Raw genomic sequence first — 144,179 nt, forward strand, 5'->3', positions numbered from 1 at the left:
GGTCAATTTGAACCTTTTTGGCCCCGCCCCTCAAGCCCCTAGGGGGTGAGGACCATATATAATTCACAATTTTGGTTGACTTTTGGCCATGGAAGCTTCCTGCCAAATTGCATTAAAATTTGTTCAGCAGTTTTAGAGAACAAGTTGAAAATGTAAATTGTTTACGGACAGACGGCGCACCACAACGGACAAAATGCAGTTAGAACAGGTCACCTGAGACTTTGACCTAAACATATTTGAACCCTTCATCTTTTTTAAAACACCATTTTATAAAATTCTGTGCCCAAAGCCATACCTCTTGCCCCTGCTCTTACTCAAGTAGGGTCAATCGTTTTTGCCCTGCCCTCAGCCTGCAGATAAAGAAGGTCATTCTTGGCCGTTTTCGGTCTGAAGAAAAAGGTCATTCTTGGCCGTTTTCAGTCTGAAGAAAAAGGTCATTCTTGGCCGTTTTCGGTCTGAAGAAAAAGGTCATTCTTGGCCGTTTTCGGTCTGAAGAAAAAGGTCATTCTTGGCCATTTTCGGTCTGAAGAAAAAGGTCATTCTTTGCTGTTTTCGGTCTGAAGAAAAAGGTCATTCTTGGCCGCTTTCGGTCTCTAGATAAAGGTTATTCTTGGCCGTTTTCAGTCTGTAGATAAATAAGGTTATTCTTGGCCGTTTTCAGTCTATAGATAAAGAAGGTTATTCTTGGCCATTTTCAGTCTGTAGATAAAGAACGTTATTCTTGGCCGTTTTCAGTCTGTAGATAAAGGTCAAGGCAGTAGGTAATGACTGGTATCTAAACAGGATGACATTTAATTTTTTCTTCTTCCTCGAACAAAAGTGGTAATCGCTACATAATGTATAAATGTTAGACTCATGTAAAACACAAATCTGTTTACCTGTCTCACACTTTATTTTCAGAACAGAATTTACGATGGATACAAATTTTCTTGATTTAAAATCTTTCCACAAAAATTTTAAAAATTTTATGAAAACTTTGTCTTTCCTTACAATATCTGTGATCCAACAACCTTCTATTGAAGAAGCGTACATGATATTTAGGTTTACTAATCAAAAGCTCTAAACATTTAAGCTTTAATATCATTTGTAAAACACTAAGTTTGATGAAGTTAATGAATGAAAATTCTGAAAAAAAGAAAGATTTACCTTGTTTTATGTGAGTGACGGATAAATCTAGATCAAGGGTAACATCATTAACAAGCATCATGTAACAGAAAATCAGTGATTCCTGGAACAAAGAAGTAAAGTTTGTTTAATATCTAACAAATCTTTACCCCATTTAAACAAGTATCTGTCTCTGCTGGGATTAGTGTTAATGTTGCACATTCTTTCTACAAAAACAGATATAACACTCTTGTTTCACAAGTCAATAGCTGTCCACACCAAAATATAGACAGCATAAATACTTCAGCACTATATCATCACATTCCTTCCGGTCAGCACTAGCGTATTTAGTGTCACATGCAGTTATCCCCCTTTGTTTGCACCAAATTTGTTACAATGGTAACAGGCACCACATCGATGTTTCATGTCGACACTGTCATAGTGTTACAATGGTAACAGGCACCACAGCAATGTTTCATGTCGACACTGTGATAGAGTTCTGTCCCTTGTTTGGAACTCTTTAGTCTGTAGGTCAGTGTTAGTTGTGACCATCAGTGAATTCGTGTCAGTTCTTCAATCATTTTCACCAAGTCATCTACTGTTGCTTCTCGCTTCATCCCACTACCGTCGTCCATCTACGAAAAACAAGGGGACCAAAATGATAAAACATGGACAATTTATGAACAATGGAAGATTTACATGGAGACGTAGGAAATGTACATTAGTAGAAATCCATGTTCTGGAAGAATGCTTCTTTTTCATCAACAACATCTGCTACAAGTAAATCATGACAACAATTTACTCAACTGAAATACACAGTGTCCAAGTTGTTATGGCTTTACAGTCATCTGACTTTAATTGAAGTATGCAGCTTTGCTTACATATTTTTAAACTTAACTGCCACCACATTCAGCGATATTTATCTATGTCTTGTTGATTCAGCCAATTTGACAACTGGGTGTCCATTGGGGCCTACCAGTGCATACAATCAAACTATCATCCCATACTGATAAGTCTTACCAACTTGGAACTACAGTCAAACCTCGATGATTCGAACTTCGTTGATTCGAATTTCTCGCTGTATCGAACTTTTTGCTTGGTCCCGAATTTTCCCACTATATAAAACTACTAACGAAACTATGTATGATTCGAATTTTTATAAATCGAAGTTTTCGATGTATCGAACTTTTTTCATGACCCGTTAGCTATGATATTATAGGTAATTAACATCTCATGATTCGAACAAAATATTTACCTGTACTGACCACTGGACAGGTGTTTGTCGTGACCCCTGCGGCAAGATTTCACACCTCTCCCCAAATGCCCTGACTGACAATAGGGATAACGATAGCGTGTGTTGTCACTCCCGGTCATGGGGTTAATTAATAATCAGACCAAATTGATAGATAAAAGGTGTATTTAGAAGCCATGACATTTAATCACTCCGGTAAAACATTTCGGTAGTCGTCTCTGATAATCTCCGCCGCCATTGAAATCAGCGTTCGGTGAGTAAATTTTACGGAACTGTAAAACAACCGGACCAATTTTAAACACAAACAATGGTAGCGATGGCTTTACTCATATTCAAAGTGTCACGTTTCAAACTTATACATAAATATCCAAGTAAATCGATTATTTGTCATTCAATCATGCATTCTCCAACCGATCGGCATTCCGTATTTTATATGCACATAACGTAAACGCACGTGTCTTTAGCAGAAAAGCCTAACGACTTACGTAAGTGTGCATTGTACTTCTTTTGCTTTATCTGTTAAACGCGATATAAGTGTTTTGTAACCGATACATATTTTGTTTGATTAATACAATGCTTAGGTATAATTAATGAAAAGAATTTTTATTTTGTTGTGTTTGAGGTATAAATTAACTAAACTTTTCGGTGTGAGCCTGACAGGCGACGATCAACACGAAGACACTGAGGACATGTAACGTTAACAGATAAGGTCATTATCAAGAAAACATCGATCTATTGTCAACCATGAATAAGTCCCGCTGTTTCGAAGTTTTTCTGTTAGTCCCTTGAACTTCGAAACATCGAAGTTTGACTGTATTTCCAATTAAAATTAGAACATTGTTTTGCAGTGCCATACTTCACCTACATACTAAATTTCATTGAAATTGGACAATATTTCAATTTCGACCAATCAGAAGTCATCTCTATGGCAGCCATTTTGTTTTTTGTTTTTGTTTTAGCCAATCAGATGACCTAAAATGATGCTCAAAAATTTGATTTTCCTACAGACTACAGTAAAGTCAACCCTCTCCACCCAAAGGCCATGAACTTCACAATTTTGATAAAGCACCATAAGATCCTTCCATCTATGAGGATTACATATAAGTAGTATATGTTTCTACCTTATCTCTTTTTCAAATTTCATTAAATTTGATCCTTTTTGGCCCCACCCCCTCAGGCCCCTTGGGGTTGGAAACCACAAATCTGGTTTCCCTTTGCCCATGGGAGGTTTCTGCAAAATTTCATTGACATTGGTTCAGGGGTTTTCGAGATGTCAAAAATGTGAAATTGTTTACAAATGGTGCACAGTGACAGACAGAACATGTTAGCTATAGGTCCCAACCTGACCAATAACTTTCTCATAAGATACAGTATTCCTTCAGACTAATTAGACAACACATACCTGTAATCCTACAGACTAATAAGACAACACATACCTGTAATCCTACAGACTAATTAGACAACACATACCTGTAATCCTACAGACTAATTAGACAACACATACCTGTAATCCTACGGACTAATTAGACATCACATACCTGTAATCCTACAGATTAATTAGACATCACATACCTGTAATCCTACAGATTAATTAGACAACACATACCTGTAATCCTACAGACTAATTAGACAACACATACCTGTAATCCTACAGATTAATTAGACAACACATACCTGTAATCCTACAGACTAATTAGACAACACATACCTGTAGCCCCTGGACTGTTTCTTGCATCTTGTCCCGAGATAAATCCAGAAAACTTTCGATGAGGTCGCCATCGATAAAGCCTTCGGCAGGCTCTGTCTTCCTTTCTGTGTGGAAGGATCGCCAACTTTGTGTTGTCAAGGAGACATAAATAGTGTATACGCATATTATCTAATAAATGTATGTTGGGAGACCCCTTTGTCTATTTCAGCTTAAAACATTAACTGTATAGATACTGCATGTGTTGTACGTTAGGAGCCCCATTTGTCTATTTTAGCTTAAAACATAAATGGGAGATACTTTTGACATGCCTTTTTTTTTCAAAACTGAGTAACATTTAATTTTGTTTCAAAAATCCTAATCAATGATTTCAGTAATTATTGTTCAATAAAACCAAAGGATACAAAGAGTGATCTATTTTCCCCACACTTTTGATGACCTTAGCCAATCGACCCTGGACATCCAATAGGAAGTTGTAGAAATCTTGAGTTAGCTGCGTCACAAGACCTAAAATAAGATATTTGACAGTGAGTCATACTGCGTCACAATAGCTACATAAATTGTGTCATATCACACCAGATTTACAGAGAGTACACCTTTTAATTAATACTTTATTTTATAACAGACTGATGCACTTCAAAACATTACTCATTGTTGAGGATACTGGAGGACAATATAGCCAATCTAACAGCAATTTTCTGAGGAAGTGAAATTTTAAGAAATTTGTGCTCCTGATAAAATATTGCTGATGTTCTGCCAGAGACATTGCCAGTCAAATCATAAACCTGTCACAGATCTAGATTTGGTCTAGGTATTGTAATAACTGCAAAATATTCTTATTAATGAACATGAAATGTACTGTGAAGATATTAGATTGTTCTTCTCTCCATGCCCAATGCAACTAGCAGATCCACGACTACTCGCCAAAGAAAACACCAATTGAACCTACCTACAGCACCACTGACGGTTCCATTTTACCTACCTACAGCACCACTGACGGTTCCATTTTACCTACCTACAACACCATTGACGGTTCCATTTTACCTACCTACAGCACCACTGACGGTTCCATTTTACCTACCTACAGCACCACTGACGGTTCCATTTTACCTACCTACAGCACCACTGACGGTTCCATTTTACCTACCTACAGCACCACTGACGGTTCCATTTTACCTACCTACAGCACCATTGACGGTTCCATTTTACCTACCTACAGCACCACTGACGGTTCCATTTTACCTACCTACAGCACCACTGACGGTTCCATTTTACCTAACTACAGCACCACTGACGGTTCCATTTTACCTACCTACAGCACCACGGACAGTTCCATTTTACCTACCTACAGCACCATTGACGGTTCCAAAAAGTACGGAGCCCTGTGTAGGCATCGTGTTCTCACTCGAATGCTGCATAACCAGGGAGCCTGAAACAAGAGGAAATGTTCAGAAGCCCTCAACTACTAATGTTGAAAATAAAAGTTTCCGTTATCATATACAAAGTTTCCGTTATCATATACAAGCCTTTGTTAGATATTTTTACCTGTTACAAGCTTTTGTTGGTCATTTTCCCTGTTAAATTTCCGTTTTTCTGATTTCTGTTAGATATTAACAATTTTTAGCTTGCAGGCTTTTTAAAGAAGAACATTCAACTGAAGAAATTCTAAATGATGTCACAGCAATAGCACAATCAGTATCATGGCTGGCAGTGTTACAGAGGATATATAAAAACTCCCTGCCTTTTTAGCTATAAAGGTGCTGGGATCGTAGTGAAAACTCCCTGCTTTATCAGCTATAAATTAAGGTGCTGGGATCGCACTAAAAGCGCCTTGCTTCACAAGCTTATGACCATATTTAGCCTAGGATATGACAGATTATGTACAGTGTTAAATCTAAATTTGCAAATATGTTACAGTGTCAAACCCAAAAAGGTAGTTGTATTAATTTTTAAACACATAATAATTTTAGACACCTTTTGTTAAAAGTAATGTGGGTGATATATAATATATTTTACTGTCATGACATCATGGAACGTTTCCTATCAACAGTAAATTATGTTGCAACAAGCTTTTCACAGTATCTATTGTTAAAGCTTCTATATTTCACAGTATCTACTGTTGAAGCTTTCATATTTCACAGAAAATCATCAATCTTTACCAAGAAATATTTCTCTATTCATTTATAATACTGAATTTATACTTACCATGTCTGAAGACATTAACAAATTCTCCCAAATGAAACATTCCAACCTCCTGTAGGTTCTGTCGATCTTCCTCTGTGGTAGCAGCACTGTAAATCAATTGTACATTTTCATGTATATTTCAAGTACACAATCAGACTAGTGTATGTCTGTATTACACAAAATAAGCCAGCTTAGTTCATATCTACTAGTGAATAAGATCAACTTTACTCGTAAACCAGGCCAATTTTGCTGCTGTCCTTTGTCAACTTTACTACTAAACTAGGTCAACTTTACTAGCAAGAGGCCCGAGGGCCTTAACGGTCATCTGACTCTAAATTAAAGACCCTTATACTATTGTAGTATGCATTCTCTGTAGTCAGGTATAGTGGCACTGTTAGGCCATGGTGGCCATCTTGGAATTTGGATCAACCCGAAAAATAACAAAACTTGATCAAGACTATCTCAGGATCATTTCTGGTAAGTTAGAGCTGAATCCCACTGGTGGAATTTGAGAAGACAACCTAATAAACTAGGGCAACTTCACTGCTAAACCATGTCAACTTCACTGCTAAACTAGGTTGACTATAGTCTAATAAACTAGGTCACTTTTACTGATAAATGAGGTCACCTCTACAATGAGATCATCTTTACTGCAACACTCACCTGTCCTTCTGACAGGTAAATAAGTTGAAGGAGTTCTCAGCACCGAGGAAATTGTCATCGTCGAGTATTTCCACCGCTGTCATCCAGTTAGGATTACAGTCTCTGGCAATCTGTACAACAGAGTTAGTTTGTTAGTGTTGACATATAAGATGGCGCTGGGCAGCCGAAAAATCATCAGATGTTATATATGATGACTAACAATTTCAAGGGGTCTGTCTGATGACTGTGACAATTTCAAGGGGTCTGTCAAAAGTATCTCGCTGTGTAAACCTTTTATTAGAACAGACACCTGTGTCAAATGTCTAATATTGGCACTTAACACCGTCACCCACATCATTCACGTGTAGTGCCAGGTATCCTAATGTATTGCAAAAGAATTGGTAAATTTTACGAAATTAGCATTACTCTAAATTCAACTAAATACATGTTGTATGACATATTATGCCTAAAAATCACTTACTTAAAGAGTGGGGAGCAAAATACAAATGATTTAATACAGAACCCCAAAACTAATTCATAAATGAAATGAAAAAGCAAGAAAGATGTTATATAATCCGAATTCCTCAATATCTCATTGACAAGTTTTTAAGCCTAAAATAATCTATAGGGTGCTGAGATATCCACACTACAATGCAACTTTATTAAAAGTTTCGCTGAATTTACACTCCATACTTTTAGAGTCCAAATTCCCATCATCTCTAACTCCAGCATGCCTTATCTCCAGATTAAGTGGACTATGAAGGGTGTGTTGAGAGTAAGTGGACTGTGAAGGGTGTGTTGAGAGTAAGTGGACTATGAAGGGTGTGTCGAGATGTCCAATATGTGACCTAAGAATACTTCTTGAGCATCAGATCTAAACACTAAACTTTTACAGTGAAATGTTGATAGTGATTATGTCACTGCCAGAAAAGTAATACAACAGTCTCGCTTTCAAGCCTTTTTATCGCAGGCGAGACAAAAATTGAGTCATAAATCTGTTAACCTTGCTACATTAAAACCTAACATATAACTCACCTCTTCAAATGTTCCTTCCATTGGTTTATACAGCAGAAGTGTAATGGACTTCATCAGATCTCCAACTTGTATAAAATCACCTTTTGTTTTTAGGTAGAGAGCTACAATGTTGTTAAAGTAGCTGCATTCTAGTCTAAGCTCCTTCTCTGTCGTCCATTCGAATAACCGAACCTGCAGAGACCAACATAGATCAGAAAACTTGTTATACTGACATTTCACGAGGAATCAGTAGGTTCTACCACACAACTTGTTATACTGACATGTCATGAGAAATCAGTAGGTTCTACCATACAACTTGTTATACTGACATTTCATGAGAAATCATTAGGTTCTACCATACAACTTGTTTTACTGACATTTCATGAGGAATCATTAGGTTCTACCATACAACTTGTTTTACTGACATTTCACGAGGAATCAGTAGGTTCTACCATACAACTTGTTTTACTGACATTTCATGAGAAATCAGTAGGTTCTACCACACAACTTGTTAGATGAGGAATCAGTAGGTTCTACCATACAACTTGTTATACTGACATTTCACGAGGAATCATTAGGTTCTACCACACAACTTGTTTTACTGACATTTCACGAGGAATCAGTAGGTTCTACCACACAACTTGTTATACTGACATTTCACGAGGAATCATTAGGTTCTACCACACAACTTGTTTTACTGACATTTCATGAGAAATTAGTAGGTTCTACCACACAACTTGTTATACTGACATTTCATGAGGAATCATTAGGTTCTACCATACAACTTGTTATACTGACATTTCATGAGGAATCATTAGGTTCTACCATACAACTTGTTATACTGACATTTCACGAGGAATCAGTAGGTTCTACCATACAACTTGTTTTACTGACATTTCATGAGAAATCATTAGGTTCTACCACACAACTTGTTATACTGACATTTCACGAGGAATCATTAGGTTCTACCACACAACTTGTTTTACTGACATTTCACGAGGAATCATTAGGTTCTACCATACAACTTGTTTTACTGACATTTCACGAGGAATCAGTAGGTTCTACCACACAACTTGTTATACTGACATTTCACGAGGAATCATTAGGTTCTACCATACAACTTGTTATACTGACATTTCATGAGAAATCAGTAGGTTCTACCACACAACTTGTTATACTGACATTTCACGAGGAATCATTAGGTTCTACCATACAACTTGTTTTACTGACATTTCACGAGGAATCATTAGGTTCTACCATACAACTTGTTTTACTGACATTTCATGAGGAATCATTAGGTTCTACCATACAACTTGTTATACTGACATTTCATGAGGAATCATTAGGTTCTACCATACAACTTGTTTTACTGACATTTCACGAGGAATCAGTAGGTTCTACCATACAACTTGTTATACTGACATTTCACGAGGAATCATTAGGTTCTACCATACAACTTGTTATACTGACATTTCATGAGGAATCATTAGGTTCTACCACACAACTTGTTTTACTGACATTTCACGAGGAATCAGTAGGTTCTACCACACAACTTGTTATACTGACATTTCACGAGGAATCATTAGGTTCTACCACACAACTTGTTTTACTGACATTTCATGAGAAATCAGTAGGTTCTACCACACAACTTGTTATACTGACATTTCATGAGGAATCATTAGGTTCTACCATACATAATTAACACAGGGTTGTGATCAACGAAAACAAGAGGTTACAAGTTTTGTCATGGCAATGACAACAAAATTGTGAGGAGAAAAAAGAACAAGGATCTGCTAACCCTTCAAAATTAAAATTAAAGCTGCTATAGAAAAACTAAAAGACAGAGGGAGGGACAAATGCGGAAACTTGGTCATTTGACCTATATGACTGCTACTTACTGTACTATTAATACTGGCTAATAATTTGCCATTAAATTCTAACAGTGTGTATGCTGCACCTCGGATTTCTTTTTCTGCCACTTGGTTTAATTTTCCTGCAATGACAATTTGTAATAAATACATGTATATAAATATTTGGCAATCCTGTTTTTATAATGTTATACAGTAGAAACATAGATGTCCCTGTATCAAAATAAGGATTATAGCGAACAAAAAAAAAGTCATCTGTGTAACTTATACTGGACAGGTGTGACAAGAATGTTACTTAAACTAGATAGGTGTGTCAGGAATTTGTGATGTGTGTTACTTATAATGGACAGGTGTGACAAGAATGTTACTTAAACTAGATAGGTGTGTCAAGAATTTGTGATGTGTGTTACTTATAATGGACAGGTGTGACAAGAATGTTACTTAAACTAGATAGGTGTGACAAGAATTCCTAATGTGTGTTATTTATACTAGATAGGTGTGACAAGAATTCCTAATGTGTGTTACTTATACTAGATAGGTGTGACAAGAATTCCTAATGTGTATGTTACTTATACTAGATAGGTGTGACAAGAATTCCTAATGTGTGTTACTTATAATGGATAGGTGTGACAAGAATTCCTAATGTGTGTTACTTATAATGGATAGGTGTGACAAGAATTCCTGGTGTGTGTTACTTATACTGGATAGGTGTGACAAGAATTCCTAATGTGTGTTACTTATACTGGATAGGTGTGACAAGAATTCCTGGTGTGTGTTACTTATACTGAATAGGTGTGACAAGAATTCCTAATGTGTGTGTTACTTATACTAGATAGGTGTGACAAGAATTCCTAATGTGTATGTTACTTATACTGGATAGGTGTGACAAGAATTCCTAATGTGTGTGTTACTTATACTGGATAGGTGTGACAAGAATTCCTAATGTGTGTGTTACTTATACTGGATAGGTGTGACAAGAATTCCTAATGTGTGTTACTTATACTGGATAGGTGTGACAAGAATTCCTAATGTGTGTGTTACTTATACTGGATAGGTGTGACAAGAATTCCTAATGTGTGTGTTACTTATACTGGATAGGTGTGACAAGAATTCCTAATGTGTATGTTACTTATACTGGATAGGTGTGACAAGAATTCCTGGTGTGTGTGTTACTTATACTGGATAGGTGTGACAAGAATTCCTGGTGTGTGTGTTACTTATACTGGATAGGTGTGACAAGAATTCCTGATGTGATCAACATTATTAACAAGCATGGTCAAATATCAGGACAATTAAACTTGGTCGTTCAGCTTTAAAGAAGCTGTTTATAGAAGAAGGTTGATAAATGGGCCATGACAAAGGTATTATGTTTATAGAAGGTTGATAGAAGAGCCATGACAAAGGTATTATGTTTATAGAAGGTTGATAGAAGAGCCATGACAAAGGTATTATGTTTATAGAAGGTTGATAGAAGGGCCATGACAAAGGTATTATGTTTATAGAAGGTTGATAAATGGGCCATGACAAAGGTATTATGTTTATAGAAGGTTGATAGAAGGGCCATGACAAAGGTATTATGTTTGTAGAAGGTTGATAGAAGGGCCATGACAAAGGTATTATGTTTATAGAAGGTTGATAGAAGGGCCATGACAAAGGTATTATGTTTATAGAAGGTTGATAGAAGGGCCATGACAAGGTATTATGTTGATAGAAGGTTGATAGAAGGGCCATGACAAAGGTATTATGTTTATAGAAGGTTGATAGAAGGGCCATGACAAAGGTATTATGTTTATAGAAGGTTGATAGATGGGCCATGACAAAGGTATTATGTTTATAGAAGGTTGATAGATCTAGATGAGCCATGACAAGGTTTATTCATTGTTTATAGCAGGTTGATAGACAGGGCCATGACAAAGGTATTATGTTTATAGAAGGTAGTAGGTTGATAGATGGGCCCATGACAAAGGTATTATGTTTATAGAAGGTTGATAGAAGGGCCATGACAAAGGTATTATGTTTATAGAAGGTTGATATATGGGCCATGACAAAGGTATTATGTTTATAGAAGGTTGATAGAAGAGCCATGACAAAGGTATTATGTTTATAGAAGGTTGATAGAAGGGCCATGACAAGGTATTATGTTTATAGAAGGTTTGATATAATGGCCGCCATGACAAGGTTATTAAGGTTATAGAAGGTTGACTAGAAGGGCCTAACCAAGGTATTCATGTTTATAGAAGGTTGATAATGGGCCATGGACAAAGGTATTATTTTATAGAGGGCCATGACCAATGGTTATTATTATAAGATTATGTTTATAGAAGGTTGATAGAAGGGCCATGACAAAGGTATTATGTTTATAGAAGGTTGATAAATGGGCCATGACAAAGGTATTATGTTTATAGAAGGTTGATAGAAGGGCCATGACAAAGGTATTATGTTTATAGAAGGTTGATAGAAGGGCCATGACAAAGGTATTATGTTTATAGAAGGTTGATAGATCTAGATGAGCCATGACAAAGGTATTATGTTTATAGAAGGTTGATAGAAGGGCCATGACAAAGGTATTATGTTTATAGAAGGTTATAGAATGGCATGACAAAGGTTATGGTTATAGAAGGTTGATAGAAGGGCCATGACAAGGTATTATGTTTATAGAAGGTTGATAGAAGGGCCATGACAAGGTATTATGTTTATAGAAGGTTGATAGAATGGGCCATGACAAAGGTATTATGTTTATAGAAGGTTGATAGAAGGGCCATGACAAAGGTATTATGTTTATAGAAGGTTGATAGAAGGGCCATGACAAAGGTATTATGTTTATAGAAGGTTGATAGAAGGGCCATGACAAAGGTATTATGTTTATAGAAGGTTGATAGAAGGGCCATGACAAAGGTATTATGTTTATAGAAGGTTGATAGAAGGGCCATGACAAAGGTATTATGTTTATAGAAGGTTGATAGATGGGCCATGACAAAGGTATTATGTTTATAGAAGGTTGATAGAAGGGCCATGACAAAGGTATTATGTTTATAGGAGGTTGATAGATGGGCCATGACAAAGGTATTATGTTTATAGAAGGTTGATAGAAGGGCCATGACAAAGGTATTATGTTTATAGAAGGTTGATATATGGGCCATGACAAAGGTATTATGTTTATAGAAGGTTGATAAATGGGCCATGACAAAGGTATTATGTTTATAGAAGGTTGATAGAAGGGCCATGACAAGGTATTATGTTTATAGAAGGTTGATAGAAGGGCCATGACAAAGGTATTAACTGACCTTCATTGTAGTGAAATATGATAATCCTTCCTTGTTTAGGTTCGGCCTCCTCTGGGTGTACTAGGGCTGTGCCCACTATATAATATACATTTGGGTCGTCACCGAGCTTTGCAGATATAAGACTAGTGGCGAATTCGTTCTGTAACAACTGGTGGGCATGTAGCACTGAAGGGCAATAATAACATTTGATTCAGTCATAATGTATAAAATATCATACGACACACTGTTTAAACTTTACTTAGAAAAGAATGTCTTAGATTGCATTTTGACCTTAAATTTTTTTTAAATGTGAAATTAAAATACCCAAAATTACAAAATAAAAATAAGAACACTTAACTGTAATGAATACATATATGTCTCAATATAACTTGTGTTGAACACTGATCATCTCCCCTTCACAGAGGACGTTCAGTGTATTGACAAACCTTCAAATGTGTGTTGATCTATGATGAGGAGGGAGTGGACCTCAACTTCATCACCAAATGTGTGTTCTGACATTGTACTGGTTCCCGTGGTAACCATCTTAACACTGGAACTACTTGTTGTCATGGCAGCATGCGTACTGGCGCTCGGCCGTGACGGAGACATGCCATTACTATCCTGGACATCCATCCTTGTGGAGATGACTCCGAACGTCTGGGATCCTTCTTGGTATGCTATCCTCCTACAACAAAGGATCAAAATAACTGTAGAATGTGAGTCAAATCTTCTACGACAAAGGGTAAAAATATCTATAGAACGTGTAAAATATCCTACAATACTGAGTCAAATATCTTTAGAATATGCGTCAAATAAGCAGGAAAATGTACCACACCTATTCTCCCTAAATAATGGTTCAATGTTAATCCTTATTTACCCTGTCCTGGCTTTAATGTTTCTAGTATAAAGTTTTATTGTTACTAATAATATCGCAGTTTCACTAAATGCATCAAAAAATACAACTATAAAATCGCCAGATAATTCAAAGCATATCAGAACTTTCCTGGTTCATCAAGCTCCATAAAAAATTTACTTACTAAAGATATTGTGTCCTGTTACAATGAATGGTGTATAATTAAAGATGACGTATCATCTTATTCATAATGAAAATTCCATGAGGGGAAAGGTAATTTCTTTCTAAGATAGAATTACCTTGGAGACTCCATAAGAGGAATGGTAGTTTGTAACTTAGATAGAATTACCTTGGTGACTCCATAAGAGGAATGGTTCTAATGTGTAGTTTCTGGATCTCGTCGATCGTTCCAATGGTAAGTGTGCTATCATTGGCCAGGGCTAAACTGTTAACATATCATAAACAAGTTACACACATGTGGTCATGTTATTATAAACAGACAGATGCTCCGGAGAGTTTTACCAAAATCAGATCTGGCTTTAAATCACACGAGGAATCATTTATTAAAATAAATTTATAGGAGTTGCAGAATAAAAAGAATACAGTGAAAAAATCCAAGATATTTATCACTTGTGTCTATACTGAATTTCAGATTTATAATATCACTAACAATTGATATTTAATAATTTATACAGAAATCATTTTCAATCTATTACATGTGTTTGTAATTCCAACCCTCCATTCTCAGGCCAAAGACCCTGACTAATTTCAATCTATTTGATGTATTACATGTATATGTAATTCTGACCCTTACAATAACGACAAATTGTGATACCGTTATCAAACAACACACAAATTAAGGAAAACCCTTCAAACAACATTACAGTCAACTAACAACTGGATTTAATGATGAACAGGGTCAAAAGTTTGAAGTTTGTATTTCCTATCAGGATAGCCCTCAGAGTTGGTCACTGGCCAACATCCCAATGTACCTATCAGGATAGCCCTCCGAGTTGGTCACTAAACCCCCGACACCACCCCAATGTACCAATCAGGATAGCCCTCAGAGTTGGTCACTAAACCCCCGACACCACCCCAATGTACCAATCAGGATAGCCCTCCGAGTTGGTCACTAAACCCCCGACACCACCCCAATGTACCAATCAGGATAGCCCTCCGAGTTGGTCACTAAACCCCCGACACCACCCCAATGTACCAATCAGGATAGCCCTCCGAGTTGGTCACTAAACCCCCGACACCACCCCAATGTACCAATCAGGATAGCCCTCCGAGTTGGTCACTAAACCCTGGACACCACCCCAATGTACCAATCAGGATAGCCCTCCGAGTTGGTCACTGGACACCACCCCAATTTACCTATCAGGATAGCCCTCAGAGTTGGTCACTAAATCCTGGTCAACACCCCAATTTACCTATCAGGATAGCCCTCCGAGTTGGTCACCAAACCCTGGACACCACCCCAATTTACCTATCAGGATAGCCCTCCGAGTTGGTCACTAAACCTTGGACACCACCCCAATGTACCAATCAGGATAGCCCTCCGAGTTGGTCACTAAACCCTGGACACCACCCCAATGTACCAATCAGGATAGCCCTCCGAGTTGGTCACTAAACCCTGGACACCACCCCAATGTACCAATCAGGATAGCCCTCCGAGTTGGTCAATAAACAGTGGTCATCACCCCAATTTACCTATCAGGATAGCCCTCAGAGTTGGTCACTAAATCCTGGTCATCACCCCAATTTACCAATCAGGATAGCCCTCCGAGTTGGTCACTAAACCCTGGACACCACCCCAATGTACCAATCAGGATAGCCCTCCGAGTTGGTCACTAAACCCTGGACACCACCCCAATGTACCAATCAGGATAGCCCTCCGAGTTGGTCACTAAACCCTGGACACCACCCCAATGTACCAATCAGGATAGCCCTCCGAGTTGGTCAATAAACAGTGGTCATCACCCCAATTTACCTATCAGGATAGCCCTCAGAGTTGGTCACTAAATCCTGGTCATCACCCCAATTTACCAATCAGGATAGCCCTCCGAGTTGGTCACTAAACCCTGGACACCACCCCAATGTACCAATCAGGATAGCCCTCCGAGTTGGTCACTAAACCTGGTCAACACCCCAATGTACCAATCAGGATAGCCCTCCGAGTTGGTCACTAAACCTGGTCAACACCCCAATGTACCAATCAGGATAGCCCTCCGAGTTGGTCACTAAACCCTGGACACCACCCCAATTTACCTATCAGGATAGCCCTCCGAGTTGAGTGGACACATGTGGTTGACCTCCTTCAGGTTGACATTGGAAAAGACAAGTTTATGGTTACTTGAATAGATGACTGTTGGACGGTCCGAGCAGGCAAACACATTGGTGGTGGACAGTGAACGGAATGTCTTCAGTACCGTGGGCTGGGTACCCAAAGTCACCTTCCTCTTCTCACAGAAATATCCTGTCATACATCGAACTCAGATACTAAACTGGTCTACAGAAATATCCTGTCATACATCAAACTTAGATACTAAACTGGTCTACAGAAATACCCTGTCATACATCAAACTCAGATACTAAACTGGTCTACAGAAATATCCTGTCATACATCAAACTCAGATACTAAACTGGTCTACAGAAATACCCTGTCATACATCAAACTCAGATACTAAACTGGTCTACAGAAATATCCTGTCATACATCAAACTCAGATACTAAACTGGTCTACAGAAATACCCTGTCATACATCAAACTCAGATACTAAACTGGTCTACAGAAATATCCTGTCATACATCAAACTCAGATACTAAACTGGTCTGTCACGTTTATAATGAAACCATCGAGACTGAATAATTCATAGCAAAATTCATAATCAAAATATTTGTACATCTTTAATACAATCTTGGCGCAATTAGTAAAGATTTACATTCTAAACAAGTGCAATAACCTCATTAATACCGTGTCAGGCTTCAATATAATACAAAGATACTGGTATAATACAATACCTAGACAAGCCTTCCACATAATACAAAGATACTGGTTACCTAGACGAGCCTTCCACATAATACAAAGATACTGGTTACCTAGACGAGCCTTCCACATAATACAAAGAAACTAGTGACCTAGACGAGCCTTCCACATAATACAAAGATACTGGTTACCTAGACGAGCCTTCCACATAATACAAAGATACTGGTTACCTAGACGAGCCTTCCACATAATACAAAGATACTGGTTACCTAGACGAGCCTTCCACATAATACAAAGATACTGGTTACCTAACCGAGCCTTCCACATAATACAAAGATACTGGTTACCTAGACGAGCCTTCCACATAATACAAAGATACTGGTTACCTAGACGAGCCTTCCACATAATACAAAGATACTGGTTACCTAGACGAGCCTTCCACATAATACAAAGAAACTGGTGACCTAGACGCGCCTTCCACATAATACAAAGATACTGGTTACCTAGACGCGCCTTCCACATAATACAAAGATACTGGTTACCTAGACGAGCCTTCCACAAAATACAAAGATACTGGTTACCTAGACGAGCCTTCCACATAATACAAAGATACTGGTTACCTAGACGAGCCTTCCACATAATACAAAGATACTGGTTACCTAGACGCGCCTTCCACATAATACAAAGATACTGGTTACCTAGACGAGCCTTCCACATAATACAAAGATACTGGTGTATTTTCTTATGAACAATAACAAATTGTAATTTTTTACTTACCTGTGTCAATGTTGAGATTGAAGTAGAAGAGAGAGCCGTCTCCTAATGCACATAATAGGTAGTGAATACCCTCAAACGTCGTCATTAGTATAGACCTAGGGATGATCTCTGTAAGGAGTATCGAGTAACAAAACACATTAGTATAGACCTAGGGATGATCTCTGTAAGGAGTATCAAGTAACAAAACACATTAGTATAGACCTGGGAATGATCTCTGTAAGGAGTATAGAGTAACAAAACACATTAGTATAGACCTAGGGATGATCTCTGTAAGGAGTATCAAGTAACAAAACACATTAGTATAGACCTAGGGATGATCTCTGTAAGGAGTATAGAGTAACAAAACACAATAGTATAGACCTAGGGATGATCTCTGTAAGGAGTATCAAGTAACAAAACACATTAATATAGACCTGGGAATGATCTCTGTAAGGAGTATAGAGTAACAAAACACATTAATATAGACCTAGGGATGATCTCTGTAAGGAGTATCAAGTAACAAAACACATTAGTATAGACCTAGGGATGATCTCTGTAAGGAGTATCAAGTAACAAAACACATTAGTATAGACCTAGGGATGATCTCTGTAAGGAGTATCAAGTAACAAAACACATTAGTATAGACCTGGGAATGATCTCTGTAAGGAGTATCAAGTAACAAAACACATTAGTATAGACCTAGGGATGATCTCTGTAAGGAGTATCGAGTAACAAAACACATTAGTATAGACCTGGGAATGATCTCTGTAAGGAGTATAGAGTAACAAAACACATTAGTATAGACCTAGGGATGATCTCTGTAAGGAGTATCAAGTAACAAAACACATTAGTATAGACCTAGGGATGATCTCTGTAAGGAGTATAGAGTAACAAAACACATTAGTATAGACCTAGGGATGATCTCTGTAAGGAGTATCAAGTAACAAAATACATTAATATAGACCTAGGGATGATCTCTGTAAGGAGTATCGAGTATCAAAACACATTAGTATAGACCTAGGGATGATCTCTGTAAGGAGTATAGAGTAACAAAACACATTAGTATAGACCTAGGGATGATCTCTGTAAGGAGTATCAAGTAACAAAACACATTAATATAGACCTGGGAATGATCTCTGTAAGGAGTATAGAGTAACAAAACACATTAGTATAGACCTAGGGATGATCTCTGTAAGGAGTATAGAGTAACAAAACACATTAGTATAGACCTAGGGATGATCTCTGTAAGGAGTATCAAGTAACAAAACACATTAGTATAGACCTAGGGATGATCTCTGTAAGGAGTATCAAGTAACAAAACACATTAATATAGACCTAGGGATGATCTCTGTAAGGAGTATCGAGTAACAAAACACATTAGTATAGACCTAGGGATGATCTCTGTAAGGAGTATCGAGTAACAAAACACATTAGTATAGACCTAGGGATGATCTCTGTAAGGAGTATCAAGTAACAAAACACATTAATATAGACCTAGGGATGATCTCTGTAAGGAGTATCAAGTAACAAAACACATTAGTATAGACCTAGGGATGATCTCTGTAAGGAGTATAGAGTAACAAAACACATTAGTATAGACCTAGGGATGATCTCTGTAAGGAGTATCAAGTAACAAAATACATTAATATAGACCTAGGGATGATCTCTGTAAGGAGTATCGAGTATCAAAACACATTAGTATAGACCTAGGGATGATCTCTGTAAGGAGTATAGAGTAACAAAACACATTAGTATAGACCTAGGGATGATCTCTGTAAGGAGTATCAAGTAACAAAACACATTAATATCGACCTAGGGATGATCTCTGTAAGGAGTATAGAGTAACAAAACACATTAGTATAGACCTAGGGATGATCTCTGTAAGGAGTATAGAGTAACAAAACACATTAGTATAGACCTAGGGATGATCTCTGTAATGAGTATAGAGTATCAAAACACATTAGTATAGACCTAGGGATGATCTCTGTAAGGAGTATCGAGTAACAAAACACATTAGTATAGACCTAGGGATGATCTCTGTAAGGAGTATGGAGTAAAATAGATTTTATATAAAAATTATAAGTTTATTTTCTTTTCATCAGTATACAGCTATACATGGCCAGGTAACTATACTGCAGGTTTCTATTCTGAACAAGAGGCCAACAGGAGGATGAATGTTATTGAACAAGACTCAAACATCGGGAAATTGAGCACCCTAACCTCCACCACTGATTTCCATTGGAGAGGACTTATATAGGCTTGCCTATTGTTCAATCCATTATAACAATAAAATTTGTTGAAATTTACGAAAAAAATTTCATATTCAGATTCTAAAATATAAGTAAAATGGGCACCCTTACCTCCACCAAGCATTTCCACATTCAGACTCTCAAACGTCGGTAACTTGAGCACCCTTGCCGATATGTCAGTCCACAGCCCCACAGCACAGAGCTCTGCCTGGTCAGAACCATCCCTCAGAGGTGTGATGTCCACACAGGCTACCTCATGTTCCATTGTTGTTTTACTATTAAGGTTAAGTAAAATTTGTTCACATTAATTCCATTTTTTAAGTAAAATTTGTTCACATCAATTCCATGTTCCTCTATCTTTTTGATATCTACAAAAGTCACAGAGCAATCCTAGCTAAATATGACCTTGACCTAGTTACCCGACTTAACCTTGACCTAGTTTCCTGATTTAACCTTGACCTAGTTTCCTGATTATTATTGACCTAGTTTCCTCACTAAACATTGACTAGTTTGCTGACATAACATTGACCTAGTTTCCCAACTTAACTTTGACCTAGTTTCCCTGACATAATTTTGGTTAAAACCATATCCAAATTTGGAATTTACAGTGAGGAGTTTAATATTATGCAGACTATAATATTAGGGATCGGGCAACAGGCTCTTAAATCTGACTTAACCTTGACCTACATTTACCCAAGCTCCTTAACCTTGACCTAACTACCCAAGTTTCTTAACCTTGACCTAGTTACCTGAGTTCCTTAACCTCTCCTTGTCCTATCTCCAGATAATACAGTTCACTGCCGACAGCGACCACAGCTTGGGAAGTGTTACTAGAAGCCAGACTGATGTTCTTTCCCCCGGCGTGTTTCCATTCACTGACCAGTCGATGTGACTCACAACTCACAAGTCGTACAGACACCGGCGTGATCTACAGCAATTGTGGACCAAGCATTTAATAGATATTTCTGTCACCAACATAACAACAGCAAGTTTTACTCTGAGCTTCGGGCAATATATACAAGTAATAGTATTAATAAAGTAACAATTGAATTACAGTATGAATTTCAAATGATAAAAATTGCTATTTCTCATATTGGATAGTGGACTCAATGTATACAGACACATATTACTTCATTTGAACTATTCAACATCCAAATGTTGATCTAAAGTCTACACTGTTTCATTCTTTACCTGCAGAAGTTGATTGTGAACAACGTTAGCACAAAGAAATGTTTGTTGATCTGGTTCAAATCCTGCCAGCTCGGTCTCCTCCACTTCTTCGCCGTTCAACATCAACACTCTGTCATAAAAAATATTGTTTATGTCATAACAGCCACGACCCAGACAACTTGTTATATACAGACAATATTTATCAGCCACGACCCAGACATCTTGTTATAAACAGACAATATTTATCAGCCACGACCCAGACAACTTGTTATAAACAGACAATATTTATCAGCCACGACCCAGACAACTTGTTATATACAGACAATATTTATCAGCCACGACCCAGACAACTTGTTATAAACAGACAATATTTATCAGCCACGACCCAGACATCTTGTTATAAACAGACAATATTTATCAGCCACGACCCAGACAACTTGTTATATACAGACAATATTTATCAGCCACGACCCAGACATCTTGTTATAAACAGACAATATTTATCAGCCACGACCCAGACAACTTGTTATATACAGACAATATTTATCAGCCACGACCCAGACAACTTGTTATATACAGACAATATTTATCAGCCACGACCCAGACAACTTGTTATATACAGACAATATTTATCAGCCACGACCCAGACAACTTGTTATAAACAGACAATATTTATCAGCCACGACCCAGACATCTTGTTATAAACAGACAATATTTATCAGCCACGACCCAGACAACTTGTTATATACAGACAATATTTATCAGCCACGACCCAGACAACTTGTTATAAACAGACAATATTTATCAGCCACGACCCAGACATCTTGTTATAAACAGACAATATTTATCAGCCACGACCCAGACAACTTGTTATAAACAGACAATATTTATCAGAGCTTTTAACAAGGAAACACATTAAGGGGGTGTGACATTAAAGGTGTTGTAAAATAAAGGAGTAAGAGGTCCATTGGTCCTGTACCACTCTGTTATTTAAAGTCATTTTAAAGGAGGATTATGTGACCTTTACATTAGATCATTGTGAAATGTATCACAAATTTCCTTAGAAGTTTACATAATAAAAATCTCTATGGCAAGATCTAAACTTACATGATCCCAGCAACTTTTAAAAGAGAACAAGTAACAAGACAAAGGATAGCCAAATCAAGGTCAACAATTCTGAAACACTATATATTGGCTCCTTATCATTTCCAGCTAACCTGGTCTGACTGACGAAGGATAGAACACTTACCTGGTCTGACTGACGAAGGATAGAACACTTACCTGGTCTGACCGACGGAGGAGAGAACACTTACCTGGTCTGACTGACGAAGGATAGAACACTTACCTGGTCTGACTGACGAAGGATAGAACACTTACCTGGTCTGACTGACGAAGGATAGAACACTTACCTGGTCTGACTAACGAAGGATAGTACACTTACCTGGTCTGACCGACGAAGGATAGAACACTTACCTGGTCTGACCGACGAAGGATAGAACACTTACCTGGTCTGACTGAGGAAGGAGAGAACACTTACCTGGTCTGCTGACGAAGGATAGAACACTTACCTGGTCTGACTGACGAAGGAGAGAACACTTACCTGGTCTGACCGACGGAGGAGAGAACACTTACCTGGTCTGACCGACGGAGGAGAGAACACTTACCTGGTCTGACTGACGAAGGATAGAACACTTACCTGGTCTGACCGACGAAGGATAGAACACTTACCTGGTCTGACCGACGAAGGATAGAACACTTACCTGGTCTGACCGACGAAGGAGAGAACACTTACCTGGTCTGACTGACGAAGGAGAGAACACTTACCTGGTCTGACCGATGAAGGATAGAACACTTACCTGGTCTGCTGACGAAGGATAGAACACTTACCTGGTCTGACCGACGAAGGATAGAACACTTACCTGGTCTGACCGACGGAGGAGAGAACACTTACCTGGTCTGACTGACGAAGGATAGTACACTTACCTGGTCTGACTGATGAAGGATAGAACACTTACCTGGTCTGACTGACGGAGGAGAGAACACTTACCTGGTCTGACTGACGAAGGAGAGAACACTTACCTGGTCTGACCGATGAAGGATAGAACACTTACCTGGTCTGCTGACGAAGGATAGAACACTTACCTGGTCTGACCGACGAAGGATAGAACACTTACCTGGTCTGACCGACGGAGGAGAGAACACTTACCTGGTCTGACTGACGAAGGATAGTACACTTACCTGGTCTGACTGATGAAGGATAGAACACTTACCTGGTCTGACTGACGAAGGATAGAACACTTACCTGGTCTGACTGACGAAGGATAGAACACTTACCTGGTCTGACTGACGAAGGATAGTACACTTACCTGGTCTGACCGACGGAGGAGAGAACACTTACCTGGTCTGACTGACGAAGGAGAGAACACTTACCTGGTCTGACCGATGAAGGATAGAACACTTACCTGGTCTGCTGACGAAGGATAGAACACTTACCTGGTCTGACTGACGGAGGAGAGAACACTTACCTGGTCTGACCGACGAAGGATAGAACACTTACCTGGTCTGACCGACGAAGGATAGAACACTTACCTGGTCTGACCGACGAAGGATAGAACACTTACCTGGTCTGACCGACGGAGGAGAGAACACTTACCTGGTCTGACTGATGAAGGATAGAACACTTACCTGGTCTGACCGACGAAGGAGAGAACACTTACCTGGTCTGACTGACGAAGGATAGAACACTTACCTGGTCTGACTGACGAAGGATAGAACACTTACCTGGTCTGACTGACGAAGGATAGAACACTTACCTGGTCTGACTGACGGAGGAGAGAACACTTACCTGGTCTGACCGACGAAGGATAGAACACTTACCTGGTCTGACTGACGGAGGATAGAACACTTACCTGGTCTGACTGAGGAAGGAGAGAACACTTACCTGGTCTGACCGACGAAGGATAGAACACTTACCTGGTCTGACTGACGAAGGAGAGAACACTTACCTGGTCTGACTGACGGAGGAGAGAACACTTACCTGGTCTGACTGACGAAGGATAGAACACTTACCTGGTCTGACTGACGGAGGAGAGAACACTTACCTGGTCTGACCGACGAAGGATAGAACACTTACCTGGTCTGACTGACGGAGGAGAGAACACTTACCTGGTCTGACAGACGAAGGAGAGAACACTTACCTGGTCTGACCGATGAAGGATAGAACACTTACCTGGTCTGACTAACGGAGGAATGAACACTTACCTGGTCTGACTGACGGAGGAGAGAACACTTACCTGGTCTGACTGACGGAGGAGAGAACACTTACCTGGTCTGACCGACGAAGGATAGAACACTTACCTGGTCTGACCGACGAAGGATAGAACACTTACCTGGTCTGACCGACGAAGGATAGAACACTTACCTGGTCTGACCGACGGAGGAGAGAACACTTACCTGGTCTGACCGACGAAGGATAGTACACTTACCTGGTCTGACCGACGAATGATAGAACACTTACCTGGTCTGACCGACGAAGGATAGAACACTTACCTGGTCTGACCGACGAAGGATAGAACACTTACCTGGTCTGACCGACGAAGGATAGAACACTTACCTGGTCTGACCGATGAAGGAGAGAACACTTACCTGGTCTGACTGATGAAGGAGAGAACACTTACCTGGTCTGACCGACGAAGGAGAGAACACTTACCTGGTCTGACCGACGAAGGAGAGAACACTTACCTGGTCTGACCGACAAAGGATAGAACACTTACCTGGTCTGACTGACGAAGGATAGAACACTTACCTGGTCTGACTGACGAAGGGTAGAACACTTACCTGGTCTGACTGACGGAGGAGAGAACACTTACCTGGTCTGACCGACGAAGGATAGAACACTTACCTGGTCTGACCGACGAAGGATAGAACACTTACCTGGTCTGACCGACGAAGGATAGAACACTTACCTGGTCTGACCGACGAAGGATAGAACACTTACCTGGTCTGACCGACGAAGGATAGAACACTTACCTGGTCTGACCGACGAAGGATAGAACACTTACCTGGTCTGACCGACGAAGGATAGAACACTTACCTGGTCTGACCGACGAAGGAGAGAACACTTACCTGGTCTGACTGACGAAGGAGAGAACACTTACCTGGTCTGACTGACGAAGGAGAGAACACTTACCTGGTCTGACCGACCAAGAAGAGAACACTTACCTGGTCTGCTGACGAAGGATAGAACACTTACCTGGTCTGACTGACGGAGGAGAGAACACTTACCTGGTCTGACCGACCAAGGATAGAACACTTACCTGGTCTGACTGACGAAGGAGAGAACACTTACCTGGTCTGACTGACGAAGGAGAGAACACTTACCTGGTCTGACCGACGGAGGAGAGAACACTTACCTGGTCTGACCGATGAAGGATAGAACACTTACCTGGTCTGACCGATGAAGGAGAAAACACTTACCTGGTCTGACCGACGAAGGATAGAACAATCATGTTATCATAGTCTGTAGAGCTGACTCGTAACGACCAGATTCCTGTAAAATCCCAACAACAGGGCGTCACAACCTCATTACATTATGATATATAATTGTTTGTTGCACATAGAAAGTGACCTTCACCCTTGATCCTAACCATGAACCAAAACTATATGGTACAATTAGCTAATATAGGCTCAAATATGTACATCTTGAAAACATTTTTTTGTATTTTTCTAATCTTAAGAAATAAAAGTATTGTATAAACAAGGCCCAGGGAAAAACAAGAATGAGTGTAGAAAATTTCTGAAAAGCGCAGGAAGATTTACCTTTAATTCCTGGCAGATCTATACTTGCATGCTCATGTATGCCGATACCATTCCTAATGATACGAAGGGACCCCTCTTTGTAAGCTCCGGAACATGTCACAAGCTGAAGCATAAAATATCATACTGTACTGGTGAATCTTATGTCAGAATTTATCTACAATTAAAAAAATCTCACATATCATTTTTGTTGTTATATATCAGACTCTCACCTGTCCCTGGCCCTGTCGCTCCAGGTCAACCACACACATGTCTAGTATAGGTCCGAGGTTTGTGAATCTCTCCATCTCCGTAACATACGACCCATTGTCATCCGATTCAACATCCAGCTGGAAAAGTTACCAGTACAATCAGGTTAAAATTGGGCAAGAATTCCACAAAGGGAAAAAATACAAAAACATACAGAGTTTATTTTAAAGTAATGCTCCAATCAGAAAACACAGGATGATGCATGGAAGTGTCACCACCGAAAAAAATTATCTTGATGAGTTGTGAGTCTGTCACACCCAGAACATCTTAACCTTGATGAGTTGTGAGTCTGTCACACCCAGAACATCTTAACCTTGATGAGCTGGGAATCTCTGTCACACTCAGAAAATCTTACCTTGATGAGCTGGGAATCTGTCACACCCAGAACATCTTAACCTTGATGAGTTGTGAGTCTGTCACACCCAGAACATCTTAACCTTGATGAGCTGGGAATCTCTGTCACACCCAGAAAATCTTACCTTGATGAGCTGGGAATCTGTCACACCCAGAACATCTTAACCTTGATGAGCTGGGAATCTGTCACACTCAGAACATCTTAACCTTGATGAGCTGGGAATCTGTCACACCCAGAAAATCTTACCTTGATGAGCTGGGAGTCTCTGTCACATCCAGAAAATCTTACCTTGATGAGCTGATTTTACCTTGATGAGCTGGGAGTCTCTATCACATCCAGAAAATCTTACCTTGATGAGCTGGGAGTCTCCAAGTCTTGAACCGATATAGACCACCCCATTGTCCAGATACGTAATGCACTCGGCTACTGTAGTCTGTACAGAAAACAGGAAATTCTCAGTCTCATATGTTTTATTTTCTACTCATGATTGACTCATTGAAACAAATTTTGGCTGTTTCATTTCACAATAATTGTTTTCGGTGTTACAGTGCAAGTGTACAAAAATATGTGCCCGGTAATTATATAAATAGGAAAATAATACATAATGTTTTTGTTTCATATTCAATGTCTACATGCTCAAATGAAAAGCAATTGGCTCCTTTCATTGGGGTATACAGAATTAATTGAAACAATTCTAATTCAAAGACACAATATAAAGTAAGGAGCTTTCTTACCTCTCCAAGTAGCTCCACTTTAAGGTCTTTGACAACAACGGTGGCATCCATCTTTTCTTCCTTCTCCAGAAGTAACATAAACAGCCTACCCATCATGTCTCCCAGGAGGTACCGCGACCCATTGGCATCAACTTTACCATGACAAATCAACGTACTTTGCTAAAATTCCAAATCAAAAATATCATACTGCAATTAATCAATTCAATGATGTATTTAGGACAACAAGGTTTCAATATCATTTGAATGAGATCTTATTGTATTTCACTCTGAACCACATTACCACCCCCCTGCTGTAGAGGGAGAATCTTCTAAGTAACATTTCCCATCAAATAAGAGATAAGACTCAAGGACCAACATGTATTCCTAGCAGTAAGTGTCATTGGTGAATTCTAGCAGTAAGTGTGGTGAATTACTCAAACGACATGTGAATGAAATCAACAGATTGAGTAAGGGCAAAAGTGATACTTGTTGGTGAAAGAGGAGGAGGGGAGTAGAGGGGGGGGGGGGGGTGTTAGCTTAAATAATTACCTTTATGGCTGGAGTTGGTGACAGAGGAAGGGGGGTTACATAATTACCTTTATGGCTGGATTTGGGGAGAGAGGAAGAGGATTAAATAATTACCTTTATGGCTGGATTTGTGGAGAAAGAAAGGTTTAAATAATTACCTTTATGGCTGGAGGTGCAATAGGTATGAAGTTATCTCCCTTGTGATATGTGATTATTTCCTGGCCAATGATCAGAGCTCCACCAAAAGGCTCTGGCACTGAGGATAGATAAAGATTTTTAATACATTTGATCCCTGTGACCTTGAATATATGTCAAGGTTATTCATTCAAACAAACTTAATAGCACTTCAACCAGTATGCTACATATCCAATATCAGGTCTCCCATTTTCAATCCAGAACTGTAAGCACACTTCATATAAAGATCTAAAACCTGTCATTTCAGAATCTACCTATTGTGAGCAATCGCTAACATTAATATCTCTACTATATTTTAGGTAGACATGGTATATATCTATATCATCCTAGCTATCTACCTGCTATGACAATGGTATAGTTCCTTACCTGCTATGACAATGGTATAGTTACCTACCTGTATATGACAATGGTATAGTTACCTACCTGTATATGACAATGGTATAGTTACCTACCTGTATATGACAATGGTATAGTTACCTACCTGCTATGACAATGGTATAGTTACCTACCTGCTATGACCATGCATGCCTCGGTCTCTACATTATCTTGTTTCCAGGGACCTTTCTGAAACTCTTTGTCTCTTAGTGATATTTCATATGTCTTCACATGACGGCCATGTTGATCCTGTCCCAAACAACATAAACACATTGAGTATTTAACAGATGTCACTACAATAATTTATATTGATGAAATGTGATGTCATAACCATATATATATATAAATCATTTTTTATTATTATCATTTTTCTATTTTTTTTTTTTTTTTTTTAGAAAAAGAGAATACCACTATATTGTCAGATATGCATTGTGGACAAGATAACAAGTTCTGTACCAATATGAGATCATACAAGATATTTTTGACCTCAATGATATTTGGTACTTCTTGAGGATCACACCTTGGCAGCACAGGAAAAATGATTTCAAAGTCACTAATTTGAATTACTCCAAGGAAAATGTATAGATTACAAGAAATTTTGCACTTGCCAATTGGGCAAGTAGTCACGAATATTTACCTACCCACTGACCATGGCCAGGATCATCTGATATGGGTTTTTTTCCTAGTCTTATCAGGTTACAAGCCCAGTACCCAAAACAAGGTTACAAAAGATGTTTGTAGATCTCATTAACATACTTATAGAGGGTGGTATCTCAGGTTACAAAAGATGTTTGTAGACCTCATTGACATACTTATAGAGGATTGTACATTACCTGGTGGATGAGAATGAGTGTAGGTGTCGTACAGCCATGTAGAAACTGCATGTCCACCACGATCTGCTCCTCTAACCTGTCAGTACAAACATCAGCTATAATAACATCTTATGACATTTTTACTTATCCATTTATCAAGCTGAAATCCTATCTGGGTTTTTTGTAAGGTCAGGGTTTTCAGTTTACCATCCTGTGTTATCCCAATTTCACATTTTACTGCATAAAAATTCCCAATTCATTGGACCTTGGACACAGAAAAAAATTGTAGGAAAATCTCTGTATGTAGAAAGTTTACCTGATGTTGAATGCTTTCAATTCCTTATTATCCCGATCAAGAGGAATAACTTTGAAAAGACCATCGTAAAGTCGAAGTCCTATTACACGGCAGAGTGGATCAATGATACCAATAATTCCTGTCTCTGATGGTCTTCCTATCCGGTCCTGTAAAGAATCATGGGATACAAACTAGAATTCTGATGTATACTAGAGTTATAGATTTTGCATCACACCACAAAGTCACTTAATGCCAGTATACCAGTGTGGCCACAATATGCCAGTTCATCAGTGTGGCCACACTAAGTCACTTAATGCCAGTTCATGGCCACAATAAAACCTAGCATTATTAAGATTTTTTCTCTCATCTCCTGTAATTCATTGAGACAAACTTCCATGAGTAAAGGGACTGATAAAGTATAAATCAATGGGGATATTTAGTATCACCCCCCCCCCCCCCCCTTTTTTTCCCCCCCGACAGTTGACGCCGGCAGATGACAAGAGTGTTTCCTAGTGCTGCAACAGTAATCCTTCGGACGATATATCACAGAAGCACTTTCGTTGAGTGACTGCTTAGAATTGAGAGAACCACCTGCTATGTTTAAATAAAATATTTGGAAACAGTTGGGTACTTTTTTACATCTCTACCTTCTATACTAAAACTTACCTGAACATTGCCATGAGCTCTGGTGATGATATCAATGTTGTCACCATTCTGGTTACATTCCAGGATCATTGCATTGTATCTGGACGTCAGGAGAAACATAAGGTCCTTACTTTCACCCTGTAATACAACTCACCATTAATGATATGTATCAATTTCACCCTGTAATACAACTCGCCATTAATGATACGTATCAATTTCATCCTGTAATACAATTCACCATTAATGATATGTATCAATTTCACCCTGTAATACAACTCACCATTAATGATACGTATAAATTTCACCCTGTAATACAACTCAACATTAATGATACGTATCAATTTCATCCTGTAATACAATTCACCATTAATGATATGTATCAATTTCACCCTGTAATACAACTCAACATTAATGATACGTATCAATTTCACCCTGTAATACAAATGCCATAAAATTGTGATACGTATCAATACATATCAAACAGGGATTTATTCATAACTAAGTTTGATCAACATTGCTTCGGCAAACACACAACCTGACCTATATTGTATAGCAGATTTTATAGAAGGGTGGAAATTTGTAAAGTTAAACAAGGGATTTGTGGAAATTTGTACTGTAAAGTTTAACAATAATTGTTTGCTATTAATATGCTTGTACCAGTAGCTACAATGTTTTGTACCAGTAGCTACAATGTTTTGTACCAGTAGCTACAATGCTTGTGCTGAATATAATATCTGTCCTACCTTATACATGGAATTACGTTATATTAGAAAATACAACGTTAGGTCTGGATTCTTGATACTTAGGATTACTTGAATACCATGATCTATTATTGATCATATCCCCACAAGGCCGAGTAAGTGGGGTTTTACTTTATTCTGTTGACAACGTTAACTGACACTCTAATTCATACCAATTCACTACACATTTTATATGCTTCTGAGAAAAAAAAATTTGTTTTGATCAATCTGAACCTGTTGATTAGTTTGTGTATATATATAACTCCACTGTGTACCATTAATTATCACTGAATCACTACAGCTCCAGAGAGATTGGTGGGGTTGATTCAATGTTTTGTATCATATTTAATTTAAGTTACACAATACTTACTGGAGGTCGAAACAATTCCATGACAGCGATTCTTCCATTGATGCCGACTTCTTTTATTGGGCGGAGACCTTCTGGAGTAACGACATAGATTTCTAGTCGAGTGTTACGAGCAATTATTAGATTGAGATCATCTGAAGATGTGAAATTACCTGAAACATCAAACAAACGACTGCTGTAGTTTTAGAATAGCTATACAGCCATACAAGAATTGGGAGGATATTTCTCTTTCTTTCTATAAATAGCCATACAAGAATTGGGAGGATATGACTTTTTTTTTTTTTATTTAGGGAAACTAATAAAGCTTTAGCTTGGGGGCTAGCCTGTTTTCACATGTAAAATAACACTGTCTGACATTTACATACAATCTACCACAAATAGTAGAGGGTTTTTTCTTACTGGTTTGAGATGGGGCCTTTTTGTCTAATTTTGGAAAGATAATTGGTGAATTCGGAATTTGTTTCCATGAATAAACTGCAAATTTGCGGAATTTAGCTTAATAAAGAATTAGCTCTCCCCACTGACCCCAGCCTTTACAATGATGTTTTCTAATTTTATAAGTCAAACAATGCATTTGTTCAGGGAGCATAATAAATCAGTTTAAGTGATAGTTTTTCAGTACACACTTGTTACTTTACACCACCACAAAGACTTCCCTTCAACTGTGGCATGATGTGCTTTGAACGGGAGATATCACTAATTCAAGCCAAATCATTGACTAGCTAGTTATTTTTACTTAAACTTCAGAATTAGTTTTACTGCTTTTAGCTCCCTATTATTACACATGGCATGATGCATGCTATTTGGTTTGGCAAAGTATCATTTAATGACCTATATGTATATCAACACCTTAAGTCATTTAAAGATGGCCTCTCTTGTGTGCAAGATGCATGCATGTGGTGTGTATACTGTGTATATATTATATATATTGTGTGTGTTTTGGGAGCTCGAGGCTGCGGTAAATGTTCATGCTTGTCTCATTCCAATATAGCACAAATCTGATGTCAACTTTATAGTGCTACATGAGCATACTGCCAAAGACATCCAGCAGCACACCTCACCCGGTCACATTATAATGACAACTAGCAAACCATTCGTCCTACTCCCTAAAATGCTGAGTGCTATATATAAGCAGAAAGACCAACTACCATTTTTAACCATATTTTAAAATAAAAAAGATGAGGTTTGGTATACAACTTACAAGTGACCAAAATAATGCTATTGCTACCTTCAAATTCACAGCCCGAGTATCAAGTCTGTGTACTGTTCTTCGCATGCTGCTGAAGTATTTATAAACCCAACTGGATTTATTTACAAAAGTGTGTCCCATAAATGGCATAATTTTTTCCTTTGTAAACAAAATTCAATCAAGAAAATAACACTTCCTTAAGTTTTGACAAACAAAGTTAATGCAAAATAAGTAAAATTCTAGTTTTACTAAGCTTAACTCAGTTTTCGTTATGTTGCATTAAAAACGTTATAACTGGGCCTACTGTGTAATATCCGAATGAAATGTTTACACAACATGTGAAAAACAAGCATGAACTAATCGGCTCACAATGATGAAATTGATGCTGGGATTCTATATTACCTGTGACACAAGCATTTACTGCTGTCGGCTTATGAGCCGTAACAACATAGTTATATGCCATTCTTTCGGATGACAATAACAGAAAAATACAAATAAGACAGCTTTTCTTCCGTTATTCCCTCCGTCCTTTTCGCCGGAAATTCTGTATCGATTGACCATGCGCATGCCTGGCGCCAAAGATTTTTTCAGAGGTTACTTCCGGTTAAGTAAGCTTTGCACAGCAACTTTTCCCTTACGAATACAGACAAGCTGACAAGGTAATAAGACTGTTTTGAACATTTGTCATTATTTGAAATCATCAGATCGGCTCAAACAAAAATTGTTTAAATCTGTTCTATACGGTAATTATCTTGCTATACATGTGGCATGTCGGTAAACTTTCGTAAACAGGTCGCTTTGTAACATGGTTAATAAACTTAAAGATGATCGGTCGACAACATGATGTACCTGGCAATATTAACACGTAAGAGTTAAACCCAATATCCTTGATGCATGCTGTATAAAGCACACATCTAGCATATTGAATTTTAACCCTGGATGTTAATTGCAAGATACAATACTTGCTCAAATGAAAAACAAAACTTGTTTATTGTACAGAGCCAGTCAAGATCGAAACTGAGCATTATTGCAAAATGACAGTCATATTATTTATACAAATGGCAATTGATCTTTGATATTAGCTGCATGCATGTAATAAAATTCTTAGAGACCCATACGAGTTTAGAAGTAACTTTAAGACACAATAAAACATAGCATTAAATGCTTTGTCTATGAAATTAGAAAAAAAATCTTTATAATATACATTGTAGAACAATTCTTAATTATAAAGCTATGATTTCTTTATTAAAGCAGAACGACAGATTTAGCTATTACGAGATATAATGGCAGATTTTGGATTTGCACGGTACGGAGAGGATGAAGAAAATGATGAAGATGAATTCGATCCACAGGTAAAATATTTCACATGCACTGAATATTGATGTTCAGGAAGATAATAGTGTTTTATTAAGATTTTTATGAATGTTTAAAGACTCATTAATTTTAGTAGAAGAACTGTTATAGGCAAACTTATAGTCACTAATATCGATTTCTATTGGCAGAATCGACGGGGGATGACAGATGGTTTGATATTCCTGGTCGACTGTTCCAAGTCCATGTTTGACGAAGGAGACGATGATGAAGATAGCCATTTTCAATTGTGTTTAAAGGTAAAAGCATGCTCACCGAGTATAAAGGTTGCTTCTTACTCTGTGACTGAATGCCTCAGCCATTGCTATGGTTATGTCATTGTTGCAGTGTCATTTTAAACTAGTTCTTGATAGCCGGATATTTATCAAACCTTCCTTTCAAGGGGAGTTAACTCTGGGCCCTATAGGAGATGGCCTCAGACCACAATTAATTTCCCTCTTTGTTCTACCAAAGAAAAATCGAAATTAAAATATTTCAGAAGTTTGCAAAAAATCTGGCTTTCACATCACGTGTAGAACTATTCAAGCTGAACATACAGTGACCTGGAAAGTACCCCATGACCGGCATTTAACAAAGTTATTTATATTTAAGTGTAACCACCCTAATATATTGTAGGAAAATCCGGAAAATCACAAAATATTACTACTCAAGCCTTATAACTCCCCGTGTCCTGCCTCACAAACAAACATGGAAATGGTGTCAAAACAAAATTCTGCCACTAGATTAAATATTGCACTATAAATCTATGCTAAAATTATGTTCATATCTGTAACAGCTAAGTCAGGAAAAAATATTTAGCAACAGTCCTGAAATTTCAATATGTACTACATTCGTGTACAACGACCCGGAAGTATAATTGTGGTCTGAGGCCTGTATATATGTCAAATGTTGAAAAATAAAATTTTCGTTAAGTATACAGTATTGTATGTTATTGATTAAGTTTAAAATCAAATTTGAAGTTATTCTGCCCAAAAATAAAAATTCTATGGTCATTTTACTACCCCTACCCCTGGCCAGGGGCCAATTTTCACAAACTGAGCAGGGTCACCATGCAAACATTCCTGTTTTGCACACAATGTTGATGGAATAGTTGCAATGAATTGATGACAATAACACACATTCAGCAGACTAACTTGTGTCATATTTTTATTATGCTCTTGAAAAAAATAAAGATGTTATAACATGTTAATTAAGAAAAACTTGAAAATTCAAGATTTAAAAAAGATTTTTGTATATATTAGTGAATAACTTTTTTATTTGATGTCTCAGCCTGTCTAACTTTTTGCATTATGAAAGACCAGTTTTTAAAGATAATATTTACATAGACACACTTGGGGGTCACTTAGTAGTAATCAGGTAATTAGTGGTCAAGTGGTCAAGGGTCCCCTGGGGGTACACTGTTCTGGAAGTCTACCTCAGAGTATTAAAGAGAGCATAACTTGTACTGGCACCAAGTAATGTGACTGAATTTTCATGTTAAGTAATTCTGGGAAGTTACACAACATCTCACCGTTTAAATTTTTGGCATAAATTCAAGTTTTCAATGATTTTTTTGAAATATAAAATGGGATTTTACAATTATTTAAGGAAAAATTTCATTTAAATGCTTAAAATGTGAAGTTAAATTCATTTTTCTAAAATCATTACTTCAATTATATAAAGTGATACTAAAGCTGTACTCAAATATGCAAAGACAATTAATATATTTGCACAAGTATGGAAATTACAGTGAGTTTAATGTGCATAGGTATGCCTCATACTTGACTAATTTTCAGACCCAAATCTGGAGTGGCGTGACGGACAAACTTTGAACCCATGAATACTTTAAAACAAAGGTCACAATTGAACAAATTCCCTTTGTGACAGAGGAAATGTTTAATTATCAATTAAAGTTTCACAAGTCTGATGTAAAATTTCACTGTATATCTACATTATGTGTCCTTCTGAGAGACCATGTCCTTGGACAGGGCAAAATCCTATCATCTGTTTTTGCATGAATACCAAATTTTCAATGATCTGTGTTTAAAATGCCAAAAAACATATTTAAACCATTCGCTTACATAGAATGAAGGAAATAATAAAGGAAAAACCTGTTCTGAGAAAAATGTGTTGAAATATTGTGAATTAGAATGTATACACTATATCACATTGAGTGAAATTCAAATATTTGGGAGGGGGGAACAATATTGTGTTGTTTTCTTTCAAATTTTGAATTAAAATTAATTTAAACCACTACAGTACATCACAAGATACATACATTACACTTTATGCCCAGCTTATAACAACAGCACCTGCTTTGTTGCATGTAGAAAAGATTTTTGACAGAAAATGTGAAATTTTAGAAGATTTTGTGATTAATTCCAATAATAATCATGATTTTTCAATCACAATTTTACAAAATAATCTACATTTGCTATGTGGCCAGTCATTTAACATGTCAGCACACCATGTACTATTGGAAAATATAGCCCCTGACTTTGTACAGTACATGTAAATAGTGAAATGAGCAAAACTGCGGTTAACAGTATTACGGTTTTTACCCTAAAAGTTATACCAAAATATAGCGCAAAACCGTTTATCTTCATAAACACTGCTAGTACACATCTGAAACTTTAAAGTAACCTCAAAGCGTATACTAGAAATGTGTAGCAAACACAAATACCAACATGTTTTCTCGACAAACATGTCCAGTGTGATCAGAGACAAGGATCCGCAATAGAAACGATCATCGAAACGAGGTTTATTGGGGGTGTAGTTACTAAAATGAAGCTGTCATTAATTAAAAACTCACAGAAAGTACGTGAAATGTCGTCTGCATATAGGTAAAATACACACAACTGCACAGGAAATGTTAAAAGTTTGCGATGTTTCTAATTTAAGGTCCACGCGCGAATGTTTACATCGGAAAGGTGCGTTCTATGCAGGCCTCAGACCACAATTAATTTCCCTCTTTGTTCTACCAAAGAAAAATCGAAATTAAAATATTTCAGAAGTTTGCAAAAAATCTGGCTTTCACATCACGTGTAGAACTATTCAAGCTGAACATACAGTGAGCTGGAAAGTACCCCATGACCGGCATTTAACAAAGTTATTTATATTTAAGTGTAACCACCCTAATATATTGTAGGAAAATCCGGAAAATCACAAAATATTACTACTCAAGCCTTATAACTCCCCGTGTCCTGCCTCACAAACAAACATGGAAATGGTGTCAAAACAAAATTCTGCCACTAGATTAAATATTGCACTATAAATCTATGCTAAAATTATGTCCATATCTGTAACAGCTAAGTCAGGAAAAAATATTTAGCAACAGTCCTGAAATTTCAATATGTACTACATTCGTGTACAACGACCCGGAAGTATAATTGTGGTCTGAGGCCAGATAAGTTCCTAGCTTCCAGTTAAGGGGAGTTAACCCTGGTCTCTATAGGAGATAAGTTACTACCTTCCTATAGGAGATAAGTTCCTACCTTCCAATCAGGGGGAGTTAACCCTGGTCCCTGTAGGGTTTTTGTCCCTACCCTCAAGGCAAGTGAATGAACCCTGGTCGATGTAGGGGGGGGGGTCACTGCTCGTCAGGGGAGATAACCCTGTATTTGGCATCAATCCAACTAAAGATACAGTTAACAAGCACCATTATCTGACTCTTTCACCTGTCAAATCTCCCAACCCAACTTGTCAGTGTAACTTGTCAGTGGAATAATATCAAACACTCTCAAAACTCTCTTTGAAAAGTATTTATAATTTCCTCCTGCTTGACCAGTTCTAGAGTCTACGGGACTTTCTGTACATGTTTGAGTTTGAATAGAATTCTTTTTCTATGTTTTAAAAGACTGTAATGACCGCCTCAATCATTTTAACAATGAAATTGTCACTATTTGTGTTTCAGTGTGCAAAAACTACCCTACAGAACAAGATCATCAGCAGTGATAAAGATCTGATGGGCATCGTTTTCTTTGGAACAGTAAGCAACTTTCCTTAGTCCATCCCCTACCGGTGTAACCAGGGGGGACTTTAGCTTTCCTCTCCATATATCTTGTACGTATGTACATAATGCCAAAATTTGTCAACACTCTAGCAGCTTTATTCCTCAAGGGATTTTGAATAAACCTCACGCAATGATAAGGTAGCATAATATCTCAGACAAGTTTTACTTTTGGATAAAAGGTCAAAGTTATTGTAACTTTCATTAGAAAATCCTTGTCAGTGTTCTAGGGGCTTCCTCTCTTGTGGGATTTTGATCAAAATTAAAAAAAAAAATTATAAAGAACCATAAAATCTTGGACAAGTTTGAGTTTCATGGTTGCAGGGTCAAGGTCACTGCTACTATTTTTAGCGGGGGTCGTTAAGGGACAACATGCTTGTTGATATTTGGGAGAGTTGTTAACTGGTTTTATAACCACAAGAATGATCCAGATCTTACAGAAAACATTTGTCAATGATACAACAGTTGTACATACCAACTCAATTATCTATTATCATATAGTGCAGTCCACATAGTTTCATCTTACAATATAACTTTGTTAATTCAGGAGAAGTCATCCAACCCCAGCGAATTCAAACATATCTATATCTATCAGGTAAGTTAGTATCTATATCTATCAGGTAAGTTAGTATCTATATCTATCAGGTAAGTTAGTATCTATATCTATCAGGTAAGTTAGTATCTATATCTATCAGGTAAGTTAGTATCTATATCTATCAGGTAAGTTAGTATCTATATCTATCAGGTAAGTTAGTATCTATATCTATCAGGTAAGTTAGTATCTATATCTATCAGGTAAGTTAGTATCTATATCTATCAGGTAAGTTAGTATCTATATCTATCAGGTAAGTTAGTATCTATATCTATCAGGTAAGTTAGTATCTATATCTATCAGGTAAGTTAGTATCTATATCTATCAGGTAAGTTAGTATCTATATCTATCAGGTAAGTTAGTATCTATATCTATCAGGTAAGTTAGTATCTATATCTATCAGGTAAGTTAGTATCTATATCTATCAGGTAAGTTAGTATCTATATCTATCAGGTAAGTTAGTATCTATATCTATCAGGTAAGTTAGTATCTATATCTATCAGGTAAGTTAGTATCTATATCTATCAGGTAAGTTAGTATCTATATCTATCAGGTAAGTTAGTATCTATATCTATCAGGTAAGTTAGTATCTATATCTATCAGGTAAGTTAGTATCTATATCTATCAGGTAAGTTAGTATCTATATCTATCAGGTAAGTTAGTATCTATATCTATCAGGTAAGTTAGTATCTATATCTATTAGGTAAGTTAGTATCCTCAGTATAGCTGCCATAACAGCTCTTTAATATGTATTATGGTTCACATCAAACTGTAAATAAATTAAACAGTAATTAAATATTTGTGATGCCATCAGAATGTAATTAAATGTTTGTGATGCCATCAGAATGTAATTAAATGTTTGTGATACCATCAAAAAAGGATTACAAATATTTATGATGCCATTTGAATGTAATTAAATGTTAATGGTGCCATTATAATGTTATCTAATATTTGTGTATTACATTAAAATGTAATATAAGGTTATAATAATATTGGAATGTAATATAAGGTTATAATAATATTGGAATGTAATATAAGGTTATAATAATATTGGAATGTAATATAAGGTTAATAATGTTAGAATGTAATATAAGGTTAATAATGTTAGAATGTAATATAAGGTTAATAACATTAGAATGTAATATAAGGTTAATAACATTAGAATGTAATATAAGGTTAATAACATTAGAATGTAATATAAGGTTAATAACATTAGAATGTAATATAAGGTTATATATAATAATATTGGAATGTAATATAAGGTTAATAATATTAGAATGTAATATAAGGTTAATAATATTGGAATGTAATATAAGGTTAATAATATTGGAATGTAATATAAGGTTAATAATATTAGAATGTAATATAAGGTTAATAACATTAGAATGTAATATAAGGTTAATAATATTAGAATGTAATATAAGGTTAATAATATTGGAATGTAATATAAGGTTAATAATATTGGAATGTAATATAAGGTTAATAATATTAGAATGTAATATAAGGTTAATAATATTAGAATGTAATATAAGGTTAATAATATTAGAATGTAATATAAGGTTAATAATATTGGAATGTAATATAAGGTTAATAATATTAGAATGTAATATAAGGTTAATAATATTAGAATGTAATATAAGGTTAATAATATTGGAATGTAATATAAGGTTAATAATATTATAATGTAATATAAGGTTAATAATATTATAATGTAATTAAATGTTTATTGTGCCATTAGAATGTAATTAATGTTTATTGTGCCATCAGAACAGAATTAAATGTTTCAGTGCCATCAAAAAGGGCATTAAATGTTTATGGTGTCATTATAATGTAATTAAGTGTTGTGTGTGCCAGCTGAAAGGTATTACATTAAAGATCTTGTGGTTGATTTTAAAGGAATTGGACCAGCCTGGAGCTCCAAGGATATTGAGTTTAGAAGACTTGATAGAAGGTAGTATTATAATTGTTAATGTAGTACGTGGGTATAGGACAGTAGATAGATATTTGTTTTCAAAATTGCTCATAGTCAGTCCACTTCAGGACAGAACATACTTGGTGATGTAAAATCATAGAATTGGATTTCTAATAGCATACTTATTCTCATTATCAAATTTAGTTGACCAAATGTTGAGTTGATTCAGTGACATACCTGGTACAGGGTTAAACCTTAGTCAGTATATCATCATCAATGGTCAAATATCTGAAATCATTTTGATGAATTTTCCTTTGACATGATTATTGGTCATACACTGGTAACAGAATTAATGGAGATCTTTTGATAGTGTGCAATAAGAACGATCTGAAATCTCGTTTTAGAATCTCCAAAAGATTTCTCCAAAGAGTATGGTCACAACACTGGGTTTTCCTTACATGAAGCACTGTGGACTTGTCAGAATATGTTCTCCAACAGGTAATCTTAATTTTCATAACTGTGTCAGCGGTTGCTCCTTACTTTGATAATTATATGTTTCTTATTATTTTACTCCATGTCTAATCAAGTTATAAAAAACCTCGCAAATAAGTTGTTGGGGATACTGAAAATGAGGTTTCTGCATACAATAATTATGCCTGTCCCCCTGTATTTGTCTACAGAAACTTGGGTGTCCATGCTGTGGCATTACAGCTCACCAGTCACATGTCTGTCCCCCTCTTGTTGTCTACAGAAATTTTGTTTGGGGTATTCGAGGAATATGGGTTCCAGTAAGTGGGGTTTTGCATCAAAACTTTTTTGGGTAAATTTTTGTGCCACACCCCTACATAATTATTGCTACACTATATAGTGACATTGCAGAGCCAAAATTATTACTACACTATATAGTGACATTGCAGAGCCAAAATTATTACTACACTATATAGTGACATTGCAGAGCAAATGAAAACATGCAGTTATTAGAGGTCTAGGAATGATGTTACTTCAAAATATTATAAAGTATTTTGTTAGTTTTGTCATTTTTTTTGAAAAGCTTATCTGTCCATTAAAATTTAAATCACACCCTATCAATTGGGTGTATACATTATTTAGAGGTCTAGGAGTGCATGATGTTATGGCAAGTTAATTTGGAAATATTCTGTAATTTCTTTAAATTTTACCACGTTTTGGATATTTTTAGCATCAAATAAAATGAAAGCCTCAGATTTGATAACAAGAGGTCTATATCTTTCAATGGACTTAGGGCCATTTGGGGTTTCTTGTTATTCCTGGCCTTAGGGAATAATAGGGCTCGAACGAGCCACATGATGGATTGTAATTTTAATTTGAAAGAATTATTAAATTTCAGTCCACAAAAAGTGAGCTCCAAAAGGGTGATGTTGTTCACAAATAACGACAACCCTCACGCTGCTTCCCAACAACTACAGGTAAGGCTTACTGTTCAAGTGATGTTGTTTATCAATAACAACAACTCACACTGCCTTACAATAACTACAGGTAAGGCTTACTGTTCAATAACAACAACTCACACTGCTTCCCAACAACTACAGGTAAGGCTTACTGTTCAAGTGATGTTGTTTATCAATAACAACAACTCACACTGCGTCACAACAACTACAGGTAAGGCTTACTGTTCAAGTGTTGTTGTTTATCAATAACAACAACTCACACTGCGTCACAACAACTACAGGTAAGGCTTACTGTTCAAGTGATGTTGTTTATCAATAACAACAACTCACGCTGCTTCCCAACAACTACAGGTAAGGCTTACTGTTCAAGTGATGTTGTTTATCAATAACAACAACTCACACTGCTTCCCAACAACTACAGGTAAGGATTACTGTTCAAGTGATGTTGTTTATCAATAACAACAACTCACACTGCGTCACAACAACTACAGGTAAGGCTTACTGTTCAAGTGATGTTGTTTATCAATAACAACAACTCACACTGCGTCACAACACCTACAGGTAAGGCTTACTGTTCAAGTGATGTTGTTTATCAATAACAACAACTCACATGGCGTCACAACAACTACAGGTAAGGCTTACTGTTAAAGTGATGTTGTTTATCAATAACAACAACTCGCACTGCGTCACAACAACTACAGGTAAGGCTTACTGTTCAAGTGATGTTGTTTATCAATAACAACAACTCACACTGCGTCACAACAACTACAGGTAAGGCTTACTGTTCAAGTGTTGTTGTTTATCAATAACAACAACTCACACTGCGTCACAACAACTACAGGTAAGACCCAGTGTGGGTAGGGAGCGTTGAACCATACACCTTGGATTCTCACCTGAGATTACGTGGCCAGTGACCTAACTGACGGAGCTATTACAGATTTAATGTCTGTGTTTCACCTGAGATTACGTGGCCAGTGACCTAACTGACGGAGATATTACAGATTTAATGTCTGTGTTTCACCTGAGATTACGTGGCCAGTGATCTAACTGACGGAGCTATTACAGATTTAATGTCTGTTTCACCTGAGATTACGTGGCCAGTGACCTAACTGACAGAGCTATTACAGATTTAATGTCTGTGTTTCACCTGAGATTACGTGGCCAGTGACCTAACTGACGGAGATATTACAAATTTAATGTCTGTGTTTCACCTGAGATTACGTGGCCAGTGACCTAACTGACGGAGATATTACAAATTTAATGTCTGTGTTTCACCTGAGATTACGTGGCCAGTGATCTAACTGACGGAGCTATTACAGATTTAATGTCTGTGTTTCACCTGAGATTACGTGGCCAGTGATCTAACTGACGGAGCTATTACAGATTTAATGTCTGTGTTTCACCTGAGATTACGTGGCCAGTGACCTAACTGACGGAGATATTATAAATTTAATGTCTGTGTTTCACCTGAGATTACGTGGCCAGTGACCTAACTGACGGAGCTATTACAGATTTAATGTCTGTGTTTCACCTGAGATTACGTGGCCAGTGACCTAACTGACGGAGCTATTACAGATTTAATGTCTGTGTTTCACCTGAGATTACGTGGCCAGTGACCTAACTGACGGAGCTATTACAGATTTAATGTCTGTGTTTCACCTGAGATTACGTGGCCAGTGACCTAACTGACGGAGCTATTACAGATTTAATGTCTGTGTTTCACCTGAGATTACGTGGCCAGTGACCTAACTGACGGAGCTATTACAGATTTAATGTCTGTATTTCACCTGAGATTACGTGGCCAGTGACCTAACTGACGGAGCTATTACAGATTTAATGTCTGTGTTTCACCTGAGATTACGTGGCCAGTGATCTAACTGACGGAGCTATTACAGATTTAATGTCTGTGTTTCACCTGAGATTACGTGGCCAGTGACCTAATTGACGGAGATATTACAAATTTAATGTCTGTGTTTCTGCTATCCTCTTACGGTCATGTTTTCTTAATCAATCGTTGGCAGAAGTGTAAATGATAGATTGTTATAACTCAAGTCCATATTTGATATGAGCATATGAACAATTTCTTTTTCCAGAGACAAGCAAGGACAAAAGCGAGTGACTTGTCTGAGACAGGTATTGACTTGGAACTGATGCACTTACAGAAACCGGGAGAAAGTTTTGATGTTTCTAAGTTCTATAAGGTAAGTACTGTGTCAGAGTTTTGACGTTTATAAGTTCTATAAGGTAAGTACTGTGTCAGAGTTTTGATGTTTCTAAGTTCTATAAGGTAAGTACTGTGTCAGAGTTTTGACGTTTATAAGTTCTATAAGGTAAGTACTGTGTCAGAGTTTTGATGTTTCTAAGTTCTATAAGGTAAGTACTGTGTCAGAGTTTTGACGTTTATAAGTTCTATAAGGTTAGTACTGTGTCAGAGTTTTGATGTTTATGAGTTCTATAAGGTAAGTACTGTGTCAAAGATTTGATGTTTATAAGTTCTATGAGGTAAGTACTGTGTCAGAGTTTTGATGTTTCTAAGTTCTATAAGGTAAGTAGTACTGTGTCAGAGTTTTGATGTTTATGAGTTCTATAAGGTAAGTACTGTGTCAAAGTTTTGATGGTTATGAGTTCTATAAGGTAACTACTGTGTCAGAGTTTTGATGTTTATAAGTTCTATGAGGTAAGTACTGTGTCAAAGTTTTGATGTGATAATTTATAATGTCAGAATTTATAATGTCAAAATCATACACTTCTATGTCATATGGAATTTATAACCAATAACTTACACTCCTGACTATGTCATGTGGAATTTGATAAACTCGTTCAATACATTGATATGCCACTTGCTTGAAGGCTGATGGAATGAACTGGATTTAATTACTAGTAATAAATTCCATTTGACATAGTCACTCATGTAAAATGGTCTTTGTAAATAAATTCTATAAAGCTAGTACTTCATCATAGTTTCAATGTTTCTTAGTCAAAGTTACGAAGTTGTTTTGTTTCGATATTAATGTTTTAAAAAATCTTTGAAAAGCTTATGTATATTGAGGTGATGTCATGTTTTTGTTAATTGTGATGATTTCATATTTTGTTGTTTATTGTGATGTTGTCATGTTTTGTTGTTTATTGTGATGTTGTCATGTTTTGTTGTTTATTGGGATAGTTTTATTGTTTATTGATAAGTTGACATGTTTTCTTGTTTATCGGGATAGTTTTGTTGTTTTGTAGGATTTATTGTTTACATCTGATGATGAGTTGACTGACCTTCCTGACCCGGCAGAGCGAATGGATGAACTTCTTAATAGGTGATTACACAAAGTCACATTATCATCTATACAAAGCTGTTATTTGTCTTATCCCTATTCAAAACAATTACATATGTTATTTTAATTCTTCTTCTTTTTTTCTTTTTTTAGATTTTCAGTATTCTACTAGATTTTCAATATTTAGTAATTTAGTTTTCTAAGTTAACCCTAATCCTGTCTTTGTTTTGTCTATGACAAGTCATAATTATTGGAAATGTAAATAAAATGCATACATTTTCAAACTTTGATCTATTGTTTGAGGGATCCAAAAAAAGTTCATCAACCTTCTACCAAATAAATATTTGGGATCCGCCTGGTTTCACTGGGTTCCCAGGATTAATGTTTTAGAAACTGTTATTAAGTGTTAGGACGTTTTATGTATTCTTACCTTTGTTAAAGTGTTAGGACGTTTTAGGTATTCTTACCTTTGTTAAAGTGTTAGGACGTTTTATGTATCCTATCCTTTGTTAAAGTGTTAGGACGTTTTATGTATCCTTACCTTTGTTAAAGTGTTAGGACATTTTATGTATCCTTACCTTTGTTAAAGTGTTAGGACGTTTTATGTATTCTTACCTTTGTCATAACCCTTGTTATACTGTTGTAGAGTTCGAACAAAAGACCACAAGAAAAGAGCCCTGAGAAGAATTCAGCTAAGTCTGGGTGAAGGTCTCAGTCTGGGAGTTGGTGTGTAAGTTTTACAGCTAAGTCTGGGTGAAGGTCTCAGTCTGGGAGTCGGTGTGTAAGTTTTACAGCTAAGTCTGGGTGAAGGTCTCAGTCTGGGAGTTGGTGTGTAAGTTTTACAGCTAAGTCTGGGTGAAGGTCTCTGGGAGTCGGTGTGTAAGTTTTACAGCTAAGTCTCGGTGAAGGTCTCTGGGAGTCGGTGTGTAAGTTTTACAGCTAAGTCTGGGTGAAGGTGTCAGTCTGGGAGTTGGTGTGTAAGTTTTACAGCTAAGTCTCGGTGAAGGTCTCTGGGAGTCGGTGTGTAAGTTTTACAGCTAAGTCTCGGTGAAGGTCTCGGTCTGGGAGTTGGTGTGTAAGTTTTACAGCTAAGTCTGGGTGAAGGTCTCAGCCTGGGAGTTGGTGTGTAAGTTTTACAGCTAAGTCTCGGTGAAGGTCTCTGGGAGTCGGTGTGTAAGTTTTACAGCTAAGTCTGGGTGAAGGTCTCGGTCTGGGAGTTGGTGTGTAAGTTTTACAGCTAAGTCTCAGTGAAGGTCTCTGGGAGTTGGTGTGTAAGTTTTACAGCTAAGTCTCGGTGATGGTCTCTGGGAGTCGGTGTGTAAGTTTTACAGCTAAGTCTGGGTGAAGGTCTCTGGGAGTCGGTGTGTAAGTTTTACAGCTAAGTCTGGGTGAAGGTCTCAGCCTGGGAGTTGGTGTGTAAGTTTTACAGCTTAGTCTGGGTGAAGGTCTCGGTCTGGGAGTTGGTGTGTAAGTTTTACAGCTAAGTCTGGGTGATGGTCTCTGGGAGTTGGTGTGTAAGTTTTACAGCTAAGTCTGGGTGAAGGTCTCTGGGAGTTGGTGTGTAAGTTTTACAGCTAAGTCTGGGTGAAGGTCTCTGGGAGTTGGTGTGTAAGTTTTACAGCTAAGTCTGGGTGAAGGTCTCAGTCTGGGAGTCGGTGTGTAAGTTTTACAGCTAAGTCTGGGTGAAGGTCTCTGGGAGTTGGTGTGTAAGTTTTACAGCTAAGTCTGGGTGAAGGTCTCAGTCTGGGAGTTGGTGTGTAAGTTTTACAGCTAAGTCTCGGTGAAGGTCTCTGGGAGTCGGTGTGTAAGTTTTACAGCTAAGTCTGGGTGAAGGTCTCAGTCTGGGAGTCGGTGTGTAAGTTTTACAGCTAAGTCTGGGTGAAGGTCTCAGTCTGGGAGTCGGTGTGTAAGTTTTACAGCTAAGTCTGGGTGAAGGTCTCAGTCTGGGAGATGGTGTGTAAGTTTTACAGCTAAGTCTGGGTGAAGGTCTCTGGGAGTTGGTGTGTAAGTTTTACAGCTAAGTCTGGGTGAAGGTCTCTGGGAGTTGGTGTGTAAGTTTTACAGCTAAGTCTGGGTGAAGGTCTCAGTCTGGGAGATGGTGTGTAAGTTTTACAGCTAAGTCTGGGTGAAGGTCTCAGTCTGGGAGTTGGTGTGTAAGTTTTACAGCTAAGTCTGGGTGAAGGTCTCGGTCTGGGAGTTGGTGTGTAAGTTTTACAGCTAAGTCTGGGTGAAGGTCTCAGTCTGGGAGTTGGTGTGTAAGTTTTTTCCACTAAGTCTGGGTGAAGGTCTCAGTCTGGGAGTTGGTGTGTAAGTTTTACAGCTAAGTCTGGGTGAAGGTCTCGGTCTGGGAGTTGGTGTGTAAGTTTTACAGCTAAGTCTGGGTGAAGGTCTCAGTCTGGGAGTTGGTGTGTAAGTTTTACAGCTAAGTCTGGGTGAAGGTCTCAGTCTGGGAGTTGGTGTGTAAGTTTTACAGCTAAGTCTGGGTGAAGGTCTCAGTCTGGGAGTTGGTGTGTAAGTTTTACAGCTAAGTCTCGGTGAAGGTCTCTGGGAGTCGATGTGTAAGTTTTACAGCTAAGTCTGGGTGAAGGTGTCAGTCTGGGAGTTGGTGTGTAAGTTTTACAGCTAAGTCTGGGTGAAGGTCTCTGGGAGTCGGTTTTTAAGTTTTACAGCTAAGTCCGGGTGAAGGTCTCTGGGAGTCGGTGTGTAAGTTTTACAGCTAAGTCTGGGTGAAGGTGTCAGTCTGGGAGTTGGTGTGTAAGTTTTACAGCTAAGTCTGGGTGAAGGTCTCTGGGAGTCGGTGTGTAAGTTTTACAGCTAAGTCTGGGTGAAGGTCTCAGCCTGGGAGTTGGTGTGTAAGTTTTACAGCTAAGTCTGGGTGAAGGTCTCTGGGAGTTGGTGTGTAAGTTTTACAGCTAAGTCTGGGTGAAGGTCTCTGGGAGTTGGTGTGTAAGTTTTACAGCTAAGTCTCGGTGAAGGTCTCAGTCTGGGAGTCTGTGTGTAAGTTTTACAGATAAGTCTGGGTGAAGGTGTCAGTCTGGGAGATGGTGTGTAAGTTTTACAGCTAAGTCTGGGTGATGGTCTCAGTCTGGGAGATGGTGTGTAAGTTTTACAGCTAAGTCTGGGTGAAGGTCTCAGTCTGGGAGTCGGTGTGTAAGTTTTACAGCTAAGTCTGGGTGAAGGTCTCAGTCTGGGAGTCGGTGTGTAAGTTTTACAGCTAAGTCTCGGTGAAGGTCTCAGTCTGGGAGTCGGTGTGTAAGTTTTACAGCTAAGTCTGGGTGAAGGTCTCAGTCTGGGAGATGGTGTGTAAGTTTTACAGCTAAGTCTGGGTGAAGGTCTCAGTCTGGGAGATGGTGTGTAAGTTTTACAGCTAAGTCTGGGTGAAGGTCTCAGTCTGGGAGTCGGTGTGTAAGTTTTACAGCTAAGTCTGGGTGAAGGTCTCAGTCTGGGAGATGGTGTGTAAGTTTTACAGCTAAGTCTGGGTGAAGGTCTCTGGGAGTTGGTGTGTAAGTTTTACAGCTAAGTCTGGGTGAAGGTCTCTGGGAGTTGGTGTGTAAGTTTTACAGCTAAGTCTGGGTGAAGGTCTCAGTCTGGGAGTTGGTGTGTAAGTTTTACAGCTAAGTCTCGGTGAAGGTCTCTGGGAGTCGGTGTGTAAGTTTTACAGCTAAGTCTGGGTGAAGGTCTCAGTCTGGGAGTTGGTGTGTAAGTTTTACAGCTAAGTCTCGGTGAAGGTCTCTAGGAGTTGGTGTGTAAGTTTTACAGCTAAGTCTGGGTGAAGGTCTCAGTCTGGGAGTTGGTGTGTAAGTTTTACAGCTAAGTCTGGGTGAAGGTCTCGGTCTGGGAGTTGATGTGTAAGTTTTACAGCTAAGTCTGGGTGAAGGTCTCAGTCTGGGAGTTGGTGTGTAAGTTTTACAGCTAGTTAAGTAAATCACCATCAATGATCTATATCAGCTTAAAGTCACAACAGAGTTTAAAGAGAGAAGTTATAATCGTCCAGCAAAGCGTTATCACTCTCTTGTATCCATTAAAGAATGGTCGTTTCAAAATGGCAGGTAAGGAGTATCTCACAAGGTAGATTTACATTTTGGGCTATCATGTATTTATACCCAGATTAAATACACTCTGGGACAAACACCATGTTTAACTAGGAAATACTCCGTACTTAATATAGTGTTTGTCTCCATCTGTCCGTCGGTCCGTCCAGATGTTGGTTTCAAGATGACAACTTGGGAAAAGATGGATTGATATGAATGAAAACTTCAGAAAGGAATGATTGATTTAATTGAAGTTTATAACTTCTTAGAAGGGATTGATGGATTGATTGAAACTTGATGCAGTTTGATATTATTAGAAAATATATAAGGTGGGATTGTGTTAGGGTTGAAAAGGTCAGACTTCTTATTCTTGCATACCAAGTCGCAAACTCAAACATAGAGGTCCCTGTCACTAAAATAAGGTTTTCTTCACCATATTTACATTTCACATTCAGCCTCATGGAATAGTTATTGTTAAATTTACACAGCTGTTTATTGCTAAAAAGATTGTTAAAATGAGGCATCTGTTCATTACTATCGAGGTCTATGTTGCTAGGAGGATTTTATTGACAGCAAATGACAAGTATTGCATTAATTACTTACTGTAAGCTTGTTCTGTAAACAATTGTTCAATCCTTTCAAAAATATATTAAAACAGTCTAATATCAATACAATGATCCTGATTTATTCTTTGTCTTCTTTTGAAGTTTACAAATTTTGATTATAATTTCATTTTCAATATTAATTTATGCCATGCTATCATCTGGTCTATATAAGTATAAAAATGCATGATCAGTTATTTCTATTCTTATCTAGTACCAATTTGGACCTTGATCTGAGGTCATACATGTGTGATCCAAGGTCATACAAGTGTGATCCAAGGTGATATACGTATGATCCAAGGTCATACAAATGTGATCCAAGGTCATACACGTGTGATCCAAGGTCATACACATGTGATCCAGGGTCATACACGTGTGATCCAGGGTCATGCATGTGTGATCCTAGGTCATACAAGTTTGATCCAAGGTCATACATGTGTGATCCAAGGTCATACAAGTGTGATCCAAGGTCATACAAGTGTGATCAAAGGTCATACACGTGTGATCAAAGGTCAAACACGTGTGATTCCGGGTCATGCATGTGTGATCCTAGGTCATACAAGTGTGAACCAAGGTCATACACGTGATCCAAGGTCATACAAATGTGATCCTAGGTCATACAAGTGTGATCCAAGGTAATACATGTGTGATCCAAGGTCATACACGTGTGATCCAAGGTCATACAAGTGTGATACAAGGTCATACATGTGTGAGCCAAGGTCATACAATTATGATCCAAGGTCATACATGTGTGATCCAAGGTCATACACGTGTGATCCAAGGTCATACACGTGTGATCCAGGGTCATACAAGTGTGCTCCAGGGTCATACAAGTGTGATCCAGGGTCATGCACGTGTGATCCTAGGTCATACAAGTGTGAACCAAGGTCATACAAGTGTGATCCAAGGTCATACAAATGTGATCCAAGGTCATACAAGTGTGATCCAAGGTCTCACACGTGTGATCCAAGGTCTCACACGTGTGATCCAAGGTCATACATGTGTGATCCAAGGTCATACAAGTGTGATCCAAGGTCATACAATTATGATCCAAGGTCATACATGTGTGAGATTTATGTAAAATTTGTAGAGTTGAGATTTACTGAGATAGAGTTTACTGTTGTAATTATTCAAGATGTTGATTGACAGGTATGGATTAGTGAGGTCCTGCCCCAAACCATATGGTGTTAAACTGAACAGGGAAACAAACGAGGAGCTGAAGAGTCACTCCAAGACCTACCTCAAGGTCAGTCCACAAATATTTATTATTTGATCAGACTTTACCTCTGATTCAGGATTTTAAGATTGATCCGGAGGTCAGTTTCAATTGTCTAAGTTTGTGAGGTCACTCAAAACACTCAAATTTCATATTGTCAGTATACTTGATCTATAATGGTTAAGTTTTTTTCAAAAGAACTGTATGTGAGTGATTTATTGTTGATGTTTTGGTCACATCCCTTGCATTCAGTAATGACTTCAGACTGTTTTTCATTTCAACCCTGTACAGGATACCGGTGAGGTACTCATGCCACAGGACCTGAAGAAAGCCCAGACCTACGGTGGCCAACGCATACTCTTCGAGAATGATGAGGTGGCTGAAATCAAACGATTTGGAGAATCTGGTAAGTCTGACGGTAGTTCACATCTAATACAGCTTCAGTCACTAAGTCTTCACTGTAATACTGATCTTAAGTCTGACGGTAGTTCACATAGAGTTAACTTCTAATGTCACTAAGTCTTTTCTGTAATACTCTTAAGTCTGATGGTAGTTAACTTAGAGTTAACATCTAATGAAGCTTCAGTCACTAAGTCGTCACTGTAATACCCTATACAAGGCAGTAAACAGTTAATTATCTTTCTTCGTAGGATTACAATTGATGGGGTTCAAGCCACGAAGTAAACTGAAGAAATATTACCATGTGAAGCCTGCACAGTTCCTGTATCCTGATGAAAGTGTAAGTATTTTGAATTGAATTACTTTGGGATTTATTGTCTTTTATAGTTTTTTATCAGTGTGTACAATCTGTTTCCATGGTAATACATTAGGTAAAACATCAAACGATACAACATCAGGTGGTGATCCATGGAGTCTGTTTCCATGGTAACATTAGGTAAACGATACAAAATCAGGTGGTGATCCATGGAGTCTGTTTCCATGGTAACATTAGGTAAACGATACAACATCAGGTGGTGATCCATGGAGTCTGTTTCCATGGTAATACATTAGGTAAACGATACAACATCAGGTGGTGATCCATGGAGTCTGTTTCCATGGTAACATTAGGTAAACGATACAACATCAGGTTGTGATCCATGGAGTCTGTTTCCATGGTAATACATTAGGTAAACGATACAACATCAGGTGTTGATCCATGGAGTCTGTTTCCATGGTAATACATTAGGTAAACAATACAACATCAGGTGGTGATCCGTGGAGTCTGTTTCCATGGTAATACATTAGGTAAACATCAAACGATACAACATCAGGTGGTGATCCATGGAGTCTGTTTCCATGGTAATACATTAGGTAAACGATACAACATCAGGTGGTGATCCGTGGAGTCTGTTTCCATGGTAATACATTAGGTAAAACATCAAACGATACAACATCAGGTGGTGATCCATGGAGTCTGTTTCCATGGTAATACATTAGGTAAACGATACAACATTAGGTGGTGATCCATGGAGTCTGTTTCCATGGTAATACATTAGGTAAACGATACAACATCAGGTGGTGATCGTGGAGTCTGTTTCCATGGTAATACATTAGGTAAACGATACAACATCAGGTGGTGATCCATGGAGTCTGTTTCCATGGTAATACATTAGGTAAAACATCAAACGATACAACATCAGGTGGTGATCCATGGAGTCTGTTTCCATGGTAACATTAGGTAAACGATACAAAATCAGGTGGTAATCCATGGAGTCTGTTTCCATGGTTATACATTAGGTAAACGATACAACATCAGGTGGTGATCCATGGGGTCTGTTTCCAAGGTAACATTAGGGAAATGATACAACATCAGGTGGTGATCCATGGGGTCTGTTTCCAAGGTAACATTAGGGAAATGATACAACATCAGGTGGTGATCCATGGAGTCTGTTTGATCCTTCCTTGAAACAAATGTGGGTTAAATTTTTAAGGAAATCACAAAATGTGCTAGGATATTTTAATATCTGTTAAAATTTGTTTTTAAACAAAGATAACAACAATATTAAACATCTGACTGTGGAAGGTAATAGGCTGTGGCAATTTACGGCCTTACTGAAGAAATGTCTGTAGCGAGGTGTGTTTCCCTTGTGTCGTTATTTTACAGTAGATAATATTAATAGTACCACTTTATTTACGGCCTTCCTGAAGAAATGTCTGGAGCGAGGTGTGTTTCCCTTGTGTCGTTATTTTACAATAGATAATATTAATTTTCTGTCGACAGACGGTGATTGGAAGTACCACTTTATTTACGGCCTTACTGAAGAAATGTCTGGAGCGAGATGTGTTTCCCTTGTGTCGTTACATCCCTGGTAAAAACATGGCACCTCGTTTCGTGGCCTTACAACCACAGGTAAGCCATTACACAGATACAAAGGGAGATAACTCAGAGATCATGTTGTGTGAATTCTGAAATGATTAATATTTGTTTTACTGAGTCTGATAGAACCATGACTGAAATTAAGAGACATTTCCTTAACACTCATATTTCTTTTATTCAAATTTTAATCCTTTTTTTCTTATGTGTTTTTTCAAGTCCAAGAACATTAATTCTGTAAATCAAGGATTTTGTTTGTAAAACTGTGAGTTCAATCTGGTTTGTCATGTCTGACAATGTTCCTTCAGCATGATCTATAAATGAAAAGTATTTCTGATCTGTTGACATTTTGACATTTTAATACATGGCATTGTGACAATTTCTCATCAACAAAAAGTTTATGACAAAACAAAGTTAGAATAAGGTTGTTTGACTTTTGACCTGTATATAAGACAAGGGTTGACCTTGTCGGATACCAACAAGGTTATCTGACTTTTGACCTATATTTAAGACCAGGGTTGACCTTGTCAGATATCAACAAGGTTATCTGACTTTTGACCTGTATTTAAGACATGGGTTGACCTTGTCAGATACCAACAAGGTTATCTGACTTTTGACCTATATTTAAGACAAGGGTTGACCTTGTCGGATACCAACATGGTTATCTGACTTTTGACCTGTATTTAAGACAAGGGTTGACCTTGTCAGATACCAACATGGTTATCTGACTTTTGACCTATATATAAGACAAGGGTTGACCTTGTCGGATACCAACAAGGTTATCTGACTTTTGACCTATATTTAAGATAAGGGTTGACCTTGTCAGATACCAACAAGGTTATCTGACCTGTATTTAAGACAAGAGTTGACCTTGTCGGATACCAACAAGGTTATCTGACCTGTATTTAAGACAAGGGTTGACCTTGTCAGATATCAACAAGGTTATCTGACTTTTGACCTATATTTAAGAGACCAACCAACCAATTGTTTTCCCATAGACCTTAGTGTTAACGTTTTGGATTATTTCATTCAAATTCTTGAATTGAATATGACGATTATGGTTTATAACAAAAGTTTAGGGTCTGATATAACACCTAATCAAAAAAAAAAGTTGGGTCCTTCAGCTCAAATTTTCTCCAGGGTAGCCATTTTGAAAATAGGTGAATTTCGCAGTAAAAATTCTCAAAAATCTTAAATTTTTACCTGTTTACTATTATTACGTGAACTTTTGGGAAAAAAAACCAATCGGACTTCAGAAATTTATTTCAACATTTCTTATTGATAGTTACCTATCAGGCTACATATCTATTTTCTCACTTCATAACATACTGGCCAATCAGTGGCTGCCAGACATTTTATCCTTGGCTCAACGTTCTATACACAGGGGCTGTTTCAAAAATATATTTTTTCAATTGGTTGGTTGTTCCCTATAGACAAGGGTTGACCTTGTCAGATATCAACAAGGTTATCTGACTTTTGACCTATATATAAGACAAGGGTTGACCTTGTCAGATACCAACATGGTTATCTGACTTTTGACCTATATTTAAGACAAGGGTTGACCTTGTCAGATACCAACAAGGAAGACAAAAGACCTTAAACATGTTTACCTTTTTACCAGTAATACTGTTATACACTGATTAGGCTGAAGAGGTCGATGAACATAAGGTACAAGTCACACCTCCAGGGTTCCATGTTATCTTCCTGCCGTTTGCTGATGATTTCAGGAAAGTAAAACTTGAGGATGCTCCACGAGGTAAGTTTATAGACTATCCGGGCACAAAGCGGGCACAAAGTTGCTAATACCTCCGTTATTGGTGTTGTTGGCAGTGTTTGTTGACAGCTAGGTTAGAGTTTTTATTGTTGTGTCGATACTTACAAGCTGTGTTGTCTTCTGACAATTGTTCACTACAGAAGTAATTTGTTGATTTTTTATATCCCCCGCAACAAAGTTAGGGGGGGGGGGGGAGATACTGGAATCACCTTGTCCATCCGTCCGTCCATCCGTCTGTCACAAAATTTGTCTGGCTATGCATTCGCTCATTTCTTTATGGATTTCACTCAAATTTGGTATATAGTTGGAAGACCATATGTCCGCTGCAGTGATTTTGCGATTTAGCCCTTTTTAACAGAGTTATGCCCCTTTTTCATACAAAATGTGTCATAATTTGTCTGGCTATGCATTCACTTAGTTTTTAGCTCACCTGGACCGAAGGTCCGGTGAGCTTATGTCATGGCGCAGCGTCCGTCGTCCGTCCGCCGTCCATCAACATTTGCTTCAAATCCCTACTAGTCAAAAAGTTCTTATTGGATTTTGACCAAATTTGGCCAGAAACATCCTTGGCAGAAGGGGATCAGATTTTGCATAAATGGTGACGGTCAGAGGGGCGTGGCCCAATAGGGGAAATTGAGGCAATTCCTTTAAATTGCTACTAGTCATAAAGTTATGAATGGATTTGAACCCAATTTAGTCAGGAACATCCTTGGGGAAGGGGAACAGATTTTGCATAAATGGTGACTCTGACCCCCGAGGGGCCAATGGGGCAGGGCCCAATAGGGGAAATAGAGGTAATGCCTTAAAATCGCTAAAATAGAGGTAATGCCTTAAAATCGCTACTAGTCATAAAGTTATGAATGGATTTGAACCCAATTTGGTCAGAAACATCCTTGGGGGAAGGGGAACAGATTTTGCATAAATGGTGACTCTGACCCCCGAGGGACCAATGGTGTGGGGCCCAATATGGGAAATAGAGGTAATTCCTTTAAATCACTACTTGTCATAAAGTTATGAATGGATTTGATCCCAATTTGGTATGGAACATCCTTGGGGGAAGGGGAACAGATTTTGCATTAATGGTGACTCTGACCCCCAAGGGGCCAAAGGGGCGGGGCCCAATAGGGGAAATAGAGGTAATTCCTTTCAATTCGCTACTAGTCATTAAGTTATGAATTGATTTGAACCCAATTTAGTCAGAAACATCCTTTGGGGAAGGAAAACAGGTACTGTATTGCATAAATGGTGACTCTGACCCCCAAGGGGCCAAAGGGGCGGGGCCCAATATGGGAAATAAGGTAATGCCTTTAAATCGCTACTAGTCATAAAGTTATGAATGGATTTGAACTTAATTTGGTCAGAAACATCCTTGGCAGAAGGGGATCAGAATTTGCATAAATGGTGACTCTGACCCCTAAGGGGCCGGAGAGGCGGGGCCCAATAGAAGAAATAGAGGTAATTCCTTTAAATCGCTACTAGTCATAAAGTTATGAATGGAATTTACCTTAATTTGGTCAGAAACATCCTTGGGGGAAGGGAAACAGATTTTGGATAAATGGTGACTCTGACCCCCAAGGGGCCAAAGGGGCGGGGTCCAATAGGGGAAATAGAGGTAAAGCCTTAAAATCGCTACTAGTCTTACGTTATGAATGGATTTGAACCCAATTTAGTCGGAAACATCCTTGGGGAAGGGGAACAGATTTTGCATAAATGTCGACTCTGACCCCCGAGGGGCCAAAGGAGTGGGGCCCAATAGGGGAAATTATGAAAGTTATGAATGGATTTGAACCCAATTTGGTCAGAAACATCCTTGGGGAAAGTGAAACAGATTTTGCATTTAATGATGACTTTGGCCAAAGTTGTGGGGCCCCATAGGGGAAATGAAGGTAATTACTTTAAATCGCTACTAGTCATAGAGTTATGAATGCATGTTGTAAACTTAGAGAGTCTCGACTTCGTTATTTCTTTAAAGCAGTCGGGATCCCCACACTTTAAGCATATAGCATTGTTTGAGGTTGACAAATAAAACGAATTTAACATGAACACTATTTTGACATTTGGTCAAATCCAACCAGGTGAGCGATACAGGCCCCATGGGCCTCTTGTTGATGGATTTTCTTGAAACTTTATACAGAGTTGAAGGATGGCATGAAGTTGTGTCTCCAGTAACGGCTTCTTCCGAAAAAAACCTTTTTACAGAGTTATGCCCCTTTATGTAAAAATGGTTACTAGCTTGTCCGGCTGTGCATTTGCTTTGTTTTCTATGGATTTTACTAAAATTTGGTATGTAGTTAGAGGACCCTATGAGGCTTAGCTCTATGCAAAGATTTTGCCGAATTACCAGTTCTAATAGAGTTATGCCCCTTTTTCTTTAAAAACGAGCAAAATTTTGTTCGGCTATGCATTAACTTAGTTCTTCCCTAAACATAGAACATGTTTGATTTGGTTATAGTACCATAAATAGGCAGCTTCACAAAGTATTTAAACCAATCATGGAAAAGCGGGGGGTATAGTTTTTACTGAAATTAAGTTTAAAGTTGGGAGAGTGCAAATAACACAGGTAGAGATGGTTTCAAGGTTTTTTTCCCAACAGAAAAAAATTCTCAGTGTCTGCCATCTTCTGAACAGACAGATGTATGTCGTCAATTGAATGAACTTTTACAGTCATATATCGTAAATTGAACGAACCCTTTACAGTCATATATCATAAATTGAATGAACCCTTTACAATCATATATCGTAAATTGAATGAACCTTTACAATCATATATCGTAAATTGAATGAACCCTTTACAGTCATATATCATAAAAATGAACCCTTTACAGTCATATATCATAAATTAAATGAACCCTTTACAGTCATATATCATAAATTGAATGAACCCTTTACAGTCATATATCGTAAATTGAATGAACCCTATACAGTTGTATATCATAAAGTGATCGTACCCTTTACCTTACATATATTGGAATATCTTAACCAGTCAAAAATGATTGGTTGGATATTTAGTTGCAATTTTCAGAATACATCCATCAAATCAAAATTGGATATAATGAACATGATAATGTTTATGTGACTTTTCAGCCAATACGGACCAGATTGACAAGGCAAAGGAGTTGGTGAAGAAGCTCCAGTTTAAATTCTCCAGTGAGAGCTTTGAGAATCCTGTCCTTCAGAAATACTGGAGAAACATTGAGGCTTTGGCTCTAGATCGGGACGCACCAGAGGAAATGACTGATTACACAAGTACGAGCTAGACAATTTAAAAATATTTTGGCAAAATTCAGGGAAAACATCTAGATTTTATGAAATTTGAAAGTCATACTTAAATGTTTAGGTGAAGGACACATGCCCTTTGAACCTCTTGTTTTTTTTTAAATAGGCTATGCTGATTGGAAACAAAATCTTTTAGTATAAGTCTCCTATTTAGAACTTATTCTTAGCAGAATTTTGCAACATGTTTTTTCAGTGCCCAATGAGAAAGGAATGGAGAAAAGGGCAGGAAAGCTTATTCAGGAATTTAAAGACCTCGTATTTCCAGACGGGTATGAGCCAGGTGTTAAAAGGGTAGGTCTCACAGAATTCACCAATTATTGTCATTAGAGATTTCCTTGTATTGCTAAAAGGGTTGATCTCTCACAAAATTCACCTATCATTGTCAGTAGCGATTTCCTTGTATTGCTAAAAAGGTCGGTCTCTCACAGAAGTCACTAATTATTGTCGGTAGAGATTTCCTTGTATTTCAAAGTAATTCTGGATAAAGTGCAAGTCTGAAAATCTTAGATACACACAAGCCATTTAAATATTATTTAAACCCAAATTTTCAGTCATCACCATCTTGTGCCAATTTTTCTTTTTTACAGAAAGCTCCAGCAAGTGCTGCTGATACTGCAACAAAGAAAGCTAAGATGGAGGGAGCTGTGGCTTCGTTGGATGTTAAGAAAGAGGCTCAGGAAGGGCGGGTAATGAATTATATAATAGAAACAAAACAAATAATCCTCACCACTCCTTATAATCGATATACTTGGGAGAGACTGTGAACTAAAAGTAACTTATTTTATGTCTCTGGTCCAAGATCAAAACAGTTTGGAAGTCCTTGGAATCCTCTGTGTGACCTTCAATCCTGGTCTGTGGTCTATTGTTACCTCATACAGAGACATACCAAATTAAAGTCATGGAAAATAACTCCGTATATAATAGGTATTATTGATGATGAACAGTAATATTGCTTGTCACTGTAGGTTAACTCTTTAGTAAATTTATCAACAATTAAGCATTGATGTCATTTTTTTTTGTTTCATACCCCGATGAAACTAAAAAAAAATTGACATCAACGCTTATAATTAATTTTTGAAAATAATTGTTTAATTTAAAAGATGTTTTATGTACAATTTTACTGGTTTTATATGGGATTCTTTTTCTCAAATCATTACGCAACGTCAATTGTCGTATTGTGACATAACATTTTTCGCGCCATTTATATATTTTTCTTTCATAGAAGAATGAAATTTTTTTTTCGACCAATCACATTTGAGTATTTACCATGAAAACAAAGAAAAATTAATTATTTTGAATACAAGGAATGAAACAATGGGTAGAATATCTGTACAGTATAATTGTATATACCAGCATTCCTGCTTCACCACAATCACCTAGACTACCATTGTTTTATGAAGAAAGACTTTCTGAAAGATTTTCTTTATTTATTGGATATGTTATTTATTTCAGCTTGGCAAGTTGACTGTGGCAGTTTTGAAGGAATTAATCAAGCGTGAGGGAATCCCAGCATCAGGGACAAAGAAAGCCGACCTAATAGACTGTATTAACAGTTACTATGGCGTGTCATAGATTACTATGGATACAAGGGATTGTATAAACAGTTACTATGGATACAAGTGATTGTATAAACAGTTACTATGGATACAAGTGATTGTATAAACAGTTACTATGGATACAAGTGATTGTATAAACAGTTACTATGGATACTAGTGATTGTATAAAACAGTTACTATGGATACAAGTGATTGTAGAAACAGTTACTATAGTGTCATAGATTACTATGGATACAAGTGATTGTATAAACAGTTACTATGGATACAAGTGATTGTATAAACAGTTACTATAGTGTCATAGATTACTATGGATACAAGTGATTGTATAAACAGTAACTATGGATACAAGTGATTGTATAAACACTTACTATGGATACAAGTGATTGTATAAACAGTTGCTATGGATACAAGTGATTGTATAAACAGTTACTATGAATACAAGTGATTGTATAAAACAGTTACTATGGTGTCATATGTTACTATGGATACAAGTGATTTTATAAAACAGTTACTATGGTGTCGTATGTTACTATGGATACAGGTGATTGTATAAAACAGTTACTATGGTGTCATACGTTACTATGGATACTAGTGATTGAATAGTAGGTTACTATGGATTCAAATTATTGTGTCAACACGTATTACGGTGTCGTATGTTGCTATGGGTACAAGTGTTTGTATAAAACAGTTACTATGGTGTCGTACGTTACTATGGATACAAGTGATTGTATAAAACAGTTACTATGGTGTCGTACGTTACTATGGGTACAAGTGATTGTATAAACAGTTACTATGGTGTCGTACGTTACTATGGATACTAGTGATTGTATAAACAGTTACTATGGTGTCGTACGTTACTATGGGTACAAGTGATTGTATTGAAGAGATTCTATTGTTGTAAGTTGATAAGTGATTGAATAGTCGTCGGTTGCTTTAGATACAAGTGATTGTATAAACAGTTACTCTGATGTCAGTGGTTGCTATGTATACAGATGATTGTAATAGTTACTATAGCATGATACAAGTTGTTATGGAATAAAGTGATGCCAGCTTTTCTGTTACTGTTAACAGTGTTAGACAGTATAGCATCTATCTTCCTTGAGGCTCAGTGAGACAAAGACTTTGTAGAGAATCATTGAGGCGCAGTGGGACAAAGACTTTATAGAGTATCATTGAGGCTCAGTGAGACAAAGACTTTATAGAGTATCATTGACTTGAGGCTCAGTGGGACAAAGACCTTATAGAGAATCATTGAGGCGCAGAGGGACAAAGACTTTATAGAGTATCATTGAGGCTCAGTGAGACAAAGACTTTATAGAGAATCATTGAGGCGCAGTGGGACAAATATTTTATAGAGAATCATTGAGGCGCAGTGAGACAAAGACTTTATAGAGAATCATTGAGGCTCAGTGAGACAAATACTTTATAGAGTATCATTGAGGCTCAGTGGGACAAAGATTTTATAGAGAATCATTGAGGCTCAGTGAGACAAAGACTTTATAGAGAATCATTGAGGCTCAGTGAGACAAAGATTTTATAGAGTATCATTGAGGCTCAGTGGGACAAAGATTTTATAGAGTATCATTGAGGCTCAGTGGGACAAAGATTTTATAGAGAATCATTGAGTCGCAGTGAGACAAAGATTTTATAGAGAATCATTTAGGCTCAGTGAGACAAAGACTTTATAGAGAATCATTGAGGCGCAGTGATACAAAGACTTTATAGAGAATCATTGAGGCGCAGTGAGACAAAGACTTTATAGAGAATCATTGAGGCTCAGTGAGACAAAGACTTTATAGAGAATCATTGAGGCTCAGTGGGACAAAGACTTTATAGAGAATCATTGAGGCTCAGTGAGACAAATACTTTATAGAGTATCATTGAGGCTCAGTGAGACAAAGACTTTATAGAGTATCATTGAGGCTCAGTGGGACAAAGATTTTATAGAGAATCATTGAGGCTCAGTGGGACAAAGACTTTATAGAGAATCATTGAGGCGCAGTGAGACAAAGACTTTATAGAGAATCATTGAGGCGCAGTGAGACAAAGACTTTATAGAGAATCATTGAGGCTCAGTGAGACAAAGACTTTATAGAGAATCATTGAGGCTCAGTGGGACAAAGACTTTATAGAGAATCATTGAGGCTCAGTGGGACAAAGACTTTATAGAGAATCATTGAGGCTCAGTGAGACAAATACTTTATAGAGTATCATTGAGGCTCAGTGAGACAAAGACTTTATAGAGTATCATTGAGGCTCAGTGGGACAAAGATTTTATAGAGAATCATTGAGGCTCAGTGGGACAAAGACTTTATAGAGAATCATTGAGGCTCAGTGGGATAAATACTTTATAGAGTATCATTGAGGCTCAGTGGGACAAAGACTTTATAGAGAATCATTGAGGCTCAGTGGGACAAATACTTTATAGAGTGCCATTGTAATAGAAAAGATATTTTAAGATATTACGCCACTGTGTTAGAACGTTTTAAGAAAGACATGATTAAAGATTTCCTGCTGCGATTTTTGCCTTTGTATTTTTGAGGTCCCTGTCCTGTGTTCTTATGCACCCATCAAAATGTTAAGAGATTTTTATGGTATGGCACATACATCCGTCTGGTATAAACTTCTGTATGTCTGCAGATCTCCTACACTTTTTCAATAGCTCTCTTTGAAACCTTGTATGCTTTATAATCATATGTAGATGTTTCCATTTAGAATATTTTAAATGAAGTAATTTGTATTGCCCTTTCTTTATTTCAGTATTTGATTTTTCAATCAAACTCGGCAGGTTTATCCTGTACTTTTAACTCGACTACAATAATTATGACATTGCTGTACAATACAAAAGGCTGAATATTTAACTAGAGTTAAGAACATTTAACTGGAGTTAAGAACATTTAACTAGAGTTAAGAACATTTAACTGGAGTTAAGATTATTTAACTTGACATCTGATTACTTTACTGGACTTCAGATTTATAAAAAAGGTATTAATGATATATGTTTGTTTTTAAGACAATTTATGAAAAGTATACAAGGGAACATCAAATGAGCTGCATTCAGTTCCAGAACATTCATATTACAATCAACCTGTAATGCAGAAGTATTGCCCCCTAATGACCAATATATAACCATACAATGATAAGTGTCACACACTGTCGACACCTTGACAGTTTGTATGTAACATACAATGATAGTGTCACACACTGTCGACACCTTGAGGACAGTTTGTATATAACCATACAATGATAGTGTCACACACTGTCGACACCTTGAGGACAGTTTGTATGTAACCATACAATGATAGTGTCACACACTGTCGGCACCTTGAGGACAGTTTGTATATAACATACAATGATAAGTGTCACACACTGTCGACACCTTGAGGACAGTTTGTATGTAACCATACAATGATAAGTCTCACACACTGTGGGCACCTTGAGGACAGTTTGTATGTAACCATACAATGATACTGTCACACACTGTGGACACCTTGAGGACAGTTTGTATGTAACCATACAATGATACTGTCACACACTGTCGACACCTTGAGGACAGTTTGTATGTAACCATACAATGATACTGTCACACACTGTCGACACCTTGAGGACAGTTTGTATATAACATACAATGATAGTGTCACACACTGTCGACACCTTGAGGACAGTTTGTATATAACATACAATGATAGTGTCACACACTGTCGACACCTTGAGGACAGTTTGTATGTAACCATACAATGATAGTGTCACACACTGTCGACACCTTGAGGACAGTTTGTATATAACATACAATGATAGTGTCGCACACTGTCGACACCTTGAGGACAGTTTGTATGTAACCATACAATGATAGTGTCATACACTGTCGACACCTTGAGGACAATTTGTATGTAACATACAATGATAGTGTCACACACTGTCGACACCTTGGGGACAGTTTGTATATAACATACAATGATAGTGTCACACACTGTCGACACCTTGAGGACAGTTTGTATATAACATACAATGATAGTGTCACACACTGTCGACACCTTGGGGACAGTTTGTATATAACATACAATGATAGTGTCACACACTGTCGACACCTTGGGGACAGTTTGTATATAACATACAATGATAGTGTCATACACTGTCGACACCTTGAGGACAGTTTGTATATAACCATACAATGATAGTGTCACACACTGTCGACACCTTGAGGACAGTTTGTATATAACATACAATGATAGTGTCACACACTGTCGACACCTTGAGGACAGTTTGTATGTAACCATACAATGATAGTGTCACACACTGTCGACACCTTGGGGACAGTTTGTATATAACATACAATGATAGTGTCACACACTGTCGACACCTTGACAGTTTGTATATAACCATACAATGATAGTGTCACACACTGTCGACACCTTGAGGACAGTTTGTATATAACATACAATGATAGTGTCACACACTGTCGACACCTTGAGGACAGTTTGTATATAACCATACAATGATAGTGTCACACACTGTCGACACCTTGAGGACAGTTTGTATATAACCATACAATGATAGTGTCACACACTGTCGACACCTTGAGGACAGTTTGTATATAACCATACAATGATAGTGTCACACACTGTCGACACCTTGAGGACAGTTTGTATGTAACCATACAATGATAGTGTCACACACTGTCGACACCTTGAGGACAGTTTGTATATAACCATACAATGATAGTGTCACACACTGTCGACACCTTGAGGACAGTTTGTATATAACCATACAATGATAGTGTCACACACTGTCGACACCTTGAGGACAGTTTGTATGTAACCATACAATGATAGTGTCACACACTGTCGACACCTTGAGGACAGTTTGTATGTAACCATACAATGATAGTGTCACACACTGTCGACACCTTGAGGACAGTTTGTATGTAACCATACAATGATAGTGTCACACACTGTCGACACCTTGATGACAGTTTGTATATAACCATGCAATGATAAGTGTCACACACTGTCGACACCTTGAGGACAGTTTGTATGTAACCATACAATGATAGTGTCACACACTGTCGGCACCTTGAGGACAGTTTGTATATAACCATACAATGATAGTGTCAAACACTGTCGACACCTTGAGGACAGTTTGTATGTAACCATACAATGATAGTGTCACACACTGTCGACACCTTGAGGACAGTTTGTATGTAACCATACAATGATAGTGTCACACACTGTCGACACCTTGAGGACAGTTTGTATATAACCATGCAATGATAGTGTCACACACTGTCGACACCTTGAGGACAGTTTGTATATAACCATGCAATGATAGTGTCACACACTGTCGACACCTTGAGGACAGTTTGTATATAACCATACAATGATAGTGTCACACACTGTCGACACCTTGAGGACAGTTTGTATGTAACCATACAATGATAGTGTCACACACTGTCGGCACCTTGAGGACAGTTTGTATGTAACCATACAATGATAAGTGTCACACACTGTCGACACCTTGATGACAGTTTGTATATAACCATGCAATGATAAGTGTCACACACTGTCGACACCTTGAGGACAGTTTGTATATAACATACAATGATAGTGTCACACACTGTCGGCACCTTGAGGACAGTTTGTATATAACCATGCAATGATAGTGTCACACACTGTCGACACCTTGGGGACAGTTTGTATGTAACCATACAATGATAGTGTCACACACTGTCGACACCTTGAGGACAGTTTGTATATAACCATACAATGATAGTGTCACACACTGTTGACACCTTGACAGTTTGTATATAACCATACAATGATAGTGTCACACACTGTCGACACCTTGGGGACAGTTTGTATATAACCATACAATGATAGTGTCACACACTGTCTGACACCTTGAGGACAGTTTGTATATAACCATACAATGATTAGTGTCACACACTGTCGACACCTTGAGGACAGTTTGTATGTAACCATACAATGATAGTGTCACACACTGTCGACACCTTGAGGACAGTTTGTATGTAACCATACAATGATAGTGTCACACACTGTCGACACCTTGAGGACAGTTTGTATATAACCATACAATGATAGTGTCACACACTGTCGACACCTTGAGGACAGTTTGTATGTATATAACCATACAATGATAAGTGTCACACACTGTCGACACCTTGAGGACAGTTTGTATATAACCATGCAATGATAGTGTCACACACTGTCGACACCTTGAGGACAGTTTGTATGTAACCATACAATGATAGTGTCACACACTGTCGACACCTTGAGGACAGTTTGTATATAACCATACAATGATAGTGTCACACACTGTCGACACCTTGAGGACAGTTGTATAGTAACCATACAATGATAGTGTCACACACTGTCGGACACCTTAGGACAGTTTGTATATAACCATACAATGATAGTGTCACACACTGTTGACACCTTGAGGACAGTTTGTATGTAACCATACAATGATAGTGTCACACACTGTCGACACCTTGAGGACAGTTTGTATATAACCATGCAATGATAGTGTCACACACTGTCGACACCTTGGGGACAGTTTGTATGTAACCATACAATGATAAGTGTCACACACTGTCGACACCTTGGGGACAGTTTGTATGTAACATACAATGATAAGTGTCACACACTGTCGACACCTTGAGGACAGTTTGTATATAACCATGCAATGATAGTGTCACACACTGTTGACACCTTGACAGTTTGTATGTAACCATACAATGATAAGTGTCACACACTGTCGACACCTTGATGACAGTTTGTATACAACCATACAATGATAGTGTCACACACTGTCTTGACACCTTGATGACAGTTTGTATATAACCATGCAATGATAGTGTCACACACTGTCGACACCTTGGGGACAGTTTGTATATAACCATGCAATGATAGTGTCACACACTGTCGACACCTTGAGGACAGTTTGTATATAACATACAATGTTAGTGTCACACACTGTCGACACCTTGAGGACAGTTTGTATGTAACCATACAATGATAGTGTCACACACTGTCGACACCTTGGGGACAGTTTGTATGTAACCATACAATGATAGTGTCACACACTGTCGACACAATGAGGTCCTTTTCCATCTTCTTCTCTCTTTACATGTTCACTTTCCACATTAGCAGAGGCTTCATCCTGGTTGTGTATAAAATGTCCTGCCTTCTTCAATTTCTCATTGAAATCACACAGCTGTTGCAGAAAGCCGTCATTTGGACAAATTTCTCGTTTAGTCCTGACCAATCGTGTTGCGTCCTGGATTGTTAAGTGATGTTTGATCATCAGATACACCAGAACTAGTGTTGCTGACCTACTTGCTCCGACCTTACAGTTCACCATCACTTTTCCTGAAACAACAATCAATAAGTGAATTGATGGTCACCAACACATTTTCTGAAACAACAAGTGAACTGTACCAATTAATGCTATCCATTCTGTCCTGTGTAATGTTCATGATGTGCTGCACATTTTGTACATTGCCAACACACTTTCAATAAAAGAACGAGCAGCTAAAAAAACGATTATTTTCCTTTTATGATATAATACAATTATACCTATGCTATCCCGCTATACTATACTATACCACACTACCAAATATAACTTTTGTCTTTAATCTGTACGATTACAGAAGAATCAAGAAAAACATTTAAAAGGCACCTCTTATATTTCTTAAGAAATACAACTATAAATTCAACACATGTTATATACTCAACCGCAAATGAAATGTGATATCTATTGACTAGTGGCCAGGCTGTCATCTGTCAACAATCTATTGACTAGTGGACAGGCTGTCATCTGTCAACAATCTATTGACTAGTGGACAGGCTGCCATCTGTCAACAATATACCCTCTAGTGGACAGACTGTCTTCTGTCAACAAGATATTGACTAGTGGCCAGGCTGTCATCTGTCAACAATCTATGGACTAGTAGACAGGCTGTCATCTGTCAACAATCTTTCACTAGTGGACAGGCTGACTTCTGCCAACAATCTTTCACTAGTGGACAGGCTGTCATCTGTCAACAATCTATCGACTAGTGGACAGACTGTCATCTGTCAACAATATATCACTAGTGGACAGGCTGTCATCTGTCAACAATCTATTGACTAGTGGACAGGCTGTCTTCTGTCAACAATCTATCACTAGTGGACAGGCTGTCAACTGTCAACAATCTATCACTAGTGGACAGGCTTTCATCTGTCAACAATATATTGACTAGTGGACAGGCTGTCATCTGTCAACAATCTATCGACTAGTGGACAGACTGTCATCTGTCAACAATATATCACTAGTGGACAGGCTGTCATCTGTCAACAATCTATCGACTAGTGGACAGGCTGTCTTCTGTCAACAATCTATCGACTAGTGGACAGGCTGTCATCTGTCAACAATCTATGGACTAGTGGACAGGCTGTCTTCCGTCAACAATCTATGGACTAGTGGACAGGCTGTCTTCCGTCAACAATCTTTCACTAGTGGACAGACTGTCATCTGTCAACAATCTTTCACTAGTGGACAGGCTGTCATCTGTCAACAATCTATCGACTAGTGGACAGGCTGTCATCTGTCAACAATCTATTGACCAGTGGACAGACTGTCATCTGTCAACAATCTATCACTAGTGGACAGACTGTCATCTGTCAACAATATATTGACTAGTGGCCAGGCTGTCATCTGTCAACAATCTATTGACTAGTGGACAGGCTGTCATCTGTCAACAATCTATCGACTAGTGGACAGGCTGTCATCTGTCAACAATCTATCGACTAGTGGACCGGCTGTCATCTGTCAACAATCTTTCACTAGTGGACAGGCTGTCATCTGTCAACAATCTATCGACTAGTGGACAGGCTGTCATCTGTCAACAATCTATTGACTAGTGGACAGACTGTCATTTGTCAACAATCTATCACTAGTGGACAGACTGTCTTCTGTCAACAATTTTTCACTAGTGGACAGGCTGTCATCTGTCAACAATCTATCGACTAGTGGACAGACTGTCATCTGTCAACAATATGTTGACTAGTGGACAGGCTGTCATCTGTCAACAATCTATCACTAGTGGACAGACTGTCATCTGTCAACAATATATCACTAGTGGACAGGCTGTCATCTGTCAACAATCTATTGACTAGTGGACAGGCTGTCTTCTGTCAACAATCTATCACTAGTGGACAGGCTGTCAACTGTCAACAATCTATCACTAGTGGACAGGCTTTCATCTGTCAACAATATATTGACTAGTGGACAGGCTGTCATCTGTCAACAATCTATCACTAGTGGACAGGCTGTCATCTGTCAACAATCTATTGACTAGTGGACAGGCTGCCATCTGTCAACAATATACCCTCTAGTGGACAGACTGTCTTCTGTCAACAAGATATTGACTAGTGGCCAGGCTGTCATCTGTCAACAATCTATGGACTAGTAGACAGGCTGTCATCTGTCAACAATCTTTCACTAGTGGACAGGCTGTCTTCTGCCAACAATCTTTCACTAGTGGACAGGCTGTCATCTGTCAACAATCTATCGACTAGTGGACAGGCTGTCATCTGTCAACAATATATCACTAGTGGACAGGCTGTCATCTGTCAACAATCTATCGACTAGTGGACAGGCTGTCATCTGTCAACAATATATCACTAGTGGACAGGCTGTCTTCTGTCAACAATCTATCACTAGTGGACAGGCTGTCAACTGTCAACAATCTATTGACTAGTGGACAGGCTGTCATCTGTTAACAATCTATCGACTAGTGGACAGGCTGTCATCTGTCAACAATCTATCGACTAGTGGACAGACTGTCATCTGTCAACAATATATCACTAGTGGACAGGCTGTCATCTGTCAACAATCTATCGACTAGTGGACAGGCTGTCTTCTGTCAACAATCTATCGACTAGTGGACAGGCTGTCATCTGTCAACAATCTATGGACTAGTGGACAGGCTGTCTTCCGTCAACAATCTATGGACTAGTGGACAGGCTGTCTTCCGTCAACAATCTTTCACTAGTGGACAGACTGTCATCTGTCAACAATCTTTCACTAGTGGACAGGCTGTCATCTGTCAACAATCTATCGACTAGTGGACAGGCTGTCATCTGTCAACAATCTATTGACCAGTGGACAGACTGTCATCTGTCAACAATCTATCACTAGTGGACAGACTGTCATCTGTCAACAATATATTGACTAGTGGCCAGGCTGTCATCTGTCAACAATCTATTGACTAGTGGACAGGCTGTCATCTGTCAACAATCTATCGACTAGTGGACAGGCTGTCATCTGTCAACAATTTTTCACTAGTGGACAGGCTGTCATCTGTCAACAATCTATCGACTAGTGGACAGACTGTCATCTGTCAACAATATGTTGACTAGTGGACAGGCTGTCATCTGTCAACAATCTATCACTAGTGGACAGACTGTCATCTGTCAACAATATATTGACTAGTGGACAGGCTGTCATCTGTCAACACTCTATGGACTAGTGGACAGGCTGTCTTCCGTCAACAATCTATGGACTAGTGGACAGGCTGTCTTCTGTCAACAATCTATCACTAGTGGACAGGCTGTCATCTGTCAACAATCTTTCACTAGTGGACAGGCTGTCTTCTGTCAACAATCTTTCACTAGTGGACAGGCTGTCATCTGTCAACAATCTATTGACTAGTGGACAGATTGTCATCTGTCAACAATTTATCACTAGTGGACAGGCTGTCATCTGTCAACAATCTTTCACTAGTGGACAGGCTGTCATCTGTCAACAATCTATTGACTAGTGGACAGGCTGTCATCTGTCAACAATCTATCGACTAGTGGACAGGCTGTCATCTGTCAACAATATATCACTAGTGGACAGGCTGTCATCTGTCAACAATCTATCGACTAGTGGACAGGCTGTCTTCTGTCAACAATATATTGACTAGTGGACAGGCTGTCATCTGTCAACAATCTATCGACTAGTGGACAGGCTGTCATCTGTCAACAATCTATCGACTAGTGGACAGGCTGTCATCTGTCAACAATCTTTCACTAGTGGACAGGCTGTCATCTGTCAACAATCTATCGACTAGTGGACAGGCTGTCATCTGTCAACAATCTATTGACTAGTGGACAGACTGTCATTTGTCAACAATCTATCACTAGTGGACAGACTGTCTTCTGTCAACAATTTTTCACTAGTGGACAGGCTGTCATCTGTCAACAATCTATCGACTAGTGGACAGACTGTCATCTGTCAACAATATGTTGACTAGTGGACAGGCTGTCATCTGTCAACAATCTATCACTAGTGGACAGACTGTCATCTGTCAACAATATATTGACTAGTGGACAGGCTGTCATCTGTCAACAATCTATCACTAGTGGACAGGCTGTCTTCTGTCAACAATCTATCACTAGTGGACAGGCTGTCTTCTGTCAACAATCTATCGACTAGTGGACAGGCTGTCATCTGTCAACAATCTATTGACTAGTGGACAGGCTGTCTTCCGTCAACAATCTATGGACTAGTGGACAGGCTGTCTTCCGTCAACAATCTATCACTAGTGGACAGGCTGTCATCTGTCAACAATCTTTCACTAGTGGACAGGCTGTCTTCTGTCAACAATCTATCACTAGTGGACAGGCTGTCAACTGTCAACAATCTATCGAGTAGTGGACAGGCTGTCATCTGTCAACAATCTATCACTAGTGGACAGGCTGTCATCTGTCAACAATCTATTGACTAGTGGACAGGCTGCCATCTGTCAACAATATACCCTCTAGTGGACAGACTGTCTTCTGTCAACAAGATATTGACTAGTGGCCAGGCTGTCATCTGTCAACAATCTATGGACTAGTAGACAGGCTGTCATCTGTCAACAATCTTTCACTAGTGGACAGGCTGTCTTCTGCCAACAATCTTTCACTAGTGGACAGGCTGTCATCTGTCAACAATCTATCGACTAGTGGACAGGCTGTCATCTGTCAACAATATATCACTAGTGGACAGGCTGTCATCTGTCAACAATCTATCGACTAGTGGACAGGCTGTCATCTGTCAACAATATATCACTAGTGGACAGGCTGTCATCTGTCAACAATCTATTGACTAGTGGACAGGCTGTCTTCTGTCAACAATCTATCACTAGTGGACAGGCTGTCAACTGTCAACAATCTATTGACTAGTGGACAGGCTGTCATCTGTCAACAATCTATCGACTAGTGGACAGGCTGTCATCTGTCAACAATCTATCGACTAGTGGACAGACTGTCATCTGTCAACAATATATCACTAGTGGACAGGCTGTCATCTGTCAACAATCTATCGACTAGTGGACAGGCTGTCTTCTGTCAACAATCTATCGACTAGTGGACAGGCTGTCATCTGTCAACAATCTATCACTAGTGGACAGACTGTCATCTGTCAACAATATATCACTAGTGGACAGGCTGTCATCTGTCAACAATCTATCGACTAGTGGACAGGCTGTCTTCTGTCAACAATCTATCGACTAGTGGACAGGCTGTCATCTGTCAACAATCTATTGACTAGTGGACAGGCTGTCATCTGTCAACAATCTATCACTAGTGGACAGGCTGTCATCTGTCAACAATCTTTCACTAGTGGACAGGCTGTCATCTGTCAACAATCTACCCACTAGTGGACAGGCTGTCTTCTGTCAACAATCTATCACTAGTGGACAGACTGTCATCTGTCAACAATCTATCGACTAGTGGACAGGCTGTCATCTGTCAACAATCTATCGACTAGTGGACAGGCTGTCATCTGTCAACAATCTATTGACCAGTGGACAGACTGTCATCTGTCAACAATCTATCACTAGTGGACAGACTGTCATCTGTCAACAATATATTGACTAGTGGCCAGGCTGTCATCAGTCAACAATCTATTGACTAGTGGACAGGCTGTCATCTGTCAACAATCTATCGACTAGTGGACAGGCTGTCATCTGTCAACAATCTATCGACTAGTGGACAGGCTGTCATCTGTCAACAATCTTTCACTAGTGGACAGGCTGTCATCTGTCAACAATCTATCGAGTAGTGGACAGGCTGTCATCTGTCAACAATCTATTGACTAGTGGACAGACTGTCATTTGTCAACAATCTATCACTAGTGGACAGACTGTCTTCTGTCAACAATTTTTCACTAGTGGACAGGCTGTCATCTGTCAACAATCTATCGACTAGTGGACAGACTGTCATCTGTCAACAATATGTTGACTAGTGGACAGGCTGTCATCTGTCAACAATCTATCACTAGTGGACAGACTGTCATCTGTCAACAATATATTGACTAGTGGACAGGCTGTCATCTGTCAACACTCTATGGACTAGTGGACAGGCTGTCTTCCGTCAACAATCTATGGACTAGTGGACAGGCTGTCTTCCGTCAACAATCTATCACTAGTGGACAGGCTGTCATCTGTCAACAATCTTTCACTAGTGGACAGGCTGTCTTCTGTCAACAATCTTTCACTAGTGGACAGGCTGTCATCTGTCAACAATCTATCACTAGTGGACAGGCTGTCATCTGTCAACAATCTTTCACTAGTGGACAGGCTGTCATCTGTCAACAATCTATTGACTAGTGGACAGGCTGTCATCTGTCAACAATCTATCGACTAGTGGACAGGCTGTCATCTGTCAACAATATATCACTAGTGGACAGGCTGTCATCTGTCAACAATCTATCGACTAGTGGACAGGCTGTCTTCTGTCAACAATATATTGACTAGTGGACAGGCTGTCATCTGTCAACAATCTATCGACTAGTGGACAGGCTGTCATCTGTCGACAATCTATCGACTAGTGGACAGGCTGTCATCTGTCAACAATCTTTCACTAGTGGACAGGCTGTCATCTGTCAACAATCTATCGACTAGTGGACAGGCTGTCATCTGTCAACAATCTATTGACTAGTGGACAGACTGTCATTTGTCAACAATCTATCACTAGTGGACAGACTGTCTTCTGTCAACAATTTTTCACTAGTGGACAGGCTGTCATCTGTCAACAATCTATCGACTAGTGGACAGACTGTCATCTGTCAACAATATGTTGACTAGTGGACAGGCTGTCATCTGTCAACAATCTATCACTAGTGGACAGACTGTCATCTGTCAACAATATATTGACTAGTGGACAGGCTGTCATCTGTCAACAATCTATCACTAGTGGACAGGCTGTCTTCTGTCAACAATCTATCACTAGTGGACAGGCTGTCTTCTGTCAACAATCTATTGACTAGTGGACAGGCTGTCATCTGTCAACAATCTATCACTAGTGGACAGGCTGTCTTCTGTCAACAATCTATCGACTAGTGGACAGGCTGTCATCTGTCAACAATCTATTGACTAGTGGACAGGCTGTCTTCCGTCAACAATCTATGGACTTGTGGACAGGCTGTCTTCCGTCAACAATCTATCACTAGTGGACAGGCTGTCATCTGTCAACAATCTTTCACTAGTGGACAGGCTGTCTTCTGTCAACAATCTTTCACTAGTGGACAGGCTGTCATCTGTCAACAATCTATTGACTAGTGGACAGATTGTCATCTGTCAACAATCTATCACTAGTGGACAGGCTGTCATCTGTCAACAATCTTTCACTAGTGGACAGGCTGTCATCTGTCAACAATCTATTGACTAGTGGACAGGCTGTCATCTGTCAACAATCTATCGACTAGTGGACAGACTGTCATCTGTCAACAATCTATCGACTAGTGGACAGGCTGTCATCTGTCAACAATCTATTGACTAGTGGACAGACTGTCATCTGTCAACAATCTATTGACTAGTGGACAGACTGTCATCTGTCAACAATCTATCACTAGTGGACAGGCTGTCTTCTGTCAACAATATATTGACTAGTGGACAGGCTGTCTTCTGTCAGCAATCTATTGACTAGTGGACAGGCTGTCATCTGTCAACAATCTATCGACTAGTGGACAGACTGTCATCTGTCAACAATATATCACTAGTGGACAGACTGTCATCTGTCAACAATCTACCCACTAGTGGACAGGCTGTCATCTGTCAACAATCTATCAACTAGTGGACAGGCTGTCTTCTGTCAACAATCTACCCACTAGTGGACAGGCTGTCATCCGTCAACAATCTACCTACTAGTTGACAGACTGTCGTCTGTTGATACCCATGGTTGATTGATTGCACTATGCTATTTCAGAATAAGAACTCTTCAGTTTTGAGGGCAGAATATCAAAAAGTACATGAAAACGTGCATATTTTGTGATAGGCATATAATGGGGAAGAAGTCCTACCAATCTTTAGTGACATAAACGAGTATAATCTAGTACGGTAATGGTTTTGGATGTTAGGAACAGCCCAGGTGTGTGTAGAATGTCATTTGTGCGTCAGTAAGCTAAACAGTCCATCAACAATGAAAGAATTTGCGGCGTTCACTTAGGATGAAATTCCTGATACCCGTCTTTCTCATCACTTAAGCATGTTTTGTTTGGTAGTTATGCATCTGTCAGATCACTCGCCGCTACTGTTGTTGATATGCAACTTCTACAAAGCCTACGTTACATTCAATTTGCAATTCCGATAGGAAAATGTGACGGAGGCAATCAAATACGCTCTAGTGAAACGAGGATTTTTCACTGAGTTGACCCATGGGGATAAGTGTAGTGTAACGTATTGCCATGGGTATCTAACGATGACAGACAGGCTGCGATCTGTCGACAAGTACTGGAAAGATATCTCCTTTTACTATGTATTACTACTGGTAAGATATCCGATTACTATGTATTATTACAATTTACTGTAAGATATTTAATTAGTTACCTCCAGAATCTATAGCCTTCTGGATGAACTCCGCTGATTTATCAAAGTATGGTGTCAATTGGAAATTCATTTGGTCCATTGCCTGGATCCCGTAGTAGTCGATATCAACACGTTTAAACATATCGAAGTTGGTGTTGACATGGAAGGCGGTTTCCCCCTCCGCTGCGTTCAGTATGTGGGTAATGCCAAGTCTCTTCAAGCCAACTCTGTTCTTTGCGATTGATCTACAAACAGCAATTAAATCGCTTAACAATGTCCGATAAATACATGGGCTTATTAATAATCAAGAGTTTATTGAACAACCATTTACCACACAAGGCAACATTTCCCGCGCTATCCATGCGATTCTTTTACATGCACAAAATCGATACCATTGTTTAACTCATTTTTATAAGGACGAACTGTTTCCGTTTTCAATGTCCAAAAAAGCATTAACCTCCATTTTATTCACAATCAAAATTTTGACCAGAACTGTATTTTCATGGATTCATTAAATCATTTTGAAGTTGGACATTGAACATATATTTTGTCCTGTGCAAATCAGGTAAAAATATTTCGCCCATCCCTATAATATAATAGCTCCTGTCATATCTCATTCATCCCAGCTAATCTTAACCAAGAAATGTTCCCGATCTCTACAATATCTCGTCCATCCCATCTAATCTTAACCAAGAAATGTTCCCGATCTCTACAATATCTCGCCCATCCCAGCTAACCTTGACCAAGAAATGTTCCCGATCTCTACAATATCTCGCCCATCCCAGCTAACCTTGACCAAGAAATGTTCCCGATCTCTACAATATCTCGCCCATCCCAGCTAACCTTGACCAAGAAATGTTTCCGATCTCTAAAATATCTCGTCCATCCCAGCTAACCTTGACCAAGAAATGTTCCCGATCCCTACAATATCTCCTTCATCCCAGCTAACCTTGACCAAGAAATGTTCCCGATCTCTACAATATCTCGTACAACCCAGCTAACCTTGACCAAGAAATGTTCCCGATCTCTACAATATCTCGTCCAACCTAGCTAACCTTGACCAAGAAATGTTCCCGATCTCTACAATATCTCGTCCATCCCAGCTAACCTTGACCAAGAAATGTTCCCGATCTCTACAATATCTCGCCCATCCCAGCTAACCTTGACCAAGAAATGTTCCCGATCTATACAATATCTAGGCCATCCTAGCTAACCTTGACCAAGAAATGTTCCCGATCTCTACAATATCTTCTTCATCCCAGCTAACCTTGACCAAGAAATGTTCCCGATCCCTACAATATCTCCTTCATCCCAGCTAACCTTGACCAAGAAATGTTCCCGATCTCTACAATATCTCGTCCATCCCAGCTAACCTTGACCAAGAAATGTTCCCGATCTCTACAATATCTCGTCCATCCCAGCTAACCTTGACCAAGAAATGTTCCCGATCTCTACAATATCTCGCCCATCCCAGCTAACCTTGACCAAGAAATGTTCCCGATCTATACAATATCTAGGCCATCCCAGCTAACCTTGACCAAGAAATGTTCCCGATCTCTACAATATCTCGTCCAACCAAGCTAACCTTGACCAAGAAATGTTCCCGATCTATACAATATCTAGGCCATCCCAGCTTACCTTGACCAAGAAATGTTCCCGATCTCTACAATATCTCGTCCAACCAAGCTAACCTTGACCAAGAAATGTTTCCGATCTCTACAATATCTCGTCCATCCCAGCTAACCTTGACCAAGAAATGTTCCCGATCCCTACAATATCTCGTCCAACCCAGCTAACCTTGACCAAGAAATGTTTCCCGATCTCTACAATATCTCGTCCATCCCAGCTAACCTTGACCAAGAAATGTTCCCGATCTCTACAATATCTCGTCCATCCCAGCTAACCTTGACCAAGAAATGTTCCCGATCTCTACAATATCTCGTCCAATCCCAGCTAACCTTGACCAAGAAATGTTCCCGATCTCTACAATATCTCGTCCATCCCAGCTAACCTTGACCAAGAAATGTTCCCGATCTCTACAATATCTCGTCCAACCCAGCTAACCTTGACCAAGAAATGTTCCCGATCTCTACAATATCTCGTCCATCCCAGCTAACCTTGACCAAGAAATGTTCCCGATCTCTACAATATCTCGTCCATCCCAGCTAACCTTGACCAAGAAATGTTCCCGATCTCTACAATATCTCGTCCATCCCAGCTAACCTTGACCAAGAAATGTTCCCGATCTCTACAATATCTCGCCCATCCCAGCTAACCTTGACCAAGAAATGTTCCCGATCTCTACAATATCTCGCCCATCCCAGCTAACCTTGACCAAGAAATGTTCCCGATCCCTACAATATCTCGTCCAACCCAGCTAACCTTGACCAAGAAATGTTCCCGATCTCTACAATATCTCGCCCATCCCAGCTAACCTTGACCAAGAAATGTTCCCGATCCCTACAATATCTCCTTCATCCCAGCTAACCTTGACCAAGAAATGTTCCCGATCTCTACAATATCTCGTCCAACCCAGCTAACCTTTACCAAGAAATTTTCCCGATCCCTACAATATCTCGTCCATCCCAGCTAACCTTGACCAAGAAATGTTCCCGATCTCTACAATATCTCGCCCATCCCAGCTAACCTTGACCAAGTAATGTTCCCGATCCCTACAATATCTCGTCCAACCCAGCTAACCTTGACAAAGAAATGTTTCCGATCTCTACAATATCTCGTCCATCCTAGCTAACCTTGACCAAGAAATGTTTCCGATCTCTACAATATCTCGCCCATCCCAGCTAACCTTGACCAAGAAATGTTCCCAATCCCTACAATATCTCGTCCAACCCAGCTAACCTTGACCAAGAAATGTTCCCGATCTCTACAATATCTCGCCCATCCCAGCTAACCTTGACCAAGAAATGTTCCCGATCCATACAATATCTCCTTCATCCCAGCTAACCTTGACCAAGAAATGTTCCCGATCTCTACAATATCTCGTCCAACCCAGCTAACCTTTACCAAGAAATTTTCCCGATCCCTACAACATCTCGTCCATCCCAGCTAACCTTGACCAAGAAATGTTCTCAATCCTTACACTATCTCGTCCATCCTAGCTAACCTTGACCAAGAAATGTTCCCGATCTCTACAATATCTCGTTCAACCCAGCTAACCTTGACCAAGAAATGTTCCCGATCTCTACAATATCTCGCCCATCCCAGCTAACCTTGACCAAGAAATGTTCCCGATCCCTACAATATCTCGTCCAACCCAGCTAACCTTGACAAAGAAATGTTTCCGATCTCTACAATATCTCGTCCATCCTAGCTAACCTTGACCAAGAAATGTTCCCGATCTCTACAATATCTTCTTCATCCCAGCTAACCTTGACCAAGAAATGTTCCCGATCTCTACAATATCTCGTCCAACCCAGCTAACCTTGACCAAGAAATGTTCCCGATCTCTACAATATCTAGTCCATCCCAGCTAACCTTGACCAAGAAATGTTCCCGATCTCTACAATATCTCGTCCAACCCAGCTAACCTTGACCAAGAAATGTTCCCGATCTCTACAATATCTCGTCCATCCCAGCTAACCTTGACCAAGAAATGTTCCCGATCTCTACAATATCTCGCCCATCCCAGCTAACCTTGACCAAGAAATGTTCCCGATCTCTACAATATCTCGTCCAACCAAGCTAACCTTGACCAAGAAATGTTCCCGATCTCTACAATATCTCGTCCATCCCAGCTAACCTTGACCAAGAAATGTTCCCGATCTATACAATATCTCGCCCATCCCAGCTAACCCTGACCAAGAAATGTTCCCGATCTCTACAATATCTCGTCCATCCCAGCTAACCTTGACCAAGAAATGTTTCCGATCTCTACAATATCTCGTCCATCCAGCTAACCTTGACCAAGAAATGTTCCCGATCTCTACAATATCTCGTCCAACCCAGCTAACCTTGACCAAGAAATGTTTCCGATCTCTACAATATCTCGTCCATCCCAGCTAACCTTGACCAAGAAATGTTCCCGATCTCTACAATATCTCGTCCATCCCAGCTAACCTTTAACAACAAATGTTCCCGATCTCTACAATATCTCGCCCCTCCCAGCTAACCTTGACCAAGAAATGTTCCCGATCTCTACAATATCTCGCCCATCCCAGCTAACCTTGACCAAGAAATGTTCCCGATCTCTACAATATCTCGTCCAACCCAGCTAACCTTGACCAAGAAATGTTCCCGATCTCTACAATATCTCCTTAATCCCAGCTAACCTTGACCAAGAAATGTTCCCGATCTCTACAATATCTCGTCCATCCCAGCTAACCTTGACCAAGAAATGTTCCCGATCTCTACAATATCTCGCCCATCCCAGCTAACCTTGACCAAGAAATGTTTCCCGATCTCTACAATATCTCGCCCATCCCAGCTAACCTTGACCAAGAAATGTTCCCGATCCCTACAATATCTCGTCCAACCCAGCTAACCTTGACCAAGAAATGTTCCCGATCTCTACAATATCTCGCCCATCCCAGCTAACCTTGACCAAGAAATGTTCCCGATCTCTACAATATCTCGTCCATTCCAGCTAACCTTGACCAAGAAATGTTCCCGATCTCTACAATATCTCGTCCAACCCAGCTAACCTTGACCAAGAAATGTTCCCGATCTCTACAATATCTCGTCCAACCCAGCTAACCTTGACCAAGAAATGTTCCCGATCTCTACAATATCTCGCCCATCCCAGCTAACCTTGACCAAGAAATGTTCCCGATCCCTACAATATCTCGCCCATCCCAGCTAACCTTGACCAAGAAATGTTCCCGATCTCTACAATATCTCGTCCAACCCAGCTAACCTTGACCAAGAAATGTTCCCGATCTCTACAATATCTCGTCCAACCCAGCTAACCTTGACCAAGAAATGTTCCCGATCTCTACAATATCTCGTCCATCCCAGCTAACCTTGACCAAGAAATGTTCCCGATCTCTACAATATCTCGCCCATCCCAGCTAACCTTGACCAAGAAATGTTCCCGATCTCTACAATATCTCGTCCATCCCAGCTAACCTTGACCAAGAAATGTTTCCGATCTCTACAATATCTCGTCCAACCCAGCTAACCTTGACCAAGAAATGTTCCCGATCTCTACAATATCTCGTCCAACCCAGCTAACCTTGACCAAGAAATGTTTCCGATCTCTACAATATCTCGTCCATCCCAGCTAACCTTGACCAAGAAATGTTCCCGATCTCTACAATATCTCGTCCATCCCAGCTAACCTTGAACAAGAAATGTTCCCGATCTCTACAATATCTCGCCCATCCCAGCTAACCTTGACCAAGAAATGTTCCCGATCTCTACAATATCTCGTCCATCCCAGCTAACCTTGACCAAGAAATGTTCCCGATCTCTACAATATCTCGTCCATCCCAGCTAACCTTGACCAAGAAATGTTCCCGATCTCTACAATATCTCGCCCATCCCAGCTAACCTTGACCAAGAAATGTTCCCGATCTCTACAATATCTCGTCCATCCCAGCTAACCTTGACCAAGAAATGTTTCCGATCTCTACAATATCTCGTCCAACCCAGCTAACCTTGACCAAGAAATGTTCCCGATCTCTACAATATCTCGTCCAACCCAGCTAACCTTGACCAAGAAATGTTTCCGATCTCTACAATATCTCGTCCATCCCAGCTAACCTTGACCAAGAAATGTTCCCGATCTCTACAATATCTCGTCCATCCCAGCTAACCTTGACCAAGAAATGTTCCCGATCTCTACAATATCTCGCCCATCCCAGCTAACCTTGACCAAGAAATGTTCCCGATCTCTACAATATCTCGCCCATCCCAGCTAACCTTGACCAAGAAATGTTCCCGATCTCTACAATATCTCGTCCAACCCAGCTAACCTTGACCAAGAAATGTTCCCGATCTCTACAATATCTCGCCCATCCCAGCTAACCTTGACCAAGAAATGTTTCCGATCTCTACAATATCTCGCCCATCCCAGCTAACCTTGACCAAGAAATGTTCCCGATCTCTACAATATCTCGTCCAACCCAGCTAACCTTGACCAAGAAATGTTCCCGATCTCTACAATATCTCGCCCATCCCAGCTAACCTTGACCAAGAAATGTTCCCGATCCCTACAATATCTCCTTCATCCCAGCTAACCTTGACCAAGAAATGTTCCCGATCTCTACAATATCTCGTCCAACCCAGCTAACCTTTACCAAGAAATTTTCCCGATCCCTACAATATCTCGTCCATCCCAGCTAACCTTGACCAAGAAATGTTCCCAATCCTTACACTATCTCGTCCATCCTAGCTAACCTTGACCAAGAAATGTTCCCGATCTCTACAATATCTCGCCCATCCCAGCTAACCTTGACCAAGAAATGTTCCCGATCTCTACAATATCTCGTCCATCCCAGCTAACCTTGACCAAGAAATGTTTCCGATCTCTACAATATCTCGTCCAACCCAGCCAACCTTGACCAAGAAATGTTCCCGATCTCTACAATATCGCGTCCATCCAAGCTAACCTTGACCAAGAAATTTTCCCGATCCCTACAATATCTCGTCCAACCCAGCTAACCTTGACCAAGAAATGTTCCCGATCTCTACAATATCTCGCCCATCCCAGCTAACCTTGACCAAGAAATGTTCCCGATCTCTACAATATCTCGCCCATCCCAGCTAACCTTGACCAAGAAATGTTCCCGATCTCTACAATATCTCCTTCATCCCAGCTAACCTTGACCAAGAAATGTTCCCGATCTCTACAATATCTCGTCCAACCCAGCTAACCTTGACCAAGAAATGTTCCCGATCTCTACAATATCTCGTCCAACCCAGCTAACCTTGACCAAGAAATGTTCCCGATCTCTACAATATCTCGCCCATCCCAGCTAACCTTGACCAAGAAATGTTCCCGATCCCTACAATATCTCGCCCATCCCAGCTAACCTTGACCAAGAAATGTTCCCGATCTCTACAATATCTCGTCCAACCCAGCTAACCTTGACCAAGAAATGTTCCCGATCTCTACAATATCTCGTCCAATCCCAGCTAACCTTGACCAAGAAATGTTCCCGATCTCTACAATATCTCGTCCATCCCAGCTAACCTTGACCAAGAAATGTTCCCGATCTCTACAATATCTCGTCCATCCCAGCTAACCTTGACCAAGAAATGTTCCCGATCTCTACAATATCTCGTCCAACCCAGCTAACCTTGACCAAGAAATGTTCCCGATCTCTACAATATCTCGTCCAACCCAGCTAACCTTGACCAAGAAATGTTCCCGATCTCTACAATATCTCGTCCATCCCAGCTAACCTTGACCAAGAAATGTTCCCGATCTCTACAATATCTCGTCCATCCCAGCTAACCTTGACAAGAAATGTTCCCGATCTCTACAATATCTCGTCCATCCCAGCTAACCTTGACCAAGAAATGTTCCCGATCTCTACAATATCTCGTCCAACCCAGCCAACCTTGACCAAGAAATGTTCCCGATACTTACAATAACTCGTCCATCCTACACCGTAGTTAACTAAATTACCCTTGTTTCCAACATATCACCAATCCCATGACTGATGTTGACTGCCGACAGGAAATAAACACAAGAGGCCCCATGGGCCTGATAAGTCACATGAGTTGATATGTTAACTGGCAGGTGATTTGGTGGTGAACTAATATTGAATACATCTCATTTCTGTGATTTTTAAAGACGACGTTCGATCACCACGAAACAATGATTAACCAGCACAACATGCTGATGAAGGTTAAATAACTTGATATGACACAGATCAACATGTCATAAATAAAACCGAAGATTTCCTTTCTCCGAGAACTTCGATAGCTTGTATTTCCCTTGTCTGATTTATTTTGAGTTCTACGTACATGCATGTGAATGCTTGTTTTGTTCACATATCCAATGTATTTTATACGCCCCTCAAAACTTGACGGCAGTATTATGGTATGGCGTCGTCTGTCCGACGTAAACTGTTGTTTGTCCGGCAATCTCCAGCATGTTTCGACTGATCAAACTTGGAATACATTATGATTTTCGTATGAAGTTGGGATTCCATGAAAATAATTTTAAATCGACTATTTTAGCAAAAGCTTTTTACATTTCATTGTAAAAGTGATATGAAGTTGTGTTTCCCGAAAATAATTCTGATTCAACTATTTTGGCGAGTGTTATTGTCCTGTTTATTTCTAGTACCTGATCTCCTACATATGTCTGTAGTTATCTTTGTATGCTGTATTATTATCATATTAAGTTTAATGAGGTGAAGATTTTTAATTACTTGTTTTCTTCATACTATTAGCAAAACGAACATTGACTTTGTTGTGACAAGTGAGATTTAAAGCATGCCGGCTAAACATTCTTAGGGTGATTCAAATCTAATTTAAATGCAATATCGTATATAACACTATACAACATTGGACGGATGTATATTGTTCCGCCCTGTGGTACTTTTGTTTAGACTTACTCCTCTCCTATGTAGATGTTAGGGAAAACTTCATTGTAAGAGTCGGAGGGCATCATGCATAAACCGCCACTAGGACTGGTGATGATATCCAGCAACTCGTATGGTGTGCAGGGAGAATCCTGTGTTCCTGTCGCCATGGTTACAGTACGGCTGGTAGATTTTCTGTGGTAGCTAAGTTAATACCTTAGTGCAGAACAAAGGGAAAGTCAATTAGTTTTTTTTTTTATTTCTTAAGCTTTTATATTATTTATTTTTGATAATTTCATTCATCTATTACTAAAATGTAGATGGTTCGTCAATAATTCTTTTGATGTATCACCTGTACACTGCACAATTTACGGAAATTGGACTGGCACACCCACCTTATAATAGAAATAGAAAAGAGGTCCATAGGGTATTTCAGAGATTATGGCAAAAAACTCAACAAAAGGATTTCGAAGAATTTCTTATATTCCCCATTGGTCTGTGCCATTTAGCCCCCGGGGGTTGGGGTGGGGCAGGGGCAGACCGACCTTTTATACAACTCCTTTTATTCTCTTTCGTTCAAGGATATTTTACACCTTTCAATAAAATCCCACCATTCCTACAAAAGAAAGATTTCTGTTTTGGGCCGAAGCTATCACGATCCTGGATGACAGGACTCATCATTTACCATTACACCAAACGTTCCCCTTTACTTAATTACAGGGAAGCTTCAGCTGAAAAGCAACATATCCCAGAGGAATCTCAGCGCCCATCATTGAAGATGTACTGGTCCTATGAGAGACTGATCTTTTCTCCTGCCCTGCAGGTCGGGCGTAAGAATTGTACCTGCTGCCCCCTTTGCATGATCGTAAGAGGCGACTAAATTTAGGGTCTTATCTTTTCTCTTCTCTCTTAACAACTTTTTTCTTCCTAACGTCTCCCTTGACACTGCCTTACTTTTGGCCTTTAGTTGAGCGTTCGCCCCTGTTAGGAAGGCTTTGGGTTCTGTCCCCTGGCCGAGACAAACCAGAGTCTTTAAAATGGTAGTTGCTACTCCTGCTTAGTGCTCAGCATATTTGGAGTGGCACGGCTGGTTGGCCCGTTGTCAGTGTAATGTGACCGGGTGGGGTGTCCTGCTGGGTGTCTTCGGCAGTATGCTTCAGTGAGGTAGCACTATAAATCGGCAAAAGGTCCGGCCTATCACAAGGAGACTTTAACACAAACATACCGCAGCCTCTCAAAACACACATACGCACTCACCACACGCATGCATGTCGCTTGCACGGGAGGTCGTCCTTAAATGACGTTAGCTGATAATAGGACGTTAAACAAAATAAACCAAACCAAATGAACTTTTCTCTTTTTTTCCCTTCCTTAATTTTAACCGTTTGAAATCTGGCCACTGGCTCAGTAGCGTGAAGTTTACAGATCTAAACAATGAAATGTTGTAGCGTTTTAAGAAACACCGTATCATAAACAATATGCTAGAAAAATCACTTTTTATGTGGTTTTGGTTGCCATATAGGTAAATAGAGGGAAAACACATCACCGACAGGAAAACGAAAAAATCATCATGAAAAACAATAAGAAAAAACAAAGAAATCCGGTAGAAGTATGAGAATAGGATTACACAGGTAGAAATGAGATCCCTAACCAAGGAGAAAGGTAAGGGAGAGTGAAACAGGAAATGGATTAAAAAACCCCAGTCAAACTACTGAAAACAAGCAAGAAAATAAATATAAAAAACAGGTATTCACAACAATATTACAGAGATCAAAGGAAAACAACGTGAAAATATTCTAGTGAGAGATCAAGTAGAAGAATGTAAATGTCGTGAGGCTATTGGGAAGTATGAAAAACAGCAAAATACCGAAAGAAGTAAAATAACTTTGAATACAAGGGCGAAAAACCAAGGAACAAAGTTTACACGAAAGGCCTGAAAACATTAAAAAAATACCTTATCTAATCCCAAGGCAGTATGTCCACTCTAAAAGTAAGACTAGTGTAGCAAATCAAAGTTATAGAAGTTAGAAGGCTCAGAGAGCCTTTCCTTTATTGCTACGACTGTAAATACTTCCGTGTTTGTCGATGTCAATTCCGAGCTCGAATTACTGTGTACCAGGATCGGGATGAATTAGAACAAGTTCTTTTCTTGCCAGACTGGACGCATCCGTTATATATAAGCTAATCAAAATCACTGTACATATTGCTTTTTAGGTATTCTAAATATAGATAATGCTGCTAGGAAAGCAGCTGATGCTGTATTTGTTTGTTTACACGTCTTATGCGGAATAAACCGGTAAGACACCCCGTAAACATTACACTACGACTGAAGACCGATCCCACAGTCCCAAATCAGTTAAAACAGTACAGGTAAATATTCTTCAGTAATCAGTTTACAGTAGAGCCAAAAGTTGGAATACCATGTCTCGAACCTAAATACATAGATACATCACTTGGTAGTATAGAGATAAAGGATCATGTTTCACCAGACAAATTGCCAGGACCAGATAGTTAACACTCCCGGCTAATTAAGGAGACAGTGAAGATTCCAATTACAAGGTCATTCAGGCAGTCATTAGCAACAGGAGAGATACCAATTACAAGGTCATTCAGGCAGTCATTAGCAACAGGAGAGATACCAATTACAAGGTCATTCAGGCAGTCATTAGCAACAGGAGAGATACCATTTACAAGGTCATTCAGGCAGTCATTAGCAACAGGAGAGATACCAATTACAAGGTCATTCAGGCAGTCATTAGCAACAGGAGAGATATCAATTACAAGGTCATTCAGGCAGTCATTAGCAACAGGAGAGATACCAATTACATGGTCATTCAGGCAGTCATTAGCAATAGGACATATACCAACAGTTGATATCAGTAAAAAAAGAAAGCGTCTCCCTTGCAGAAAATTATAGGCAATAAATCTTGCATCAATATTATGTAAAACAGCGGAAAAGCTAACTCGATAACACATCACCAAACACGTACATGCTTTCTCACTTAACAAGCATATGGCGTAATGTCAGGACGGTCAACATCCTTGTAGTGTAATGAATCAAAGTTATACATGTTAGAAGGCTCAGATAGCCTTACCTTTATTGTTAGCTCACCTGGACCGAAGGTCCGGTGAGCTTATGTCATGGCGCAGCGTCCGTCGTCCGTCCGTCGTCCGTCAACATTTGCTTCAAATCGCTACTAGTCAAAAAGTTCTTATTGGATTTTCACCAAATTTGGCCAGAAACATCCTTGGCGGAAGGGGAACAGATTTTGCATTAATGGTGACTCTGACCCCCAAGGGGCCAAAGGGGCGGGGCCCAATAGGGGAAATAGAGGTAATTCTTTTAAATCGCTACTAGTCATAGAGTTATGAATGGATTTGAACCCAATTTGGTCAGAAACATCCTTGGGGGAAGGGGAACAGATTTTGCATAAATGGTGACTCGGACTCCAAATGGGCCAAAGGGGTGGGGCCCAATAGGGGAAATAGAGGTTATTCCTTTAACTCGCTACTGGTCATAAAGTTATGAATGGATTTGAACCCAATTTGGTCAGAAACATCCTTGAGGGAAGGAGAACAGATTTTGCATAAATGGTGACTCTGACCCCGAGGGGCCAAAGGTGCGGGGCCCAGTAGGGGAAATAGAGGTTACTCCTTTAAATCGCTACTTGTCATAAAGTTATGAATGGATTTGAACCCAATTTGGTCAGAAACATCCTTGAGGGAAGGGGAACAGATTTTGCATAGATGGTGACTCTGACCCCAAAGGGGCCAAAGGGGCGGGGCCCAATAGGGGAAATAGAGTTATTCCTTTAAATCGCTACTAGTCATAAAGTTATGAATGGATTTGAACCCAATTTGGTCAGAAACATGCTTGGGGTATGGGGAACAGATTTTGCATAAATGGTGGCTCTGACCCTGGAGGGACGCTTGATGAAACAAAATCAACGGGTATTGATGGAATAGGTCCAAGGGTTATAAAATTATGTAACCGTGTTATTTCCCCCTATTTAAGTCACATCATAAATTTAAGCATATCAAAATCTTGTTTTCCATCGTTTCTTAAAGAAGCAAGAATGACGCCATTGCATAAAGGTGGTGAAAAAGACAATCTTGACAATTATAGGCCTATATCTATATTACCAACTTTCTCAAAAATATTTGAAAAGCATGTTATAACTCATCTTTATAGATATCTGGTAAAATACAAACTTTTACATGCTGCACAGTCAGGGTTCAGGGCAAAACATTCATGTCAGACAGCCCTAGCCTATTTGATCGATAGATGGATTGACTACATAGATAAAAATGAAATGGTAGGAGCAATCTTTATAGATTTTAGGAAGGCTTTTGACTTGGTAGATCATAACATACTTCTTCACAAGTTAAAAAGCTTAAATATTTCTTCATCAAGTATTAGTTGGCTTGCATCATACTTATGTGATAGAGTTCAAAAAGTTCAGTTTAGGAATATCTCCTCAACACCGGAATTCATAAAATCAGGAGTTCCACAAGGATCGATACTTGGTCCTTTATTGTTTATAATTTATGTTAATGATATGCCGCTATATGTGAAAAATTGTCAAATAGATATGTATGCAGATGACAGTACCATGCATGTAAAGGGCAATGACTATACTAGTGTTACCTGTCAACTTCAAGAAAATTTGAACCAAATTGTGAAATGGTGTACAAATAATAACATGAAACTAAATCAACGAAAAACTAAATCTATGTTAATTGCCAGTAAACAAAAGTTGGGTGGTCATAATCCCATGGTATTGTATGCAGATGATGAAGAAATACATTCTACATCCTGTCAAAAGCTTTTGGGTGTATACATAAATGAAAACCTTACTTGGGTAGATCAGGTAAAACAAGTGTTATCAAAGCTAGCCTCGGCAGTTGCTTTGCTTCGTAGGATGTCTACATATTTAAATACCGATGCCAAAAAAGTGTACTACAATGCATATATTCTCCCAATAATGGACTATGCTGCTGTTGTTTGGGGGAATGGCCTAACTCGGGAACAAATCACTGCAATTACTAAAATTCAAAAACGAGCACTTAGGATTATTTTAAAAAAGTCAACAATGACTCCAAGCAAAGAGCTGTTTAATGATACCGATACTCTTCCCTTTGAATATAGAATTATGTACCACACATGTGTGCTAGTGTATAGGTCATTAAATAATATGGCACCAGAATACTTGAAAACTTGTTTTACTTCTTGCAATGAAATGTATCATTATGGGTTAAGATCAACAACACAAAATAACTTAATCTTACCTAGAGCACACACTGAGCTGTTCAAAAAATCCCTTCATTATAATGGAGTTAAGCTATGGAACAACTTACCAACTAGTTTAAAAACTGTGACATCACTATTTGTCTTCAAAAAGAACGTTAAAAAACACTTTTTAACAATGTATCTAACAAATTGATTTTTAATTTATTTACATGATCAAACTAGGTATATTTTCAACATTCCACATGCTACTGTCGCTCTAGTATTTTTGTAAATGATTAACAAATAATTGTTAATATGTTTTGATTTTTAATTAGACGTGTTTGTGTGAGTGAGTGAATGTGTGAAGGAAATATTGACAAAAAAGTTACGATGTTTGTATTGCTGTCAAAATGAATGTTTTTTGTTTTCTTCATGTTTTATGTGAGGGCCATATGTAAGATTAGTACTGTACTAAATATGTAACCCTCGTGAAATAAAGTTTTATTATTATTATTATTATTATTATTACAAGCTTACCGGTTATAAGTATTTATATATTAAAGTATTTAAAATGCTGAAGTATCCATCCACGTAAATATGGTATATTATATACACGTCTCTTCCAGAAGGTAGAAAGTTGTAGTAACATTTATTATGAAGTGTTTAAGGGATACGATAGTAACGTGACCCCGGGGTCAGGGTCTACTGAGAGTAGCCAGATCACACCTGCAGACCAGTCAATTTTAAACAAAGATGCACCCTGTACATGAGAAGTACAAATATACTTGATAGAACTATCCCGTGAAGTAATTCGACTATGGTTGAGAAGATGAATTATTTATATGACCATTTCCGTAAACTGTAAAACGAAAGTAGGTCTTGCCCAACTACATATAGATTACGATACGATAGCTATAAATTAAATCAGTGTTACTTTCCATTGTAATTTAGCACAATGGTGTCTCAAAAATTGCGAAAATAATCCGGTAATGTTCAATGGTCTTCCGTTTTTATTACCGTCGTGTTTTCTGGGTCGCGTTCTAATAACCGACGCCACGAAATGTCATACAGTTAATGGACCGAAGTGTTATCCACTCCAAACCTCCACTTATCGACTATAGATGCCTGATTCTATAGCATGTGGGCTTCCTACGTCATCAAATTCATTTCCCGCGAAATTACTGGGAAATCTAAAACAATTCTTTAAATGAAATGAAGCGAAAGAAATAGAAAACGTCTAAATAAAAGTATCGTGATCAGTATTGAGTACAACGTTAAAGTTCATTGTAAATAATTGCTACTATTTGCTAACCTAAAGCATAAGTAATCTAAATCAAATTATTTTAAAATCCATATTTCGTTTCTATATTATAATCTTAAAATTTGTATCACAAGATCATTTAGAAGCTTTGCAGTACTTACTCTTCCAAACGCACAGATGCTTTGATTTTAACAAATATGGCGACCTGAAGCTGCGAGGCGGTTTGGATTGGAATTAAATTGGTATATATTCGGCAAGTAAACATCGTACAATGTTCCCGTATGGTCAGATCATCTAATTTTGTCATTATGTATTCAGAACAGTTGTTGTTTAGTCGCTACCGTCATTAACATAAAAATTCGGATTATTATATAAATACTTATTTAATTATTAATAGAGGAAATAGAGGTACTTCATTTAAATCGCTACTAGTCATAGAGTTATGAATGGATTTGAACTCAATTTGGTCAGAAACATCCTTGGGGGAAGGCGAACAGATTTTGCATAAATGGTGACTCTGACCCCAAGGGGCCAAAGGGGTGGGGCCCAATAGGGGAAATAGAGGTAATTCCTTTAAATCGCTACTAGTCATAGAGTTATGAATGGATTTGAACCCAATTTGGTCAGAAACATCCTTGAGGGAGGGGGAACAGATTTTGCATAAATGGTGACTCTGACCCCCAAGGGGCTGGGCCCAATAGGGGAAATATAGGTAATTCTTTTAAATCGCTACTAGTCATAAAGTCATCAATGGATTTGAACCCAATTTGGTCAGAAACATCCTTGAGGGAAGTGGAACAGATTTGCATAAATGGTGACTCTGACCCCAAAGGGGCCGAAGGGGTGGGGCCCAATAGGGGAAATAGAGGTAATTCCTTTAAATCGCTACTGGTCATAAAGTTATGAATGGATTTGAACCCAATTTGGTCAGAAACATCCTTGAGAGAAGGAGAACAGATTTTGCATAAATGGTGACTTTGACCCCCGAGGGGCCAAAGGGGCAGAGCCCAGTAAGGGAAATAGAGGTAATTCCTTTGAATCGCTACTAGTCATAAAGTAATCAATGGATTTGAACCCAATTTGGTCAGAAACATCCTTGAGGGAAGGGAAACAGATTTTGCATAAATGGTGGCTCTGACCCCAGAGGGGCCAAAGGGGCGGGGCCCAATAGGGGAAATAGAGGTAATTCCTTTAAATCGCTACTAGTCATAGAGTTATGAATGGATTTGAACCCAATTTGGTCAGAAACATCCTTGGGGGAAGGGGAACAGATTTTGCATAAATGGTGACTCGGACTCCAAATGGGCCAAAGGGGTGGGGCCCAATAGTGGAAATAGAGGTTATTCCTTTAACTCGCTACTGGTCATAAAGTTATGAATGGATTTGAACCCAATTTGGTCAGAAACATCCTTGAGGGAAGAGGAACAGATTTTGCATAAATGGTGGCTCTGACCCTAAAGGGGCCAAAGGGGTGGGGCCCAATAGGGGAAATAGAGGTAATTCCTTTAAATCGCTACTTGTCATAAACTAAAAGTTATGAATGGATTTGAACCCAATTTGGTCAGAAACATCCTTGAGGGAAGGAGAACAGATTTTGCATAAATGGTGACTCTGACCCCGAGGGGCCAAAGGTGCGGGGCCCAGTAGGGGAAATAGAGGTAATTCATTTGAATCGCTACTAGTCATAAAGTTATCAATGGATTTGAACCCAGTTTGGTCAGAAACATCATTGAGGGAAGGGGAACAGATTTTGGATAAATGGTGACTCTGACCCCGAGGGGCCAAAGGGGCGGGGCCCAATAGAGGAAATAGAGGTACTTCATTTAAATCGCTACTAGTCATAGAGTTATGAATGGATTTGAACCCAATTTGGTCAGAAACATCCTTGGGGGAAGGCGAACAGATTTTGCATAAATGGTGACTCTGACCCCAGAGGGGCCAAAGGGGCGGGCCCAATAGGGGAAATAGAGGTAATTCCTTTAAATCGCTACTAGTCATAAAGTTATGAATGCATGTTCTAAAAACAATTCTTGAGGTCTTTCAGACCTTAGAGAGTCTGGACTTCATTAATCTTTAAAGCAGTTCGGATTCCCACACTATAACCATATATAGCATTGTTAGAGATTTACAAATAAAACAAATTGAATATAAACATTATTTTAACATTTGGTCTAATCCAACCAGGTGAGCGATACAGGCCCCATGGGCCTCTTGTTGTAATTGTAAATACTTCCGTGTTTGTCAATGTCAATTCGGAGCTTGATTTACTGTGATTTTTGTACCCTATTGTTATGTAAAACAGCGGAAAAGCTAACTCGATAACACATCACCAAACACGTACATGCTTTCTCACTTAACAAGCATATGGCGTAATGTCAGGACGGTCAACATCCTTGTAGTGTAATGAATCAAAGTTATACATGTTAGAAGGCTCAGATAGCCTAACCTTTATTGTTGTAACTGTAAATACTTCCGTGTTTGTCAATGTCAATTCGGAGCTTGATTTACTGGGATTTTTGTACCATATTGTTACAAACGCTATGGGAACCACGATGGTGATTGATTAGAACGAGGCTTCTCGTTTAGAGCGAGACTTCCTGTTCTGACAGGGTATAAAAGGCCGAGAAAATTCTCATTCACGGCCCAGTTCTGAAGACGTGTTCCATACGACCGGTTGGTACTACTAACAGCGGAGGCTTGGAGTGATACGTGCTAGTATCAGTCTTGGCTCGTGCGTCGCTCTTTTTGACCTGTAAACGTTACAGTAGCTATTGAATGTTTTAGAAGAATGAATAGAAACCCTAAGAATGATAAACTTGGACTTCAAAAAGACTCGACTCAGTACCTTATATCAGACTGATGAACAAATTAAAGGCATACGTAATCAACAGAGGAGGTCTCGCATGAAATACTGTCAATGACTGGCGCACCATCTGTATGGGGTAACGTTATTTTGGACCTTTCATTACATACATCAATTATTTCCCAACACACGTTGATTCAACTGTATGACTTTTTGAGATCACGCGAAAATGTTTCGGATTGTAAAGTTCAAAGAAAAGTTGGAATCCTTACAGATATACCTGTTAAGGCCATCTCAATGGAACTGGAATCCTTACAGATGGACCTGTTAAGGCCACCTCAATGGAACTGGAATCCTTACAGATGGACCTGTTAAGGCCACCTCAATGGAGCTGGAATCCTTACAGATGGACCTGTTAAGGCCACCTCAATGGAACTGGAATCCTTACAGATGGACCTGTTAAGGCCACCTCAATGGAGCTGGAATCCTTACAGATGGACCTGTTAAGGCCACCTCAATGGAGCTGGAATCCTTACAGATGGACCTGTTAAGGCCACCCCAATGGAGCTGGAATCCTTACAGATGGACCTGTTAAGGCCACCTCAATGGAGCTGGAATCCTTACAGATGGACCTGTTAAGGCCACCTCAATGGAGCTGGAATCCTTACAGATGGACCTGCTAAGGTCACCTCATTGGAGCTGTAATCCTTACAGATGGACCTGTTAAGGCCACCTCAATGGAGCTGCTCACATTCAATGAGGACACAAGTGTAAGGTCAAAGGTCATGCACGTTGGTAAGGGGAGAAAACACTACGTGTATGTACATAGTAATTTAATACAGGAGAAAGTGGCAGAAAAAGGGACCTTGAGTAACTTGCATTTGACAAATATATCGGTGAAAGGTACAAAAGACAAACGCTTAGTTTCCTCATCCCATTTTACAAAACGCTGGTAAGAACCAACCACAAACCTGAAGGTGTACAGAAAAATAATGGAAAACATGTCATATCAAGAAAGATAACTAAATTCAGAATGACTGAACATGCTGAAATTTCCAACCATGTGCGGCAGACGTATACGAGATATACAAGACTGCGAGAGCAAAGTATGATGAGGGAGCTACACAGTTTGTAAAGATATGGTCCGATTAGGCAATATCTCGGAAGCCAGGGTCATTTAAGTACGTGCCAGGTTTTGGAGGTGGAGGAAAGCCGGGGTACCCGGAGAAAAACCACTGGCCTACGGTCAGTACCAGGCAACTCCCAAACTAGAAGTGGAGGGCAAGTGATAATGTGTCAGGACAAAATTCTCATAAGAACAGCAGCAGTATGGAACTCATGCATTGGACATCTGGGTGACTACTGGAACGGACAGAACAACCAGAGGGCATGTATTGAATAGCTGGGCGACTACTGGAACGGACAGAAAAACCAGAAACAACACATTCAACAACCAGAGGGCATGTATTGAATAGCTGGGTGACTACTGGAACGGACAGAAAAAAACAGAACAATACATTCAACGTATTGAATAGCTGTGTGACTACTGGAACGGACAGAAAAACCAGAAACAATACATTCAACAACCAGAGGGCATGTATTGAATAGCTGGGCGACTACTGGAACGGACAGAAAAACCAGAAACAACACATTCAACAACCAGAGGGCATGTATTGAATAGCTGGGTGACTACTGGAACGGACAGAAAAAACAGAACAATACATTCAACAACCAGAGGGCATGTATTGAATAGCTGGGTGACTACTGGAACGGACAGAAAAAAACAGAAACAATACATTCAACAACCAGAGGGCATGTATTGAATAGCTGGGTGACTACTGGAACGGACAGAAAAACCAGAAACAATACATTCAACAACCAGAGGGCATGTATTGAATAGCTGGGTGACTACTGGAATGGACAGAAAAACCAGAAACAACACACTCAACAATCAGAGGGCATGTATTGAATAGCTGGGTGACTACTGGAACGGACAGAAAAAACAGAACAATACATTCAACAACCAGAGGGCATGTATTGAATAGCTGGGTGACTACTGGAACGGACAGAAAAAAAAGAAACAATACATTCAACAACCAGAGGGCATGTATTGAATAGCTGGGTGACTACTGGAACGGACAGAAAAACCAGAAACAATACATTCAACAACCACAGGGCATGTATTGAATAGCTGGGTGACTACTGGAACGGACAGAAGAAACAGAAACAATACATTCAACAACCAGAGGGCATGTATCGCCTGGTTGGATTTGACCAAACGTCAAAATACTGTTCATATATAATTCTTTACTAGATTTACATGTTGAAATCGAACAATGCTATATATATATATAGTGGGGTCTCAGCTGATTCAATGATATAAACCAGAAACAAAATCTTCGGACCAGGTGATCTAATAATAAAATGAGTCCAGTGAATAGGATTATCGACATCATTAGTAATGAGATATGTGAACAGGCTTTTTTAAAAGTGGTCAAGAGCTCACCTCAGACATTTTATTTTCTGATCAGCCTTAAGATTGGATATGTACAACAGGAAATCCACGAGACGTTGTATAGATCCACCAGTAATACTGAGCAATAGCAGTTACAAACTTCAACTGCCAAATTTAAAATAGGCGCCTCTCTGCGTTCGGTCGAAAAGATATGTCAAAGGTGATTATTCTGTAAAAAGACTTAATGACGACAAATTCGGTACTCTTATCTTTAATACATCAAAAGCATAACAAGTGGAACATACACACACTTAACATGGAAGGTTTTATCATTTAACCGTATTTCCCTTTATAAGAGCAAGCATTTCCATTATACAACACGTAGCTCTATCAAGGCTTTTTGACCGATAGCAATAACAAATAATTACTGTCAAGGCAGTCTAGTTCTCCTGATCAGTATCAAAACTATATGTAAGATAAAGGGACAAAGTAGGTAGACAACATCTTTTGAGATGGATCCATCAAGTGTTTCTGGAGGCGTAATGACAGACGTAATGTCGGACGTAATGCCAAACCTTTGTAGTTTGAACACTGCAATATCATCGTTACACTTTTCTATATATCTCTTGTCTATATCACTGCTTCAGAAAGATTTAATATTGTCAATTATTAACAAATGCTATGATAAGTTTATATAAAGATGCGTTTTAGAATTGATCATGATACATTAGACACATTCTGATAAACTGATCCGACCATCAAATGAATCTTATTGTGAAACGTTACATAGCAGATTTATCTTACAAATCAAGGAGATTTTACTCCCAAATATTGGCCACTACCTAAGTACTTTTACCTTGTAATTAAGGGAGTTATAACATGGATAACTAAAATATTGATGATATCCGTAATTCGTAAAAGTCAACATGATTATTCAGATATCAATTAATATACAATTATAGACTGCTGATAAGGCAAATACCAAGAGCTAGGACGAAGTCCGACGATACTTTTAAGATTATCAAAACCATGTATTAACCGAAATCAAAAGGCTGTGATAGTTTAATCATAAAGTAACTGTTTTGAGTTTTAATAATCATACATGTAAATGAATACCTTAACATGCATTCCATACACCGAATAGTCTAACATTCAAAGTTATAATTTTCATGGTTCAAATGCGCAAAAGATAGTTTACCCATCTCGGTCCAGTTGTTCAAAAGGTGATGAGCTAAATCACATGATTACTGAAAATGTCATTCTCATTTGTTACAAAACCATTTCATTCTCATTTGTTACAAAACCTATGAGTACAACGTCTTTAGATTAGGCCAGGTGGAAGAGAATTAAGAATTAAAGATTTTCATAAAGTTTTGTCAAGTTAGTTCTGTCAGAAATTATTATATCACGATTTGAAAAAAAAGTTGTTAAAATATGATTAGCCTAATCACCTTTTGAACAACTGGGCACTGGTCAATAACTAGGTGAAGTAATTCATAATTATCTGTGATCTATTTTAGAAGCACTCGACCAAACTTTCTCGGGTAATGTGGACACAACACCTGTATTACGGGTTATGTGAACAAAACACCTGTATTACGAGTTCCGTGGACACAACACCTGTATTACGGGTTATGTGGACACAACACCTGTATTACGGGTTATTTGGACACAACACCTGTATTACGGGTTATGTGGACACAACACCTGTATTACGGGTTCTGTGGACAAAACACCTGTATTACGGGTTATGTCAACAAAACACCTGTATTACGGGTTATGTGGACACAACACCTGTATTACTGGTTATGTGGACACAACACCTGTATTACGGGTTATGTGAACAAAACACCTGTATTACGGGTTATGTGAACAAAACACCTGTATTACGAGTTCCGTGGACACAACACCTGCATTACGGGTTAGGTGGACACAACACCTGCATTACGGGTTATGTGAACACAACACCTGTATTACGGGTTATGTGGACACAACACCTGTATTACGGGTTACGTGAACAAAACACCTGTATTACGAGTTCCGTGGACACAACACCTGCATTACGGGTTATGTGGACACAACACCTGTATTACGGGTTATGTAGACACAACACCTGTATTACGGGTTATGAGGACACAACACCTGTATTACGGGTTATGTGGAAACAACACCTGCATTACGGGTTATGTGGACACAACACCTGCATTACGGGTTATGTGGACACAACACCTGTATTACGGGTTATGTGGACACAACACCTGCATTACGGGTTATGTGGACACAACACCTGTATTACTGGTTATGTGGACACAACACCTGTATTACGGGTTATGTGAACAAAACACCTGTATTACGGGTTATGTGAACAAAACACCTGTATTACGAGTTCCGTGGACACAACACCTGCATTACGGGTTATGTGGACACAACACCTGCATTACGGGTTATGTGAACACAACACCTGTATTACGGGTTATGTGGACACAACACCTGTATTACGGGTTATGTGGACACAACACCTGTATTACGGGTTACGTGAACAAAACACCTGTATTACGAGTTCCGTGGACACAACACCTGCATTACGGGTTATGTGTACACAACACCTGTATTACGGGTTATGTAGACACAACACCTGTATTACTGGTTATGTGGACACAACACCTGTATTACGGGTTATGAGGACACAACACCTGTATTACGGGTTATGTGGACACAACACCTGCATTACTGGTTATGTGGACACAACACCTGTATTACGGGTTATGTGAACACAACACCTGCATTACGGGTTATGTGGACACAACACCTGTATTACGGGTTATGTAGACACACCTGTATTACGGGTTATGTGGGCACAACACCTGTATTACGGGTTATGTGGACACAACACCTGTATTACGGGTTATGTGGACACAACACCTGTATTACGGGTTATGTGGGCACAACACCTGTATTACGGGTTATGTGGACACAACACCTGTATTACGGGTTCTGTGGACAAAACACCTGTATTACGGGTTATGTAGACACAACACCTGTATTACTGGTTATGTGGACACAACACCTGTATTACGGGTTATGTGGACACAACACCTGTATTACGGGTTATGTGGACAAAACACCTGTATTACGGGTTATGTGGACAAAACACCTGTATTACGGGTTCTGTGGACAAAACACCTGTATTACGGGTTCTGTGGACACAACACCTGTATTACGGGTTCTGTGGACACAACACCTGTATTACGGGTTCTGTGGACAAAACACCTGTATTATGGGTTCTGTGGACACAACACCTGTATTACGGGTTCTGTGGACAAAACACCTGTATTACGGGTTATGTGGACACAACACCTGTATTATGGGTTATGTAGACAAAACACCTGTATTACGGGTTCTGTAGGACAAAACACCTGTATTACGGGTTCTGTGGACACAACACCTGTATTACGGGTTATGTGGACACAACACCTGTATTACGGGTTCTGTGGACAAAACACCTGTATTATGGGTTCTGTGGACAAAACATCTGTATTACGGGTTATGTGCAAAAAACACCTGTATTACGAGTTCCGTGGACACAACACCTGTATTACGGCTTATGTGGACACAACACCTGCATTACGGGTTATGTGAACACAACACCTGTATTACGGGTTATGCGGACACAACACCTGTATTATGGGTTATGCGGACACAACACCTGTATTACGGGTTATGTGGACACAACACCTGTATTACGGGTTATGTGGACACAACACCTGTATTACGGGTTATGCGGACACAACACCTGTATTACGGGTTATGTGGACACAACACCTGTATTACGGGTTATGTGGACACAACACCTGTATTACGGGTTATGCGGACACAACACCTGTATTACGGGTTCTGTGGACACAACACCTGTATTACGGGTTCTGTGGACAAAACACCTGTATTACGGGTTATGTAGACACAACACCTGTATTACGGGTTCTGTGGACACAACACCTGCATTAGGGTTTTGTGGACAAAACACCTGTAATTTGGGTTTTGTGGACAAAAAAAAAATGTATTACAGGTTCCGTATACAAAACACCTGTATGATTGGTTTTGTGGGATAAAATACCTGTATTACGGGTTCTGTGATTTGTGTGCTACTGAACCGGTCATTTCATTAGAACAAAACTGTGCATCTTGTACACATACACATACTAGCTCTATGGAGAATCACTTCATTATCTATAATAACAATTTCTTAATCATTGCATGCTCGACCATAAAACTAGAAAATACTTTCAATCACTGCTTGCTGATAAATTAAACCGGGAAATACATTCAGCTCCGAGACGGACGAAATAATACTGTTAATCAAACTTGCAATATAACCATGACAAATCGGTGCTGTCTAATTAGACACAAGTAGGCCTGATTAAGGAGGGTACCACAAGTCGTATTTGGTAGGTTTTTTGTCAGGATCACTACAGTATTGTGTATTAGGTCTGATTAAGGAGGGTACCACAAGTCGTGGTCACTACAGTATTGTGTATTAGGTCTGATTAAGGAGGGTACCACAAGTCGTGGTCACTACAGTATTGTGTATTAGGTCTGATTAGGGAGGGTACCACAAGTCGTGGTCACTACAGTATTGTGTATTAGGTCTGATTAGGGAGGGTACCACAAGTCGTGGTCACTACAGTATTGTGTATTAGGTCCGATTAGGGAGGGTACCACAAGTCGTGGTCACTACAGTATTGTGTATTAGGCCTGATTAAGGAGGGTACCACAAGTCGTGGTCACTACAGTATTGTGTATTAGGCCTGATTAAGGAGGGTACCACAAGTCGTGGTCACTACAGTATTGTGTATTAGGCCTGATTAAGGAGGGTACCACAAGTCGTGGTCACTACAGTATTGTGTATTAGGTCTGATTAGGGAGGGTACCACAAGTCGTGGTCACTACAGTATTGTGTATTAGGCCTGATTAGGGAGGGTACCACAAGTCGTGGTCACTACAGTATTATGTAATAGGTCTGATTAGGGAGGGTACCACAAGTCGTGGTCACTACAGTATTGTGTATTAGGTCTGATTAGGGAGGGTACCACAAGTCGTGGTCACTACAGTATTGTGTATTAGGCCTGGCTAGGGAGGGTACCACAAGTCGTGGTCACTACAGTATTGTGTATTAGGTCTGATTAAGGAGGGTACCACAAGTCGTGGTCACTACAGTACTGTGTATTAGGCCTGGCTAGGGAGGGTACCACAAGTCGTGGTCACTACAGTATTGTGTATTAGGTCTGATTAGGGAGGGTACCACAAGTCGTGGTCACTACAGTATTGTGTATTAGGTCTGATTAGGGAGGGTACCACAAGTCGTGGTCACTACAGTATTGTGTATTAGGTCTGATTAAGGAGGGTACCACAAGTCGTGGTCACTACAGTATTGTGTATTAGGTCTGATTAGGGAGGGTACCACAAGTCGTGGTCACTACAGTATTATGTATTAGGTCTGATTCGGGACGGTACCACAAGTCGTGGTCACTACAGTATTGTGTATTAGGTCTGATTAGGGAGGGTACCACAAGTCGTGGTCACTACAGTATTATGTAATAGGTCTGATTCGGGACGGTACCACAAGTCGTTTTTGGAAGGTTTTAGTCAGGATCACTACAGTTTTGTGTATTAGACATAAACCTTGATAAATGAGTTTATGTAAGTAAGACTGCTTAGGTCAGATAGAATGGCAATACTATTACAAATAACAGGTTATCATAATTAGCATTTCTTGCTTTTAAAATGATAAAACATGGCGTACAGCGTGTAAAACATATCAAACACATTTAAAAAAAAACAGAGTCAAAATCAGCCTATATTGCTCACCTGTTATCCAATCCTGTTGGCATCATTGAGTCCTGGACAGTGGTAAAAGGTCATTCAATTTAACTCACCACTGACTCGCTATATCACACCACTGACTCGCTATATCACACCACCGACTCGCTATATCACACCACTGACTCGCTATAACACACCACTGACTCACTATATCACACCACTGACTCGCTATATCACACCACTGACTCGCTATAACACACCACTGACTCGCTAGAACACACCACTGACTCGCTAGAACACACCACTGGCTCACTATAACACACCACAGACTCACTATAACACAACATTGACTAGCTATAACACACCACTGGCTAGCTATATCACACCACTGACTCGCTACAACACACCACTGACTCGCTATAACACACCACTGACTCGCTATAGCACACAACTGACTCGCTATACCACACCACTGACTCGCTATAACACACCACTGACTCGCTATAACACACCACTGACTCACTATAACACACCACTGACTCACTATATCACACCACTGACTCGCTATAACACACCACTGACTCGCTATAACACAACACTGACTCACTATATCACACCACAGACTCACTATAACACACCACTGACTCGCTATAACACACCACTGACTCACTATACCACACCGCTGACTCGCTATACCACACCGCTGACTCGCTATAACACACCACTGACTCACTATAACACACCACTGACTCGCTATAACACACCACTGGCTCACTATAACACACCACTGACTCGCTATAACACACCACTGACTCGCTATAACACACAACTGACTCGCTATAACACCACTGACTCACTATAACACACAACTGACTCATTATAACACACAACTGACTCACTATCACACCACTGACTCACTTTAACAAACAACTGCCTCACTATAACACACCACTGACTCACTATAACACACAACTGACTCACTATAACACACCACTGACTCATTATCACTTAGTACACCACTGACTCACTATCACTAAACACACCACTGACTCATTATCACTTAACACAACACTGACTCATTATAACACAATACTGACTCATTTATCACTTAGTACACCACTGACTCACTATCACTAAACACACCACTGACTCACTATCACTAAGTCATAGTAAAGTTGTTACTGATTAACACAGATTATAGATCGATTGGAATTGCTGGACATGGACGACGGATACTGCATCATCACACAAGTTCATATGGCACTTTCCCCTCGTGTAAGGTGATTCAATAAACTCACAAATTTCCATAAATAACAAACAATCTATCTGGAACCTCAATAAAATTTCTCAGATTATTTGATTTAAACAAGGAAAAACTTTATTTGATTTCAAAAAGGAACAAGATTTTTTATCCTCTAAAAAAAAATTAAAAATTAGATCATAACACTACAAGAATATGGTTAAGAATCATAAGTGAAACAAAAGTTAGAAAGTAAACAACACTAGTCTCTCTTTAAATTCAGATGTGCAATGATTGTGTTTGTAGAGATACAATGACATCAGCTTCCTTCCCACCAGAAATCACTGCTGACCAATGCACACCTTCTAGTGCTTTTCTATAACATCCTCAACATCAGTTGATATAGATATGTGGTCAGACACATCCTCGATATCAGTTGATATAGATATGTGGTCAGACACATCCTCAACATCAGTTGATATAGATATGTGGTCAGACACATCCTCGGCATCAGTTGATATAGATATATATATGTATGTGGTCAGACACATCCTCGACATCAGTTGATATAGATATGTGGTCAGACACATCCTCGACATCAGTTGATATAGATATGTGGTCAGACACATCCTCGACATCAGTTGATATAGATATGTGGTCAGACACATCCTCGACATCAGTTGATATAGATATGTGGTCAGACACATCCTCGACATCAGTTGATATAGATATGTGGTCAGACACATCCTCGACATCAGTTGATATAGATATGTGGTCAGACACATCCTCGACATCAGTTGATATAGATATGTGGTTAGACACATCCTTGGCATCAGTTGATATAGATATGTGGTCAAACATGCAGAAAGCTGCTCTCAAATGATGAAAAAAATCCAAACTGAAATGAATCAGCAAAGATTGCTAGAATAATTAGGGCATCCAATGTTTCGAAGAAACCTTTCCCATGACAAAAATTCATCATTATCCTGAAATTATATTCCTCATGAACTGGTAATTCATTTTAATATAAAATTGTTTTCTGGACATTCAAACAATTCTAATTAAATCGTCCACTGCAGAAATATTTTGACTGTTTTTAAACAGGTACTTAAGTTAAGTTGGACGATAATAGTATTTCCTATTCATGGGGCAAAATATGATTATCTGCCATCTATAGTTTCTGATTCCCAACTTCCATAGCTTGTTGCCTTTTTTGACTGTGCACCAAGAAGTTGGCAGCTTTTATCATATTTTGTTCTCTAGCCAGCAGGTCACTCAGCTTGGCCTCCTCTTTACTGTCATTGCACACAATAACAAAATGACTGTCCCGTTTTCGTGCACGCCCTCGCATCTGCACCAGAGCTGTCATGGTTGATGGTGGGTTCATGGAGACCACAAGCTCACATTCCGGTAGATCTATCCCCTCCTCAGCAACAGCTGTTGCTATGACAATCTGGTGCTTGTGATCCTTAATTTCCTCTAATACCTTGCGCTGCTGAGCAACAGACATTCCAGGTTCAGCTGCTGCAGCCCCATGCCCGACAATCTTCTCTACAGATAAGCTCCTATGTACTATCTCAGGATGATTCCTTAAAACTGTGTGCAGTTTAGTAGCTGTAGCCCTTTGTTTGACGAGGACGAGGGCCAGTGGTTGTCCTCTGTGACCATCATTCCACTGTATGTAGTTCTGATTCATCAGTTGCTGCATCAGACATTTGACACTTGACGACATTTCTTGGTTAACAGATTCATTAAGTGATTTTAGATTAGATTTCAGGATTCGTTGCTGTGTCTCAATTGAACGTAGAATGTTCTCACAAGGCAGACTAATTTGTTTAGCAAACTCGAAGTCTTGGTTCAGATTGGTCGCCATGAGAATCTGTAACTCTTCCAAAGCCTCAGAAGTTCCAACCTCTGCTGCCACACTGATTGCCATACAAATACATTGTATGTGTCCTATCAAATTCTGAACTTCAATTCTCTTATCTACACCTGCTGTATTAGGTTTTGCCATAGCTATCAGCGCCTGTAGTTCGTCCATGACGTCGCCAGTCAGGTCTTGGGCATGTCTCTGAAGGTCGTCTGTACCGAGCGACCTACTGACCCCCGTCAATCCTAGGTTGCTGTGTTCTGTGATGTTGGTTTCAGCAGCAAGCCTCATGTAGCACTGTAACAAATACACCCTGAGATCACGCTGAAACTCTTCCTCGATGGCTGTTGTTTCCATCACTGCAATGTGAATTTTAGCATTGGACATGAATGCCTGCAGCTCCGCCTTTTCGTCCTCGACGACAGCAATATGTGAATCACCTAAATTGATCTGTAGTTGTCGTAACATGTCAACAGTCATGGAGTAATTGTTTTTACCAGCTGGTGATGCTGTGAGGCCCAGTACCTTACAGCGAGATGGTTCAGGTCTCTGGAAGTGATGTGTGGCCATCAGGTTGTTGTAGGAGTGATTCTTATTACAGTGATGGGCCTCGTCAAAAACCACCAGGCACTGATCCTCCCAACGCAGAACGACATCCGTCAACATGTTTTCACAAAAGGCTGTAACAAAAACATGGACTTACAAAGATTGTAAAAACCGACAACTGCTGCACATCAGGTTTTCTCAGAAACAATGGCATTTTTTTATAATAACGGTAAGTAGTGCAAATTTAAACATCTGCATTTCCCCACATTCTGAGCTCTCTTACTGACATTCACATGCTTGAAATGACTCTGGGGCTAAAGAACATAAGAAAATGTATGATTTTAGAATTTCTTAAAACTTCAGAACAGATGACAAACAGGGGCAATGGTTTGCTAATCAATGGTTGACTTGCAAGACATGCATTCTGCATTTATGAATGTACACTCTAGCAAATCCATTCCTGAATGCTTCAAACTAGTTTTTAAGCTATGTATACTAGCAAATTCAACTTTATTCAGGAGTTTAAATCCCAAATAAATATACCGATCACATCAGTCACAGGTATCGGTGATATCCACTATGAATTCTATAGTACAGACCGACCTGCCGTGGCAACGATGATGTCATGCTGCCAGAGTGGTACCCCTCCTGTCGACTGTTGCCCACCACACAGCTCAGCGATTTTCAGCTCCCGCACGATTTGCTTGGAGGGGTCGTCGGGATCAAACCTAGGAATAATAATGTTTACATTTATAATACAAATTTTTCATTAATCAAAGGTCTTCAAATACTGAGAAAAAAGTTGAACCTGAACTGTCTCTTAATAGCTAATGGCCTCTGCTTCATCTAAATCTCAAAATACCTCCTTTATCATGTGTGGAAGAGGAAAATTTCAAACTCATCTTAAAGAGTTAAAACTACACGACATTGTACACAAATGTAACTACTGAAAAATAATTGACTCATGGCAAGGAAGAGTTTTCAACTAAGAAGCAAATCTTCTACCAAAAGGGGTAAATTGAAATAATTGGTTTATGGACAGAATATCCATTCATGGTATAATTATATAGCCTAAAAAGCTAGAATCAAATTGATTGAAAAATAATTGAATACATATAAAACTGCACCTTCTGAATTTGCGACTGCCCAATTGTCTCTTGATGTACTTGGCCTGCTGTAAGACGAGGAGAACTTTGGTGACGAGAAACAGGACCTGGTAGGTAGGGTTTAATTCCAGCATGGCACCTATTGCCATACACCCGATCAGTGTCTTACCCGTCCCTATACAATAAAACCACAGATAATATTATCACTATACACCCGATCAGTGTCTTACCCGTCCCTGTACAACAAAACCACAGATAATATTATCACTATACACCTGATCAGTGTCTTACCCGTCCCTGTACAACAAAACCACAGATAATATTATCACTATACACCCGATCAGTGTCTTACCCGTCCCTGTACAACAAAACCACAGATAATATTATCACTATACACCCGATCAGTGTCTTACCCGTCCCTATACAACAAAACCACAGATAATATTATCACTATACACCCGATCAGTGTCTTACCCGTCCCTATACAACAAAACCACTGATAATATTATCACTATACACCCGATCAGTGTCTTACCCGTCCCTATACAACAAAACCACTGATAATATTATCACTATACACCCGATCAGTGTCTTACCCGTCCCTATACAACAAAACCACAGATAATATTATCACTATACACCCGATCAGTGTCTTACCCGTACAACAAAACCACTGATAATATTATCACTATACACCCGATCAGTGTCTTACCCGTCCCTGTTATCAGTGTCATAACATCCATATATAACTACCCTGTTATCAGTGTCATAACATCCAATATATAACTACCCTGTTATCAGTGTAATAACACCCATCACATAACTACCCTGTAATCAGTGTCATAAGACCCAACACATAACTACCCTGTTATCAGTGTCATAACATCCATCACATAACTATCCTGTTATCAGTGTAATAACACCCATCACATAACTACCCTGTTATCAGTGTAATAACACCCATCACATAACTACCTTGTTATCAGTGTAATAACACCTATCACATAACTACCCTGTTATCAGTGTAATAACACCCTTCACATAACTATCCTGTTATCAGTGTAATAACACCCAACACATAACTACCCTGTTATCAGTGTCATAACATCCATCACATAACTACCCTGTTATCAGTGTAATAACACCCATCACATAACTACCCTGTTATCAGTGTAATAACACCCATCACATAACTACCCTGTTATCAGTGTCATAACACCCACCACATAACTACCCTGTTATCAGTGTCATAACACCCACCACATAACTACCCTGTTATCAGTGTCATAACATCCATCACATAACTACCCTGTTATCAGTGTAATAACACCCATCACATAACTACCTTGTTATCAGTGTAATAACACCCATCACATAACTACCCTGTTATCAGTGTCATAACACCCATTATAAAACTACCCTGTTATCAGTGTAATAACACCCATCACATAACTACCCTGTTATCAGTGTAATAACACCCATCACATAACTATCCTGTTATCAGTGTAATAACACCCATCACATAACTACCCTGTTATCAGTGTCATAATACCCATCACATAACTACCCTGTTATCAGTGTCATAACACCTGTCACATAACTACCCTGTTATCAGTGTAATAACACCAATCACATAACTACCCTGTTATCAGTGTCATAACACCTGTCACATAACTACCCTGTTATCAGTGACATAACACCCATCACATAACTATCCTGTTATTATTGTCGTAACACCCATCACATAACTACCCTGTTATCAGTGTCATAATACCCATCACATAACTACCATGTTATCAGTGTCATAACACCTGTCACATAACTACCCTGTTATCAGTGTAATAACACCCATCACATAACTACCCTGTTATCAGTGTAATAACACCCATCACATAACTACCCTGTTATCAGTGTAATAACACCCATCACATAACTACCTTGTTATCAGTGTCATAACATCCATCGCATAACTACGCTGTTATCAGTGTAATAACACCCATCACATAACTACCCTGTTATCAGTGTCATAACACCCATGAAATAATTACCCTGTTATCAGTGTCATAGCACCCATCACATAACTACCCTGTTATCAGTGTCATAACACCTGTCACATAACTACTTTGTTATCAGTGTAATAACACCCATCACATAACTACCCTGTTATCAGTGTCATAACACCCATCAAATAATTACCCTGTTATCAGTGTCATAGCACCCATCACATAACTACCCTGTTATCAGTGTAATAACACCCAACACATAACTATCTTGTTATCAGTGTAATAACACCCATCACATAACTACCCTGTTATCAGCGTCATAACACATCACATAACTACCCTGTTATCAGTGTTATAACATATCACATAACTACCCTGTTATCAGTGTTATAACATATCACATAGCTACCCTGTTATCAGTGTTATAACACCCATCACATAAACTACCCTGTTATCAGTGTAATAACACCCAACACATAACTATCCTGTTATCAGTGTAATAACACCCATAACATAACTACCCTGTTATCAGTGTAATAACACCCATCACATAAACTACCCTGTTATCAGTGTAATAACACCCATCACATAACTACCCTGTTATCAGTGTAATAACACCTGTCACATAACTACACTGTTATCATTGTCATAACACCCATCACATAACTACCCTGTTATCAGTGTAATAACACCCATCACATAACTACCCTGTTATCAGTGTCATATCACCCATCACATTACTACCCTGTTATCAGTGTAATAACACCCATCACATAACTACCCTGTTATCAGTGTCATATCACCTGTCACATAACTACCCTGTTATCAGTGTCATAACACCCATCACATAACTACCCTGTTATCAGTGTAATAACACCCATCACATAATTACCCTGTTATCAGTGTAATAACACCCATCACATAACTACCCTGTTATCAGTGTCATATCACCTGTCACATAACTACCCTGTTATCAGTGTAATAACACCCATCACATAACTACCCTGTTATCAGTGTAATAACACCCATCACATAACTACCCTGTTATCAGTGTCATATCACCCATCACATTACTACCCTGTTATCAGTGTAATAACACCCATCACATAACTACCCTGTTATCAGTGTAATAACACCCATCACATAACTACCCTGTTATCAGTGTCATATCACCCATCACATAACTACCCTGTTATCAGTGTCATATCACCCATCACATAACTACCCTGTTATCAGTGTCATATCACCCATCACATAACTACCCTGTTATCGGTGTTATAACACCTGTCACATAACTACCCTGTTATCAGTGTAATAACACCCATCACATAACTACCCTGTTATCAGTGTAATAACACCCATCACATAACTACCCTGTTATCAGTGTAATAACACCCATCACATAATTACCCTGTTATCAGTGTCATAACACCCATCACATAACTACCCTGTTATCAGTGTAATAACACTCATCACATAACTACCCTGTGTCATAACACCCATCACATAACTACTCTGTTATCAGTGTCATAATACCCATCACATAACTACCCTGTTATCAGTGTCATAATACCTGTCACATAACTACCCTGTTATCAGTGTAATAACACCCATCACATAACTACCCTGTTATCAGTGTAATAACACCCATCACATAACTACCCTGTTATCAGTGTAATAACACCCATCACATAACTTCCCTGTTATCAGTGTAATAACACCCATCACATAACTAACATGTTATCAGTGTCATAACTCCCATCACATAGCTACTCTGCTATCAGTGTAATAACACCCATCACATAACTACCCTGTTATCAGTGTCATAACACCCTTCACATATCTACCCTGTTATCAGTGTCATAACTCCCATCACATAACTACTCTGCTATCAGTGTAATAACACCCATCACATAACTAACATGTTATCAGTGTCATAACACCCTTCACATAACTACCCTGTTATCAGTGTCATAACTCCCATCACATAACTACTCTGCTATCAGTGTAATAACACCCATCACATAACTACCTCTGTCATACCTTATTAAATCATTTTGTCGAGTTTCAATTTAACTGTAATACACCAGAGTGTATTTGGATGAAGATATAGGGTTACTGGTCCCTGTAATATTCAGCTCATAGGAATTTCTGTTATGTTGGAATTTCACTAAGAAAGAAAACATTTGCAATATATTTACCTGTTGGAAGGAAGCAAATGCGATCCCCAGCTAGGACCTTTCTGAACAGTTCCCACTGGTAACTTCTCGGAACAGTTTCTGTGAAGCCAGTTTGACCCCTGTGTTCATCCTGTATTCTCATCGTTTTAATCAGGGCTGGATGCTCACGATTTGTTGCTGGTTCTTTTGCAGATTTCTGGCGGTGAAGCTTGCCCCTCAGATGATCATTGAAAGCTTTTTCTGTATCCATAGGAACTTTACATGTAGAGCAATAATGTCTGTAGTTTTTGGAAACTGATTTTTCTGTTTCAGTCAGGTTTGGGGGTGTTGATCTCTGAGGAACATCTTTTAGTTTCTTGCTGATAAGGGACATTAACTTGGTGTGATTTTTTGACAGACCGGCAGATTGACAACTTTCCACGCTGCTGTCAGCATCTTTATCGGGATCAGATTCCGACTCCATTGAGACACTTCTGTCGCGACTTGTTTTCCTGCGACCAGTTCTGTTCCTAACAGCTCTTGCCGAGTCTGTTCCCTCCCCTCTGCGTGTCTGTCCTCCTGACGTATGTTCACTTGAACTTGTACTGTCAAGTGAGTCCATATCCGATATGTCAATAGCCTTCCGAGGAACAGGGACATGGCCAGAAGTGGTGATCTCAATCTTCTGTTTTTCTCTGCCTTCTTTTTTCCTCCTGAAGTCATTCACATCAACACACTTTTTCTCAGTATTGCATATATCCTTTTTAATCTTCAGTTCCGACATACTTGTACATATGGACACAAGCTCTGGTAAGTCATCTATTGGCTCAAGGCTGGGCATCCTGTTATCACGGTCACTTCCTAGTGAGGACTGACCACTGAGATTGGACGAATGACCACTCAGACTTGATGAGTGGCCACTCTCACTAGACATATCGTGATAAACTATGGTACCATCTCTATGAGAGCCTGTATGTTTCTGTGAATCGGGACCAACACTGGGTGACATTGAAGCCGACCTTGAAGCCGACCTTGAAGCCGACCTTGACAGCCCTACAGCACTGCTGTCACTATTCTTACTTATTTGAGACATGATACTAGGTTTGTTGATTTCTTTCTCCTTTGGAATTCCTGAACATAAATTTGAAATCATTTTAGAAGTGCTGAATTGATCTGGCTGTTCAGAATGGTAAACCGATTTTGTTAGTGTTTCATCGTATTCCCCGACACCATTAGTAGTACATGATAGAGAGGCAGGGTCTAAATTTTCAAGTTGGTCCAAAGAAATGGGTTCAAATTTCATACCACTGACTACAGTGTCACTTGGTGACCTGCTAGTATTAAACATCTCAGGTGTCTGACCAGTTCCCAAACTGTTTTTGGTGACTCTTACAATCCTTTCTTCCCTAGAGTCATCAGAGGTCATCACCAAAGTCTCCTGAAATCCGAGAGAGTTTAACCCCTCCGTAGCAGCTCTGTGACTCACACTCTGCTCATGAATCTCCAATTGCTCTTTTGAGTTCAGATAACACCCACAAACAAAGCAAGGGTACCAGTTGGTATTGTCCATAGCTTTCTGTCCTGGAGCAGAAACAGAAGATTCTACAGTAGAGTGTGTCCCTTTGATGTGTTCCCGTTTTATATGCTTCTCACTGGCATAGTGCTGCTTGGCACTCTCCTGACCAGAGAATGGTACTTTACAGATTTTACAATACAAGTTGTCATCCACTGAACTGATGTTCTCATTTCTCTGTTTCGCCTTTTTATGGTTTTTACCACTGATGTGCTGCATGGCATGAGCCCGGGACGTGAGGTCAATTGAACACAGATTACAGTGTCCAGCGTGACCATTGAACCAGTAATCCTGGCTATCAGATGCAGCAATGTTTCTTCCATCAAACACTTCACTGCCAGATGAATTAGGAATCTGATCATGCTGATTTATGTTTTCACTAGCTTTAATTTCAATGATATCCTTTAATGTTGATGAACTTTCTGAAACATCAGACCTCTGCCTTTCAGCTGAAATGTACCAAGGACTAACATCAGGTCGTCCCGGAGAAACTGGCTGTACCTCCTGTAATCTATCCCCCATAGCTGAAGGTGGCGATGGAATTCCTTGACTTTGAGTCTGTTTCCTACCTTCCCATGCAGCTCTTGCCTTTGCGTGAGGTTTACCAGCGATGTGTTCAGTAGCATGTTGTGAGGATGACAGTTCTATCTGACATACATTACAATATCCTCTCGTACCACTCATCTCATATTCCTGTGTATCGGTAGTATGCTGGCTCTCTGCCTGTCTCTGGACAGCTTTAGTATGTTTTGTTCCAGACAGATGATCCTGAGCATGGCGTTCTGATGTGAATTCAATGTCACAAACCAAACATTTGCCACGATCTCCGTTGAAGTAATACTCTTGTGAGTCTGATACTTTAAGATCTCTCACTTTTTCTACTCCACTTTTCACCAAAGCTTTCCTGTGACGAGTTCCCTTCAAATGAGCATTAGCATTCTCCTCAGAGGTCAAGGCTACATTACATATATGACAATGACCAGTCTTACCATCAAACTCGTACACTCCATCAACAGTGGTAGGTTTGGTCGGGGCCCGACAAGGTATTTCCCTTCCATACCCAGGCCTTCTGACTTCAGCTCCTGTTGGTAAACAGGCCAGATTCTCTGTAGGGTAGTTAGACGTCTCCATAGCTGTACTCAAAGTTGGGTTTCCTTCTGTTGTGTCCATTGAATTTGGAAGGTGTCCCAAAGATGCCATCTTTTCCCTGTGACTTTTGCCTGCAAAATGGGCCTCGGCTTCTTGTTGACTTGAGAATCTCTGTCCACAGGCATTACAGGTATCCCTGGCGAGACTGGATACATGGTTATACGTCATAGCAACTTTTTTCTTGGCATGCTTTTCACCGTTGATATGCTGATCGGCCACTGCTCTAGAAGTAAGTTCTATATTACAAATATAACAAAATCCTCTTTCTCCATTGAAGGCGTACTCCTTCCCTTCATGTTGGGGTATCTGTACAGTTGAAATACAACCGTAACTCTCAATGGTTTTCGCCCTTTTGGCCTTTTCAAGGTGCTTGGGGCTACTCATGTGTCTCCTATATACTTCATTGGAGTTCATAATTACATCACAAATGTCACATTTAAATTGAGGAGAAAGCTGGGAGCTTTCAATAAGTTCTTTATTTCGTACAGCCTTCTGGTGAGTTTTGCTTTCGAAGTGTTGCTGAGCTGGAATTCTTCCACTAAATTCCTTCTTACACACTTCACACACTATCCTTGTGTCCGCCATGTCTCTCCGGGAATTACTTTACTCTCACAGTTCTGTAACAATAAAACTTGAAACATTATTCAAGATACCAAACTATAATCCCTAAAACCACAAGCCATTCAAATCTAAAGTAATTATTACATGTTTGTCTATTTATAACCTCTTAAATAATTCTGTATGTTTCTAACCTCTAAAATAACTTTGTCTGTTTAACAAATCGTAATTGTTTGGTTGGTGTCGTGGTGACCTAGATTTGTTTGATGGGTGTCGTAGTGACCTAAATTTGTTTGGTGGGTGTAGAAGTGACCTAGATTTGTTTGGTGGGTGTAGAAGTGACCTAGATTTGTTTGTTGGGTGTCGTAGTGACCTATATTTGTTTGATGGGTGTCGTAGTGACCTAGATTTGTTTGATGGGTGTCGTAGTGCCCTAGATTTGTTTGTTGGGTGTCGTAGTGACCTAGATTTGTTGTAGTGACCTAGATTTGTTTGCTGGGTGTCGTAGTGACCTAAATTTGTTTGGTGGGTGTAGAAGTGACCTAGATTTGTTTGTTGGGTGTCATAGTGACCTAGATTTGTTTGATGGGTGTCATAGTAACCTAGATTTGTTTGGTGGGTGTCGTAGTGACATAGATTTGTTTGGTGGGTGTCGTAGTGACCTAGATTTGTTTGCTGGGTGTCGTAGTGACCTAGATTTCTTTGGGGTGTATCAAAGTAACCTATATTTGTATGGTGGGTGTCGTTGAAGCAGAGGACGCTTACTGTACTGGAGTGCCTGGTCTCATTCTCATTGTACTTTGCCAATCTAAATTTATGTTCATATTTTACCCTTGTTTAATTGACTTTGAATATGTGTTTTCATTATTATGTCAGTATATTCAATGTAATCTATAGGTAGATATTGTAGCCTTTCCAGGACGTTCTGTGAACTAGTCTTAATGAGACCGTAAGATTATCACATGAAGAACCAAGTCATAGGAAAATGATCGGTAAAATTTGGTCAAACAAATGACATTGACATACTGTCAAAGTCCCAAAAGTCAGATCTGTTATGAATTTTAGATCATATTAAAACAAATAACTTGTATCAAACAAAGAGGACCAGGGTCATGAAATTGGGCCAGTTGACTGCTAAATTGAAATTAATCAATCAGATCAACTCGCAAGTGAACATATATCTATAAATAAACATTGTAAACTGCTTTAACATGTTTGGACTTTGTGACCTCTAGACATTGACAATTTGACCAAACTTGAATCCCTCAATGCTGCTATAACTACTAGGTCAAGTATCTGCTTGGAATGTCGATAAGGAGATTATTGAAGGTTTTAACACATTTTAATCTAATTAAAATACATCTCTTCAGTATCTTTATGTGACCCAATAGTGTCTAACTTTGTAGTCCTCTATCTCTGGATGCAAATGGCCAACTATCTTGACCTTTGGCAGAGGACGCGGTGGCCAAGTGGTTAATGTGTCCAGACACTTTATCATTAGCCCTCCACCTCTGGGTCTCGAGTTCAAACACATGGGGGGCAGCTGCCTGGCACTGACCGTAGGCCAGTGGTTTTGATACTCCGAAACATGGCATGTCCTTAAATGACCCTGGCTGTTAATGTACGTTACAAAAATAAATCAAATAAACCGCTTTGGCCGGTTGGTTAATGAGAAGTTGTTTACAGATTTAACCTTAGTTGAACTGTGTGACCTTAATGACCAAAAAAGCAGGTCAAGGATATTCATTTAAACAAATTTATCATGAGCCTGAGCCTAAAAGTTAGATTAAAAATATCGGTTCTATGGTGTTATCTAGGAAGACTAATAGAATCTACTATGGGTCTGTTCCGTGGACAGGGATATCTCAACCCGAGTGTAAGAGTTCGGCCAGTCAGCACGAGGCTTGCTGAGTGCTGGCCAGCCAAACTCTTACATGAGGGTTGAGATATATTCTTGTTCGCGGAACAGACCCATGATTAGGATTATTTTTCTCACATACTAATTGCAACCAAACATAAGTTTTTATGAAAGTTTTTCATCGCACCATTTTCAATGCTCCTTGGAATGCGAGTCAAAATTGATGACGTCATCATTTACAACTTGGTTACTCAATGTAAAATGATGACATAACGTTATTGTGAGCTGTGTCATATAGCGCTTGCTGGCTGTCTTTATCCCCCTGTGTAATATAGATTTTTCTCTTACCCTGGACAAGGATATCGGAAGTTTTACCGGGCTGAGATTTTCTTATCTTACCCTAGGGAAAAGACAAGCTACATGTGCTCTTTTCACGTTCTCAATAATTGCATTTCCTGGGTAAGATAGATTTATCTTTTCCCTAGCAACTGCCAGATAACCCTGTGAAGTATGTGAGAAATATTACAGAATGAGATTGAATTTTGCATGTCGTGTTTTGATGGGCCTGCTGATATTAATACAGGCATGAAAGTCTTTGTCAATTGGGGTCATCCAAAAGCAGTATATACTATCACAATTTTTGTCATTATTTCGTAAATGAACGATTTCAACAAACCAGCGACAAAGCCTTATAGCACGATGAACTTTTAAACAAACATGTTGCCGATCAGACAGAATGTAACAGGGGAGGAGAAGATGTAGCGGCCAAACAGGGGTTCGAACCCGGGACCTACGAGCACTAGCTGGATGCTCTACCAATTGAGCTACCTGGTCACCGATGATCGACCCAGTCCAGTCACGCTACACACCTCCCTCCTTTTTTTCAAGTCTTCGCCCTTGAAGACAGACAAGACCCTTATACCACCACCGTGAGTATTTTTGCTGGGCGCCAATTTTGTAACAGGAGAGGAGAAGATGTAGCGGCCAGACCAGGGTTCAAACCCGGGGCCTCTGAACACTAGCCGGATGCTCTACCAATATTGAGCTACCTGGTCACTGATGATCAACCCAGTCCAGTCCGGCTACAAGAATACATAGTTTTATTTGTGTATAATTGTATTTATATCTTATATTAATTAATTAGGACTAATAACATTACACTAACAGAATTCTGCAAACATGCCACAAAAAATAATCAGTCAGAATCAGTTATTTGAGATGAAGCATATAGAATTATCTTGCATTAACACATATGTAGGACTTTATCAGCTGTTTATAATACTATATTACGTAATATACTGTACCTTTCAGTCAACCGTGAACAAATATAGTTGTGTGAAGTATATGGTGCATTAGCTGTGTATTTCAAAGATCTTCAAGGCTGGAGTATATCAAAAGTACACGTCTTCTTCCTGTGGAAAACCACACAATATATATATATATCATAGGAATTTTAACTTTCGCTTTTTCATTCTATGAATTCTACTTTCATTTTCTGCGTATTAAATCGTCATCAAATATTGATATGATAATGCATGTCATTACATTGACAAGTTTTCACAGATTAAATTTTATGGTATAATACATGAAATGTTAAAGATTAATCATGTCTTACTTGCACGTGTTGTCACTCTGTATCGATCTGCTTCAGCAAGAATCTTCGTTCGGGAAAACCGAATCGCGCGTGACATCTCATAGCAAAGCGATCGGGGTGAAAATATCGGGCGGCTGTCATGTGAATACGGTGAACAAATGGATATTGTATATCGTCAACATTGAGTATGTGGTAATACCTACTATTTGTGTTCTCTGTGATGACAGCGGCAAAGCTAAATTTCCTTAAATACTTCTAAAAGTATGTGAATATATTCCGGTGTCCACCGTAAATTCTTACCCCTGATTTAAAAGTACCACGTGCACGGCTCGGCTGATAGAGTTCGCCGTTAAGCGGGGGACGTCGGGCCTTGGATTGGTTTTAATTTCTACTTTAATTATTATACGTTTATTGTTGTTCAACATAATTTTAACGATATTCGAAATTAGTTTAAACAGTATTTTATTCAATTCATAGACATTACATACAAATATACAAAATAACAGTTCATAATTTGCAAAAGGATCAGGAAACAAGCTTAACGTTTATATCACTCCATACGGCTGTCAATTAAGTTTCTATTGAACAAGTGTTCTTTTAATATACTGCAATGTAAGCGAAGTCTCGTGTGTAAAATTTGCAATTTACGTTTTCCATAGTTTTTGTATGAAGGAGGACGTGTAAGATTTCTATTAAGGATTTTTTTTAAGTTTGTCATTATTTCTAATTTCTGGAGGTACCGAGTTCCATAATTTTACAGCTGACGGCAAGAAAGATGATTTATAATAATTTGTTTTTGTCTGAACTGATAAGAGCTGATCAGCTTGTCTGGTTCTATAATCATGACGATCTGAGTGTAAGGAAGGTACAAGGGAACATATAGTTTGGTGTTTTATTGTGAAACATTTTGTGAAATTGGACAATTTTATGCTTTTTTCTTCGATCTGATAATTTTTTGTCTTTATATAACAGTTCTATGTTAACAATTTTTGTAGCACTTGTCACTATCCTGCCAGCTTCAATTTGAACTTGCTCTATTTTGTTTATAAGATATTGTGGTAGTGCATCCCAAACAATATCGGCAATATGTTGTGAATGTTATGAATGTATGTGAAAAATTATATGTGTAAGTAACAACTTGATTTTAACATGATAAACAGACGTTTATATTAACATATACGCTTTGCTTAAAATTAAAGAAGACTTTTGTCTAAGAATTATTTCATACTATTTTTATACATCGACTTCACGAATTGCTTGTTATATAATCAATATTCTACGTAATAAATTATCTTTAAATTAACCAGGTCTTTGTTGTTCCTTGACATTATATGCATAAGGGGAGATAACCGCTACTGAAGATAGATTGTATGTGTACATTAGATCGATTCATGGTGCTTTACGCGACAATGGTGCACTAAAATATTGATTTTACAAGTTCATTTTCCCAAATTATAAGCTTTAAGTATGATTTTGTTAGATTTACATAGTAGATTGAGGTAGATTTGGGTAGATTTGGGTAATTCGTCGCGCCCTACAGTATTTATAGAAAAAATATTAGCCCCTACTACAATATAAACAATGACCTGGTGCAGATGCGTGTCCGTGCACATATAGTAATTGATTAATTCATTAATTAGCAAGTCGTGGAGGGGGATCTAACAAGCTTTTCTTGTTCATGTATACATGTAATTAGAAAAAAACGTCTTCAATTCTAATAAAAACAGAAATGTTCAACCACTCATGCTCTTATAGCATAATCTAGTTAACATATACGATAGTTTAATGCATTCGTAATACAGTTTAACCATTGTGTATTATACCATTAGATACGTCATAGTTATAATTGTTAGTTTGTCACGTGTCTCTGGTATCCATTTCATGATTCTTATGAATTTTGGTGTAATTTACACTCGGTGTGAGGCTCCCAAGGTCCCAGTGGTCGTCACCTGTAAGTTGGGCGTCGACGCGTCGATCTTTTAAACTGAAGAATAACTTCAAATGTAGACGGTCCAAAATGTCACCATAGCCCTAATCCTCACATCCATCTTATATAATCTGATCGAACTGTAGTCTTCCCAAGTTTTTGGAAGGACCTACATGTATGTCTATAGGGGAACACGGACCCAGAAAACAGAAGGTAGACAGGAAAGTTATGTTAGGACAGTCCCTAAGAAAGACTTATGTCTATGGGAAACACAAACCCAGAAAACAGAAATTAGACAGGAAAGTAATGATGTGGCAGTTCCCAAAGTTGATGCATCGACTGTGTGAGCTGGTGAGGCCTAAAAGCCTCAATGGCTGTGAGATTTGGTGAGGATTGGAGGCCCAATGGCTGTGTGATTTGGTGAGGATTGGAGGCCCAATGGCTGTGTGATTTGGTGAGGATTGGAGGCCCAATGGCTGTGTGATTTGGTGAGGATTGGAGGCCCAATGGCTGTGTGATTTGGTGAGGATTGGAGGCCCAATGGCTGTGTGATTTGGTGAGGATTGGAGGCCCAATGGCTGTGTGATTTGGTGAGGATTGGAGGCCCAATGGCTGTGTGATTTGGTGGGGATTGGAGGCCCAATGGCTGTGTGATTTGGTGAGGATTGGAGGCCCAATGGCTGTGAGATTTGGTGAGGATTGGAGGCCCAATGGCTGTGTGATTTGGTGAGGATTGGAGGCCCAATGGCTGTGTGATTTGGTGAGGATTGGAGGCCCATGACTGTGAGATCTGGTGAGAATTAGAGGCCCAATGGCTGTGTGATTTGGTGAGGATTGGAGGCCCTTTGGCTGTGTGATTTGGTGAGGATTGGAGGCCCTTTGGCTGTGTGATTTGGTGAGGATTGGAGGCCCAATGGCTGTGTGATTTGGTGAGGATTGGAGGCCCAATGCCTGTGTGATTTGGTGAGGATTGGAGGCCCAATGGCTGTGTGATTTACAAATTTCTGTAGACAAACCATGATGTGAGAAACTGCACGGCGAGGTTTTTGGGAAAGTTTCGGAAGTTTTAACTAGAGCTGTTGAAGAGAGCTCATAGCCGCAAATGCTTAGCGTATGCGAGTTATCGTTTAATCTCGCGTGACTACGCTTAGTTCCTCGATACCCCAAGGTCCATGGAAGTCGAAAAACTTCTACGACGACATGATAACGACGAAAGATACAATTATTATCTAGTGAACAAATGCCTTGAGGATATTGAGACAAAAATTACACAGATGGATGAGATAAAATCGACATCAAGAAGGTCACAGCTTGGGTTCCACGTCAGCAAGGTCTGTGAAATCAGGCACGAGTTCAACTTCATTAATTCAAGCTAAGGCTAAAGCTGAAGCAGCTCGGGCAGGAATACCATTTACAGAGAAAAAGACTTCGTTACTGAAAGAGCAGGCTATTTTGAAGGAGAAATAAGCCTTATCAGTAGCTCAGACAGAAAGGCAACGCCAAGAGATTGATGTAGATCTACAGCTTCTTTAAGAACAGAAGGTTTGTGTTGAGGAAGAATCCGAGTTGAAGGCGTACGCGACAGTTATTGAGTGGGACATTAATGAACGAATACGTCTGGAAAGGAAAATCATTATTCCTTCAGATGTGAATTCTAGAGAGCGCGTTCGACAGTATGTAGAGGAGCACTCGGCATCTCATGCGTCTAGCAGTCCAATAACTCATGAACATCCTCCACATTTGCCTATCCCATCTCAACCGCCTACACCACTAAATAATTGACCTCAATGGCCAACAGAGACAGCATTGGAACATCAATAACAAATGTCTGCAAACTTTGGCTCTCAACCTCAGTATAGAATATTAAACCCTACGATAGAAAACTTTGTCCCTACATCGATATTCAACTGAAATTTCAAATCTATGCTGAGAAAAGACTTGCTGTTTCGAGACTGACATCGTTTAATGACTCCCGGAAAATTTTCTCCCCTGGAAAGCTGGATTCTTGAATGTTGTCAAGGAACTTGGTGTTTCCTCCGATGAGGAATTATACTTTTGGTAAAATGGTTAGGTCCAGAGTCGGCAAAACATCAGTATCAGATCACCAACATAAGGAATCCAGAGTGAGGATTACAGAAAACATGATGTATGTAACAGTGTACAGTAAAAATGCCCAATTCCTGAAAAATATCGCACATGTTTTAGATATGTGAACATTGCCAGTTAACCCTACATATTAGCTCTAATAAAGTATATATATTTGTAATCTTTACAACATTTGCAAATTTAATACAGCTCTGAAGGATAGGTAAACTTATTTTTTCTATGATTTTTAGAGCTGTGAATAGCATTGTAACAGCTTAAAAAGTGCTCAAAAATTGCAAAATATCATATTTGACCCAAAATGACACAATTCTCTACAATTTTTTTTTCTGAAACCTATTTAAAATTTAATATATCTATCCTAAAGACAGGATTAATCTTGTTTTGACATATGTTGTAAATTAAGTTTTCCTGCTATCTTACCTTTTCTGTGGGCTTCAATTTTTCGCTGTAGGCAAATCTAAATTACCTGTGTAAACGCACTTTCGGAAAATCCGGAAATTTAAAATCCGGAACCAATTTATTAATTTTTGTTTTAACAAATGTGAAGTCTGTATGTACTACTTCATACTAATTATATCAATTATAGTGTACATTTATTTTTTTCATTTTTTGATGCATATCATAATACAGGAGTTACTTGCTTAACAAAAAAATCGCCCATGGCCAGCCTGTCCTACTGTAGTGTGCTACCATAGACTAGCGGAACGTTATGGCTCTCCAGCCTTGATTGAGTCGGCATTAAAATGGAAGGTAAATGCACTCCCGAAAATAGCAAACAGAGTTAACGCGAAACTCTGTGTATTTTACGACACACTGATGGAAGTTTCATCCGCCATGGAGAACGAGAAATACACTGTACTCCTTAGTTACTTCAATTCCTCAACAGGAGTCGGTCCTATTGTCCAGAAGCTGCCTTCAGGGAAAATGGACCCGAAAGGCGACAAAGTACATTAATGTGCATGGTTTAACCTATCCTCCCTTCTCTGTATTTTGCGACTTCAAGGAGAGATGAGCTCCATGCTCAACAATCCGAAATTCATTTATATGAGGACACCTCTACAAGAGACTACACAAACAGGAGCACTGAAAACAGTACTGCGAAGGCGACGAAGGTGAGATCCTACAAAAAGGCAGTTGAAACCTCAAAAGATGTTAAACCCAACATTGACGGCAAAGAGAAACGCCCTACATGTCATTTCCACAAATTTGAGGGTCATTCTCTCAATTCTTGTCGCACCTTTAAATCAAAGCCTGAATGTAAGTAAAAGATTTATCAGAGACAAGGGTTTATGCTTCAAATGCCTCGAGAAAACGGACCATATTGTCAAAACTTGTCATCCGACAGCCTTACATGAGCATGGCGAGGAGAAAGACGATGTTGTAAACAAGTGTACCAACGTATGTGGGAAAATGTTTAATGGAAGTTCATGTTCGAAAACCATTCTGGTTAAAGTTCATCCTACAGATAGACCAGATTAAGCTACGTACATGTATGCCATACTTGACGATCAGAGCAACCGTACCTTGTGTCGACTGTGTCGGCTGGGTAGTGGTAGGCAGAGTATGCCTCGGAACAACCCACCCTCCAGACCTGTCTGACGTCTTCGTTCTTGAGACAAGTATACTGAGAGGCGGGCGTCCTACATTATATCCTCCATATAACACGTGAATACTGTTTGTGAGGAATCAAACCTCGGACAAGATTTGTTTTATCAATCTCGTGATGACAACTAAGTTGGCCTGTCTCATGATCAAAGAATTTGTCAATGATAGCCAAGGTAAATGGTCCGCTCCATTGCCTTTCCGTGAACCACGTCCTAGACTACCAAATAACCCGTACCACGCCCTGAAACGTGCAGAGATACTCGATATATCTCTGCAAAGGAATCATATTAAACGAGACCACCTTGTCACCTTCATGAAGGGAATCTTGGACAATGGGCATGCAGAAGTTGCTCCTCCACTTTCTAACAAGGAGAAGTCCTGGTATTTGCCACTTTTTGGAATCTTTCAATCAAAGAAACCGGATAAGATCCGTGGAGTTTTTGATTCAGCAGCAAAGCACGAAGGAATATCTCTTAATCAGGTTTTGATGAAGGGTTCCGATTTGACGAACAATCTTCTTGCTGTTCTCCTGAGTTTCAGAAAAGAAGATGTGTCTATTAGCTGCGACGTGGAACAGATGTTCAGCTGTTTTGGTGTCAAAGAAGATCATCGCAACTTTCTTCGCTTCCTTTGGTATGAAGACAATGACCCATCAAAGAGACTGATCGAGTTCTGGATGTGCAAGCATGTGTTCGGAAATAGTCACTCACCTGCCGTAGCGACATACGGCATTCAAAAACAGCTCAGGAGAGCAAAAACGAGTGTGACAGCGATGTTTGTGAATTCTTAGAAAATAACTTTTAAGTTGACGACGGACTTACGTCAGTTCTAACTGCTCAAGAGGCGACTAACTTACTGAACTGAACTAAGGAAGCCTTGAACACAGGGAATATCTGACTTCACAAATTCATTTCAAACTGAACAGAAGTTCTTAACGCCATGCCCCCAGAAGATGTTGCGAGTGATCTTAGACAGATCGAAATCGGCACGGATTCTCTTCCTACTCAGCGTAGTATTGGTCCTAGCTGGGAGCTGGAAACCGAGGTCTTCACATTCAACATATCCAAACCGTACACTCGTCGTGGAGTTCTATCTACAATAAATAGTCTGTACGACCTCCTAGGGCTCATCTTCCCCAAAACCGTACAAGGTAAACTCCTTTGAGCAAGTAGCGCGCAACGATTGGCTCCTCGGTGTGATTACTCGAACATTACCTAGTGACGATACACTCATGAGGAGGAAAGTTGAGATTCAAATATCGCGGGAAGTGGAAAAGTCAACATTTGTCTGTCCAGTTACCCAGGTATACTTCTTGATACTTTACAGAAGCTTTTGGCTGGTATACTTCTTGAAACTTTACAGAAGCCATTGACTGGTACATGTCTTTACACGTTACAGAAGTCATTGACTTGTATATTTCTTTATACTTTTCAGAAGTCATTTACTGGTATATTTCTTTATACTTTTCAGAAGTCATTTACTGGTATATTTCTTTATACTTTTCAGAAGCCATTTACTTGTATACTTCTTTACACTTTACAGAAGGCATTGGCTGATATACTTCTTTATACTTTGAAATAATTATATGTGAGATTAGGTGAGGACTGGAGACCTGTTGATAGTAGTATGATTTGGTGAGGACAAGAGACATGTTGGTAGTATGATTTGGTTAGGACTGGAGACCTGTTGGTGGTATGAGTTGGTGAGGACAGGAGACCTTTTGGTAGTATGAGTTTGTGAGGACAGGAGACCTGTTGGTAGTATGAGTTGGCGAGAACAGGAGACCTGTTAAAGTTGGTAGTATGAGTTGGTGAGGACAGGAGACCTGTTGGTAGTATGAGTTGTTGAGGACTGAAGACCTGTTGTAGTATGAGTTGGTGAGGACGGGAGAACTGGTGGTAGTATGAGTTGGTGAGGACAGGAGACCTGTTGGTAGTATGAGTTGGTGAGGACAGGAGACCTGTTGGTAGTATGAGTTGGTGAGGACGGCAGACATGTTGGTAGTATGAGTTGGTGAGGACGGCAGACATGTTGGTAGTATGAGTTGGTGAGGACTGGAGACCTGTTGGTAGTATGATTTGGTGAGGACTGGAGACCTGTTGGTAGTGTGTGTTGTTGAGGACGGGAGACCTGTTGGTAGTATGAGTTGGTGAGGACGGGAGACCTGTTGGTAGTAAGATTTGGTGAGGACTGGAGACCTGTTGGTAGTGTGTGTTGTTGAGGACGGGAAACCTGTTGGTAGTATGATTTGGTGAAGACTCGAGACCTGTTGGTAGTATGATTTGGTGAGGACTGGAGACCTGTTGGTAGTATGAGTTGGCGAGAACAGGAGACCTGTTGGTAGTATGAGTTGGTGAGATCTGGTGGCCTGTTGGTAGTATGAGTTGGTGAGGACAGGAGACATGTTGGTAGTATGATTTGGTGAGGACTGGAGACATGTTGGTAGTATGATTTGGTGAGGACTGGAGACATGTTGGTAGTATGAGTTGGTGAGGACGGGAGACCTGTTGGTAGTATGAGTTGGTGAGGACTGAAGACCTGTTGGTAGTATGAGTTGGTGAGGACTGAAGACCTGTTGGTAGTATGAGTTGGTGAGGACGGGAGACCGGTTGGTAGTAGGAGTTGGTGAGGACGGGAGATCTGTTGGTAGTAGGAGTTGGTGAGGGCTGAAGACCTGTTGGTAGTATGAGTTGGTGAGGACTGGAGACCTGTTGGTAGTATGAGTTGTTGAGGACTGAAGACCTGTTGTAGTATGAGTTGGTGAGGACGGGAGAACTGGTGGTAGTATGAGTTGGTGAGGACAGGAGACCTGTTGGTAGTATGAGTTGGTGAGGACAGGAGACCTGTTGGTAGTATGAGTTGGTGAGGACGGCAGACATGTTGGTAGTATGAGTTGGTGAGGACGGCAGACATGTTGGTAGTATGAGTTGGTGAGGACTGGAGACCTGTTGGTAGTATGATTTGGTGAGGACTGGAGACCTGTTGGTAGTATGTGTTGTTGAGGACGGGAGACCTGTTGGTAGTATGAGTTGGTGAGGACGGGAGACCTGTTTGGTAGTAAGATTTGGTGAGGACTGGAGACCTGTTGGTAGTGTGTGTTGTTGAGGACGGGAAACCTGTTGGTAGTATGATTTGGTGAAGACTCGAGACCTGTTGGTAGTATGATTTGGTGAGGACTGGAGACCTGTTGGTAGTATGAGTTGGCGAGAACAGGAGACCTGTTGGTAGTATGAGTTGGTGAGATCTGGTGGCCTGTTGGTAGTATGAGTTGGTGAGGACAGGAGACATGTTGGTAGTATGATTTGGTGAGGACTGGAGACATGTTGGTAGTATGATTTGGTGAGGACTGGAGACATGTTGGTAGTATGAGTTGGTGAGGACGGGAGACCTGTTGGTAGTATGAGTTGGTGAGGACTGAAGACCTGTTGGTAGTATGAGTTGGTGAGGACTGAAGACCTGTTGGTAGTATGAGTTGGTGAGGACGGGAGACCGGTTGGTAGTAGGAGTTGGTGAGGACGGGAGATCTGTTGGTAGTAGGAGTTGGTGAGGGCTGAAGACCTGTTGGTAGTATGAGTTGGTGAGGACTGAAGACCTGTTGGTAGTATGAGTTGGTGAGGACTGAAGACCTGTTGGTAGTATGAGTTGGTGAGGACGGGTGACCTGTTGGTAGTATGAGTTGGTGAGGACTTGAGACCTGTTGGTAGTATGATTAGGTGAGGACGGGTGACCTGTTGGTAGTATGAGTTGGTGAGGACGGGTGACCTGTTGGTAGTATGATTAGGTGAGGACGGGTGACCTGTTGGTAGTATCAGTTGGTGAGGACTGGAGACCTGTTGGTAGTATGACTTGGTGAGGACAGGAGACCTGTTGGTAGTGTGTGTTGGTGAGGACTGAATACCTGTTGGTAGTATGAGTTGGCGAGAACAGGAGACCTGTTGGTAGTATGAGTTGGTGAGATCTGGAGACATGTTGGTAGTATGAGTTGGTGAGGACAGGAGACATGTTGGTAGTATGAGTTGGTGAGGACAGGAGACATGTTGGTAGTATGACTTGGTGATGACAGGAGACATGTTGGTAGTATGAGTTGGTGAGGACAGGAGACATGTTGGTAGTATGACTTGGTGAGGACAGGAGACATGTTGGTAGTATGAGTTGGTGAGGACTGAAGACCTGTTGATACAGAAGTCATTGACTTGTATATTTCTTTATACTTTTCAGAAGTCATTTACTGGTATATTTCTTTATACTTTTCAGAAGTCATTTACTGGTATATTTCTTTATACTTTTCAGAAGTCATTTACTGGTATATTTCTTTATACTTTTCAGAAGCCATTTACTTGTATACTTCTTTACACTTTACAGAAGGCATTGGCTGATATACTTCTTTATACTTTGAAATAATTATATGTGGCATTAGGTGAGGACTGGAGACCTGTTGATAGTAGTATGAGTTGGTGAGGACTGGAGAACTGTTGCATGGTAGTATGAGTTGGTGAGGACTGGAGACATGTTGGTAGTATGAGTTGGTGAGGACGGGAGAACTGTTGGTAGTATGAGTTGGTGAGGACGGGAGACCTGTTGGTAGTATGAGTTGGTGAGGACGGGAGACCTGTTGGTAGTATGAGTTGTTGAGGACAGGAGACATGTTGGTAGTATGAGTTGGTGAGGACGGGTGACCTGTTGGTAGTATGAGTTGGTGAGGACAGGAGACATGTTGGTAGTATGAGTTGGTGAGGACGGGAGACCTGTTGGTAGTATGAGTTGGTGAGGACGGCAGACATGTTGGTAGTATGAGTTGGTGAGGACGGCAGACATGTTGGTAGTATGAGTTGGTGAGGACGGGAGACATGTTGGTAGTATGAGTTGGTGAGGACGGCAGACATGTTGGTAGTATGAGTTGGTGAGGACGGGAGACCTGTTGGTAGTATGAGTTGGTGAGGACGGGAGACCTGTTGGTAGTATGAGTTGGTGAGGACGGGAGACATGTTGGTAGTATGAGTTGGTGAGGACGGGAGAACTGTTGGTAGTATGAGTTGGTGAGGACGGGAGACCTGTTGGTAGTATGAGTTGGTGAGGACGGCAGACATGTTGGTAGTATGATTTGGTGAGGACGGGAGACATGTTGGTAGTATGATTTGGTGAGGACGGGAGACATGTTGGTAGTATGATTTGGTGAGGACTGGAGACCTGTTGGTAGTATGAGTTGGTGAGGACGGCAGACATGTTGGTAGTATGATTTGGTGAGGACTGGAGACATGTTGGTAGTATGAGTTGGTGAGGACTGAAGACCTGTTGGTAGTATGAGTTGGTGAGGACGGGAGACCTGTTGGTAGTATGAGTTGGTGAGGACGGGAGACCTGTTGGTAGTATGAGTTGGTTAGGACGGGAGACCTGTTGGTAGTATGAGTTGGTGAGGACGGGAGACCTGTTGGTAGTATGAGTTGGTGAGGACGGGTGACCTGTTGTAGTATGGGTTGGTGAGGACGGGAGACCTGTTGGTAGTATGAGTTGGTTAGGACGGGTGACCTGTTGTAGTATGAGTTGGTGAGGACTGGAGACCTGTTGTAGTATGAGTTGGTGAGGACTGGAGACCTGTTGGTAGTATGGGTTGGTGAGGACGGGAGACCTGTTGGTAGTATGAGTTGGTTAGGACGGGAGACCTGTTGGTAGTATGAGTTGGTGAGGACTGGAGACCTGTTGTAGTATGAGTTGGTGAGGACTGGAGACCTGTTGGTAGTATGAGTTGGTAACGACTGGATACCTGTTGGTAGTATGAGTTGGTGAGGACTGGAGACCTGTTGGTAGTATGAGTTGGTGAGGACGGCAGACATGTTGGTAGTATGAGGTGGTGAGGACGGCAGACATGTTGGTAGTATGAGTTGGTGAGGACTGGAGACTTGTTGGTAGTATGAGTTGGTGAGGACGGGAGACCTGTTGGTAGTATGAGTTGGTGAGGACAGGAGACCTGTTGGTAGTATGAGTTGGTGAGGACAGGAGACCTGTTGGTAGTATGAGTTGGTGAGGACGGGAGACCTGTTGGTAGTATGAGTTGGTGAGGACAGGAGACCTGTTGGTAGTATGAGTTGGTGAGGACAGGAGACCTGTTGGTAGTATGAGTTGGTGAGGACGGGAGACCTGTTGGTAGTATGAGTTGGCGAGAACAGGAGACCTGTTGGTAGTATGAGTTGGTGAGGACGGGAGACCTGTTGGTAGTATGAGTGGGTGAGGACGGCAGACATGTTGGTAGTATGAGTTGGTGAGGACGGCAGACATGTTGGTAGTATGAGTTGGTGAGGACTGGAGACCTGTTGGTAGTATGATTTGGTGAGGACTGGAGACCTGTTGGTAGTAAGATTTGGTGAGGACTGGAGACCTGTTGGTAGTGTGTGTTGGTGAGGACTGGAGACCTGTTGGTAGTATGAGTTGGCGAGAACAGGAGACCTGTTGGTAGTATGAGTTGGTGAGGACTGGAGACATGTTGGTAGTATGAGTTGGTGAGGACGGCAGACATGTTGGTAGTATGATTTGGTGAGGACTGGAGACCTGTTGGTAGTATGATTTGGTGAGGACTGGAGACCTGTTGGTAGTGTGTGTTGTTGAGGACGGGAGACCTGTTGGTAGTATGAGTTGGTGAGGACGGGAGACCTGTTGGTAGTAAGATTTGGTGAGGACTGGAGACCTGTTGGTAGTGTGTGTTGTTGAGGACGGGAGACCTGTTGGTAGTATGATTTGGTGAAGACTCGAGACCTGTTGGTAGTATGATTTGGTGAGGACTGGAGACCTGTTGGTAGTATGAGTTGGTGAGGACGGGTGACCTGTTGTAGTATGAGTTGGTGAGGACGGGAGACCTGTTGGTAGTATGAGTTGGTTAGGACGGGTGACCTGTTGTAGTATGAGTTGGTGAGGACGGGTGACCTGTTGTAGTATGAGTTGGTGAGGACTGGAGACCTGTTGGTAGTATGAGTTGGTAACGACTGGATACCTGTTGGTAGTATGAGTTGGTGAGGACTGGAGACCTGTTGGTAGTATGAGTTGGTGAGGACGGCAGACATGTTGGTAGTATGAGTTGGTGAGGACGGCAGACATGTTGGTAGTATGAGTTGGTGAGGACTGGAGACCTGTTGGTAGTATGAGTTGGTGAGGACGGGAGACCTGTTGGTAGTATGAGTTGGTGAGGACAGAGAACCTGTTGGTAGTATGAGTTGGTGAGGACAAGAGACCTGTTGGTAGTATGAGTTGGTGAGGACGGGAGACCTGTTGGTAGTATGAGTTGGTGAGGACAGGAGACCTGTTGGTAGTATGAGTTGGTGAGGACAAGAGACCTGTTGGTAGTATGAGTTGGTGAGGACGGGAGACCTGTTGGTAGTATGAGTTGGCGAGAACAGGAGACCTGTTGGTAGTATGAGTTGGTGAGGACGGGAGACCTGTTGGTAGTATGAGTGGGTGAGGACGGCAGACATGTTGGTAGTATGAGTTGGTGAGGACGGCAGACATGTTGGTAGTATGAGTTGGTGAGGACTGGAGACCTGTTGGTAGTATGATTTGGTGAGGACTGGAGACCTGTTGGTAGTAAGATTTGGTGAGGACTGGAGACCTGTTGGTAGTGTGTGTTGGTGAGGACGGGAGACCTGTTGGTAGTATGAGTTGTTGAGGACAGGAGACATGTTGGTAGTATGAGTTGGTGAGGACGGGTGACCTGTTGGTAGTATGAGTTGGTGAGGACAGGAGACATGTTGGTAGTATGAGTTGGTGAGGACGGGAGACCTGTTGGTAGTATGAGTTGGTGAGGACGGCAGACATGTTGGTAGTATGAGTTGGTGAGGACGGGAGACATGTTGGTAGTATGAGTTGGTGAGGACGGCAGACATGTTGGTAGTATGAGTTGGTGAGGACGGGAGACATGTTGGTAGTATGAGTTGGTGAGGACGGCAGACATGTTGGTAGTATGAGTTGGTGAGGACGGGAGACCTGTTGGTAGTATGAGTTGGTGAGGACGGGAGACCTGTTGGTAGTATGAGTTGGTGAGGACGGGAGACATGTTGGTAGTATGAGTTGGTGAGGACGGGAGAACTGTTGGTAGTATGAGTTGGTGAGGACGGGAGACCTGTTGGTAGTATGAGTTGGTGAGGACGGCAGACATGTTGGTAGTATGAGTTGGTGAGGACAGGAGACCTGTTGGTAGTATGAGTTGGTGAGGACTTGAGACCTGTTGGTAGTATGAGTTGGTGAGGACGGGAGACCTGTTGGTAGTATGAGTTGGTGAGGACAGGAGACCTGTTGGTAGTATGAGTTGGTGAGGACAGGAGACCTGTTGGTAGTATGAGTTGGTGAGGACGGGAGACCTGTTGGTAGTATGAGTTGGTGAGGACAGGAGACCTGTTGGTAGTATGAGTTGGTGAGGACGGGAGACCTGTTGGTAGTATGAGTGGGTGAGGACGGCAGACATGTTGGTAGTATGAGTTGGTGAGGACGGCAGACATGTTGGTAGTATGAGTTGGTGAGGACTGGAGACCTGTTGGTAGTATGATTTGGTGAGGACTGGAGACCTGTTGGTAGTATGATTTGGTGAGGACTGGAGACCTGTTGGTAGTATGAGTTGGTGAGGACTGGAGACCTGTTGGTAGTATGAGTTGGCGAGAACAGGAGACCTGTTGGTAGTATGAGTTGGCGAGGACTGGAGACCTGTTGGTAGTATGAGTTGGTGAGGACAGGAGACCTGTTGGTAGTATGAGTTGGTGAGGACTGGAGACATGTTGGTAGTATGAGTTGGTGAGGACTGGAGACCTGTTGGTAGTATGAGTTGGTGAGGACGGCAGACATGTTGGTAGTATGAGTTGGTGAGGACGGGAGACCTGTTGGTAGTATGAGTTGGTGAGGACTGGAGACCTGTTGGTAGTATGAGTTGGTGAGGACTGGAGACCTGTTGGTAGTATGAGTTGGTGAGGACTGGAGACCTGTTGGTAGTATGAGTTGGTGAGGACAGGAGACCTGTTGGTAGTATGAGTTGGTGAGGACTGGAGACCTGTTGGTAGTATGAGTTGGTGGGGACTGGAGACCTGTTGGTAGTGTGAGTTGGTGAGGACTGGAGACCTGTTGGTAGTATGAGTTGGTGAGGACTGGAGACCTGTTGGTAGTATGAGTTGGTGAGGACTGGAGACCTGTTGGTAGTATGAGTTGGTGGGGACTGGAGACCTGTTGGTAGTATGTGTTGTTGAGGACGGGAGACCTGTTGGTAGTATGATTTGGTGAGGACTGGAGACCTGTTGGTAGTATGAGTTGGTGAGGACTGAAGACCTGTTGGTAGTATGAGTTGGTGAGGACTGGAGACCTGTTGGTAGTATGAGTTGGTGAGGACAGGAGACATGTTGGTAGTATGACTTGGTGAGGACTGGAGACCTGTTGGTAGTATGAGTTGGTGAGGACTGGAGACCTGTTGGTAGTATGAGTTGGTGAGGACGGGAGACCTGTTGGTAGTATGAGTTGGTGAGGACTGGAGACCTGTTGGTAGTATGAGTTGGTGAGGACGGCAGACCTGTTGGTAGTATGAGTTGGTGAGGACTTGAGACCTGTTGGTAGTATGAGTTGGTGAGGACTGGAGACCTGTTGGTAGTATGAGTTGGTGAGGACAGGAGACCTGTTGGTAGTATGAGTTGGTGAGGACTGGAGACCTGTTGGTAGTATGAGTTGGTGAGGACTGGAGACCTGTTGGTAGTATGAGTTGGTGAGGACGAGAGACCTGTTGGTAGTATGAGTTGGTTAGATGTCATTCTAGCGTGTAGCTTGTACTTTAAAATTTCTACATTTCTATGTAACGATACTTGATATACATTGGGTATCCCAATCACCAGTGGTTCCAGTGATATGACATTGGCTGTGGTGAGGAAATAAAACAAATAACCGTGGAGATTACCCGGGAGAAATTGTCCCACTGGAGGCACTTCATCGATTTTAGCTCTACCATAGACACTATGGTTACAAACAGATTCACGTCTGAAAATGTGGGTGAACTGTTTTTCTGGTAGCTTAAATAACGTATTGCAGATTCCGATCTGTTTATGTCATTCTTAAACCTGAAGTAGGCAATCTCTTCTGGATTTCTGCCGCGACACATATGTCAATCTTGAGTTACTTGAGTATATAAAACGGGATCATCCTTATGAGCGGACACTCAAACAACACTTCGCGTATGAATCCTAGATGGTGGACACTAACACTGTATTAAACAGGTTAATCCTAATGTACGGACACTAACACTGTATTAAACAGGTTAATCCTAATGTACGTACACTCACGCTGTATCAAACAGGTTAATCCTAAATGACAGACTTTCACACTGTATTAAACAGGTTAATCCTAATTTACGGACACTCACGCTGTATCAAACAGGTTAATCCTAATTGACGGACACTCACGCTGTATTAAACAGGTTAATCCTAGTGTACGTACACTCACGCTGTATCAAACAGGTTAATCCTAAATAACAGACATTCACACTGTATTAACCAGGTTAATCCTAATTTACGGACACTCACGCTGTATCAAACAGGTTAATCCTAAATGACAGACATTCACACTGTATTAAACAGGTTAATCCTAGTGTACGTACACTCACGCTGTATCAAACAGGTTAATCCTAAACAACAGACATTCACACTGTATTAACCAGGTTAATCCTAATTTACGGACACTCACGCTGTATCAAACAGGTTAATCCTAAATGACAGACACTAACACTGTATTAAACAGGTTAATCCTAATTGACGGACATTCACACTGTATTAAACAGGTTAATCCTAATTGACGGACATTCACACTGTATTAAACAGGTTAATCCTAAATGACAGACATTCACACTGTATTAAACAGGTTAATCCTAAATGACAGACATTCACACTGTATTAAACAGGTTAATCCTAAATGACAGACATTCACACTGTATTAAAGAGGTTAATCCTAAATGACAGACATTCACACTGTATTAAACAGGTTAATCCTAAATGACAGACATTCACACTGTATTAAACAGGTTAATCCTAAATGACAGACATTCACACTGTATTAAAGAGGTTAATCCTAAATAACGGACGCTCATACTGTACCTAAAAGGTTAATCACAAGTGAAGGACATCACACTATATTTAACAGCTTGATCTGAATTGACGGACGTTTACACTATAATTAAGATATGTTAATCCTAATTGACGGACGTTTACACTATAATTAAGATATGTTTATCCTAATTGACGGACGTTTACACTATAATTAAGATATGTTTATCCTAATTGACGGACGTTTACACTATAATTAAGTTATGTTTACCCAATAGCCGGACGTTTACACTATAATTAAGATATGTTTATCCTAATTGACGGACGTTTACACTATAATTAAGATATGTTAATCCTAAATGACGGACGTTTACACTATAATTAAGATATGTTTATCCTAATTGACGGACGTTTACACTATACTTAAGATATGTTTATCCTAATTGACAGACGTTTACACTATAATAAAGATATGTTTATCCTAATTGACGGACGTTTACACTATACTTAAGATACATGTATGTTTATCCTTATTGACGGACGTTTACACTATAATTAAGATATGTTTATCCTAATTGACGGACGTTTACACTATAATAAAGAAATGTTTATCCTAATTGACGGACGTTTACACTATAATTAAGATATGTTTATCCTACTTAATGGGCGTTTACACTATAATAAAGATATGTTTATCCTAATTGACGGACGTTTACACTATAATTAAGATATGTTTATCCTAATTGCAAACTATCACATCGTGCATAAAGAATTTACTTTACTTGATCACTAAATGGAGAACATATTTAAGGATCACTTAATGGAGAACATATTTAAGGATCACTTAATGGAGAATATATTTAAGGATCACTAAATGGAGAACATATTTAAGGATCACTAAATGGAGAACATATTTAAGGATCACTAAATGGAGAACATATTTATGGATCACTAAATGGAGAACATATTTAAGGATCACTAAATGGAGAACATATTTAAGGATCACTAAATGGAGAACATATTTATGGATCACTAAATGGAGATCATATTTAAGAATCACTTAATGGAGAACATATTTAAGGATCACTTAATGGATAACATATTTAAGGATCACTAAATGGAGAACATATTTAAGGATCACTAAATGGAGAACAAATTTAAGGGATAATCATTGGAATGGTCCTGTTTGTACCTTTGTTCCTCTACCATATTTACACATATCTTTCAATTTTAAATAATGGCATGTGCAGGAAAAAAAAAATTCATTCAGGTAACACTGTCGATCTTCATCTGATGACATTTGAAATGTGTTTTATTTCATATCTCTAAAGGATAAATTTTAGGAACACCATACAGCTGTTTCGTCGTTCTCGGACTGGTCAGTGATTTTAAGAACATCATACAGCTGTTTCGTCGTTCTGGGACTGGTCAGTGATTTTAGGAAGATCATACAGCTGTTTTGTCCTTCTATGACTCGTCAAATATGTTAGGGACACCATACAGCGGTTTCGTCCTTCTAGGACTCGTCAGTGGTGTTAGCGACATTATACAGCTGTTTCGTCCTTCTAGGACTCGTAAGTGATGTTAAGGTCACCATACAATTGTTCCGTCCTTCTCCGATTAGTTGGTTTAATGTGTAAACCAACATAAATCTATCTGTAGCGTTCTTGTCAGAAAATTGATTCAGCAGCTGTAAGAACATTTGATATTTGTGGTTATCAAGGAACATGGCCGCCGTTTTGAAAGTGGAAATTTCACTTTAGTTGGTTATAAGTGTTAATGTCAGTGCCTTTGTACTAATGAAATCAAGTATACATATTTTATTTCAGTTCTCTTTTCAATCTTTCAATGCAAAACGTATCCCCCCTACGCTCGTTTCCTGTTATAGCTACATAAACTAAACTTTAATATTAACTGAAAGTTATTAAAGGAATGTTGGCTGAAGTGTTCCCATATTTCAATAAAAACAATTTCTATGTGTTTGATTTTTTCCTTGATGTAAGAGTTATGAAGTATTTTGAGTTTAGTATTATGAAATTGCTTGGAATGATTTTTGTTTGTTTTTGACCTGTTGTTGAAATACCGAATATAATATTCCTGATATTAAGGGTAAACTTCCTTTGTGTAGTTTCAAATACCCAAAGTTCAACGTTCCTCCATATTGTTATAACTTTTTCGCTGTTCCAAAATATGTGTTCTAAAGTTTCTTTCTGATAGTTACAAAGATTGCAGATGTGATTTGGAGTTTTGTTTATCAATTGTAATAGTAATTTGTTCGGAGTATTCTGTTCTGTAGCCTGAACTGAAACCATTGTAAATTAGTATTTACTGTAATGGTATTATATAATGTTGTTCCAAAACTTTTGATGTATATTGTATTGTTTTCCACATTTTGTTTGTGCTGTTAGACATTTACTTTACTTAATGTTGGTACATATCATGGCTCCCCTTTTATTTTCCAAGTACATGGCCCTAAGATAGCTTGGGGCCTAACATAAAACATCTGTGTACGTCCTTAGTCAGCCACTGGAGTACGTGGGGAGGTATAAATGGTCTATTGAATGTGTCTGTTAATTGCATTGTTATGTTCTTCATCCTACATTGATGTTGTATTGCCTGACAAAGCCCCCTTAATAAGAAATTATTTTACTGTATTCTGAATATGTTCTTAAATCTTCAAAAGCTGTTTCGTCCTTCTAGGACTCGTAAGTGATGTTAAGGTCACCATACAATTGTTTCGTCCTTCTCCGATTTGTTGGTTTAATGTGTAAACCAACATAAATCTATCTGTAGCGTTCTTGTCAGAAAATTGATTCAGCAGCTGTAAGAACATTTGATATTTGTGGTTATCAAGGAACACGGCCGCCGTTTTGAAAGTGGAAATTTCACTTTAGTTGGTTATAAGTGTTAATGCCCCCCCCCCCCCCCCCCCTACGCCATTTTCAGACATAAAATCCCATACATTTTAAACTTTTTTTTTCATACAATTCTTTGAAAAAAAAAAGAATAAATAAAATAATAATAATAAAAATCTGTCATCTATTTGAAATAAACAATTGGAGAGTTCACTATATCGTTAAATTTTTTGTGGCTCATTTTTGCTTGTTACAATATTCCAAGCTATAGAAACACCTTTCCAAAATAGATTTCTTGTTCTTATCCTTTTTACATAATCAGGGCCAAAATCATATATATATTCACTATTACAGTTTTGTCTTTCAAACACGTTGACCCATTCACTTACATGTGTTATCAGCAATCTACGGAGCCATGTTGTTGTTGATCCAATAATGAAATTTTCAATATTCAAAATTTTTAATCTCCTTCACTATAATCCTTATAAAGTGTATGTCTCCTGACTTCGTCAACGTTTGATTGCCATATGAAATAAAAGGTCTTGGTGTTTAACATTTGTATGACATTTTTATCAGGATCTGGTATAGAATTAAATAGATGGTTTAATTTTGGAAAAGCGTCTTTATAACAGTAATTCTACATATTTAGTTAATGCCCTTCTTGGCCATTGTTTGAGAATGCTATCAAATTTGGTTTATTTTGTTTATGGTTCAATAAACAACCAGTATCATTTAAGAATGTGTCTGGTTTTGGAGGTGAAGGTATGGTTGAATTCACAGTCCCATAATACTCCTTTATTCAAATGTTCATCGCAATTGAGCAATATTTAAATTTAGACCATTCAGACGCCTCCGTGTGATTACTATGGCAACGAAACCGAGTCAGTTGAATGGCGGCTATTTTTAATTATTGTCAGCAGTTTTGTTGAAATCCCCTCGGTACTTTAGGGGGAGTAGCCGGTGTAACGTTTGAAATGGACCCTCGTTGAAAAGTTACCCGGGGTCAGTTTTCAACGTTGAATATTGACCCTAATACCGTTGAAAATTGAACCATCAACACATTCTTTAATCCGACCCGTGGACTATGGACCCCATTACAAATGGTTCCTTCTGGTAACTAAATCTACCCTGTCGACTCGATGTTATGGCCGAATAGATAACACCAAATATCAAGGTCTCTAGGTCAAAGTTCAAGGTCAAGCGATGAGTTATTCATTTATCGATTTTCACTTGAGTGAAGTATGTTCAATATGTTTTCACAAATCAATTAGGGAACTTTTGAATGTCATGCAGGTCGACATACAACATATGACATTAAAAACAGTACAGAAATATATGCGTACATTGTGAATAGGGAGAGGAGGGCAAATGTTCATGGCAGCTATATGCTCCTCTTAGAGATCACCGCAATGCTGCTGACTGTAGAACCATTTACATTAAAACATGCACAGGCATTTTGAACCCGTTATGTCTGTTACTAGTCGTATCGAAGGAAGGACATCCAGAGAGAATTTCATTAATCAGGATAACACAGCGTACTGAAACGGTATTGGAAGCATATATCATCAGAGACTCTCTATGGAACAATGCCACATCAAGATCATGGAACAAGGTCAAGGTCATAGTTGTAAAGTTGTATACAGATGTTCCATACCAAATTGAGGGGGCGAAACACATTGTCAAAGACATAGTTTATATGTGTCTAACCTTCTATGTGACATTGAGAATTTTGGAGAGAAAGTTGTAATAAAGTCGAAGTACTCGGGAGCTTCATGTACATGAGCAAGTCATATTTCATATAAAACTGAGGGAATGGAATATATCATCATTCTGAACATGGATACAGATATGTTCAATCTGTCATGTGACATTGCGAATAGAAATCTGTTGTAGAGTCGACAAACTTCCTGGTACATGCAGCTGGTCTCATAATCAATGTTGATAACAGATTCCTTCATGTATGTGTATATGGGTATAACTCTATATCTCGGTTCCATATTTTCAATGTTGTGCCCGGTTTCAGGATAGACCAAAACTATATGTATTCTGATATTTAAAATATCTTCTGATATTATACACATGTAATAGTTTTTTTGAAATCCAAGCACAAGTTTTGATTTCGAATAATCGAATTTCTGATATCAAGCAAATATTTTCTGATATCTAGAAATCAAAATGAAGTCTTTATTTCTGATATAATAAAGAAAGAAAAATGTTGATATCAGAAAATAGTTAATAAACTGGTAAGTATCAATGTAAAAATAACGAATGATGCGACCACATTGAACTATTAGACATTGCAGAAGTCTGTACATCAAATGGCATGTCTGGACACGACCGTTTGACGTCATATGAATATTGTTGACGTATACAATAGGAAGTCTGAGGACCAATGATATGGCTCCAAGGTCACAAACAACGGGAGTTTACTGCAAATAATACGGGAGCTTCGAGATAGTGATAATGACGAAAAATTACGTGGTTTGAACACGTGTCTCCCGGATTGTCCCACCTTGCAGTGACTGTGACGTCATATTTGGGTAGGAATAACATTAAAAAAAAAACAGTCATCAGAAAATTTTGACTTTTCACAAGAGCAGATCCTTTACGTCATTTTCACTATCTCGAAATCTCCTGTATTAACAACCAAGCCCAAATATCTTATAACTTATGAGTGAGTTAACAACATCAAAATTATCCGTAGAAACAAAATATCCAATGCCTCCTCAGATGAGGGCTCTTACAGAGAGAGGCAAACAAAGAACATTTATGCCAAATGGAGTAGTAGATCGGTGAAACTTGTGTTGAAGAGTCAATTTTCAACGGTCAATTTTCATCCGTTGAGAATTGACCTATTAAGGTGTCATTTTCATTTTTCAAATGACACCATCCATTTTCAACGGCATTCAGGGATCCATATTCAGCGTTGAAAACTGACCTAGGGTCAAGTTTCCAGTATACCCACAACAATTCAGAAAAACAAACAAACAAACGAAAACGAGCAAAAATAATGCATAAAATAAGAGACTACATATAGATATATATGTTGCCTGCTAGCTTCGGGCTAGTTCCAGTCGGTAAAGCGGCGGCTGACCAGTAGAGCCGGGGGTCGCGGTTCGATCCCGGTATAGGCACACTATTTGCGTTTCTGTTACATTTAAAGTGCAAGCTATAGAGAATGAGAGGTTTCGTTTGAGATAGAACCTGGGTAAATGTGTGTTATGAGACCAACATGTTGAAAAGTGGGAGGTTTTAATTGTAAATAGTGTACAAAATGACATGGGGTGGAGATCGGGAATGTTAGAATCTACAGTCTATATGTAATTGGATTTGAACCTGGTGTTCACCTAGTGTGTAGCATATCTTTCAGACGCAATGTGTCAATCTTTCAAGCTCCTCCCCTCCGAAAAAAAAATTAGACAATCTGAAAATGTGGTTGTCTATACATATACATAGACTGTAACCAATTTACATGTCCATTTTGTGTTTCCTTCGTGATTAACGGTAAGTCAGGTAATTACAGTTGCGCTCAGGCTTTGCATTCATTGATAGTATTGTCTCAACATCATCTAAGGCCCAATTCGTAAATAGAATATTAGTGGGAGATGTTATGAGGATATGGGGGTTCCATTTTCCCCCATGATGCATCATTCATTATGGATGCCCTTTAATAGTTGCAATCTTGGATGATGCCTCTTGGGGTAAAAGCGTACCCCCATATACCACATCCTCTCTCACAGTTTGTAGGTTATTTCTATTAACTTAAGAAAAAAATACACATTGACAAAATAAAAATACGTTATTGAGTTTTGGCATGCTGGTAGAGTATGTAAATGGCTTGCTGCGTTGGCTTGCATGACGTTATTGAGGTTTATCATGCCGGTAGACTATGTATAATGCTTGCCAGGTTGATTTCACGACGTTATTGAGTTTTGACATGCTAACATTCTTTTGTCACATATCAACTTGCTGTTTTGATATGCTAACATGTTAATCTAACATGGTAACATGTTGTTTTGACATGGTAACATGTTATTTTGGCCAGCTAAAAATATAACATGCTAACATGTTAATTTAACGTGCTAATGTGCCAACTTAACATGCTAATTTGTCATGCTAGCATCAATATTTAACATGCAATCATGCTGATTTGAATTTTGCATACGCATTTTTCAATCTTTTTTTTTTTTTGCATTTTGTAAAATATTTTACAATATTTGTTTTTCATTTTCTATGCATCTTTTACACATATCAAACTTAATATTAACATTTAACCATGTCAAAACAGCATGTTAGTATGCTTGATTAGCATTTTAAATTAACAGGTTAGTATGTATAAATAGCATGTTAGTATGTCAAAATAGCATGTTAGCATGTTAAAACAGCGTTTCAAATTAACATGTTAGCATGCCAGTACAGCATGATAGCCTGTCAAAATTAGCATGTTAGCATGTAAGCATGTTTAATTAACTTAATAGCATTTCAAAATTCGACAAGGCCGTGAAAATCAATCTGGCAAGAAATGTACAATCTCTATCGGAATGTCAAATCTCAGTAACGTCATGAAAACTAACCCGGAAAACATACATACCCTAACGGCATGTCAAAGCTTTATATTTACATATGCGTTGCACTGTTACCAGATCAAGCTTATCAAGTCGAGTGCTATTAATTTTTGTTAATCACGCACGCTGATTAGGCTTGTATATCGATATTAGCCGGTTTCTTTATGCACTTGTCAAAGTATAACTCCGCTGTGGTAAATTATGATTTTATGCAACACGACCGAGGAAATATTTAGTAATGATGAATTGCCTATTTTCAGAAATAGAAAGCAATGTCTAAATATTTCAATAAATATTTCAATATGTTGATTTCTTTTTTTTCTTTATGAACTATTTTGTTAAATGCCTGCCGTTAATGACAGTACGACAGCGCCATCTATTGATTTCCGATTAATTTGGCTGTTCTTCTAAGCTGATTTATGTTCAAACGATGCGTATAACGTTATTTTATCAAGTCTAAATATGAGGATATTTTTTTTTTTTTTTTGTAGCTTCATCATAGTGTATTTACATTGGGGTTAGTACATATACAAAAGCAATATGTACTTACCCCAAGGGTACACTTCGGTACAGCTAAAAAAATAAAAGTAAAAAGCAATCCTTAAATAATGTCATAAAAACCAACCCGTCAAATAGTATACATACTCTACCGCCATGTCAAATCTCAATATTTACATCTCTGCCTACTTCTGCTTAGTAAACTCTGACTGCGAATAAATTAGCGTATACGCAGTGATAAAAGGCTCAGTGGATTAATAAGCGCGGGAATCGATAACATAATTATGACGTCGTCTATTATTGACGCTACCGAAACGTCAACTAGACGGCGCCATTTTGAAAGGACTGATCAACGCAATTTAAGCGTTTTCTCCTGTTACTCGATGATATCTGCACAAAAAGCTAACGTCAAGTGAGAAAAAACTTAACTGATTATTGCGGAAAGGGGTGCATATTTAACTTCTCCACGAGGTAAGCTAACAACAAATGACTGAAGCGTACAGTTCCAAGAGAACATTTGACCGCGTCACTACTAAATATGTATCAATACACGCTGTGCTTGTCAACCATATTTAATCTGAGACGTAAATTGTGGATTGTGAATATCTCGTTAATTAAAACGTAAAAGGTATTAACCAAAAATGTTGAGTGGCTTCTTTTAATTTTGTTAACAAAAATGATGTCCTTTCGTAGATTCACTAGAACTATATTATTTTGGCAGCCGCGGCTGCCGTAGTTACCAACGTCGCAACACATCCTGAATTTTATATTCTTCGTACTGTATTTATACGATTTGTTTGATGTTGATATAATGACTGTACCTCATTTTGACTACGTATACGGCAGTATGCCTGCAGTTGGCAACGAACATAATTAACCTATGGAGCACTAACCATAGGAAACGTTCGTTGCCACCTGCAGACATACTACCGTATACGCAGTCAAAATGAGACACTATCATTAAGTACCGCCATGAAAACCAACCCGCCAAACATTATAATACTCTACCGGCATGTCAAAACTCAATAACGTCCTTTTATTTTCTCGAGGTTATAGTCCCTTTATACTGTGAGAGAGGATGTGGTATTGAATATGTTTTTGCTATAATGCATTATCTTAGATGGTTGACCCTGAAGGACAGCCATTTTGAATCATTGGGAAAAAATACCCCATATCCTCATCACATCTCTCATTAGTGAATTTGTATTGTATGTTGTTTGGTTTTCATTGCTTCACACCCAATCAATATAACAAGTTCAACAGCTGTGATATCATCAATTGTAAAAAATATCTAACGGAAAACTATGGTATCATCTGTAGCCATCGAAGACGTTACCTGTAGCTGTGCAATAAGTACAATAAAAATCATGACAGATCCTTGTTTTGTTTGTTCGACATTCCTGCATCATCAATAGATAAACCTTACATGTAACAATTTGTTCTCGACTTTAATCCATCATCACATATTATCATGACGTCATTCCAGACGGTGCAAAACAGAGCGGTGACTCAACAACATTGTAGTAAATCAATCTGTAACATTAACACCATAGAAAATAATTTAATGGTTTAAAATAAAAACAGACCTAATATGGATACAACAATTCACATGTAGGATATGTACATTTCTGTAATAAATATTACAACATCACAAGACATACATCAGCCTGGAAATATTGGGGATTCTTTATGTGACCCATAACGCTATCTAGTACTTCACATACACATGTCCCGTTTGTCTGTAGGTAAAGATATATCAATATACATTTTAATAGAAATATTGATTTTCAAAATCATCTAGTTTCCGACAAAACTTACCCCTCAAGTTTCATTATTAGTAACACCGTGGTGTCATTAACCATCGGGTGTACCATCCAGTGTGTGTGTCACAGGCTAGTTTCATTGCTACTCTGAGAGAGGACACGCACAAAACCGTGATATTCATCACTAAGCTCAGTAGTTATGGGGTTATTAGTTTCTTTGTGGCAACAAAAAGATAGAAATCCTTTCACAAGTTCCACGCGAAATGATCTGGACATTAAGACACATATAAAAAACAGAATTGCTGGATTGAAACACGAAAGCAGATTTGAAACAAATCTGATGATTTCAAAATTGTAAATGGCATTTGCTTCCTGAAAGTCTAATATGTTAACAATTGTTGCCGGTGCGGCTAGTAGAAGGTAGACCCCAGCGAGAGTAATGACAGTGTATGTAAGATTGGAAGGGATACCTCCATGTTTAGTCAAGTTTCCGGCCCGACGTTTCAGACAGAACTCTAAAAGAATCGCGATTTTCAAGGACAGCATTGTTAATAATGGTATGAACACGTTACAGCTCGCAGACATCCAGTTCCAAATCATGGATTGTAA

The 144,179-nt window shown here is 39.4% G+C and overlaps 4 protein-coding genes and 2 long non-coding RNA genes across 10 annotated transcripts; 1 reads left to right on the forward strand and 5 right to left on the reverse strand.

Annotated features, from left to right (window-relative positions):
* Nucleotides 1-873: 873 nt before the first annotated feature.
* LOC117336731 (DNA damage-binding protein 1-like) lies at nt 874-32,882 on the reverse strand. The gene is made up of 28 exons (XM_033897345.1): nt 32,729-32,882; nt 31,141-31,289; nt 30,052-30,168; nt 29,407-29,552; nt 29,112-29,187; nt 28,413-28,527; nt 27,867-27,964; nt 27,202-27,360; nt 26,817-26,900; nt 26,076-26,192; nt 25,867-25,969; nt 25,525-25,597; nt 21,070-21,178; nt 20,628-20,806; nt 19,990-20,153; nt 17,651-17,758; nt 16,157-16,364; nt 14,235-14,330; nt 13,479-13,717; nt 13,054-13,218; nt 9,800-9,894; nt 7,923-8,093; nt 6,909-7,018; nt 6,267-6,352; nt 5,407-5,490; nt 4,466-4,568; nt 4,065-4,188; nt 874-1,739 (listed from the first exon to the last, which is right to left on the reverse strand). Exons 1-28 carry the CDS (start codon nt 32,787-32,789, stop codon nt 1,656-1,658), a joined length of 3,423 nt encoding a protein of 1,140 aa, XP_033753236.1. The 5' UTR covers nt 32,790-32,882; the 3' UTR covers nt 874-1,655.
* A 26-nt stretch (nt 32,883-32,908) lies between these two features.
* On the forward strand, nt 32,909-62,168 carry LOC117336732 (X-ray repair cross-complementing protein 5-like). 5 transcript variants are annotated; one of them, XR_004534643.1, is made up of 21 exons: nt 32,917-32,985; nt 33,578-33,678; nt 33,829-33,936; nt 37,590-37,664; nt 38,233-38,280; nt 40,174-40,228; nt 40,594-40,687; nt 41,556-41,634; nt 43,710-43,817; nt 44,845-44,921; nt 45,526-45,609; nt 50,662-50,758; nt 51,020-51,134; nt 51,379-51,467; nt 52,950-53,078; nt 54,687-54,798; nt 57,901-58,062; nt 58,286-58,383; nt 58,680-58,778; nt 59,545-60,139; nt 60,190-62,168. XR_004534643.1 is itself a non-coding variant. In XM_033897348.1 (21 exons), exons 2-20 carry the CDS (start codon nt 33,610-33,612, stop codon nt 59,662-59,664), a joined length of 1,818 nt encoding a protein of 605 aa, XP_033753239.1. In that variant the 5' UTR covers nt 32,917-32,985; nt 33,578-33,609; the 3' UTR covers nt 59,665-59,696; nt 59,728-62,168. The 5 variants fall into 5 exon arrangements, 3 of the variants coding, with proteins under 3 accessions (XP_033753238.1, XP_033753239.1, XP_033753237.1); XR_004534642.1 differs by having other exon boundaries at nt 59,545-59,820; nt 59,870-62,168; XM_033897348.1 differs by having other exon boundaries at nt 59,545-59,696; nt 59,728-62,168.
* Nucleotides 60,218-65,532, reverse strand: LOC117336734. Its single transcript, XR_004534644.1, has 2 exons — nt 64,280-65,532; nt 60,218-63,954 (listed from the first exon to the last, which is right to left on the reverse strand). It is a non-coding gene; the product is annotated as an uncharacterized LOC117336734 (long non-coding RNA).
* Nucleotides 65,533-66,056: 524 nt separating this feature from the next.
* LOC117335354 (dual specificity protein phosphatase 3-like) lies at nt 66,057-84,264 on the reverse strand. Its single transcript, XM_033895292.1, has 3 exons — nt 84,012-84,264; nt 75,505-75,728; nt 66,057-67,036 (listed from the first exon to the last, which is right to left on the reverse strand). The coding sequence occupies exons 1-3, from the start codon at nt 84,146-84,148 to the stop codon at nt 66,744-66,746; spliced, it is 654 nt and encodes a 217-aa protein (XP_033751183.1). The 5' UTR covers nt 84,149-84,264; the 3' UTR covers nt 66,057-66,743.
* Nucleotides 84,265-95,982: 11,718 nt separating this feature from the next.
* Nucleotides 95,983-99,108, reverse strand: LOC117335606. Its single transcript, XR_004534464.1, has 2 exons — nt 98,563-99,108; nt 95,983-98,304 (listed from the first exon to the last, which is right to left on the reverse strand). It is a non-coding gene; the product is annotated as an uncharacterized LOC117335606 (long non-coding RNA).
* A 2,373-nt stretch (nt 99,109-101,481) lies between these two features.
* Nucleotides 101,482-117,039, reverse strand: LOC117335607. The gene is made up of 5 exons (XM_033895727.1): nt 116,914-117,039; nt 110,514-113,810; nt 106,331-106,484; nt 105,807-105,931; nt 101,482-105,337 (listed from the first exon to the last, which is right to left on the reverse strand). Exons 2-5 carry the CDS (start codon nt 113,776-113,778, stop codon nt 103,959-103,961), a joined length of 4,923 nt encoding a protein of 1,640 aa, XP_033751618.1. The 5' UTR covers nt 113,779-113,810; nt 116,914-117,039; the 3' UTR covers nt 101,482-103,958.
* Nucleotides 117,040-144,179: the final 27,140 nt, after the last annotated feature.

Source organism: Pecten maximus, chromosome 10 (genome assembly GCF_902652985.1).
Source record: "Pecten maximus chromosome 10, xPecMax1.1, whole genome shotgun sequence".
Classification (NCBI taxonomy): domain Eukaryota; kingdom Metazoa; phylum Mollusca; class Bivalvia; order Pectinida; family Pectinidae; genus Pecten; species Pecten maximus.

Excerpts from the sequence above, each read along its gene's own strand:
- LOC117336731 (XM_033897345.1), bottom strand. The coding sequence starts at position 32,789 with ATGGCATATAACTATGTTGTTACGGCTCATAAGCCGACAGCAGTAAAT. Across the intron at positions 29,553-30,051 it reads GAGCTCATGGCAATGTTCAG|GACCGGATAGGAAGACCATC; the intron begins GTAAGTTTTAGT and ends GATTCTTTACAG. Across the intron at positions 5,491-6,266 it reads TGTTAATGTCTTCAGACATG|GCTCCCTGGTTATGCAGCAT; the intron begins GTAAGTATAAAT and ends CTCTTGTTTCAG.
- LOC117335607 (XM_033895727.1), bottom strand. The coding sequence starts at position 113,778 with ATGGCGGACACAAGGATAGTGTGTGAAGTGTGTAAGAAGGAATTTAGT. Across the intron at positions 105,932-106,330 it reads GGCAGTCGCAAATTCAGAAG|GTTTGATCCCGACGACCCCT; the intron begins GTGCAGTTTTAT and ends TATTATTCCTAG. Across the intron at positions 105,338-105,806 it reads CATCATCGTTGCCACGGCAG|CCTTTTGTGAAAACATGTTG; the intron begins GTCGGTCTGTAC and ends TTTTTGTTACAG.
- LOC117336732 (XM_033897347.1), top strand. The coding sequence starts at position 33,610 with ATGGCAGATTTTGGATTTGCACGGTACGGAGAGGATGAAGAAAATGAT. Across the intron at positions 38,281-40,173 it reads AACATATCTATATCTATCAG|GAATTGGACCAGCCTGGAGC; the intron begins GTAAGTTAGTAT and ends TTGATTTTAAAG. Across the intron at positions 43,818-44,844 it reads ATGTTTCTAAGTTCTATAAG|GATTTATTGTTTACATCTGA; the intron begins GTAAGTACTGTG and ends GTTGTTTTGTAG.
- LOC117335354 (XM_033895292.1), bottom strand. The coding sequence starts at position 84,148 with ATGGCGACAGGAACACAGGATTCTCCCTGCACACCATACGAGTTGCTG. Across the intron at positions 75,729-84,011 it reads AACATCTACATAGGAGAGGA|ATCAATCGCAAAGAACAGAG; the intron begins GTAAGTCTAAAC and ends TGCTGTTTGTAG. Across the intron at positions 67,037-75,504 it reads GAAGGCTATAGATTCTGGAG|GAAAAGTGATGGTGAACTGT; the intron begins GTAACTAATTAA and ends TTGTTGTTTCAG.